This window comes from Ranitomeya imitator, chromosome 5 (genome assembly GCF_032444005.1).
Source record: "Ranitomeya imitator isolate aRanImi1 chromosome 5, aRanImi1.pri, whole genome shotgun sequence".
Classification (NCBI taxonomy): Eukaryota; Metazoa; Chordata; class Amphibia; order Anura; family Dendrobatidae; genus Ranitomeya; species Ranitomeya imitator.
This window is the reverse complement of record NC_091286.1, coordinates 713,420,880-713,565,058: the sequence shown is the minus strand read 5'-3', so window position 1 is coordinate 713,565,058 and position 144,179 is coordinate 713,420,880. Positions and strand designations below refer to the sequence as shown.

The window sequence follows — 144,179 nt, the reverse complement described above, 5'->3', positions numbered from 1 at the left end:
GAAACCTTCAAAAAGAACCTGAAGACCTACCTCTTCCAACAAGCCTACAACCTGCAGTGATCAGTAGTCTACTGAACCACCACACGACCAGCTCTACCCTCTCCTAGTGTATCCTCACCCATCCCTTGTAGACTGTGAGCCCTCACTGGCAGGGTCCTCTCTCCTTCTGTATCCTCACCCATCCCCTGTAGACTGTGAGCCCTCGCGGGCAGGGTCCTCTCTCCTTCTGTATCCTCACCCATCCCCTGTAGACTGTGAGCCCTCGCGGGCAGGGTCCTCTCTCCTCCTGTATCCTCACCCATCCCTTGTAGATTGTGAGCCCTCGCGGGCAGGGTCCTCTCTCCTTCTGTATCCTCACCCATCCCTTGTAGATTGTGAGCCCTCGCGGGCAGGGTCCTCTCTCCTCCTGTATCCTCACCCATCCCTTGTAGATTGTGAGCCTTCGCGGGCAGGGTCCTCTCTCCTCCTGTATCCTCACCCATCCCCTGTAGACTGTGAGCCCTCGCGGGCAGGGTCCTCTCTCCTTCTGTATCCTCACCCATCCCCTGTAGACTGTGAGCCCTCGCAGGCAGGGTCCTCTCTCCTTCTGTACTTGTGTGTGCATTGTATTGCTCATGTTGATTGTACTTGTCTGTCTTCCCCTTTTTTCACATGTAAAGCACCATGGAATAAATGGCACTATAAAAATGAATAATAATAATGTTTCCTCTCTATATAAAGGTAAAATCGCGATAAGAAATATGATGAAAATACCTAGCAACGGGAACCTCCAGGGACGAAGATATCCTGTAAGTTGAGGATCTCCTAAAATTCTAACAGACCGAGCACATCCCACAACCAGCCTGCACATGAGCTCATCAAGGGAAGATATGTGGGCATAACTTTGAGCTAATAAAAACCAGCATTTTGGTTTGGGTTCATTCTGGAAGTCATACGTTCGCTGTGAGCATGCCCCATTTTCCCAATCTGAGTTCTTCCCTCCCGTAAGCACTGAGCCATTTCCGTGACCAGGTTTAGGAATTTATGTTTCGTTATTCTTTATGTAATTGTATACATTGTATTGTTTTGTTCCCATTTTGTGTCATATTTTATTAACACTGCCTATCTTTCTGGATTAAACACATACAATTTAAAAGCTGTTCCTCTTGCTCTGTAAACTGCACCCCTGGTGGCAGCGGTGTCATCTGTGACAAACTGGTAACAGAGATGGGATCTGCGTGCCCCCACACCCCAGCTGTTAGTCTTGACAGTGGGCATAACATTGGGACTTATCGTCCATTCAATAAGTGGTAGCAGCATTGAGCGTGTTGGGTGCGTGGACTGGTAAGAACATTCTGTGTTCAGTCTGTAGCCTGAGTGAGGGTCGATGTGGACCCCATATCGTCACCTCAGCTTCATGGAGGCTAAATATGGGCCTGATGCAGACAGAGCCAAACATTAAGGTAAGCATTAGTGATGAGCGAGTTATACTCGTTGCTCGGGTTTTCCAGTGCACGCTCGGGGGATCTCTGAGTATTTTTAATTGCTCGGAGATTTAGTTTTTGTTGATGCAGCTGCATGATTTACAGCTACTAGCCAGCCTGAGTACATGTGGGGGTTGCCTGGTTGCCAGGGAATCCCATGTATTCAAAATGTCTAGCAGCTGTAAATCATTCAGCTGCGGTGACTAAAACGAAATCTCCTAGCACTTACAAATACTCGGAGACTACCCGAACGTGCTCGGGAAAACCCGAGCAGCGCGTATACAAAAAAAACAGGCCCTGTGTATTACATTGTGTAGTGTAAGTGGCAGAACGTGGCTGGCAGATATACGACAAACAGAACTGACGTAGATCCACTTAGTGCCAATTTAAATCTTCCTTTTTTTGGGGGGGAGACTGAACCAAACCTCAGGCCCAGTGTATAACACTACACAATGTAAGTGGCAGAACGTGGCTGGAAGATATATCAAAAAAATACAAGGGCTGTAGCACAATTTCAATCTCCCTACACTGATCTCAGAACAAGTATGGCAGCAATAAAAAGGACTGCTGCACACAAAAGTGTGGACAAAGAAACAAGAGAACTGTGCAGAAAGGAGCAACAGGATTTTTGCTTTTAAAAAAGCAGTTGGTTTGCACAGCGGTGTACAAACAGCAATGCAGCTATCAGGGAGCCTTATAAGGAGCCTAATAAGCTACAGAGCTGATGCACAAAAAAAAAAACTCCACTGTCCCTGCAAAGAAAAGGTGGTGTTGGACAGTGGAAATCGCTACAGCACAAGCAGTTTGGGGGGTAATCTTCCCTCCCTAACTATATCCTTTCTTCTGATGCAGCTGCAGCAACCTCTCCTATGCTCAGATCATCAGAAGTAAGATGGCGGTCGGCGTGCACGCCCCTTTATAGCCCTGTGACGCAGCAGAAAGCAAGCCAATCACTGTGATGCCCTTCTCTAAGATGGTGGGGACCGAGACCTATGTCATCACGCTGCCCACACTCTGCATCCTCCTTCATTGGATGAGAAATGGAGCTGAAAGTGTCATATGAAACGTGACTTTGGCGCGAAGATTGCCGACCTCATAGCCGATCCCACACTAGGGTCGGGTTTCACAAAAAACCCGACTTTGCCAAAAGTCAGCGACTTTTGAAAATGTCCGATCCGTTTCGCTCAACCCTACTAGTAAGCATTACAGATGGATCTGGATAAGTTGGAAACTTGGGCGAGAGGTGGCAGATGCGGTTTAACAACGATAAATGTAAGGTTATACACATGGGAAGAAGGAATCAATATCACCATTACACACTGAACGGGAAACCACTGGGTAAATCTGACATGGAGAAGGACTTGGGGATCCTAGTTAATGATAAACTTACCTGGAGCCTGCCAGTGCCAGGCAGCAGCTGCCAAGGCAAACAGGATCATGGGGTGCATTAAAACATGTTAGGGCACATTAGGTTAGGCTATGGGTTGAACTAGATGGACTTATAGTCTTCCTTCAACCTTAATAACTATGTAACTATGTAAAAGAGGTCTGGATACACATAATGAGAGCATTATACTGCCTCTGTACAAATCCCTGGATAGACCGCACATGAAGTACTGTGTCCAGTTTTAGGCACCGGTGCTAAAGAAGGATATAATGGAACTAGTGTGAGTACAAAGGAGGGTAACAAAATTAATAAAGGGGATGGGTGACTACAATACCCAGAGAGATTAGCAAAATTAGGATTATTTAGACTAGAAAAAAGATGACCGAGGGACGATCTAAAAACCATGTATAAGTTTAAAAGGGGAAAATATAAATATCTCTCCAAGGATCTGTTTATACCAAGGAAGGTGACGGTCACAAGGGGCATTCTCTGCGTCTGGAGGAGAGAAGGATTTTCCACCAACATAGAAGAGGATTCTTTACTGTTAGGCTATGTGCACACATTGCGGATTTCCTGCAGATCCGCGTTTTTTCTGTGCGGAAACGCTGCAGATCCGCATTTGATTTACAGTACAATGTAAAATAATGGGGGGGAAAAATGCTGTGCTAATGGTGCAGAAAATTCCTCACTGAAAATGCAGCAGATTCAAAAAAGGACCATGTCATAGTAACATAGTAACATAGTTAGTAAGGCCGAAAAGAGACATTTGTCCATCCAGTTCAGCCTATATTCCATCATAATAAATACCCAGATCTACGTCCTTCTACAGAACCTAATAATTGTATGATACAATATTGTTCTGCTCCAGGAAGACATCCAGGCCTCTCTTGAACCCCTCGACTGAGTTCGCCATCACCACCTCCTCAGGCAAGCAATTCCAGATTCTCACTGCCCTAACAGTAAAGAATCCTCTTCTATGTTGGTGGAAAAACCTTCTCTCCTCCAGACGCAAAGAATGCCCCCTTGTGCCCGTCACCTTCCTTGGTATAAACAGATCCTCAGCGAGATATTTGTATTGTCCCCTTATATACTTATACATGGTTATTAGATCGCCCCTCAGTCGTCTTTTTTCTAGACTAAATAATCCTAATTTCGCTAATCTATCTGGGTATTGTAGTTCTCCCATCCCCTTTATTAATTTTGTTGCCCTCCTTTGTACTCTCTCTAGTTCCATTATATCCTTCCTGAGCACCGGTGCCCAAAACTGGACACAGTACTCCATGTGCGGTCTAACTAGGGATTTGTACAGAGGCAGTATAATGCTCTCATCATGTGTATCCAGACCTCTTTTAATGCACCCCATGATCCTGTTTGCCTTGGCAGCTGCTGCCTGGCACTGGCTGCTCCAGGTAAGTTTATCATTAACTAGGATCCCCAAGTCCTTCTCCCTGTCAGATTTACCCAGTGGTTTCCCGTTCAGTGTGTAATGGTGATATTGATTCCCTCTTCCCATGTGTATAACCTTACATTTATCATTGTTAAACCTCATCTGCCACCTTTCAGCCCAAGTTTCCAACTTATCCAGATCCATCTGTAGCAGAATACTATCTTCTCTTGTATTAACTGCTTTACATAGTTTTGTATCATCTGCAAATATCGATATTTTACTGTGTAAACCTTCTACCAGATCATTAATGAATATGTTGAAGAGAACAGGTCCCAATACTGACCCCTGCGGTACCCCACTGGTCACAGCGACCCAGTTAGAGACTATACCATTTATAACCACCCTCTGCTTTCTATCACTAAGCCAGTTACTAACCCATTTACACACATTTTCCCCCAGACCAAGCATTCTCATTTTGTGTACCAACCTCTTGTGCGGCACGGTATCAAACGCTTTGGAAAAATCGAGATATACCACGTCCAATGACTCACCGTGGTCCAGTCTATAGCTTACCTCTTCATAAAAACTGATTAGATTGGTTTGACAGGAGCGATTTCTCATAAACCCATGCTGATATGGAGTTAAACAGTTATTCTCATTGAGATAATCCAGAATAACATCCCTCAGAAACCCTTCAAATATTTTACCAACAATAGAGGTTAGACTTACTGGCCTATAATTTCCAGGTTCACTTTTAGAGCCCTTTTTGAATATTGGCACCACATTTGCTATGCGCCAGTCCTGCGGAACAGACCCCGTCGCTATAGAGTCACTAAAAATAAGAAATAATGGTTTATCTATTACATTACTTAGTTCCCTTAGTACTCGTGGGTGTATGCCATCCGGACCCGGAGATTTATCTATTTTAATCTTATTTAGCCGGTTTCGCACCTCTTCTTGGGTTAGATTGGTGACCCTTAATATAGGGTTTTCATTGTTTCTTGGGATTTCACCTAGCATTTCATTTTCCACCGTGAATACCGTGGAGAAGAAGGTGTTTAATATGTTAGCTTTTTCCTCGTCATCTACAACCATTCTTTCCTCACTATTTTTTAAGGGGCCTACATTTTCAGTTTTTATTCTTTTACTATTGATATAGTTGAAGAACAGTTTGGGATTAGTTTTACTCTCCTTAGCAATGTGCTTCTCTGTTTCCTTTTTGGCAGCTTTAATTAGTTTTTTAGATAAAGTATTTTTCTCCCTATAGTTTTTTAGAGCTTCAATGGTGCCATCCTGCTTTAGTAGTGCAAATGCTTTCTTTTTACTGTTAATTGCCTGTCTTACTTCTTTGTTTAGCCACATTGGGTTTTTCCTATTTCTAGTCCTTTTATTCCCACAAGGTATAAACCGCTTACACTGCCTATTTAGGATGTTCTTAAACATTTCCCATTTATTATCTGTATTCTCATTTCTGAGGATATTGTCCCAGTCTACCAGATTAAGGGCATCTCTAAGCTGTTCAAACTTTGCCTTCCTAAAGTTCAATGTTTTTGTGACTCCCTGACAAGTCCCCCTAGTGAAAGACAGGTGAAACTGCACAATATTGTGGTCGCTATTTCCTAAATGCCCAACCACCTGCAGATTTGTTATTCTGTCAGGTCTATTAGATAGTATTAGGTCTAAAAATGCTGCTCCTCTGGTTGGATTCTGCACCAATTGTGAAAGATAATTTTTCTTGGTTATTAGCAGAAACCTGTTGCCTTTATGGGTTTCACAGGTTTCTGTTTCCCAGTTAATATCCGGGTAGTTAAAGTCCCCCATAACCAGGACCTCATTATGGGTTGCAGCTTCATCTATCTGCTTTAGAAGTAGACTTTCCATGCTTTCTGTTATATTTGGGGGTTTGTAACAGACCCCAATGAGAATTTTGTTACCATTTTTCCCTCCATGAATTTCAACCCATATGGACTCGACATCCTCATTCCCTTCGCTAATATCCTCCCTTAAAGTGGACTTTAGACAAGACTTTACATAGAGACAAACCCCTCCTCCTCTCCGATTTTTACGATCCTTTCTAAACAGACTGTAACCCTGTAAGTTAACTGCCCAGTCATAGCTTTCATCTAACCATGTCTCGGTTATTCCCACTATGTCAAAGTTACCTGTAGATATTTCTGCTTCTAGTTCTTCCATCTTGTTTGTCAGGCTTCTGGCGTTTGCGAGCATGCAGTTTAGAGGATTTTGTTTTGTTCCAATCTCCTCACTGTGGATTGTTTTAGAAATGTTCTTACCTCCCTTCTGAGTATGTTTTCCTGGATCGTCTTTGTTCGAGTCTAATGTTTTTCTTCCCGTCCCCTCTTCTTCTAGTTTAACGCCCTCCTGATGAGTGTAGCGAGTCTTCTGGCGAATGTGTGTTTCCCAGGTTTGTTGAGGTGTAGTCCGTCTCTGGCGAGGAGTCCATCATACCAGTAATTCACACCGTGGTCCAGGAATCCAAATCCTTGTTGTCTGCACCATCGTCTTAGCCAGTTGTTTGCATCAAGGATCCTGTTCCATCTCCTGGTGCCATGCCCGTCTACTGGAAGGATAGAAGAAAAAACTACCTGTGCATCCAGTTCCTTTACTTTCTTCCCCAACTCTTCAAAGTCCTTGCAGATTGTCGGTAGGTCCTTCCTTGCCGTGTCATTGGTGCCAACATGTATCAGAAGAAATGGGTGGACGTCCTTGGAGCTGAAGAGCTTTGGTATCCTATCGGTCACATCCTTGATCATCGCACCTGGAAGGCAGCATACTTCTCTTGCAGTTATGTCCGGTCTGCAGATGGCTGCTTCGGTGCCTCTCAGTAGTGAGTCTCCCACCACCACCACTCTTCGTTGCTTCTTGGCTGTACTTTTTGCTGTCACTTGTTGCTGTGTGCCCTTTTCTTTTTTGCTTGCTGGTATTGCTTCATTCTTAGGTGTGCCATCTTCATCCTCTACAAAGATTTGATATCGGTTCTTCAGTTGTGTGGTTGGTGATTTCTCCATGGTCTTCTTGCTTCTTTTGGTCACATGCTTCCACTCATCTGCTTTTGGAGGTTCTCTGACACTTTTTGCACCTTCTGTGACCAGTAGAGATGCTTCTGTTCTGTCTAGAAAGTCTTCATTCTCTTTGATGAGTTTCAAAGTTGCTATTCTTTCTTCCAGACCCCGCACCTTTTCTTCTAAAAGGGCCACTAGTCTACACTTCTGACAGGTGAAATTGGATTCTTCTTCTGGTCGATCTGTGAACATGTAGCACATGCTGCAGCTCACCATGTAGGTTGTCACATCTGCCATGTTGCTCCTAGATCCTGCTGACTTGCTGTGTGTTTTCCTTCTTGTGTAATCTACTCAGCCAAGCTCTCTTGCAATAATGTCCTACAGGCAAAAATTCGCGCGCCACAAAGCGCGCGGTTTGGTGATTCTTTCCAAGCAGCTGGTCCCGGCTGTACCCAACGATCTTCTAGCTTAGGGAGACTTCGCTTCTCCCAGAAGGCACCTGGAATATGCAAATTAGCCTCCTGAAGCTTGAATCCCTGGTTTGGTGATGCTTTCGAAGCAGCTGGTCCCGGCTGTACCCAACGATCTTCTAGCTTAGGGAGACTTCGCTTCTCCCAGAAGGCACCTGGAATATGCAAATTAGCCTCCTGAAGCTTGAATCCCTGGTTTGGTGATGCTTTCGAAGCAGCTGGTCCCGGCTGTACCCAACGATCTTCTAGCTTAGGGAGACTTCGCTTCTCCCAGAAGGCACCTGGAATATGCAAATTAGCCTCCTGAAGCTTGAATCCCTGGTTTGGTGATGCTTTCGAAGCAGCTGGTCCCGGCTGTACCCAACGATCTTCTAGCTTAGGGAGACTTCGCTTCTCCCAGAAGGCACCTGGAATATGCAAATTAGCCTCCTGAAGCTTGAATCCCTGGTTTGGTGATGCTTTCGAAGCAGCTGGTCCCGGCTGTACCCAACGATCTTCTAGCTTAGGGAGACTTCGCTTCTCCCAGAAGGCACCTGGAATATGCAAATTAGCCTCCTGAAGCTTGAATCCCTGGTTTGGTGATGCTTTCGAAGCAGCTGGTCCCGGCTGTACCCAACGATCTTCTAGCTTAGGGAGACTTCGCTTCTCCCAGAAGGCACCTGGAATATGCAAATTAGCCTCCTGAAGCTTGAATCCCTGGTTTGGTGATGCTTTCGAAGCAGCTGGTCCCGGCTGTACCCAACGATCTTCTAGCTTAGGGAGACTTCGCTTCTCCCAGAAGGCACCTGGAATATGCAAATTAGCCTCCTGAAGCTTGAATCCCTGGTTTGGTGATGCTTTCGAAGCAGCTGGTCCCGGCTGTACCCAACGATCTTCTAGCTTAGGGAGACTTCGCTTCTCCCAGAAGGCACCTGGAATATGCAAATTAGCCTCCTGAAGCTTGAATCCCTGGTTTGGTGATGCTTTCGAAGCAGCTGGTCCCGGCTGTACCCAACGATCTTCTAGCTTAGGGAGACTTCGCTTCTCCCAGAAGGCACCTGGAATATGCAAATTAGCCTCCTGAAGCTTGAATCCCTGGTTTGGTGATGCTTTCGAAGCAGCTGGTCCCGGCTGTACCCAACGATCTTCTAGCTTAGGGAGACTTCGCTTCTCCCAGAAGGCACCTGGAATATGCAAATTAGCCTCCTGAAGCTTGAATCCCTGGTTTGGTGATGCTTTCGAAGCAGCTGGTCCCGGCTGTACCCAACGATCTTCTAGCTTAGGGAGACTTCGCTTCTCGCAGAAGGCACCTGGAATATGCAAATTAGCCTCCTGAAGCTTGAATCCCTGTCAATTCTTTTTGCGGATTTGCAGCATTTCTGCACCCATTGACTTGCATTGATTCTGTCAAATCTGCAGCAAAACCGCTGGATCTGCGGTTTTGCTGCAGAGTTGGGTGCGAGAAACGCTGCAGATTGGGAGGGTGAAGAGCCTGTGGGCGAAGTCGGTATGTGCAGAGATGTGCGTGTCTGTGCGTTTGTGTCTGCGGCGATCACGGGGGTCTGCGGGGATCGCAGGGCTGTGCAGCGATCTTGAGGGTCTGCGGGGATTGCGGGGCTGTGTGTGTCTGCATGTAGGCAGGCATTGTCCGATAGGACTCCTAGTCCCATCCGGCTCTACATGCTACAGTGACAGGGAGCCAGATGATGGGACTGTATAGTCCCTTTGTCCGGCTGCTGTGTTCAAGTGTGCAAAAAACAAATACACACATACAACATACAGAACATACATACATACAGTACATAATATAGTAACATAGTAACATATGTTATGTTTGCTAATGACAGGTGTTATGAAGGCAATCCAGAAACACAGTGTGCTAGCGATCAGAGCGCACACAGTGATCTGACAAATACCCAAAAATACAAGAACGAGCTCTGAGACGTGGAAACTCTGTAGACTGCACACCTGATCCTATCCTAAACACAAAAGCGGCTGTGGATTGCGCCTAACAACTACCTAGGCAACTCGGCACAGCCTAAGAAACTAGCTAGCCTGAAGATAGAAAAATAGGCCTGACTTGCCCCAGAGAAATTCCCCAAAGGAAAAGGCAGCCCCCCACATATAATGACTGTGAGTAAGATGAAAAGACAAAACGTAGGGATGAAATAGATTCAGCAAAGTGGGGCCCGATATTCTAGGACAGAGCGAGGACAGTAAAGCGAACTTTGCAGTCTACAAAAAACCCTAAAGCAAAACCACGCAAAGGGGGCAAAAAAAAACCCACCGTGCCGAACTAACGGCACGGCGGTACACCCTTTGCGTCTCAGAGCTTCCAGCAAAACAAAAGACAAGCTGGACAGAAAAAAAGCAACAAAAAAGCAAAAAGCACTTAGCTATACAGAGCAGCAGGTCACAGGAACAATCAGGAGAAGCTCAGATCCAACACTGAAACATTGACAAGGAGCAAGGATAGCAGCATCAGGCGGAGTTAAGTAATGAAGCAGTTAACGAGCTCACCAGAACACCTGAGGGAGGAAGCTCAGAAGCTGCAGTACCACTTGTGACCACAGGAGTGAATTCAGCCACAGAATTCACAACAGTACCCCCCCCTTGAGGAGGGGTCACCGAACCCTCACCAGAGCCCCCAGGCCGACCAGGATGAGCCGCATGAAAGGCACGAACAAGATCGGAAGCATGAACATCAGAGGCAAAAACCCAGGAATTATCTTCCTGAGCATAACCCTTCCATTTAACCAGATACTGGAGTTTCCATCTAGAAACACGAGAATCCAAAATCTTCTCCACAATATACTCCAATTCCCCCTCCACCAAATCCGGGGCAGGAGGCTCAACAGATGGAACCATAGGTGCCACGTATCTCCGCAACAACGACCTATGGAATACATTATGTATGGAAAAGGAGTCTGGGAGGGTCAAACGAAAAGACACAGGATTGAGAACCTCAGAAATCCTATACGGACCAATAAAACGAGGTTTAAATTTAGGAGAGGAAACCTTCATAGGAATATGACGAGAAGATAACCAAACCAGATCCCCAACACGAAGTCGGGGACCCACACGGCGTCTGCGATTAGCGAAAAGTTGAGCTTTCTCCTGGGACAAGATCAAATTGTCCACTACCTGAGTCCAGATCTGCTGCAACCTATCCACCACAGAATCCACACCAGGACAGTCCGAAGACTCAACCTGTCCTGAAGAGAAACGAGGATGGAACCCAGAATTGCAAAAAAATGGAGAAACCAAGGTAGCCGAGCTGGCCCGATTATTAAGGGCGAACTCAGCCAACGGCAAAAAGGACACCCAATCATCCTGGTCTGCAGAAACAAAATATCTCAGATATGTTTCCAAGGTCTGATTGGTTCGTTCGGTCTGGCCATTAGTCTGAGGATGGAAAGCCGAGGAAAAGGATAGGTCAATGCCCATCCTACCACAAAAGGCTCGCCAAAACCTTGAAACAAACTGGGAACCTCTGTCAGAAACAATATTCTCAGGAATGCCATGCAACCGAACCACATGCTGAAAGAACAAAGGTACCAAATCAGAGGAGGAAGGCAATTTAGCCAAGGGCACCAGATGGACCATTTTAGAAAAGCGATCACAGACCACCCAAATGACTGACATCTTTTGAGAAACGGGAAGGTCAGAAATGAAATCCATCGAAATATGTGTCCAAGGCCTCTTTGGGACCGGCAAGGGCAAAAGCAACCCACTGGCACGAGAACAGCAGGGCTTAGCCCTAGCACAAATCCCACAGGACTGCACAAAAGTACGTACATCCCGTGACAGAGATGGCCACCAGAAGGATCTAGCCACTGACTCTCTGGTACCAAAGATTCCAGGATGACCAGCCAACACCGAACAATGAAGTTCAGAGATAAGTTTATTAGTCCACCTATCAGGGACGAACAGTTTCTCTGCTGGACAACGATCAGGTTTATTCGCCTGAAATTTTTGCAGCACCCGCCGCAAATCAGGGGAGATAGCAGACACAATGACTCCTTCCTTGAGGATACCCGCTGGCTCAGACAAACCCGGAGAGTCGGGCACAAAACTCCTAGACAGAGCATCCGCCTTCACATTTTTAGAGCCCGGAAGGTACGAAATCACAAAGTCGAAGCGGGCAAAAAATAACGACCAACGGGCCTGTCTAGGATTCAAGCGCTTGGCAGACTCGAGATAAGTCAAGTTCTTATGATCAGTCAATACCACCACGCGATGCTTAGCTCCTTCAAGCCAATGACGCCACTCCTCGAATGCCCACTTCATGGCCAGCAACTCTCGATTGCCCACATCATAATTACGCTCAGCGGGCGAAAACTTCCTGGAAAAGAAAGCACATGGTTTCATCACTGAGCAATCAGAACCTCTCTGTGACAAAACCGCCCCTGCTCCAATCTCAGAAGCATCAACCTCGACCTGGAACGGAAGAGAAACATCTGGCTGACACAACACAGGGGCAGAACAAAAACGACGCTTCAACTCCTGAAAAGCTTCCACAGCAGCAGAAGACCAATTAACCAAATCAGCACCCTTCTTGGTCAAATCGGTCAATGGTTTGGCAATGCTAGAAAAATTACAGATGAAGCGACGATAAAAATTAGCAAAGCCCAGGAACTTTTGCAGACTTTTCAGAGATGTCGGCTGAATCCAATCCTGGATGGCTTGGACCTTAACTGGATCCATCTCGATAGTAGAAGGGGTAAAGATGAACCCCAAAAATGAAACTTTCTGCACACCGAAGAGACACTTTGATCCCTTCACAAACAAAGAGTTAGCACGCAGGACCTGAAAAACCATTCTGACCTGCTTCACATGAGACTCCCAATCATCTGAGAAGATCAAAATGTCATCCAAGTACACAATCAGGAATTTATCCAGATACTCACGGAAGATGTCATGCATAAAAGACTGAAACACAGATGGAGCATTGGCAAGTCCGAACGGCATCACTAGATACTCAAAATGACCCTCGGGTGTATTGAATGCAGTTTTCCATTCATCTCCTTGCCTGATTCTCACCAGATTATACGCACCACGAAGATCTATCTTAGTGAACCAACTAGCCCCCTTAATCCGAGCAAACAAGTCAGATAACAATGGCAAGGGATACTGAAATTTAACAGTGATCTTACTAAGAAGGCGGTAATCAATACACGGTCTCAGCGAACCATCCTTCTTGGCTACAAAGAAGAACCCTGCTCCCAGTGGTGATGACGATGGGCGAATATGTCCCTTCTCCAGGGATTCCTTCACATAACTGCGCATAGCGGCGTGTTCGGGCACGGATAAATTAAATAATCGACCTTTAGGGAATTTACTACCAGGAATCAAATTGATAGCACAATCACAATCCCTATGCGGAGGTAGAGCATCGGACTTGGGCTCTTCAAATACATCCTGATAATCAGACAAGAACTCTGGGACCTCAGAAGGGGTGGATGACGAAATCGACAAAAATGGAACATCACCATGTACCCCCTGACAACCCCAGCTGGATACCGACATGGAATTCCAATCCAATACTGGATTATGGGTTTGTAGCCATGGCAACCCCAACACGACCACATCATGCAGATTATGCAACACCAGAAAGCGAATAACTTCCTGATGTGCAGGAGCCATGCACATGGTCAGCTGGGCCCAGTATTGAGGTTTATTCTTGGCCAAAGGTGTAGCATCAATTCCTCTCAATGGAATAGGACACCGCAAAGGCTCCAAGAAAAACCCACAACGTTTAGCATAATCCAAATCCATCAGATTCAGGGCAGCGCCCGAATCCACAAACGCCATGACAGAAAACGACGACAAAGAGCATATCAAGGTAATGGACAGAAGGAATTTGGACTGTACAGTACCAATGACGGCAAACCTAGCGGACCGCTTAGTGCGCTTAGGACAATCAGAAATAGCATGAGTGGAATCACCACAGTAGAAACACAGACCATTCAGACGTCTGTATTCCTGCCGTTCAACTCTAGTCATAGTCCTATCGCACTGCATAGGCTCAGGTTTAACCTCAGGCAGTACCGCCAAATGGTGCACAGATTTACGCTCGCGCAAGCGTCGACCGATCTGAATGGCCAAAGACAAAGACTCATTCAAACCAGCAGGCATAGGAAATCCCACCATGACATCCTTAAGAGCCTCAGAGAGACCCTTTCTGAACAAAGCTGCCAGCGCAGATTCATTCCACTGAGTGAGTACTGACCATTTCCTAAATTTCTGACAATATACTTCTATATCATCCTGACCCTGGCACAAAGCCAGCAAATTTTTCTCAGCCTGATCCACTGAATTAGGCTCGTCGTACAGCAATCCGAGCGCCAGGAAAAACGCATCGACACTACTCAATGCAGGGTCTCCTGGCGCAAGAGAAAATGCCCAGTCTTGAGGGTCGCCGCGCAAAAAAGAAATAATAATCAAAACCTGTTGAATAGGATTACCAGAAGAATGAGGTTTCAAGGCCAGAAATAGCTTACAATTATTTTTGAAACTTGGAAACTTAGTTCTATCTCCAAAAAACAAATCAGGAATAGGAATTCTTGGTTCTAACATAGATTTCTGATCAATAGTATCTTGAATCTTTTGTACATTTATAATGAGATTATCCATTGAAGAGCACAGACCCTGAATATCCATGTCCACACCTGTGTCCAGAATCACCCAAATGTCTAGGGGAAAAAAAAAAAAATGAACACAGAGCAGAAAAAAAAAAAATGATGTCAGAACTTTTTCTTTCCCTCTATTGACAATCATTAGTTTGAGCTCCTTGTACTGTTATGTTTGCTAATGACAGGTGTTATGAAGGCAATCCAGAAACACAGTGTGCTAGCGATCAGAGCGCACACAGTGATCTGACAAATACCCAAAAATACAAGAACGAGCTCTGAGACGTGGAAACTCTGTAGACTGCACACCTGATCCTATCCTAAACACAACTAAAAGCGGCTGTGGATTGCGCCTAACTACCTAGGCAACTCGGCACAGCCTAAGAAACTAGCTAGCCTGAAGATAGAAAAATAGGCCTGACTTGCCCCAGAGAAATTCCCCAAAGGAAAAGGCAGCCCCCCACATATAATGACTGTGAGTAAGATGAAAAGACAAAACGTAGGGATGAAATAGATTCAGCAAAGTGGGGCCCGATATTCTAGGACAGAGCGAGGACAGTAAAGCGAACTTTGCAGTCTACAAAAAACCCTAAAGCAAAACCACGCAAAGGGGGCAAAAAAAAACCCACCGTGCCGAACTAACGGCACGGCGGTACACCCTTTGCGTCTCAGAGCTTCCAGCAAAACAAAAGACAAGCTGGACAGAAAAAAAGCAACAAAAAAGCAAAAAGCACTTAGCTATACAGAGCAGCAGGTCACAGGAACAATCAGGAGAAGCTCAGATCCAACACTGAAACATTGACAAGGAGCAAGGATAGCAGCATCAGGCGGAGTTAAGTAATGAAGCAGTTAACGAGCTCACCAGAACACCTGAGGGAGGAAGCTCAGAAGCTGCAGTACCACTTGTGACCACAGGAGTGAATTCAGCCACAGAATTCACAACAAACATAGTAACATAGTAACATAGTTAGTAAGGCCGAAAAAAGACATTTGTCCATCCAGTTCAGCCTATATTCCATCATAATAAATCCCCAGATCTACGTCCTTCTACAGAACCTAATTGTATGATACAATATTGTTCTGCTCCAGGAAGACATCCAGGCCTCTCTTGAACCCCTCGACTGAGTTCGCCATCACCACCTCCTCAGGCAAGCAATTCCAGATTCTCACTGCCCTAACAGTAAAGAATCCTCTTCTATGTTGGTGGAAAAACCTTCTCTCCTCCAGACGCAAAGAATGCCCCCTTGTGCCCGTCACCTTCCTTGGTATAAACAGATCCTCAGCGAGATATTTGTATTGTCCCCTTATATACTTATACATGGTTATTAGATCGCCCCTCAGTCGTCTTTTTTCTAGACTAAATAATCCTCATTTCGCTAATCTATCTGGGTATTGTAGTTCTCCCATCCCCTTTATTAATTTTGTTGCCCTCCTTTGTACTCTCTCTAGTTCCATTATATCCTTCCTGAGCACCGGTGCCCAAAACTGGACACAGTACTCCATGTGCGGTCTAACTAGGGATTTGTACAGAGGCAGTATAATGCTCTCATCATGTGTATCCAGACCTCTTTTAATGCACCCCATGATCCTGTTTGCCTTGGCAGCTGCTGCCTGGCACTGGCTGCTCCAGGTAAGTTTATCATTAACTAGGATCCCCAAGTCCTTCTCCCTGTCAGATTTACCCAGTGGTTTCCCGTTCAGTGTGTAATGGTGATATTGATTCCCTCTTCCCATGTGTATAACCTTACATTTATCATTGTTAAACCTCATCTGCCACCTTTCAGCCCAAGTTTCCAACTTATCCAGATCCATCTGTAGCAGAATACTATCTTCTCTTGTATTAACTGCTTTACATAGTTTTGTATCATCTGCAAATATCGATATTTTACTGTGTAAACCTTCTACCAGATCATTAATGAATATGTTGAAGAGAACAGGTCCCAATACTGACCCCTGCGGTACCCCACTGGTCACAGCGACCCAGTTAGAGACTATACCATTTATAACCACCCTCTGCTTTCTATCACTAAGCCAGTTACTAACCCATTTACACACAATTTCCCCCAGACCAAGCATTCTCATTTTGTGTACCAACCTCTTGTGCGGCACGGTATCAAACGCTTTGGAAAAATCGAGATATACCACGTCCAATGACTCACCGTGGTCCAGCCTATAGCTTACCTCTTCATAAAAACTGATTAGATTGGTTTGACAGGAGCGATTTCTCATAAACCCATGCTGATATGGAGTTAAACAGTTATTCTCATTGAGATAATCCAGAATAACATCCCTCAGAAACCCTTCAAATATTTTACCAACAATAGAGGTTAGACTTACTGGCCTATAATTTCCAGGTTCACTTTTAGAGCCCTTTTTGAATATTGGCACCACATTTGCTATGCGCCAATCCTGCGGAACAGACCCTGTCTCTATAGAGTCCCTTAAAAATAAGAAATAATGGTTTATCTATTACATTACTTAGTTCTCTTAGTACTCGTGGGTGTATGCCATCCGGACCCGGAGATTTATCTATTTTAATCTTATTTAGCCGGTTTCGCACCTCCTCTTGGGTTAGATTGGTGACCCTTAATATAGGGTTTTCATTGTTTCTTGGGATTTCACCTAGCATTTCATTTTCCACCGTGAATACCGTGGAGAAGAAGGTGTTTAATATGTTAGCTTTTTCCTCGTCATCTACAACCATTCTTTCCTCACTATTTTTTAAGGGGCCTACATTTTCAGTTTTTATTCTTTTACTATTGATATAGTTGATGAACCGTTTGGGATTAGTTTTACTCTCCTTAGCAATGTGCTTCTATGTTTCCTTTTTGGCAGCTTTAATTAGTTTTTTAGATAAAGTATTTTTCTCCCTATAGTTTTTTAGAGCTTCAATGGTGCCATCCTGCTTTAGTAGTGCAAATGCTTTCTTTTTACTGTTAATTGCCTGTCTTACTTCTAGACACACAGTACATACAACATACAGTAATATAGACATACAGTACATACAACAGAGTACATACTCACCATCACCTTGATCCCCGAAGCCATTGCTCACCTGTAAAAAATATTAAAATACTAAACCAACAATATACTCCCTGATCCGCAGTAATCCAATTAATACGAGTGTCCACCGACGATCTCCTGTGGAGAGCTGCCACATCAGCTGATGCGACCGCTGTGCAGGGGCTCCGGGATACAATGAGGGAAGCCGCTCCGCCGCTGTGAGTATAATTCATACTCTCACTTGTGGCACTGCTGCCTGGGAAATTTCCAACGCAGCATTGCCATAAAGCGAGAGTGAACTACAGTAACCTCTACAGTGATGCACTGCAGGAGCAATTGTCTCCTGTCAGTGTGTCCCTGGAGGCCTATTGAGCAGTGACATCACCTGATGCCACTGTTCTATAGGGGAGATCGTCGTGGGACACTCGTTATTAATTGGACAGGGAGTATACGGTTGGTTTACTTTTAATTTTTTGCAGGCGATCGAGTATGGTATGGTGAAATTAAGAATATTAAAATACTTTTTTTCTGGCTGTTTCTTTTTTTAAACTCTTTCACTACTATAGGATTAATAATGGATAGGCATCTTATTGACGCCTCTCCATTATTAACCGGGCTTAATGTCACCTTACAATAGCAAGGTGACATTAACCCCTTATTACCCCATATCCCTCCACTACAGGGAGTGGGAAGAGAAAGGCTAAGTGCCGGAATTGGTGCATGTTACAGATGTGCCATTTCTGGGGCTGCTGCAGACTGGTATTTGTACCCGGGGGGGGGGGGGGGGTAGGGTGCAATATCCATGGCCCCTAACTAGGCTATGAATATCAGCCCGCAGCTATCTGCATAGCCATTCTGGCTATAAAATATAGGGGGACCCCACATCATTTTTTTGGGGTGTCCCCCTATTTTAATAGCCAGTGAAGGCTATGCAGACAGCTGCGGGCTGATATTCATAGCCTGGGAAGATCCATGGGTATTACCCCATTCCTAGGCAACAAATATAAGGCCCACGGCCGTCGGCTTTCCCCCTCTGGCGCAGAAAATTGCTCTTGAACCTGTGCCATTTTTTTTTAAAATAAATCATATTCATTAATAAACATCGGCCTTGCTATTATATATCTATGGCTAGATGTAGATAGATATTTGGATCATTAAAAAAAAGGATCTATATCCGAAACGTTGCCACGCCGTCCAGGCATTAAAAGCCCACTTTTTCTATTTTTTGTGTGCTGTTTTCTTTTTTACTTCTATATGGATAGTTAGATATATTTATAGACAGATATATCTATCCATATATCTATCCATAGCAAAAGGTGGCTACTTTGAAGAACCTAGAATATAAGACATAACAAAAAAGTGTGAAACAACTGAAATTAAGTATATAATTCCATGTTAGGCTAGTTTCACACTAGCGTTTTGCTGATCTGTGGAGGGCTGTGGACTTCCTCAGTGAAGCCCCGCCCTCAGCCGCACCTCCACCGCTAGCCCCGCCTACTTCTGCATGCGGCCAGCGTACCTATCTTTAACATTAGGTACGCAGGTCATGCGGCTGTATGCAGATGCTTCCGCATGCGTTGTTTTGATGATCCGGAGAAAAAAAAATTGCTACAAGCTGCGTCCTACATATCAAAGGAGAATAAGGAGCATATCATGGACAATATATAATTAAATCTTTATTAATACATAAAAATGATTAAAACACGATCAGTAATAAGTCACAGCGTAGAAGTTCCAATGAAGGGCCGAAAGAGGACAGTCCCTCCAAAATACCCCTAAACATATGACAGGGAAAGTCCCGCATATAATGGATAAAGCACACAATATGCTTACCAGGAGCACTATACAAGACAGGTAAGTATCAGGTAGAGCAGTAAAGTCAATCTAGCTATTCAAAAGCAACACCCATATGGGCTGCAGATGCATATGGTCAAATAATAGCGCAATACCAGTGTACACTCACCAGACAGTGCAGAGGGGTGCAGAGGAGAGACACAGCCGGAAAGAGAGACCCCCGACGCACGTTTCGCGGCACTACAACGCCGCTTTCTCCCTTGAGCTGGGCGAGGGGAACAAATGTGCAGACAATGACCCGGAGTGCGGTCGGTTGTGGTAACAGCCGCAGCTATAAACTCTAGACTTGACGTCTAATCCGTCCGCTTCTCTCCCGCCCAGATGCAGCTTTACTAATCCCTTTTTTCATTTACATTTCAATCGATTTCCATTAGAGGTTACTTTCTATTTACACAAATTTTGATACAAGAAACTAAGTGGTCGTCCCTTTTCTAACTTCTACCCCATAATTCTGCTTTATTCCTACACGGGCGTTTCTTTCTTCCCGATGTTTTCCAGGTGACGTGACATCGGCTAATCTCCATGAGATATCACCTTACAGCCATTCCTTGTGAATTAAGAGCAACGGCCCTGTTACAGAACCCCAGCACCAAGAATATGTTATGCAGTATATATTATGTATAATAGGTTCCATGTGAAATGCATCAGTCCACAGGCTGCATCTCTGGGCAGAGGGGACAAGATATTCTCTTTCTGACCTCCCCCACCTTTGTAATTCCCACAGTAAATACCAGCAGGCTCCGGCCCCCTGCGGCTATTGTAATGTATGTCTGGCCTGTTTTTTCTATTTGCCTGCCCTGTGTATCTGTGTTATATATTCTGTTTGCTGTGAATAAAGTGTGTTCTTTTAGACTGGAAATACGTGGTGTAGCAGTCAGCTTTTATATGCTCTCACGTAACCAAGGAATTCCAGCCAGCATCCTTCATTCAGAATCCAGCAAAAGCAGAATGGACCTCCTGAAACACGGGGGGTGCTGAAAGACGTACTACAGCACAGTAGACACCGTTACAGGCCCCTTTAAGATCTGACTGTAACATAAAACTGTAGCACAAAGAGTACGAGAAAATAGTTTATTAAAGAAATATTCAGTCCATGGAAAGCGGTGGAAGGTAAAACAAAGCTGTACATCCTGTAGTTTCCTCATCCAACGCTAGTGTATGACGCCTCCAGGGTTTATGGCCTCATTCACATGTCCATGTTTTACATACGTGTGCTTTTTGCGGTTTTCGAGCGCAGAACACCTATCCATAATGGGTTATGGGGCTGTTCACATGTCTAGGTTTTCTATGTTTTTTTTTCTTTTGCAGAAAAGCTAAAACCGGATACATGTCAGTTTTTGGTTCAAGATAAATCTGTTAATGCAAATTAATGAGCATGTGAAAAAAAACACGTATGCCACTTCTGTCATCTGAGTGATGTCCAGCTTTTAACAGATACGAGAAGCAGCACGGATGGTAAAAAACCAGCGCACTGACTAAAAGCAGAGACATTGGGTTAACAAAACAGTGATAATATCCAGCCTGTTTTCTCAAACTCAAAAAAATGGGACATGTGAATGAGGCCCAAGTCTCAGACCAGTAGACCCTAGACCATTTTCACTACTTTCTATAGTTTCCCTTCCATTACGGACAGCTGTAATATGCAAATTCCTCTTGTCCAGGGTCTTTCAGCTGATGTGTAATGTGGTCCCTCAGATTTTTGGATTCCAAGCGTTTAACATATGTGGGCTTACCAATATTTGAACATCCTTCAAATCTTATGAAAATATAAAGGTATAGAAATGGGAAATAAATGTGAAGTTACTGTGAAAGACTGAAGCTCAGATCAAAGCAGATCCTGCAACATGGCGAAGAGCCCAAGTCTACCAGTAAACCCAGCAAGAAATGGCTGGAGAAAAAAAGAAACATCAGGTTCTCAATCCCATCAAGATGCATGAGCCGAGGATGTTCATGGATGAGCGGAAATGCCACCGACTGCCGACGGTAATGGTAGGCAGCAAGGCCTCATTCACACGTGTGTATTTTGGCCAATATCTTGCATTGTTAGTTATGATCCAATAGTGGAAACAGAATAATGGGAAGATTTTGACATATTACAAAGTGAGAATATGGCCTCAGATGCTAAAGAGAATGATCCAGGAATTCAAACTACTAGAAAAGCAATGATCAGTTCTGGAACATATTAATATTCAGTTTTATTCTTTCTGACCAACTGCATCACCGTTATCTTCACATATTGTATCATACAATTATTAGGTTCTGTAGAAGGACGTAGATCTGGGGATTTATTATGATGGAATATAGGCTGAACTGGATGGACAAATGTCTTTTTTCGGCCTTACTAACTATGTTACTATGTTACATATGCAATTGAAGATCTGATATTAGTAAGTCTACATATTAAGCCTGTTTACAAGGGGTGTTCTTTAGTGATGAGCGAATATACTCGTTGCTCGGGTTTTCCAGGGCACGCTCGGGTGTCCTCTGAGCATTTTCTAGTGCTCGGAGATTTAGTTTTCATCACCTCAGCTCAATGATTTACAGCTATTAGCCAGGCTAAGTACATGTGGGGGTTGCCTGGTTGCTAAGGAATCCCCACGTTATCAAGCTGTCTAGTAGCTGTAAATCATCAGAGGCGATGAAAACTTAATCTCCGAACAATAACCCTAGAATGCATACCCATAGAAATCTACACATTCACGCACCTGGGGCCTTTTAGGCCTGTTTACAATTATCATGGAATAACTCAAATAAAAATACTTTTCAAAGTTTATTGCAAAGTAAAGGTACCTTCACACATAACGATATCGTTGCTTTTTGTGACGTAGCAACGATATCGTTAATGAAATCGTTATGTGTGACAGCGACCAATGATCAGGCCCCTGCTGGGAGATCGTTGGTCGCTGGGGAAAGTCCAGAACTTTATTTCGTCGCTAGACTCCCTGCAGACATCGCTGGATCGGCGTGTGCGACACCGATCCAGCGATGTCTTCACTGGTAACCAGGGTAAACATCGGGTTACTAAGCGCAGGGCCGCGCTTAGTAACCCGATGTTTACCCTGGTTACCAGCGTAAAAGTAAAAAAAACAAACACTACATACTTACCTTCAGCTGTCTGTCCCCGGCGCTGTGCTTCTCTGCACTCCTCCTGCACTGGCTGTGAGCGTCGGTCAACCGGAAAGCAGAGCGGTGACGTCACCGCTCTGCTTTCCGGCCGCTGTGCTCACAGTCAGTGCAGGAGGAGTGCAGAGAAGCAGAGCGCCGGGGACAGACAGCGGTAGGTAAGTATGTAGTGTTTGTTTTTTTTACTTTTACGCTGGTAACCAGGGTAAGCATCGGGTTACTAAACCCGGCCCTGCGCTTAGTAACCCGATGTTTACCCTGGCTACCCGGGTACCTCGGGATCGTTGGTCGCTGGAGAGCTATCTGTGTGACAGCTCTCCAGCGACCAAACAGCGACGCTGCAGCGATCGACATCGTTGTCGGTATCGCTGCAGCGTCGCTGAGTGTGAAGGTACCTTAAGGATGCATTTCCACTAGCGCAGGGGTCTGCCAGGACGGGATTCCGTAATGGATCTGACCTCCTGGTGACCCCAGCTAAGGCTGGCGGACGCATACCTGGGGCCTTGCAGGCCTGCCAGGTTACTCGTTTTCTATTTTCTGTAAAATTACTTTAGTTAGAATTTTGAAACTCTAGGTATTCCTCAGGTATATAGTTGTTGGTAATTTCCAGTTGTTCATATATTTTTATGTTATAGGCATTTCGGTATAACAACCTTTTTTTGGGACTACCCCATATTCACGCACCTGGGGCCTTTTAGGCCTGTGTGCAAATAACACGGAATAACTCAAATAAAAATACTTTTCAAAATTTATTTTACAATTGCAAGGTAGGGATGCATTCCAACTAGCGCTGGGGTCCGCCAGGAGGGGATCCGTAATGGATCTGACCTCCTGGTGACCCCAGCTAAGGCTGGCGGAATCCCACCATTCCGGCAGCCTTAGCTGGTTACCAGGAGGTCAGATCCATTATGGATCCCCTTCTGGCGAACCCCAGTGCTACTGGGAACACAGCCTAAGATGTGTATATTTCAAAACATAATTATGTGCATAAAACAACAAAAAATTAAGTAAACTGGCACGCCAAATATAGACATTCTATATGCAATTTTGTTATGAAAACATTTTTTGGTTGCAGCAAACTTGGTCCAGGAATATTTATTTGCAACTTTACATATTCCCCCGACAATTCTCACATATTTTTTCGGCTGAATGTTTCTTGCATACATTTTGTCCGCAAGTAGAACAGAAACGCTCCGATTTTCTTTCTTTCTTTGCTGGACAAATATAGCAGCGCTTTTTTTTTTCCTCTTTGCTCTGGATGTTCCAGAAAGCGTATTCCACATCGAATCATTGCCTCCGTAATTTGCTTTGATAAGCATATCATGCTGCTTCTCTCCATCATAGTAGGCATCAAAAGTTCATAACAAAGTTCTGTCAAAAATAGACGTCTCTTGTCTTTCCTGTTGGCATGGAATTCTGGATTAGTTTGACAATAAACAATGTAGCTATTGAGGGCTGACACATCAAGGATATTGGAAAAAAGGGCAACAGGCCAACGTTTAGTCTGCCTTTTGCACGAATACTCTCCAATCATTTTGTCCATCTTGTCGACACCTCCTTTTGCCTTATTATAATGCAGTATGATTTCAGGTTTTTTTTTCCTGTCATTGGTGTCAATACTTCCATCATGATGCATTGTACTCAGTAATATCATGGATTTTTCTTTCTTGGCTTTATAAGACACCATTGTTGCTTGATTGCAGAAACCGAATACACTCTCGTAGATTGTTCGCTGTGCATTGTGCTTCATGATTGGAGGAATTTCGCGGCGGTTTGGCCTTATAGTACCAACAAGTGTAAGTTGCTTTTGAAGCAAAAAAGTTGGCCATTTCAAAATTGGTAAAGTAATTATCCATTGTAATATTTTTTCCTGAATTGAAAATTGGTAGAGCAAGTGTTTTTACTATGTCGGAACATAGGTCTTTCTGGATTGGAGCATCAGCTTCTTTGCCACGGTAAATCAGACCATTCATCCCATAATAGCTTGCTGAATCGATCCAAGATCACATGACCATGTTGTCATGCAGAATCCACACTCTTCCCAGCAATAGCAGAGTCATAAAAGTTCTTCCCCAGCAACAATACAGACAAAAAGACTGAGTATCACATGTAAACCTAGTACAGGCCTAAAAGGCCCCAGGTGCATGAATATGGGGTAGTCCCAAAAAAAGGTTGTTATACCAAAATGTCTGTAACATAAAAATATATGAATAACTGGAAATTACTAACAATTATATACCTGAAGATTAGTTAGAATTTTGAAAATCTAGGTAAAGTACTTTTACAGAAAATAGAAAACAAGTACCCTGGCAGGCCTGCGAGGCCCCAGGTATGCGTTCTAGGGTTAACAAATACTTGGAGGTCACCCGAGCAACGAGTACACTCGCTCATCACTAGTGTTCTTACCTTTCATGGAGCCACTCTACAATGTGGGTGACACCATGAATACGGTACTAAAAAGGAAGGTTCATAATGAAAATTCAGCTTCAAGGTTTGGAAAGTAGTTCTTCTTTTCCTCCTAAGGACCTGTCCACACTGTGTTTCTGCCGTGTGTTTGGGGGTTGCGTATGACTCTACCTAAAAATGGGATTCAGATGAACCCTCTATGGGGCATGGACTACTGTGACACGAATGAAGTTCAATTTAACTCTACTTGGGCTTTGTTCCAAAAGTGTTCAAGGTTCTCTGCCATCTGAAAACATGATCTGCTGCTTTGCTGTGACCTAGCTGAAAAAACGCACATGTTCAGAATAAAACGCACCAATTTAAGATGTGTCACTGCAGTCTAAGGCTCTGTCAGGGGTTTGCCTGAAGCCTGTTTACAGAAACTAAGGGGGAACCCACAAATTGAGTGTGAACAGTGCCTCATAACCACAATACTTGTTCTCCATAGATGACAGTTGATCTCAGGTAAATATAATTTAAGCTTTGGTCCGATTCAGGCCCATTCCACCCCACTGCCCAACATAAACACTCTTATAGGCGAGTTAATAATCTAATAATTTGTTGAAAAGTGATAAATATTATAAAAACACCACAATTCTCTATAGAAATTCTGTGATCAGTTACCAAATTTGACTTTCTATTTTCCATAACTCAAACACAGAAGATACATAGTAACATAGTTAGTAAGGCCGAAAAAAGACATTTGTCCATCCAGTTCAGCCTATATTCCATCATAATAAATCCCCAGATCTACGTCCCCAGATCTACGTAAAGGCTTCTGTTCTGAGTGACTTCTCTGATGATGCCCAAGCTTGGCTTTGGTGATCAAGCATTTAAGACCGTTTACACATGAAAATCACTTCTCCTGTTTGTGAATTTTCTGATGTCTAACAAGACCTGATTTAATTGTAAAAGATTTCCCACATTCTGCACATGAATACGGCTTTTTTCCTGTGTGAATTCTCTCATGTGTGACAAGATGTGATTTATTTGTAAAACATTTGCTACATTCAGAACAGGAATACGGCCTCTCCCCTGTGTGACTTCTCTCATGTGTAACAAGATCTGACTTATATATAAAACATTTTCCACATTCGGAACATGTAAATGGTTTCTCTCCTGTGTGAATTCTCTGGTGATCCCTAAGTTTGGCTTTAGTGATAAAACATTTCCCACATTCTGAACATAAATAAGGCTTCTCTCCTGTGTGACTTCTCTGATGTGTAACAAGATCGGATTTACTTGTGAAAGATTTCCCACATTCCGGGCATGAATACGGCCTTTCTCCTGTGTGACTTCTCTCATGTGTAACAAGATTAGATTTATTTGTAAAACATTTTCCACATTCTGAGCATGAATACGGCTTCTCTCCTGTGTGACTTCTCTCATGTGTAATAAGATGTGATTTATTTGTAAAACATTTTCCACATTCTGAGCATGAATATGGTTTTTCTCCTGTGTGAATTCTCTGATGTTTAACAAGATCTGATTTATTTGTAAAACACTTTCCACATTGTGAACATGAATACGGCTTCTCCCCTGTGTGAATTCTCTCATGTCTATTAAGATGTGATTTATCTGTAAAACATTTGCCACAATCTGAACATGAAAATCGCTTTTCTCCTGCATGACTTCTCCCATGTTGATAAAGACCTGATTTGCGGGTAAAGCATTTCCCACATTCTGAGCAGGAGTATGGCTTCTCTCCTGTGTGAATTCTTTTATGTATAACAAGGCCAGAGCTTTTTGTAAAGTGCTTTCCGCATTCACCACATTGAAACCTTTTACCCTCTTTCCGATCTTTACTTGGGGGAAAAACCTGTAGTTGGTCCAAAGAAGGTTTTTCATGTTTAGAAGGTTTGTATAGTAAATCTGAACTGTGATGATTTGGATGTACATTATCTACAATGTAGTTTTCTCCAGTAGAGTGCTGCATGACATCATCATCTTCTGATTTATAAATTACCGATGACATGAAGATTCTCTCAGGGCTCTCGCCAACGAATTCTGTTAGGATAAAAACATTTTATCACAAATTATTGAAATTGATAACATTATTATTAATCTAAAAACATTTTTTTAACAGTTTTCACCAGCTGAAAGACAGATTGCCTTCAGTAAGAGAAACAAACTAATCTTGTTGATATGACACTTTAACCAGGACAAAAACTGAAAGCAAGGATGAAGTTTCATCACCACACAATTACAGGCAAAAAACCCTTGTACCTGTGGCCAAACATTTCTGTGCCCCAGGACACAACATAATCCAGAACGTTGTCATACTAAAAAGCAGCTTCACATCACTAACACAAGGAAGGCTGTATGGATACAAATCTATGACAATAATTGATACACGTAACATCGGGCTAAATGTGTTGCAAAGTTTTGTCATTCTACAACTTGTGGGGTCTTGAGGACTGGAGTTGAGAAACACTGCACTAAACCATCTCAAATAGATGTTTGTCCAGCCTCTGTGTGAAGACTTCCATTGAAGGAGAACTCACCACCTCTCGTGGCAGTCTGTTCCACTCATTGATCACCCCAACTCTCAAAAAGTCTTTTTTTTAATATCTAATCTGTATCTTCTCCCTTTCAGTTTCATTCCATTGCTTCTCAGGTTTCCATGTGAAATAAGAATGATGATCCCTCTACGCTGTGACAACCCTTCAGATATTTGTAGACAGCTATTATGTCTCCTCTTAGCCTGATTTTTTTGCAAGCTAAACATACCCAGATGCTTCAACCGTTCTTCATAGGACATAGTTTGCAGTCCGATCACCATTCTAGTAGCTCTTCTCTGAACTTGCTCCAGTTTTTCAATGTCTTTTTCAAAATGTGGTGCCCAGAACTGGTACAAATAGCTATGGAGGATATCCACTAAGTTAAAACATAACCTTTAATAAACATGGGTAAAAACTCGAATCCAAACAATAACACATACAAGAACAATACAAACGTGCTCAAGTGAACCAGTGCTCGAGATAAAAATTGGATCAGTCTTACCAATTTAGACGGACACATGGGAGGATCCCTCAAAGTTCACAAGGGTAGTAGTTCCAAGTGCTAAGGGCCAAGGGTAGGGAAGGATACAATACCACTGTCTTCCCTGTAAACCCTTAAAAGAGCTCCTGTCCTAACAAGGACAGTCCCCAAGTGTGCCCTGCTATGGGGATCCACCAACCCAAAAAATGTAGCCCTAAATGTATATCTTCTCCCTACGCGTTTCAACTCCGATGGGGGAGCATCATCAGGGGAGTTGTATAGTTCAAAAGGTGCCAATGGGTCCTCTTGATAGTCCTAAACAGGACAACTCAGAAAAAGTCCATACAGGTCCGTATCAGTCCATATTCAAATGGGTCCCGCAGTGGCTGGGAGATCCCACAAGTACAAAGAATACTGTCTGTGTCTGTAACTTAGATAAGTCCTGCCCCACCGACCAAGAGAGCGCTCCTTATAAGGGTCCTCATTATACAGCTGAAGTGAATCGCCCCCTAATTGTTAAGAAAAAATAGCTACATACCCACTCCCGATCATTTCGCCCGCCATTGCGTTGCAACACTGAGGACGCACGATACCGGAAGTTCCGCCGCCATCTTAGGCGCGTCACTTCCGTCCACCATCTTACCGGAGTGCAGTGCCCCCATAGAGGAAGTAAACAGAGGTCCAAAACTGAGGACGCACGATACATTGAGGATATAAAAGAACATGCTAAAAATCAATCGAGACACAATCTCACCAGAGAACAGATGACAGCACTCAGAAATCTGGAAATGGACACTTCCCTGGTGTTTAAACCCTCTGACAAGGGGGGAACGTGGTTATGATGGATGTAGACAGATACAGGGACATGTGCTTGTCAATATTGAATGATCATACGACATACACACGGGTAGCCTCAAATCCCACCAATAATTGTCTCAAAACTCTTGGGGCAATTCTTGGAAAGGCTAAGGCCGACAAGCTCATTAGTGAGGATGAGCTATCCTTTTTGTTACCTCGTCACCCAATTATGGCCACATTTTATGCCCTACCTAAGGTCCATAAAGGTCTGGACCCTCTGAGAGGTAGGCCTATAGTGTCGGGCATAGGGAGTATCGGACAAAACATTGGCATTTACTTGGACGATGTCCTAAGACCGTTCGTATTGTCACTCCCGTCCTACATCAGGGACACGATGGACCTACGGCGTAAATTGGAGGGTATTTCCCTTGAACCGGGTACCCTACTTGCCAGCATTGATGTTGAGGCCCTGTACTCCTCGATCCCACATGAGTGTGGGATTCGGGGGGTACGACACTTTATCGGTGCTAGGGGCTGTCAATTTAATGCCCATAACGAGTTCATCATGACTCTTCTTGAGTTTGTACTTACCAACAATTACTTCACATTTGATGGCAAGATCCTCCACCAGCTCAGGGGCACCGCCATGGGGAATCCATGTGCGCCCACTTACGCAAACTTGTTCCTGGGCTGGTGGGAGGACAGTATTGCCTTCTCAGAATTTCACACCAATTACCTGGCCCATATTGAGTTATGGGTCAGGTATATTGATGATATTTTTGTAATATGGAAGGGGACAAGGGAGGAGATTGGCCAGTTCATGATGTCTCTGAACAACAACCAGGTCGGTCTTAATTTTACCTTTGACGTTCAAGAATTTCAACTGCCTTTTCTTGATATATTAATTACTAAATCAAGGGATGGGGATCGCTTAGAGAGTACCATATACAGAAAGCCCACTGCAACCAACTCCCTGTTGAGATGGGATAGTAATCATCCCTACTCTCTAAAGAAAGGGATCCCGAAAGGCCAGTATCTCAGACTAAGACGGAATTGTTCTAACCAAAGGGACTTCAAAAGTCATGGCCGATGACCTTGGGCTGAGATTTCTGGCCAGAGGGTACCCGGATCGGATTTTACGAGAAGCATTCCGTTATGCTAATAACCAAAAGAGGGAGAATCTTCTAATACCACGTAAGGAGGAAGGCCAAACCCCCACAGTAACAAGATTAATCTGTACATATGACAATGGAGCATCATCTGTCAAAAGCATCATACGTAAACACTGGAATGTGCTAAAGATGGATGAGGATTTGAGAGACACCCTGGGAAAGGAACCGGTCATCACCTATCGTAGAGCTAAGACACTGGGTGATAAACTGGTACATAGCCACTTTTCTGCACCTAGGGCAACAACTTGGCTCCCACAGAGACCGGCAGAGTGCTTTAGGTGTGGTGGATGCGTGGCATGTGAGTCAATTTATACCAGGAAGGAATTTTTTAACGATAACACACAGGAGACCTTCAAGTTGAAGAAGTTTGTAAATTGTAAAAGTACAGGAGTGATCTATGGAGCCATCTGTCAATGTGGTATCACCTATGTTGGCAAAACAATAAGGGAATTTAGGAGAAGGGTGGGGGAACACCTTGGCGATATACGACACCAAAGAGATACCCCAATCGCGAAACATGTCAATGGTATACATGGGGGAGACATCAGAGTTATACGTTTCATGGGGATTGACAAAATTGATATGCCCAATAGAGGTGGTGACTGGGATAGATTGTTGCTGCAGAGGGAGGCCAGCTGGATTTTCACGCTGGACACCTGTCACCTCAGAGGCCTGAATGACCAGATCAACTTCGGGTGCTTTCTGTAGGAATTCGCTCTTATGGAGTTTCCCCACCTCTGTCATCTCCCCCCCCCCCTTTTTCTACCCTCTTTTGCCACCCTCTCCCCTCCTCCCCTTTTCTCCCCCCCCCCCTTTTCCCCCCTCCCCTTCTTCCAGGATGGGTTGTCTAACCAAGCAGTATCTTTGTATTTATTTACTTTTTACCTAGTAACTCGGGCTCTGTGAAGTGTCATAAACCATAGAGTCGGCCAAAGAAAACAAAGCAAGTCTTTATGTGTTTTATTATATCACCATATAGTATAGGAGCCATTGCTCCCTGCTACAGTTCACCTTCAGTGGCGCTATTTAGTGGGGACCCTAGTATGGGTATTTGAATTCCCCTCTAGCCCTGAAAGGAGTTTTTTCTTTTCGGATCTAACTTTTATGTCACTTAGCGTGTGCCTTATACTGACCCCTCCTTATTCAAACTTAAGCTTGTTAATGATACTATCTGCTTGAATACTATGCATGCATTGATAGCAATCTATGACCTTCTGTGACCATGACTAGGTCGAATATGATTGGTTCATCTAATTTTTATGTCCTGTGTATATATGACACGGGTCTTTATGGGGGACTACTACGTAATATACTCCTGTTTATTATACCCATGCATATATTAAGTACTATTTTTTCGTCCCCCCTCCCCCCCCCCTTTCTCTTTCCTTCTCCCCGCCATGTCTGCCGCTTACTGCCTCAAGATTTCCAATTTTTAGAATAGGTCACCTTGGTAACCGGGCGCCTACCTATTCATTCATTCTTTCTATCTCTAAAATATGGCGCCCAGTGACTCATTATATGTATCTTTAAACATGGCGCCTGGTAATTGGTATATACATGTCATGTACTACATTATGTGGGCAGGTCTATTTGGACTCCTCATACATTGTGTATATTACTGGTGGCATATATGGCACACAACGAATGACACAGATACCATGTTGTGCCTCCCGAGCGCTATGTTCATAGAGAGTTGTAAATATTACCAAACCAGAGTTCACGAGTAGTCTGGTTTGCGGACCCCTTTTATACAGAGTCCGTTGTGTACATAGAATAATGGCGGTGACACCGCGTTACATCGTTTGAGTATGGGTCCAGAGGGATTGGCAAGTGTGACATGTTGCCATTCGTATTTTATCTGGACTTCTTGATAGATGTCCGCCGCCTGTATGCGGGTCGTTCACCTGTATGTCTTCAGTGGGGCGTGCATACGGGCGGCGGACAGAACACACAAAAAATGGCGCTTTAATATATTGTCCGCTATGGCAAATGACGTTCATACTGTGTGACATCCTTTTAGTATGCGTCCAAAGTGGCTGATGATCATGACATACATGTTATTATACTGAATTCCATATGGTGTCCACCACTTGGACTCCTCCAATATGGCGTCTACCATCCGGATCCGTCAAATGAGGCGTTCGTCATTAGTGACACTGAAAACAAACATATTATGGTGTGATTGCCCTATACGGCGGTTGAGTAGGTGGGCGGTGACATTACATCTAAGGTGTCACATCAGGGGCGGCATCAATATGCCCCTGTGCGGAAGGATGGTAGCGTTTGGGGATCTCTGTTTACTTTCTCCATGGAGGCACTGTACTCCGGTAAGATGGTGGACGGAAATGACGCGCCTAAGATGGCGGCGGAACTTCCGGTATCGTGTGTCCTCAGTTTTGGACCTCTGTTTACTTCCTCTATGGGGGCACTGCACTCCGGTAAAATGGTGGACGGAAGTGACGCGCCTAAGATGGCGGCGGAACTTCCGGTATCGTGCGTCCTCAGTGTTGGAACGCAATGGCGGGCGAAATGATCGGGAGTGGGTATGTAGCTATTTTTTCTTAACAATTAGGGGGCGATTCACTTCAGCTGTATAATGAGGACCCTTATAAGGAGCGCTCTCTTGTTTGGTGGGGCAGGACTTATCTAAGTTACAGACACAGCCAGTATTCTTTGTACTTGTGGGATCTCCCAGGCACTGCGGGACCCATTTGAATATGGACTGATACGGACCTGTATGGACTTTTTCTGAGTTGTCCTGTTTAGGACTATCAAGAGGACCCATTGGCACCTTTTGAACTATACAACTCCCCTGATGATGCTCCCCCATCGGAGTTGAAACGCGTAGGGAGAAGATATACATTTAGGGCTACATTTTTTGGGTTGGTGGATCCCCATAGCAGGGCACACTTGGGGACTGTCCTTGTTAGGACAGGAGCTCTTTTAAGGGTTTACAGGGAAGACAGTGGTATTGTATCCTTCCCTACCCTTGGCCCTTAGCACTTGGAACTACTACCCTTGTGAACTTTGAGGGATCCTCCCATGTGTCCGTCTAAATTGGTAAGACTGATCCAATTTTTATCTCGAGCACTGGTTCACTTCAGCACGTTTGTATTGTTCTTGTATGTGTTATTGTTTGGATTCGAGTTTTTACCCATGTTTATTAAAGGTTATGTTTTAACTTAGTGGATATCCTCCATAGCTATTTGTAATATTTGTCCTGAGGGTACAGACAGGGCTGTTTTATATACAGGCCTTTGCTTTTCTTGCCCAGAACTGATACCAGTATTCCAGACGAGGCCTGACCTGTTATGATACGGTGGTCTAGGAGCAACATGGAACGAGCTCTGAAGGAAGTGGTAACTGTGCTGACCGCAGTCCCTAAGCTCAACACAACACTAGAAGTAGCCGTGGGATGCTCCTAACTCTCCCTATGCACCTCGTCACAGCCTAAGAGCTAACTACCCCTAAAGATAGAAGCAGGAAAGCCCCCCAAAAATAATGACTGTGAGTGGAGAGGGAAAAGACATACACAGAATGAAACCAGGATGAGCACAGGAGGCCAGTCTAGCTAAATAGAAAGGACAGGATGGAATACTGTGCGGTCAGTATAAAAATCCACGCAGAGTTTACAAAAAATCTCCACACCTGATTAAAGGTGTGGAGTGTAAATCTGCTTCCCAGAGCTTCCAGCAAGACAGAATTAATTCATACTGATAAGCTGGACAAACATAGAAAGCACAGAACGGATAAGTCCACAATCTATGGACAGAAAAGAGCAAGCAAAAACTTAGCTTTGCTGAACTGGTCAGGAAAACAGGGAAATCCAAAGAGATGTGAATCCAACCAGGAACCATTTACAAGTGGCACTGGCTGAAGGAAAGAGCCAGGCCTAAATAGCCGAGCAGAAGAGACGATAAGTGGAGGCAGCTGATGACAGCTAACTCCAAGGAGCAGCCATACCACTTGAAACCACAAGAGGTAGCCCAAGAGCAGAACTCACAAAAGTGCCACTTACAACCACCGGAGGGAGCCCAAGAGCGGAATTCACAACACTGATCAAGGAGGAGTAGAGGGGAATAATTACTTCAGGTGATCTAGACTCCATGCTTCTCTTAATACATCCTAGAACTGTGTTTGCCTTTTTTTTTACTGCTGCATCACACTGTTGACTCATGTGCAGTCTGTGATCCATTAGTATACCCAAGTCTTTTTCACACGTGCTGTTGCTTAGTTCTATTCCTCCAATTCTGTAGATGTAATTTTCGTTTTTCTTGCCCAGATGTAGAATCTTGCATTTAATCACCCTGTTTAATACCATTCTATTAGTCGCTGCCCATTGTTCAAGCTTATCTAGATCCTTTGGAATCCTTTCTCGGTCTTCTATACTTCAATAAAGTACTGTCTTTGCTGAACGTTTCACTTTCACAAGTAACAATAGGAGAAAATTGCCACATAGCTTCTTACTGAAGGAGTGGCCCTATACTGCTATTTGGGCACACGGCAGGGCTTAGATGGGAACAAAACAACAAAGACGTTTTTGAGCATGAATTTTAATGGAATCATTTTCAGGCACCAGATATCTGCAAAGTCCCTGAGTGCAGCATCCTATGAAGGAAAGCCACCTATGCCAAGCATGGTATCCATCCACAGACAGCTGTTTCGGGGTGTTTGCCCCTCATCAGTGTGGAGTAGGAATCTGGCTATTAGGCGCAGTGCCTAGTAAAAAGGCTATAAAGGCACAGATGATTGGCCTCGGGGAGACCAAAACATCCAACACAGCTTCTTTACATGCATCTGCATATTTCCCATAAGGGATGGGGGCAGTGTTCTGGAATCACTGCGTTGAGAAACACGTGATGGTGTCTCCGCAGTGTTGGATGTTTTGGTCTCCCCGAGGCCAATCATCTGTGCCTTTATAGCCTTTTTACTAGGCACTGCTCCTAATAGCCAGATTCCTACTCCACACTGATGAGGGGCAAACACCCCAAAACAGCTGTCTGTGGATGGATACCATGCTTGGCATAGGTGGCTTTCCTTCATAGGATGCTGCCCTTCCCGTGGTTGTTCCTTCCCGGGGAAAGGCCTGGCTATTCACTGCTTGCGTCGAGAAACACGTGATGGTGTCTCCGCAGCTTCTTTACATGCATCTGCATATTTCCCATAAGGGATGGGGGCAGTGTTCTGGAATCACTGCGTTGAGAAACACGTGATGGTGTCTCCGCAGTGTTGGATGTTTTGGTCTCCCCGAGGACAATGATCTGTGCCTTTATAGCCTTTTTACTAGGCACTGCTCCTAATAGCCAGATTCCTACTCCACACTGATGAGGGGCAAACACCCCGAAACAGCTGTCTGTGGATGGATACCATGCTTGGCATAGGTGGCTTTCTTTCATAGGATGCTGCCCTTCCCGTGGTTGTTCCTTCCCGGGGAAAGGCCTGGCTATTCACTGCTTGCGTCGAGAAACACGTGATGGTGTCTCCACAGCTTCTTTACAAGAGGGATGGATTGTCCTAAGCCCACTGGAGCTCAGACTTTGCTGGAATGTTTTTTGGGAGTCATGTTGTAGTTGTAGAGTCCCTCAGTAGAGACCAGCAAATGTTGAACTTTGAAAGACTTCTCAAAGTTGGCAAATTTGAATACTTTGTAATTTGCTTTTTAAGAATTGCCTAAAAGGGCTGCCGCCAAGATAGAGATAGAAGAAAGGGACACACATCTCATGGCTTCAGGTGGATTACAGCTAATGCGTCATAGCCGCTATACAAGTGTAGAATGTGGATGGGAGGCAGCCGCAAAAGTGACCTCAGATTATAGTGTCCTAGAGAGAGAAACATAATACCATGCTTCACAGAAAATAAGACACGGTCTTCCATTATTTTTTGTTTCGAAAAATGCTCTAGGATTATTTTCAGGTAATCACAATTTTAATGATAAACTTACCTGGAGCAGCCAGTGCCAGGCAGCAGCTGCCAAGGCAAACAGGATCATGGGGTGCATTAAAAGAGGTCTGGATACACATGATGAGAGCATTATACTGCCTCTGTACAAATCCCTAGTTAGACCGCACATGGAGTACTGTGTCCAGTTTTGGGCACCGGTGCTCAGGAAGGATATAATGGAACTAGAGAGAGTACAAAGGAGGGCAACAAAATTAATAAAGGGGATGGGAGAACTACAATACCCAGATAGATTAGCGAAATTAGGATTATTTAGTCTAGAAAAAAGACGACTGAGGGGCGATCTAATAACCATGTATAAGTATATAAGGGGACAATACAAATATCTCGCTGAGGATCTGTTTATACCAAGGAAGGTGACGGGCACAAGGGGGCATTCTTTGCGTCTGGAGGAGAGAAGGTTTTTCCACCAACATAGAAGAGGATTCTTTACTGTTAGGGCAGTGAGAATCTGGAATTGCTTGCCTGAGGAGGTGGTGATGGCGAACTCAGTCGAGGGGTTCAAGAGAGGCCTGGATGTCTTCCTGGAGCAGAACAATATTGTATCATACAATTAGGTTCTGTAGAAGGACGTAGATCTGGGGATTTATTATGATGGAATATAGGCTGAACTGGATGGACAAATGTCTTTTTTCGGCCTTACTAACTATATAACTATATTACTATTACTAATTTTCGGAGTAACACGCTAGGTTGCTGAACAAAGAGTTCCAGAAAGTGACTAAAATTACAATGCTTTATTAATAACTAAAAAAACAAAATACACGTTTAAAACAATGTGGTAAAGTACAAGAGCGCCCTAACTAGGGGGGACACTCTGCAGCAGCAGCCTCTCTCTCGGCCTGATGCTCTGCAGCAGCAGCCTCTGTCCGCCTGACGCTATGCAGCAACAGCCTCTCTCTGCCTGACGTTCTGCAGCAGCAGCCTCTCTTGGCCTGATGCTCTGCAGCAGCAGCCTCTGTCCGCCTGACGCTATGCAGCAGCCTCTCTCTGCCTGACGTTCTGCAGCAGCAGCCTCTCTCTCTCTGCCTGACGTTCTGAAGCAGCAGCCTCTCTCTCTGCCTGACACTCTGCAGCAGCAGCCTCTCTCTCTGCCTGACACTCTGCTGCAGCCTCTCTCTGCCTGACGTTCTGCAGCAGCAGCCTCTCTGCCTGACGTTCTGAAGCAGCAGCCTCTCTCTCTGCCTGACGTTCTGAAGCAGCATCCTCTCTCTGCCTGACGTACTGAAGCAGCAGCCTCTCTCTGCCTGACGTTCTGAAGCAGCAGCCTCTCTCTCTGCCTGACACTCTGCAGCAGCAGCCTCTCTCTCTGCCTGACACTCTGCAGCAGCCCCTCTCTGCCTGACGTTCTGCAGCAGCAGCCTCTCTGCCTGACGTTCTGAAGCAGCAGCCTCTCTCTCTGCCTGACGTTCTGAAGCAGCAGCCTTTCTGCCTGACGTTCTGAAGCAGCAGCATCTCTCTCTGCCTGACACTCTGCAGCAGAAGCCTCTCTCTCTGCCTGACGTTCTGCAGCAGCATCCTCTCTCTGCCTGACGTACTGAAGCAGCAGCCTCTCTCTGCCTGATGTTCTGAAGCAGCAGCCTTTCTGCCTGACGTTCTGAAGCAGCAGCCTCTCTCTCTGCCTGATACTCTGCAGCAGCAGCCTCTCTCTCTGCCTGATACTCTGCAGCAGCAGCCTCTCTCTCTGCCTGACACTCTGCAGCAGCATCCTCTCTCTGCCTAACGTACTGAAGCAGCAGCCTCTCTCTCTGCCTGATGTTCTGAAGCAGCAGCCTCTCTCTCTGCCTGACACTCTGCAGCAGCAGCCTCTCTTTCTGCCTGACACTCTGCAGCAGCAGCCTCTCTCTCTGCCTGACAAACTGCAGCAGCAGCCTCTCTCTCTGCCTGACACTCTGCAGCAGCAGCCTCTCTCTCTGCCTGACACTCTACAGCAGCAGCCTCTCTCTCTGCCTGACACTCTGCAGCAGCAGCCTCTCTGCCTGACGTTCTGCATCAGCAGCCTCGCTCTGCCTAAAGTCCTGAAGCAGCAGCCTCTCTGCCTGACGCTCTGCAGAAACAGCATCTGTCCGCCTGATGCTCTGCAGCAGCAGCCTCTCTCTCTGCCTGACGTACTGAAGCAGCAGCCTCTCTCTCTGCCTGACGTTCTGCAGCAGCATCCTCTCTCGGCCTGACGCTCTGCAGCAGCCTCTCCGCCTGATGCTCTGCAGCAGCTGCCTCTCTCCGCCTGATGCTCTGCAGCAGCTGCCTCTCTCTCCGCCTGATGCTCTGCAGCAGCTGCCTCTCTCTCCGCCTGATGCTCTGCAGAAGCCTCTCTGCCTGATGCTCTGCAGCAGCAGCCTCTCTCTCTGCCTGATGCTCTGCAGCAGCCTCTCTCCGCCTGATGGTACGGTAGAATTACCTGCAGGCGCACACTGACATCATATTCTCCCAGCTGTTGTGAGGCCTTTTGCTCAAAACAGTCCCTACTCACCCCCAGAACTCGCATTGTTAGCGCCCCCAGAAGTTGTTTCTGCGACAAGGTCCATTGTTGGTTCTTCCGAGTTGAGCTTTCTCTTTGTTCAGGGGCCATGGTGCTCTGCTCCGAGTCCTGCTCCATCAAGGCCCCAATCAGCAGATCCTTGGCTTTGTCTGCTGTTTCTAGTCCTCTCTCTCACAGAGGTTAATCAGAGACTCCGGTCTCTGCTTCTTTTATACGGCTGCCATATCGGTAATCAGCCTTTCCCCAAATAAAGGGGAGAAGGACTTGGGGATCCTAGTTAATGATAAACTTACCTGGAGCAGCCAGTGCCAGGCAGCAGCTGCCAAGGCAAACAGGATCATGGGGTGCATTAAAAGAGGTCTGGATACACATGATGAGAGCATTATACTGCCTCTGTACAAATCCCTAGTTAGACCGCACATGGAGTACTGTGTCCAGTTTTGGGCACCGGTGCTCAGGAAGGATATAATGGAACTAGAGAGAGTACAAAGGAGGGCAACAAAATTAATAAAGGGGATGGGAGAACTACAATACTCAGATAGATTAGCGAAATTAGGATTATTTAGTCTAGAAAAAAGACGACTGAGGGGCGATCTAATAACCATGTATAAGTATATAAGGGGACAATACAAATATCTCGCTGAGGATCTGTTTATACCAAGGAAGGTGACGGGCACAAGGGGGCATTCTTTGCGTCTGGAGGAGAGAAGGTTTTTCCACCAACATAGAAGAGGATTCTTTACTGTTAGGGCGGTGAGAATCTGGAATTGCTTGCCTGAGGAGGTGGTGATGACGAACTCAGTTGAGGGGTTCAAGAGAGGCCTGGATGTCTTCCTGGAGCAGAACAATATTGTATCATACAATTATTAGGTTCTGTAGAAGGACGTAGATCTGGGGATTTATTATGATGGAATATAGGCTGAACTGGATGGACAAATGTCTTTTTTCGGCCTTACTATGTTACTATGTAAAAGAAAAACGGGAAGGAGAAACTGCAGATACGTCTGTGTAAGCACGGAGATGGACCATGTAGAACCGATGCACTCCTCACAGGATACCAGCTCGTTAGTACAGGGAATAATTGCTTAAACCAAGTACTAATGATCTAATAGAAGTAAAAAAAATCTCTCTCCCACCACTGCCACCAAGTTGTCACGTACACACTTCTCAGCACCTGACGTGGAGTGCGCCTGCAAGGGTTAATTTATCTCCTCTCCCTCAATCCAGCTCGCAACCTCTGTTTTAGGCTATAAAGTGACCATAAATCACACCCCGATACAGTCTGCGCACCCCGATTACTTAACATGCTGCCACCACTCACCAACACACGGGGTGATGAGTCCTCAAAATATGTTACTGCCAGATAAAAAGGTCACACACTCTCTGAAAGTCTGTTGGATTCTTTTAGAGCATACAAAGTCAAACTTATTAAAGATTTAAAGCATTTATATAAAAATATAGAGTTCTACAATATAGAAAAAGGTAAACATAAAACACAAAAATATGTAAATCAGTTATAAAGTAAAAAGGTAGAAATAACAAATATCTAAACGTTTCCATGTGTAGTTCTGGTCTCTTTCCTTGAAGGAAGGAGTAGTGGGATTTTGAGCACATCAGCATATGCAGTCCTCACACGTGAGCACCTCTCTCTGTGTCACTCAGCGTTTTATAGTCCTGACCATAGATTCATATTTCCAGGATGACCCGGGTTAAAGATGCTGTTTGTGAGTGGATGACGGGCTAAGCGGTGGCATTTCAAATATCCTGTTCCTCCCCACACAGACAACAGGAAATATTATTTCCTATCTGCAAACCATTTGCTAATCCCCTTGAAGCTCAGGATCCAGTACCTAAGGTGCCATGATTGACACCTGCAGCAAAAGCCCCTTTGTGCTTACAATACTGGTATATCCAGTTTCACCATTTTGTTAACTAAATGTAACTCTACTGCGGTCATGCTTTCTCTTAATGATTATATATTTCCTTCACACTAGACAATTCACTATATACACAATGGTTATACATATACATGTCCTTATTTGTGACAGAAAAGCAGTTTTTTTCCAATGAAGCTAACATTAAATGATTCAGAAATACACTCTATACATTGTTAATGTGGTAAATGACTATTCTAGCTGTCGACGTCTGGTTTGTAATGCAATATCTTCATAGGTGTATAGAGGCCCATTTCCAACAACCATCACTCCAGTGTTCTTATGGTACTTGGTGTTTGCTAACTGTGTAAGAAGGCTAATGGATGGTTAGAATACCCTTGAAAACCCTTGTGCAAGTATGTTAGAACAACTGAAAACAGTTTGGCTGATTAGAGAACCTATAAACCTGATCTTCCTTTGAGCTAGTTGAGAATCTGGAGCATTACATTTGTTGGTTCCATTAAACTCTCAAAATGGCCAGAAAAAAAGAACTTTCATGTGAAACGCAACAATCTATTCTTGTTCTTAGAAATGAAGGCTATTCCATGCGAGAATTTCCCAAGAAACAGAAGATTTCCTACAACGGTGTGTACTACTCCCTTCAGAGGAGAGCACAAACAGGCTCTAACCAGAGTAGAAAGACAAGTGGGAGGCTCCGCTGCACAACTGAGCAACACAAGTACATTAGAGTCTGTAGTGAGAAATCGACGCCTCACAGGTCCTCAACTGGCAGCTTCATTAAATAGTACACGCAAAACATCAGTGTCAACATCTACAGTGAAGAAGCGACTCCGGGATGCCGGCCTTTAGGGCAGAGTGGCAAAGAAAAAACCATATCTGAGACTGGCTAATAAAAGGAAAAGATTAATATGGGCAAAAGAACACAGACATTGGACAGAGGAAGATTGGAAAAAAAAGTGTTATGGACAGAAAAATCCAAGTTTGAGGTGTTTGGATCACACAGAAGAACATTTGTGAGACGCAGAACAACTGAAAAGATGCTGGAAGAGTGTGACGCAATCTGTCAAGCATGGTGGAGGTAATGTGATGGTCTGGGGTTGCTTTGGTGCTGGTAAAGTGGGAGATTTGTACAAGGTAAAAGGGATTTTAAATAAGGAAGGCTATCACTCCATTTTGTAACGCCATGCCATACCCTGTGGACAGCGCTTGATTGGAGCCAATTTCATCCTACAACAGGACAATGACCCAAAGCCACCTCCAAATTATGCAAGAACTATTTAGGGAAGAAGCCGGCAGCTGGTATTCTATCTGTAATGGAGCGGCCAGCGCAGTCACCGGATCTCAGCACCATTGAACTGTTGTGGGAGCAGCGTATGGTGCAGAAAGTGTCCATCAACCAAACCAACTTGTGGAGGGGCTTCTGGAAGCACGGGGGGAAATTTCTCCAGATTACCTCAGCAAATTAACTGCTAGAATGCCAAAGGTCTGCAATGCTGGAATTGCTGCAAAGGAGCATTATGTGACGAAAGCAAAGTTTGAAGGAGAAAATTATTATTTCAAAAATCTTTTTTTTGAACCTTGTCAATGTCTCGACTACATTTTGAATTCATTTGGCAACTCATTTGATTAATAAAAGTATGACATTTCATGGAAAACACAAAAGTGTCTGGGTGACCCTAAACTTTGGAACTGTAGTGTACAATGGTAAGATAGGCAAATACATGTGAAGTACAAAAGATATAAGATGTATCCTGTCAATTACTAGATCACAACTTCCCAAAGGAAGGTCATAGGGTCGCGTTATGGCACCATCGGATCCAGCCAGGCCTCAGTTTCTCTTGGTGACAAAACACAGAAGGGGTTGGACCCGATCCAGAGATCTCGAAAATGTATTTATTTATTTTACTCATTTATATAGCGCCATTAATTCCACAGTGCTTTACAGACATTATTGGCACTGCCCCCGATGGGGCTCACAATTTAAATTCCCTACATCGAAATTCATTATGTCTTTGGAATGCGGGAGGAAACCGGAGTGCCAGAAGGAAACCCACGTAAACACATGGAGAACATATAAACTCCTTGGAGATGTTGTCCTTGGTGGGATTTGAACCTAATACCCCAGCACTGCAAGGCTGCTGTGCTAACCACTGAGCCACCATGTTGGTGTGTAGCTAAGGACCCCTTTCCACTTGCGAGGAAAACGGACGAGTGCAAACCGGTAAAAAATCGGATTGCACTCGGACCAATGTTAATCAATAGGTGACACTCCATTTGCGATTTTTTTCTCAGCCGAAATCGGACTGAGAAAAATCTGTGTCGGCTGAGAAAAAAATCGCAGCATGCTGCGTATTGCTGCGATTCTCGGACGAGACTCGCCAATGCAAGTCAATGGGTGCGAGAAAAAAAACGCACAGCACTCGCACCATGCGAGTGCTGTCCGATTTTTACGTACCCGTGTCCTTAGAAAAGCCGGCAATTCAGCGTAGAGTACAGTAAAATCACACTGACAGGTTAGATTAGAGTAGATATATACACATAGAATAGGTATATATACATATATATATGTCAGGGAGACACCTATATATATATATTTAATGCAGCGTGAGATAGCTTTAAAGCTGGTAATTCAATTACCGGCTTTTGCTTTCTCCTTCACAAACCCGACATGATATGAGACCTGGTTACATACAGTAAACCATCTCATATCACCATTTTTTTTTGCATATTCCACACTACTACTATTCTGGCACTTGGCCACTCTCTTCCCATTCCCGTGTAGCGGTGGGATATGGGGTAATGAAGGGTTAAGGTCACCTTGCTATTGTAAGGTGACATTAAGCCAAATTAATAATGGAGAGGCGTCAATTATGACACCTATCCATTATTAATCCAATACTAGTAAAGGGTTAAAAAAAAAAAAAAACACACACATTATTAAAAATTAATTTATTGAAAAAATCACAAAGGCTGTTGTATTACTTTATTCTACTCTCAATCCACTCACTGAAGACCCTCGATCTGTAAATTAAAAAAAAATAATAAACCAACAATATACATACCTTCCGAGGATCTGGCACGTCCAACGATGTAGATCCATCTGAAGGGGTTAAAATATTTTGCAGACACGAGCTCCGCTAATGCAGGCTGCTCATTTCTGCAAAACCCCGGCGAATGAAGCTAAATATAGGTCAATGACCTATATTTAGCTTCATTTGCGGTGAGGCGCCCTCTGCTGGCTGTTCCTAGATCGTGGGAACTTTCCTAGAAAGCTCCCAGGCTCGAGTTCATAAGAGGGCACCCTCTGCTGGTTGTCCTCATATGAACTCGAGCCAGGGAGCTTTCTAGGACAGTTCCCACGATCTAGGAACAGCCAGCAGAGGGTGCCTCACCGCAAATGAAGCTAAATATAGGTCATTGACCTACTTTACCTTCATTCTCCGGGGTTTTGCAGACATGAGCATCCTGCATTAGCGGAGCTCGTGTCTGCAAAATATTTTAACCCCTTCAGATGGATTTACATCGTTGGACGTGCCAGATCCTCGGAAGGTATGGATATTGTTGGTTTATTATTTTTTTTTTGTTACAGATCGAGGGACTTCAGTGAGTGGATTGAGAGTAGAATAAAGTAATACAACAGCCTTTGTGATTTTTTCAATAAATTAATTTTTAATAATGTGTGTGGTTTTTTTTTTAACCCTTTACTAGTATTGGATTAATAATGGATAGGTGTCATAATTGACTTCTCTCCATTATTAATTTGGCTTAATGTGACCTTACAATAGCAAGGCGACATTAACCCTTCATTACCCCATATCCCACCACTACACGGGAATGGGAAGAGAGTGGCCAAGTGCCAGAATAGGCGCATCTTCCAGATGTGCCTGTTCTGGGGTGGCTGGGGGCAGATGTTTTTAGCCAGGGGGGGCCAATAACCATGGACCCTCTCCAGGCTATTAATATCTGCCCCCAGTCACTGGTTTTACTACTCTGGCGGAGAAAATTGTGCGGGAGCCCACGCCAATTCTTTCCGTCATTTAACCCCTTATTTTACTAGCTAGAATGGCTAAATTTTGCATATATACACTACTAACATTAGTACTGTGGAATATGCAAAAAAATGGGGATATGAGATGGTTTACTGTATGTAAACCAGGTCTCATATCATGTCGGGTTTGTGAAGGAGATAGGAAAAGCCGGTAATTGAATTACCAGCTTTAAAGCTATCTCGCGCTGAAAGAAATATTAATATATATATATATATATATATATATATATATAAGTGTCTCCCTGACATATATATATGTATATATACCTATTCTATGTGTATATATCTACTCTAATCTAACCTGTCAGTGTGATTTTACTGTACTCTGCGCTGAATTGCCAGCTTTTCTAAGGAGACCCGTGTGTAAAAATCGGACAGCAATACGGATGTCATACGGATGTTGCGATAAAAAAAAATCGTATCACACTCGCATGGCACTCGCAGACGTTACATCAGTTTTTTCGGTCCGTAAATCGGACCGTTTTTTTCTCACACAAGTGGAAAGGGGCCCTTAGATGTACTATGACTCCATATTCTCCTTATGAAATTCCCCTATGACTGGACAAAGCAGTTACACAGCGTGGGCGCCACAGTAGGTCATCTTGTATGAGCTTGGATAATAGCTGGTGTGGCTGGGCCACCGGCTGTGCCATGTGTTCTGTTACAGCTACACATACTGAAGGAGGATTGTAAGCAGCCATTAAATTCTGCCATGTTCTTCACAGCTCTGGTAACTGACGTGATAGTGATGACTATGTGAGGGTATCTTGGGTACGGGGATATTTTTCGGATCATAAGGCATTATTCTAGGAAGCTAGCAACCCTCAGACTTTTCACAGAATTTTACACTTCCGTGGTGTAAACAAAAAAAAAAAAACAAAACATTTTCTCAAGAACACACAGTTTCAGCTGAAAATGTTTGATTTTGAAAAGGCAAACAGAATAAAAATCCCACAAACCTTTTACAGTTATAATCTGCTGCTTGGATATATGGCCGAAATGACTTTAAATGTATTATTACATACCTGTGGTCTCATCTCCTGGACTCTCCTCCTTCACGTCACTCATAAACGGCTGATCGTCCATCATCTCCATTTCTTCATCCTCCACTTTAATGATGGTCAGATCTCCGCCCTGATGTCACATATATAACAGCTCAGTACAATACAGCAGACACATCACCAGAAGACCCCAAATCTCTGAGTGCGGCCCCATATAGATGTGGTGGAGGCCGAGCTTCATCTACCTGGTGAATCTCCGGACAGTCCTGGGAATACGGAGGAGACGGACATCTCTCCGGGGGATTTCTTACACTGAGAACATCTGTAGAAAGCAGACAAAAGATTGTAACATGGGATGATGGGAGAAGTATCTAGGTGACCCTATAACAGAAATGAACGTCCCCCTCCTTACACTGCTGCTCGGCCATGAAATCCGTCTCCTCTTCTTCATCTATAACCTCAACCTTAATATTAATCAGATCTTCACCCTAAAATAAAATGTGAAATGAGCCACGAATCAGTGATTGTTGTATGTGATGTAAGAGAAAGGATCAAATTTGAGTGTGTGGTATTCAGCTTGTGGTGTAACCAGAGTCATAGTGATCAAGTAACGCGAACGGGCATGGAACCTTCAAATTTCACATTTCTATTCACGCCACGAAAGTTCCTATTGGCTCATCGTTCAGAGGGAACTTTTCCATCGTTGGTGACACTAGACGAGAAGTCCTGGGTACACCATACAAGGCTGAGCTGTAGTGATTTTCTGAACACTCATAAAACATATTTATGTGGAGTCGAAAGGCAGAGAAGAAAGTGCATTTCACCCACAGGGAGGGAGACAATAGCATAACCTACCTGATGATTCTCTGGGACATTGTCCTCCGGGCTGTCCTGGGTATACAGAGGAGCCGCACATCTCTCCGGGTGAATTCTCCGCCTGTATCCATCTGTGGGAGACACACAGTGACTGAATACAGGACCCCTGTATGTCTACACACCAGACACAGTGGTTACATGGCCCCCGTACATCTATATACCAGATGTGCCCGAGTACATGACGACCTTCACATATCCATCCCCATAGGTGTCCGGTTGTTAGTCACGGCCACCCTGTTCTTGTGTATTTTGTATCACTGTCATGTTGTAGAAGTGATGGCGGCATCTTCTCTCATTGTAGAGCAGAACGTGTTTATGCGACGTGTGGCAATGCATCGCTAATACAAGCCTATGGAGAAAAAACGCATCCTGCAGACAACTTTGCAGGATGCGTTTTTTCTGCAAAACGATGCATTGCGACGTGCGTCGTACGACGCTAGTGTGAAAGTAGCCTTAGTCGAAAGTCATTTGCAGAGCGCAGCGGTCGGCTAGGCCGATAGACAGAAATGAGGGAGGAGATGTAAGGGGGTCCCGCACTGTGGAGAGCTTTGTGGGGGAGAACAAGTACATTGAATTGTATCCTGTAATGAATGTGCAGCCAGTGTAACGACTGGTGAAGAGCTGAACGCGTCCGAGTAACGATTAGCCAGATGGACGACCCTGGCTGCTGCATTAAGGATAGACTGGAAAGGGGAAAGTCGAGTGAGGGGGAGGCCAATTAATAGAGCGTTGCAGTAGTCCAGGTGGGAGTGGATCAGGGCGACAGTGAGACTGTTAGCTGCTTTTTTCTTGCCATAATACAAATTCTAACAGTCTATTCAGTAGGACTATCAGCTGTGTATCCACCAGACTTCTGCACAACACAACTGATGGTCCCAACCCCATTTATAAGGCAACAAATCCCACTTATTAAACCTGACAGGGCACACCTGTGAAGTGAAAACCATTCCCGGTGACTACCTCTTGAAGCTCATCAAGAGAATGCCAAGAGTGTGTAAAGCAGTCATCAAAGCAAAAGGTGGCTACTTTGAAGAACATAGAATATAAGACATATTTTCAGTTGTTTCGTTTCACACTTTTTTGTTAAGTATATAATTCCACATGTGTTAATTCATAGTTTTGATGCCTTCAGTGTGAATGTACAATTTTCATAGTCCTGAAAATACAGAAAAATCTTTAAATGAGAAGGTGTGTCCAAACTTTTGGCCAACACGGAGGCTTCCTTGAGAATAGAATCAACCTCAGCTATAATTCCACAAGTGGAATGTCCACTCACTCACACACATTACGCTGTCTGGTAGCCCCTCCGATACGTATATCTGCTCATCACCACGGCTGCTTCTTCCTTATCTGCCTTCCTCAATTATAGCATGTGTCCTCTGAAACGAGACACCACTTAACCGTCTTCCTTGGACATATTCACACCTACCTTCTTCTTACACACGTCCCATTTTTAAGAGACCTCCTTCAACACTTGCTGTTTAATTCGAATAATGTGCTATCAATATCCACATCAAATTGACTTTACTGGAATCTCACCAAAGTCTCCTCATATCGTCCTACTTACATAATAAAAAATCTACTCACACACGGAAATCTTGACAAAACTTCCGAGAGTCCAAGACAAAATTAAATTTGTTATCCCTACTAGTTGGGACAAACGTATCTATCACATGTTGCTGACATATTGATAAGGTTTTGGAGGAAGCATTAGAGGAGCTCTCCTAGTTTGTCGTCTTTATTTCTTTCTTGTCACGATGAGCCGGGACCCTCGGTTGTGGGGTCAGTTCCCTCCTGAGGGCTTATTTCTCCTAAGACGGATCTTGATTTTTCATGTGCACTTTTACACGAACATTATCTGATTCCGCCTTCGTCCACTCATCTGTATACACAGAGCTTCATTCAGTCTCTCAGCTTCCAATTCCTCCTAATTCTCCACCTCTCCTCAAACCAAGCACGTACACAACGTCGGTGATCACATATACCTAAAGTGCATTCGATTTCGCCTGAAGTAGCAATGAACATAGTTTTCCAATGTTAGACTTTATCTCGTACTTTGCTTGATTTTACTTCTCTTTAATCAGCGTTGTCTTACAGTCACAATCCACTTTTTCAATATCTTCTTCAGTATTACAAATCGAAAATTGCGATCCAACATATGTGGCCATTGGTGACCCAACTCCCACCTAGTCTCGTTGCTTGTGGAGTGATTGCTGCCGTACCACTTAATGATGGCATATGCTCAGATTTACTGAAAGATCACCAGCAGCCATTATTTCTCGCAGAAAGGGGAGAATGTCGGTCATCAGTGAAGACACATGGAGCAGCAATTATGGACCGGGATGGTACAGGTCATTTAAGACTCACTAAGTCAATGTTTGGAGCAGCAGTGATGAACTAACGAAATCAGGACAAGTTGTGATGCCTCCATAGTTGGCATTAGGTCGGCGCCAACACCAGGCAATGCTTAAACACTTCCTACTACCTCTTCTTCACACTCCCATCCCCAAGAGCTGACCAGGGCAGAAGATGGCATCCACTCCAGGCAATCATACTTCTAATTCTTGTAAGCTCGAACACTCACAGGATACCTTACAGCCTTTGGGTGACAAGATCCATACAGTGAAGATGTGCTCCTCTGGGAAAAGGATGGTCTTCCCCTCAACCCCACATGGGCATTGTAGAAAGTGAGAATTGTCCAAACATGTAACACAGGATCCCTGCATGGTGCACATCCTACACATGACCATATGACTAATCTATTGAGCACCATTGCTTCTTCACGGGCCATACTGTCTACGTGCAATGGGAAATATATTTTAAAATTTTTCCAACAAAAATGTTATTGGTGCCAAAAAAAATCTTCAACTTTGCGATCATGGCTGAAGTAAGCCAAGGCTTCTCCACTCATCTCACCCACCAAAACCGAACCTCAGGTTTCCTTTCCTTATCTCTAGTAAACCTTACTGAGGCTAAAAAAATACAAAGTTGTCAGGAGCCAGCCAGAATAAAATATGATGCTTCTGATTTGTGGTCCTCACCCCCTCCAAATACTTCAAGCTTTTTACTGAGCAGCTCTCCATGAAATCTTTTATGCTGTCGTCCGAGACCGATAATGAGCCATTGTTTCATCATTTGTCTCATCAGTTTTGATGTTTGGCAAGAAAAAAAAAATAAAGTTCTTCCTCCCACCCAACAGAGATATATATTTTGGTGAAAGGCAATGGCTAAAATACTTCTAAGCCGCTGCTTTTGTATGGGCCAGCTTCATCACTATATAAACAAAGGTCAAACCACTGACCGCTCCTCAAAAAGAACATTTCTGGACCTTTCTCAAATAAAAAAAGCTTAAAAAGAACAAATAAGCGTTTACCATTCTTCTATATGTTATTTCACGGCAAACAGCTCGCTGGAGGTCGGTGCCCTCAACCCACAAAAATGACCAAAAGTGTGAAGCTCAGGAGAGACGTGACCTTCAACTCCGACAACAGACGGAAGGACGACGGCAAGAAAACAACGAGGGCTTAACACAGTCACCAAAACAACCGAAGTCCTGACACAAATCATTATAACCAGCGCCTCCTCTTACCTGATGATAAAGGAGACCGGTGCTCCGCCATCATTACCTCCTGGTGCCGATCCCTGCGTCCTCCCAAAGACTCCGACACCTGCAGGAAGAAACAAATAGTGACATCCGCCACCTGACAACCAATGATAGCGCCACCACCCACAATCCTCCGGTGTATACTGTATAATCTCCCAGCAGTCTCCTCTCATCACCCAGAATCCTCCAGTGTATACTGTATAATCTCCCAGCAGTCTCCTCTCATCACCCAGAATCCTCCAGTGTATACTGTATAATCTCCCAGCAGTCTCCTCTCATCACGCAGAATGCTCCAGTGTATACTGTATAATCTCCCAGCAGTCTCCTCCCATCACCCAGAATCCTCCAGTGTATACTGTATAATCTCCCAGCAGTCTCCTCCCATCACCCAGAATCCTCCAGTGTACTGTATAATCTCCCAGCAGTCTCCTCCCATCACCCAGAATCCTCCAGTGTATACTGTATAATCTCCCAGCAGTCTCCTCCCATCACCCAGAATCCTCCAGTGTATACTGTATAATGTCCCAGCAGTCTCCTCTCATCACCCAGAATCCTCCAGTGTATACTGTATAATCTCCCAGCAGTCTCATCACCCAGAATCCTCCAGTGTACACTGTATAATCTCCCAGCAGTCTCCTCTCATCACCCACAATCCTCCAGTGTATACTGTATAATCTCCCAGCAGTCTCCTCCCATCACCCAGAATCCTCCAGTGTACACTGTATAATCTCCAAGCAGTCTCCTCTCATCACCCAGAATCCTCCACTGTATACTTTATAATCTCCCAGCAGTCTCATCACCCAGAATCCTCCAGTGTACACTGTATAATCTCCCAGCAGCCTCCTCACATCACCCAGAATCCTCCAGTGTATACTGTATAATCTCCCAGCAGTTTCCTCTCATCACCAAGAATCCTCCAGTGTATACTGTATAATCTCCCAGCTGTCTCCTCCCATCACCCAGAATCCTCCAGTGTACACTGTATAATCTCCCAGCAGTCTCCTCTCATCACCGAGAATCCTCCAGTGTTTACTGTATAATCTCCCAGCAGTCTCCTCTCATCACCCAGAATCCTCCAGTGTTTACTGTATAATCTCCCAGCAGTCTCCTCTCATCACCCAGAATCCTCCAGTGTATACTGTATAATCTCCCAGCTGTCTCCTCCCATCACCCAGAATCCTCCAGTGTACACTGTATAATCTCCCAGCAGTCTCCTCTCATCACCGAGAATCCTCCAGTGTTTACTGTATAATCTCCCAGCAGTCTCCTCTCATCACCCAGAATCCTCCAGTGTTTACTGTATAATCTCCCAGCAGTCTCCTCTCATCACCCAGAATCCTCCAGTGTATACTGTATAATCTCCCAGCAGTCTCCTCACATCACCCAGAGTCCTCCAGTGTATACTGTATAATCTCCCAGCAGTCTCCTCCCATCACCCAGAATCCTCCAGTGTATACTGTATAATCTCCCAGCAGTCGTCTCCTCCCATCACCCAGAATCCTCCAGTGTACACTGTATAATCTCCCAGCAGTCTCCTCTCATCACCCACAATCCTCCAGTGTATACTGTATAATCTCCCAGCAGTCTCCTCTCATCACCCAGAATCCTACAGTGTACACTGTATAATCTCCCAGCAGTCTCCTCCCATCACCCAGAATCCTCCAGTGTATACTGTATAATCTCCCAGCAGTCTCCTCCCATCACCCAGAATCCTCCAGTGTACATAGTAACATAGTAACATAGTAACATAGTTAGTAAGGCCGAAAAAAGACATTTGTCCATCCAGTTCAGCCTATATTCCATCATAATAAATACCCAGATCTACGTCCTTCTACAGAACCTAATAATTGTATGATACAATATTGTTCTGCTCCAGGAAGACATCCAGGCCTCTCTTGAACCCCTCGACTGAGTTCGCCATCACCACCTCCTCAGGCAAGCAATTCCAGATTCTCACTGCCCTAACAGTAAAGAATCCTCTTCTATGTTGGTGGAAAAACCTTCTCTCCTCCAGACGCAAAGAATGCCCCCTTGTGCCCGTCACCTTCCTTGGTATAAACAGATCCTCAGCGAGATATTTGTATTGTCCCCTTATATACTTATACATGGTTATTAGATCGCCCCTCAGTCGTCTTTTTTCTAGACTAAATAATCCTAATTTCGCTAATCTATCTGGGTATTGTAGTTCTCCCATCCCCTTTATTAATTTTGTTGCCCTCCTTTGTACTCTCTCTAGTTCCATTATATCCTTCCTGAGCACCGGTGCCCAAAACTGGACACAGTACTCCATGTGCGGTCTAACTAGGGATTTGTACAGAGGCAGTATAATGCTCTCATCATGTGTATCCAGACCTCTTTTAATGCACCCCATGATCCTGTTTGCCTTGGCAGCTGCTGCCTGGCACTGGCTGCCCCAGGTAAGTTTATCATTAACTAGGATCCCCAAGTCCTTCTCCCTGTCAGATTTACCCAGTGGTTTCCCGTTCAGTGTGTAATGGTGATATTGATTCCCTCTTCCCATGTGTATAACCTTACATTTATCATTGTTAAACCTCATCTGCCACCTTTCAGCCCAAGTTTCCAACTTATCCAGATCCATCTGTAGCAGAATACTATCTTCTCTTGTATTAACTGCTTTACATAGTTTTGTATCATCTGCAAATATCGATATTTTACTGTGTAAACCTTCTACCAGATCATTAATGAATATGTTGAAGAGAACAGGTCCCAATACTGACCCCTGCGGTACCCCACTGGTCACAGCGACCCAGTTAGAGACTATACCATTTATAACCACCCTCTGCTTTCTATCACTAAGCCAGTTACTAACCCATTTACACACATTTTCCCCCAGACCAAGCATTCTCATTTTGTGTACCAACCTCTTGTGCGGCACGGTATCAAACGCTTTGGAAAAATCGAGATATACCACGTCCAATGACTCACCGTGGTCCAGTCTATAGCTTACCTCTTCATAAAAACTGATTAGATTGGTTTGACAGGAGCGATTTCTCATAAACCCATGCTGATATGGAGTTAAACAGTTATTCTCATTGAGATAATCCAGAATAACATCCCTCAGAAACCCTTCAAATATTTTACCAACAATAGAGGTTAGACTTACTGGCCTATAATTTCCAGGTTCACTTTTAGAGCCCTTTTTGAATATTGGCACCACATTTGCTATGCGCCAGTCCTGCGGAACAGACCCTGTCGCTATAGAGTCCCTAAAAATAAGAAATAATGGTTTATCTATTACATTACTTAGTTCTCTTAGTACTCGTGGGTGTATGCCATCCGGACCCGGAGATTTATCTATTTTAATCTTATTTAGCCGGTTTCGCACCTCTTCTTGGGTTAGATTGGTGACCCTTAATATAGGGTTTTCATTGTTTCTTGGGATTTCACCTAGCATTTCATTTTCCACCGTGAATACCGTGGAGAAGAAGGTGTTTAATATGTTAGCTTTTTCCTCGTCATCTACAACCATTCTTTCCTCACGATTTTTTAAGGAGCCTACATTTTCAGTTTTTATTCTTTTACTATTGATATAGTTGAAGAACAGTTTGGGATTAGTTTTACTCTCCTTAGCAATGTGCTTCTCTGTTTCCTTTTTGGCAGCTTTAATTAGTTTTTTAGATAAAGTATTTTTCTCCCTATAGTTTTTTAGACTATATTAGTACACTGTATAATCTCCCAGCAGTCTCCTCCCATCACCCAGAATCCTCCAGTGTATACTGTATAATCTCCCAGCAGTCTCCTCCCATCACCCAGAATCCTCCAGTGTATACTGTATAATCTCCCAGCAGTCTCCTCCCATCACCCAGAATCCTCCAGTGTATACTGTATAATCTCCCAGCAGTCTCCTCTCATTACCCAGAATCCTCCAGTGTATACTGTATAATCTCCCAGCAGTCTCCTCCCATCACCCAGAATCCTCCAGTGTATACTGTATAATCTCCCAGCAGTCTCCTCTCATTACCCAGAATCCTCCAGTGTATACTGTATAATCTCCCAGCAGTCTCCTTATCACTCAGAATCCTCCAGTGTATACTGTATAATCTCCCAGCAGTCTCCTCTCATTACCCAGAATCCTCCAATGTATACTGTATAATCTCCCAGCAGTCTCCTCATCACCCAGAATCCTCCAGTGTATACTGTATAATATCCCAGCAGTCTCCTCCCATCACCCAGAATCCTCCAGTGTATACTGTATAATCTCCCAGCAGTCTCCTCTCATCACCTAGAATCCTCCAGTGTACACTGTATAATCTCCCAGCAGTCTCCTCTCATCACCCAGAATCCTCCAGTGTATACTGTATAATCTCCCAGCAGTCTCCTCTCATCACCCAGAATCCTCCAGTGTACACTGTATAATCTCCCAGCAGTCTCCTCTCATCACCCAGAATCCTCCAGTGTACACTGTATAATCTCCCAGCAGTCTCCTCTCATCACCCAGAATCCTCCAGTGTACACTGTATAATCTCCCAGCAGTCTCCTCTCATCACCCAGAGTCCTCCAGTGTATACTGTATAATCTCCCAGCAGTCTCCTCTCATCACCCAGAATCCTCCAGTGTATACTGTATAATCTCCCCGCAGTCTCCTCTCATCACCCAGAATCCTCCAGTGTATACTGTATAATCTCCCAGCAGTCTCCTCTCATCACCCAGAATCCTCCAGTGTACACTGTATAATCTTCCAGCAGTCTCCTCTCATCACCCAGAGTCCTCCAGTGTATACTGTATAATCTCCCAGCAGTCTCCTCTCATCACCCAGAATCAACCAGTGTATACTGCATAATCTCCCCGCAGTCTCCTCTCATCACCCAGAATCCTCCAGTATATACAGTACAATCTCCCAGCAGTCTCCTCCCATCACCCAGAATCCTCCAGTGTATACTGTATAATCTCCCAGCAGTCTCCTCTCATCACCCAGAATCAACCAGTGTATACTGTATAATCTCCCAGCAGTCTCCTCTCATCAACCAGAATCCTCCAGTGTATACTGTATAATCTCCCAGCAGTCTCCTCTCATCACCCAGAATCCTCCAGTGTATACTGTATAATCTCCCAGCAGTCTCCTCTCATCACCCAGAATCCTCCAGTGTATACTGTATAATCTCCCAGCAGTCTCCTCTCATCAACCAGAATCCTCCAGTGTATACTGTATAATCTCCCAGCAGTCTCCTCTCATCACCCAGAATCCTTCAGTGTATACTGTATAATCTCCCAGCAGTCTCCTCTCGTCACCCAGAATCCTCCACTATATACTGTATAATCTCCCAGCAGTCTCCTCTCATCACCCAGAATCCTTCAGTGTATACTGTATAATCTCCCAGCAGTCTCCTCCCATCACCCAGAAACCTCCAGTGTATACTGTATAATCTCCCAGCAGTCTCCTCACATCACCCAGAATCCTTCAGTGTACACTGTATAATCTCCCAGCAGTCTCCTCTCATCACCCAGAATCCTCCAGTGTACACTGTATAATCTCCCAGCAGTCTCCTCCCATCACTCAGAATCCTCCAGTGTATACTGTATAATCTCCCAGCAGTCTCCTCTCATCACCCAGAATCCTCCAGTGTACACTGTATAATCTCCCAGCAGTCTCCTCCCATCACCCAGAATCCTCCAGTGTACACTGTATAATCTCCCAGCAGTCTCCTCCCATCACCCAGAATCCTCCAGTGTACACTGTATAATCTCCCAGCAGTCTCCTCCCATCACCCAGAAACCTCCAGTGTATACTGTATAATCTCCCAGCAGTCTCCTCACATCACCCAGAATCCTTCAGTGTACACTGTATAATCTCCCAGCAGTCTCCCCATCACCCAGAATCCTCCAGTGTACACTGTATAATCTCCCAGCAGTCTCCTCCCATCACCCAGAAACCTCCAGTGTATACTGTATAATCTCCCAGCAGTCTCCTCACATCACCCAGAATCCTTCAGTGTACACTGTATAATCTCCCAGCAGTCTCCTCATCACCCAGAATCCTCCACTATATACTGTATAATCTCCCAGCAGTCTCCTCTCATCAACCAGAATCCTCCAGTGTATACTGTATAATCTCCCAGCAGTCTCCTCTCATCACCCAGAATCCTTCAGTGTACACTGTATAATCTCCCAGCAGTCTCCTCTCATCACCCAGAATCCTCCAGTGTATACTGTATAATCTCCCAGCAGTCTCCTCTCATCACCCAGAATCCTCCAGTGTATACTGTATAATCTCCCCGCAGTCTCCTCTCATCACCCAGAATCCTCCAGTGTATACTGTATAATCTCCCAGCAGTCTCCTCTCATCACCCAGAATCCTCCAGTGTACACTGTATAATCTTCCAGCAGTCTCCTCTCATCACCCAGAGTCCTCCAGTGTATACTGTATAATCTCCCAGCAGTCTCCTCTCATCACCCAGAATCAACCAGTGTATACTGCATAATCTCCCCGCAGTCTCCTCTCATCACCCAGAATCCTCCAGTATATACAGTACAATCTCCCAGCAGTCTCCTCCCATCACCCAGAATCCTCCAGTGTATACTGTATAATCTCCCAGCAGTCTCCTCTCATCACCCAGAATCAACCAGTGTATACTGTATAATCTCCCAGCAGTCTCCTCTCATCAACCAGAATCCTCCAGTGTATACTGTATAATCTCCCAGCAGTCTCCTCTCATCACCCAGAATCCTCCAGTGTATACTGTATAATCTCCCAGCAGTCTCCTCTCATCACCCAGAATCCTCCAGTGTATACTGTATAATCTCCCAGCAGTCTCCTCTCATCAACCAGAATCCTCCAGTGTATACTGTATAATCTCCCAGCAGTCTCCTCTCATCACCCAGAATCCTTCAGTGTATACTGTATAATCTCCCAGCAGTCTCCTCTCGTCACCCAGAATCCTCCACTATATACTGTATAATCTCCCAGCAGTCTCCTCTCATCACCCAGAATCCTCCAGTGTACACTGTACAATCTCCCAGCAGTCTCCTCTCATCACCCAGAATCCTCCAGTGTATACTGTATAATCTCCCAGCAGTCTCCTCTCATCACCCAGAATCCTCCAGTGTATACTGTATAATCTCCCAGCAGTCTCCTCTCATCACCCAGAATCCTCCAGTGTATACTGTATAATCTCCCAGCAGTCTCCTCTCATCACCCAGAATCCTCCAGTGTATACTGTATAATCTCCCAGCAGTCTCCTCTCATCACCCAGAATCCTCCAGTGTACACTGTATAATCTCCCAGCAGTCTCCTCCCATCACCCAGAATCCTCCAGTGTATACTGTATAATCTCCCAGCAGTCTCCTCTCATCACCCAGAATCCTCCAGTGTACACTGTATAATCTCCCAGCAGTCTCCTCCCATCACCCAGAATCCTCCAGTGTACACTGTATAATCTCCCAGCAGTCTCCTCCCATCACCCAGAAACCTCCAGTGTATACTGTATAATCTCCCAGCAGTCTCCTCACATCACCCAGAATCCTTCAGTGTACACTGTATAATCTCCCAGCAGTCTCCTCTCATCACCCAGAATCCTCCAGTGTACACTGTATAATCTCCCAGCAGTCTCCTCCCATCACTCAGAATCCTCCAGTGTATACTGTATAATCTCCCAGCAGTCTCCTCTCATCACCCAGAATCCTCCAGTGTACACTGTATAATCTCCCAGCAGTCTCCTCCCATCACCCAGAATCCTCCAGTGTACACTGTATAATCTCCCAGCAGTCTCCTCCCATCACCCAGAATCCTCCAGTGTACACTGTATAATCTCCCAGCAGTCTCCTCCCATCACCCAGAAACCTCCAGTGTATACTGTATAATCTCCCAGCAGTCTCCTCACATCACCCAGAATCCTTCAGTGTACACTGTATAATCTCCCAGCAGTCTCCCCATCACCCAGAATCCTCCAGTGTACACTGTATAATCTCCCAGCAGTCTCCTCCCATCACCCAGAAACCTCCAGTGTATACTGTATAATCTCCCAGCAGTCTCCTCACATCACCCAGAATCCTTCAGTGTACACTGTATAATCTCCCAGCAGTCTCCTCATCACCCAGAATCCTCCACTATATACTGTATAATCTCCCAGCAGTCTCCTCTCATCAACCAGAATCCTCCAGTGTATACTGTATAATCTCCCAGCAGTCTCCTCTCATCACCCAGAATCCTTCAGTGTACACTGTATAATCTCCCAGCAGTCTCCTCCCATCACCCAGAATCCTCCAGTGTATACTGTATAATCTCCCAGCAGTCTCCTCTCCTCACCCAGAATCCTCCAGTGTATACTGTATAATCTCCCAGCAGTCTCCTCTCCTCACCCAGAATCCTTCAGTGTACACTGTATAATCTCCCAGCAGTCTCCTCTCATCACCCAGAATCCTCCAGTGTATACTGTATAATCTCCCAGCAGTCTCCTCTCATCACCCAGACTCCTCCAGTGTATACTGTATAATCTCCCAGCAGTCTCCTCCCATCACCCAGAATCCTCCAGTGTATACTGTATAATCTCCCAGCAGTCTCCTCTCATCAACCAGAATCCTCCAGTGTATACTGTATAATCTCCCAGCAGTCTCCTCCCATCACCCAGAATCCTCCAGTGTACACTGTATAATCTCCCAGCAGTCTCCTCTCATCACCCAGAATCCTCCAGTGTATACTGTATAATCTCCTAGCAGTCTCCTCTCATCACCCAGAATCCTCCAGTGTATACTGTATAATCTCCCAGCAGTCTCCTCTCATCACCCAGAATCCTCCAGTGTATACTGTATAATCTCCCAGCAGTCTCCTCTCATCACCCAGAATCCTCCAGTGTATACTGTATAATCTCCCAGCAGTCTCCTCATCACCCAGAATCCTCCAGTGTACACTGTATAATCTCCCACCAGTCTCCTCTCATCACCCAGAATCCTCCAGTGTATACTGTATAATCTCCCAGCAGTCTCCTCTCATCACCCAGAATCCTCCAGTGTATACTGTATAATCTCCCAGCAGTCTCCTCTCATCACCCAGAATCCTCCAGTGTATACTGTATAATCTCCCAGCAGTCTCCTCTCATCACCCAGAATCCTCCAGTGTATACTGTATAATCTCCCAGCAGTCTTCTCTCATCACCCAGAATCCTACAGTGTATACTGTATAATCTCCCAGCAGTCTCCTCATCACCCACAATCCTCCAGTGTACACTGTATATTCTCCCAGCAGTCTCCTCTCATCACCCAGAATCCTCCAGTGTATACTGTATAATCTCCCAGCAGTCTCCTCTCATCACCCAGAATCCTCCAGTGTATACTGTATAATCTCCCAGCAGTCTTCTCTCATCACCCAGAATCCTCCAGTGTATACTGTATAATCTCCCAGCAGTCTCCTCATCACCCACAATCCTCCAGTGTATACTGTATAATCTCCCAGCAGTCTCCTCTCCTCACATCACCCAGAATCCTCCAGTGTATACTGTATAATCTCCCAGCAGTCTCATCACCCAGAATCCTCCAGTGTATACTGTATACTCTCCCAGCAGTCTCCTCATCACCCAGAATCCTCCAGTGTACACTGTATAATCCCCCAGCAGTCTCCTCTCATCACCCAGAATCCTCCAGTGTATACTGTATAATCTCCCAGCAGTCTCCTCTCCTCACATCACCCAGAATCCTCCAGTGTATACTGTATAATCTCCCAGCAGTCTCATCACCCAGAATCCTCCAGTGTATACTGTATAATCTCCCAGCAGTCTCCTCATCACCCAGAATCCTCCAGTGTACACTGTATAATCCCCCAGCAGTCTCCTCTCATCACCCAGAATCCTCCAGTGTATACTGTATAATCCCCCAGCAGTCTCCTCTCATCACCCAGAATCCTCCAGTGTATACTGTATAATCTCCCAGCAGTTTCCTCTCATCACCCAGAATCCTCCAGTGTATACTGTATAATCTCCCAGCAGTCTCCTCTCATCACCCAGAATCCTCCAGTGTATACTGTATAATCTCCCAGCAGTCTCATCACCCAGAATCCTCCAGTGTACACTGTATAATCTCCCAGCAGTCTCCTCTCATCACCCAGAATCCTCCAGTGTAAACTGTATAATCTCCCAGCAGTCACCTCTCCTCTCATCACCCAGAATCCTCCAGTGTATACTATATAATCTCCCAGCAGTCTCCTCTCATCACCCAGAATCCTCCAGTGTAATCTCCCAGCAGTCTCCTGCCATCACCCAGAATCCTCCAGTGTAATCTCCCAGCAGTCTCCTCTCATCACCCAGAATCCTCCAGTGTACACTGTATAATCTCCCAGCAGTCTCCGCTCATCACCCAGAATCCTCCAGTGTACACTGTATAATCTCCCAGCAGTCTCCACTCATCACCCAGAATCCTCCAGTGTATACTGTATAATCTCCCAGCAGTCTCCTCTCATCACCCAGAATCCTCCAGTGTACACTGTATAATCTCCCAGCAGTCTCCTCTCATCACCCAGAATCCTCCAGTGTACACTGTATAATCTCCCAGCAGTCTCCTCTCATCACCCAGAATCCTCCAGTGTAATCTCCCAGCAGTCTCCTCCCATCACCCAGAATCCTCCAGTGTATACTGTATAATCTCCCAGCAGTCTCCTCTCATCACCCAGAATCCTCCAGTGTATACTGTATAATCTCCCAATAGTCTCCTCTCATCACCCAGAATCCTCCAGTGTACACTGTATAATCTCCCAGCAGTCTCATCACCCAGAATCCTCCAGTGTATACTGTATAATCTCCCAGCAGTCTCCTCTCATCACCCAGAATCCTCCAGTGTACACTGTATAATCTCCCAGCAGTCTCCTCTCATCACCCAGAATCCTCCAGTGTACACTGTATAATCTCCCAGCAGTCACCTCTCATCACCCAGAATCCTCCAGTGTATACTGTATAATCTCCCAGCAGTCTCCTCTCCTCATCACCCAGAATCCTCCAGTGTACACTGTATAATCTCCCAGCAGTCTCCTCATCACCCAGAATCCTCCAGTGTATACTGTATAATCTCCCAGCAGTCACCTCTCATCACCCAGAATCCTCCAGTGTAATCTCCCAGCAGTCTCCTCTCATCACCCAGAATCCTCCAGTGTACACTGTATAATCTCCCAGCAGTCTCCTCATCACCCAGAATCCTCCAGTGTATACTGTATAATCTCCCAGCAGTCTCCTCATCACCCAGAATCCTCCAGTGTACACTGTATAATCTCCCACCAGTCTCCTCTCATCACCCAGAATCCTCCAGTGTATACTGTATAATCTCCCAGCAGTCTCCTCTCATCACCCAGAATCCTCCAGTGTATACTGTATAATCTCCCAGCAGTCTCCTCTCATCACCCAGAATCCTCCAGTGTATACTGTATAATCTCCCAGCAGTCTCCTCTCATCACCCAGAATCCTCCAGTGTATACTGTATAATCTCCCAGCAGTCTTCTCTCATCACCCAGAATCCTCCAGTGTATACTGTATAATCTCCCAGCAGTCTCCTCATCACCCACAATCCTCCAGTGTACACTGTATATTCTCCCAGCAGTCTCCTCTCATCACCCAGAATCCTCCAGTGTATACTGTATAATCTCCCAGCAGTCTCCTCTCATCACCCAGAATCCTCCAGTGTATACTGTATAATCTCCCAGCAGTCTCCTCACATCACCCAGAATCCTCCAGTGTATACTGTATACTCTCCCAGCAGTCTCCTCATCACCCAGAATCCTCCAGTGTACACTGTATAATCCCCCAGCAGTCTCCTCTCATCACCCAGAATCCTCCAGTGTACACTGTATAATCTCCCAGCAGTCTCCTCTCATCACCCAGAATCCTCCAGTGTATACTGTATAATCTCCCAGCAGTCTCCTCTCCTCACATCACCCAGAATCCTCCAGTGTATACTGTATAATCTCCCAGCAGTCTCATCACCCAGAATCCTCCAGTGTATACTGTATAATCTCCCAGCAGTCTCCTCATCACCCAGAATCCTCCAGTGTACACTGTATAATCCCCCAGCAGTCTCCTCTCATCACCCAGAATCCTCCAGTGTATACTGTATAATCCCCCAGCAGTCTCCTCTCATCACCCAGAATCCTCCAGTGTATACTGTATAATCTCCCAGCAGTCTCCTCCCATCACCCAGAATCCTCCAGTGTATACTGTATAATCTCCCAGCAGTCTCCTCATCACACAGAATCCTCCAGTGTACACTGTATAATCCCCCAGCAGTCTCCTCTCATCACCCAGAATCCTCCAGTGTATACTGTATAATCTCCCAGCAGTTTCCTCTCATCACCCAGAATCCTCCAGTGTATACTGTATAATCTCCCAGCAGTCTCCTCTCATCACCCAGAATCCTCCAGTGTATACTGTATAATCTCCCAGCAGTCTCATCACCCAGAATCCTCCAGTGTACACTGTATAATCTCCCAGCAGTCTCCTCTCATCACCCAGAATCCTCCAGTGTAAACTGTATAATCTCCCAGCAGTCACCTCTCCTCTCATCACCCAGAATCCTCCAGTGTATACTATATAATCTCCCAGCAGTCTCCTCTCATCACCCAGAATCCTCCAGTGTAATCTCCCAGCAGTCTCCTCCCATCACCCAGAATCCTCCAGTGTAATCTCCCAGCAGTCTCCTCTCATCACCCAGAATCCTCCAGTGTACACTGTATAATCTCCCAGCAGTCTCCTCCCATCACCCAGAATCCTCCAGTGTAATCTCCCAGCAGTCTCCTCTCATCACCCAGAATCCTCCAGTGTACACTGTATAATCTCCCAGCAGTCTCCACTCATCACCCAGAATCCTCCAGTGTATACTATATAATCTCCCAGCAGTCTCCTCTCATCACCCAGAATCCTCCAGTGTATACTGTATAATCTCCCAGCAGTCTCCTCTCATCACCCAGAATCCTCCAGTGTACACTGTATAATCTCCCAGCAGTCTCCTCTCATCACCCAGAATCCTCCAGTGTAATCTCCCAGCAGTCTCCTCCCATCACCCAGAATCCTCCAGTGTATACTGTATAATCTCCCAGCAGTCTCCTCTCATCACCCAGAATCCTCCAGTGTATACTGTATAATCTCCCAACAGTCTCCTCTCATCACCCAGAATCCTCCAGTGTACACTGTATAATCTCCCAGCAGTCTCATCACCCAGAATCCTCCAGTGTATACTGTATAATCTCCCAGCAGTCTCCTCTCATCACCCAGAATCCTCCAGTGTACACTGTATAATCTCCCAGCAGTCTCCTCTCATCACCCAGAATCCTCCAGTGTACACTGTATAATCTCCCAGCAGTCACCTCTCATCACCCAGAATCCTCCAGTGTATACTGTATAATCTCCCAGCAGTCTCCTCTCATCACCCAGAATCCTCCAGTGTATACTGTATAATCTCCCAGCAGTCACCTCTCATCACCCAGAATCCTCCAGTGTAATCTCCCAGCAGTCACCTCTCATCACCCAGAATCCTCCAGTGTACACTGTATAATCTCCCAGCAGTCACCTCTCATCACCCAGAATCCTCCAGTGTATACTGTATAATCTCCCAGCAGTCACCTCTCATCACCCAGAATCCTCCAGTGTAATCTCCCAGCAGTCTCCTCTCATCACCCAGAATCCTCCAGTGTACACTGTATAATCTCCCAGCAGTCTCCTCATCACCCAGAATCCTCCAGTGTATACTGTATAATCTCCCAGCAGTCTCATCACCCAGAATCCTCCAGTGTATACTGTATAATCTCCCAGCAGTCTCCTCTCATCACCCAGAATCCTCCAGTGTATACTGTATAATCTCCCAGCAGTCTCCTCTCATCACCCAGAATCCTCCAGTGTATACTGTATAATCTCCCAGCAGTCTCCTCTCCTCATCACCCAGAATCCTCCAGTGTACACTGTATAATCTCCCAGCAGTCTCCTCTCCTCATCCCCCAGAATCCTCCAGTGTACACTGTATAATCTCCCAGCAGTCACCTCTCCGGTCAGCAGATCAGTGATCTTGGTGGTCAGCTCCAGGATCTTCTGCTTCCTGTGAGGTATCTGTGAGATTGGGGGCGGTTTGGTGTCGGGGCTCGGACCCCCCGCCGTCTTCCTCACCACTGTGTATTCCTGTGTGGGGAGACGCTGATTATTTTACTCGAGTTTTGCACACTATGACTTTATTTTTCGGGAGATCTCATCTCACATTTTATCTTCCTTCCATTTTTCTGCATTGATAAGACGTATAAATATGTCAGTAAGGGATTCCCAGCTGCCATCACATCACAGTCTACGGCCGCCCTTCATCTTTCACCTCATTATTAGTGAGGAGCGAGTGTTCTCGTTGCTAGGGTGACCTCCGAGTATTTGGTGACTGCTCGGAGATTTAGTTTTCATCACCTCAGCTGAATGATTTACAGCTACTAGCCAGCTTGATTGCATGTGGGGATTCCCTAGCAACCAGACAACCCCCACATGTACTCAGCCTGGCTAGCAGCTGTAAATCATTCAGCACAGAACAATCTCCGAGCAGTCAAATACTGGGAGGACACCCGAGCAACGAGTACACTCGCTCATCACTACTCATCATGACTAGGCCAACTCTGGCTTTTTGGACTGCAGGATTTTTTGAGAGTTGTAACCTTTTTTTTCTGGAAAGAAGAAATAGAAGTGGTGTTTGTAGTGAAAATGGCTTTATAATGGTTCCAGGATGAGCCAGTCGCCCCTAACCTCAGCCGGTGCAGAGCCTCCTTACATCTCTTCTTGCCTAACATGAAGATCTCTCTGGTTACTGAACTTTGTAAAGACATTTACTTCACTTGCATTTGGCATTGGCCCGACTTCTATGCTTGACGTTTCCTTTTTGTCTGTAGCTACCCCCAGAACAAACAGGCGAAACGTGCGTCGGGGCAGAGAGATGCTATCCCCCTGATTTCTTTCATAGCGGCTCACAGTGTCAGGTAAATGCCTTTCTCATCAGAGCCAATCAGTGATAGGATCAGTAGTCACCGGACGAGAGCCCTGCGAACCACGACTGACTCATCTCTACGCCTACAGATCTCCTCAGAGGACACTGATGGGGTGTGAGAATCTCCGATTCCAGCCCCTGCTGGAGAAATCCTTACATCCAAACCCTCTACTTGTGTCTAATGTCCTGCAATGCTGATCCTAAGGAAAGCAAAAAAAAAGTGCAAATCTTAGGCTATGTTCACGTTTGCACTTTTGTATGCCAAATTTAAGCTGCTTACAAAAAGCAGGTTTTGCTTCATTTTTGCTTTGTATTTTGCTTAGGTTTTGCTGTGTTTTTTTGTACTGTGGTTTTGTCAGGGTTCATTTGTCTCTTGTGCATGCTAATAAAGTTTACTGCATAAAAAAAAAATCTGATTCAACTTCAGGTTTTGGCACTAAAAACACAGGTAAAGTTGATACCTGCATTTTTTGATTCGTTTTTGGACTACCGATTGCTTTCAATGGGTGAAAAACGCTGAAAAAAACACTGAAACAAGGGACATGCTGCATCTTGTAAGAACCAAGCTCTTAGAACAAAACGGTCAGGAAAAAAAACCAAGGTGTGTGAACGAGAATTCTGAAGTCTCATTGACTTTCCTGGTACTGTGAAACGCAGCTGAAAATTTGAGTAAAAAAAGTTGAAAAAAAATTAAACGTGCATGACGATTGTAGATACACAAGTAAAGTCCTTCTTACAGTTCCCTCTGTGCCTTATTTCATCTCCTTCTGCCCTTTGGTGCATCTAGCTTCACAGAGCTGAATGGGAGGTCCAATTCTTACCGGATAACACCCCGCTTCTCCTCAGTGCTGCAGGCCTCTCCTTCTGCTCTCCTGCCCACTTCCTGATAGAGGTGGATAAATCTCAACATAGACCATTTTTATTTTCGTTAACCCCTTTCTGCCAGCTGACGGTATAGTACATCAGCTGGCAGTATCTCCCGCTTTGAGGTGGGTGAGCCCACCTCAAAGCTGCGACAAGTCAGCTGACATGTGCCCGCAATAGAACATGATACGAGGAACCTGATTATGTTTGTTTTGTTTTTTTTTGAATGGGCCACACAGGGATCGTTAGGTTAATGTGTTGAGGCGGTAGGCCAATCTGAACAAATGAGTTTTTAGGGCACGCTTAAAACTGTGGGGATTGGGGATTAATCGTATTAATCTAGGTAGTGCATTCCAAAGAATCGGCGCAGCACGTGTAAAGTCTTGGAGACGGGAGTGGGAGGTTCTGATTATTGACGATGCTAACCTGAGGTCATTAGCGGAGCGGAGGGCACGGGTAGGGTGGTAGACTGAGACCAGAGAGGAGATGTAGGGTGGTGCTGAGCCATGGAGTGCTTTGTGGATGAGGGTAGTAGTTTTGTACTGGATTCTGGAGTGGATGTGTAGCCAGTGTAATGACTGGCACAAGGTAGAGGCATCGGTGTAACGGTTGGTGAGGAATAAGATCCTGGCTGCAGCATTCAGGACAGATTGGAGCGGGGAGAGTTTGGTAAGAGGGAGGCCGATTAGTAGAGAGTTACAATAGTCCAGACGAGAATGAATAAGTGAAACAGTAAGAGGTTCTGCAGAGTCGAAAGTAAGAAAAGGGCGAATTCTAGAAATGTTTTTGAGGTGCAGATAAGAAGAGCGAGCCAGTGATCGGATGTGGGGGGTGAATGAAAGGTCAGAATCAAGGATGACCCCAAGGCAGCGGGCATGTTGCTTTGGAGTAATGGTGGAACCGCACACGGAGATGGCAATGTCAGGCAAAGGTAGGTTAGTAGAGGGAGAGAACACGAGGAGTTCAGTTTTTGACAGGTTTAGTTTCAGATAGAGGGAGGACATGATGTTAGAGCAGCGGTAAGACAATCACTGGTGTTTTCTAAAAAGGTCGGTGTGATATCGGGAGCAGAAGTGTATAATTAGGTGTCGTCAGCATAGAGATGGTACTGGAAACCAAATCTACTGATTGTTTGTCCAATAGGGGCAGTATACAAAGAGAAGAGGAGGGGGCCTAGGACTGATCCTTGAGGAACCCCAACAGTAAGGGGAAGGTGAGAGGAGGAGGAACCAGCAAAAGATACAGTGAAGGACCGGTCAGAGAGATAGGAGGAGAACCAGTAGAGAACGGTGTCCTTGAGGCCGATGGAGCGTAGCATAGTGAGGAGGAGCTGATGATCCACAGTGTCGAATGCTGCGGAGAGTGTTGGGAATTCTGTTGTCGGGCTCCCTCCTGTGGTCATGAATGGTACTTCGGCTGGTTCTGTCCATGGACTTCCTCTGGTGGCTGTGGGTGTTTCTGAGTTTCCTTCCACAGGTGACGAGGCTAAGTCGTTAGTGGGCTGCTCTATTTAACTCCACTTGGATCTTTGCCCCATGCCAGCTGTCAATGTTGTACTATTGGTCTAGTTCGCTCCTGGATCATTCTGGTTACCTGTTATTTCCAGCAGAAGCTAAGTTCCTCTTTGCTATTTTCTTGTTTGCTATTTTTTCTGTCCAGCTTGCTATTGTGAATATTGCCTTGCTTGCTGGAAGCTCTGGGACGCAGAGGGGCGCCTCCGCACCGTGAGTCGGTGCGGAAGGTTTTTTTTTCCCTGCACTCTCTGCGTGGCTTTTTGTAGGTTTTTGTGCTGACCGCAAAGTTGCCTTTCCTATCCTCTGTCTGTTCAGTAAGTCGAGCCTCACTTTGCTATATCTATTTCATCTCTGTGTTTGTGATTTCATCTTACTCACAGTCAATATATGTGGGGGCTGCCTTTTCCTTTGGGGAATTTCTCTGAGGCAAGGTAGGCTTTATTTTCCTATCTTTAGGGCTAGCTAGTTTCTTAGGCTGTGTCGAGTTGCATAGGGAGCGTTAGGAGCAATCCACGGCTATTTCTAGTGTGTGTGATAGGATTAGGGATTGCGGTCAGCAGAGTTTCCACTTCCCAGAGCTTGTCCTGTATTTTTGTAGCTATCAGGTCTTTCCGGGTGCTCTTGACCATCAGGTCCATTCTTGTCCTAACCATCAGGTCATAACAGTACAGCTGGCCAAAAGTATTAATGCATCTCAATAGAGGGATAAGAGAAGTTGTGAGACCTTTTTTTTTTTCTTTGCAGTGTTTTTTGTCTCTCTTTTCCCCTTTACCTCTGGGTGGTTCAGGACACAGGTGTAAACATGGACATTCAAGGTCTGTCCTCTTTGATGGATAATCTCACTATAAGTGTACAAAACATTCAAGATTTTGTGGGTCAGAATCCGATATTAGAGCCTAGGATTCCAATTCCTGATTTGTTTTTTGGTGATAGATCTAAGTTCTTGAATTTCAAAAATAATTGTAAATTGTTTCTTGCCTTGAAACCTCGCTCCTCAGGTGACCCTGTTCAACAAGTAAAGATCATTATTTCTTTGTTGCGTGGTGACCCTCAAGACTGGGCATTTTCCCTTGCGCCAGGAGATCCGGCATTGCGTGATGTTGATGCGTTTTTGGATTGCTTTATGACGAACCTAATTCAGTGGATCAGGCAGAGAAAATCTTGCTGGCTCTGTGTCAGGGTCAGGATGAAGCCGAGATATATTGTCAGAAGTTTAGAAAGTGGTCTGTGCTCACTCAGTGGAATGAATGTGCCCTGGCAGCAATCTTCAGAAAGGGTCTCTCTGAAGCCCTTAAGGATGTCATGGTGGGATTTCCCATGCCTGCTGGTCTGAATGAGTCTATGTCTTTGGCCATTCAGATCGATCGACGCTTGCGTGAGCGTAAAGCTGTGCACCATTTGGCGGTACTATCTGAGCATGGGCCAGGGCCTATGCAATGTGATAGGACTTTGACCAGAGCTGAACGGCAAGAACACAGACGTCGGAATGGGCTATGTTTTTACTGTGGTGATTCCACTCATGCTATCTCCGATTGTCCTAAGCGCACTAAGCGGTTCGCTAGGTCTGCCACCATTGGTACGGTACAGTCTAAATTTCTATTGTCCGTTACTCTGATTTGCTCTTTGTCATCCTATTCTGTTATGGCATTTGTGGATTCAGGCGCTGCCCTGAATTTGATGGACTTGGAGTATGCTAGGCGCTGTGGTTTTTTTCTTGGAGCCCTTGCAGTATCCTATTCCATTGAGAGGAATTGATGCTACGCCTTTGGCCAAGAATAAGCCTCAGTACTGGACCCAATTGACCATGTGCATGGCTCCTGCACATCAGGAGGATATCCGCTTTTTGGTGTTGCATAATCTGCATGATGTGGTCGTTTTGGGGTTGCCATGGCTACAGGTTCATAATCCAGTATTGGACTGGAAATCTATGTCGTGTCCAGCTGGGGTTGCCAGGGGGTACATGGTGATGTTCCATTTTTGTCAATTTCGTCTTCCACTCCTTCTGAAGTTCCAGAGTTTTTGTCGGATTATCGGGATGTATTTGATGAGCCCAAAGCCAGTGCCCTACCTCCTCATAGGGACTGCGATTGTGCAATTAATTTGATTCCTGGTAGTAAGTTTCCTAAGGGCCGATTGTTCAATTTATCTGTGCCAGAACACGCCGCTATGCGGAGTTATATAAAGGAATCCTTGGAGAAAGGCCATATTCACCCGTCGTCATCACCGTTAGGAGCAGGGTTCTTTTTTGTGGCCAAGAAGGATGGTTCTTTGAGACCTTGCATTGATTACCGCCTTCTTAATAAAATTACAGTCAAATTTCAGTATCCTTTGCCGTTGCTGTCTGATTTGTTTGCTCGTATTAAAGGGGCTAGTTGGTTCACCAAGATAGATCTTCGAGGGGCGTATAATCTTGTGCGTATTAAACAGGGCGATGAATGGAAAACAGCATTTATTACGCCCGAGGGCCATTTTGAGTACCTGGTTATGCCATTCGGGCTTTCCAATGCTCCATCAGTATTTCAGTCCTTTATGCATGACATCTTCCGAGAGTACCTGGATAAATTCCTGATTGTGTATTTGGATGATATTTTGGTCTTTTCGGATGATTGGGAGTCTCATGTGAAGCAGGTCAGAATGGTGTTCCAGGTCCTTCGTGCGAATTCCTTGTTTGTGAAGGGGTCAAAGTGTCTCTTTGGAGTTCAGAAGGTTTCATTTTTGGGGTTCATTTTTTCCCCTTCTACTATCGAGATGGACCATGTTAAAGTCCAGGCCATTTACGATTGGATTCAGCCGACATCTGTGAAGAGCCTGCAAAAGTTCCTGGGCTTTGCTAATTTCTATCGGCGCTTCATCGCTAATTTTTCTAGTGTTGCTAAACCGTTGACTGATTTGACCAAGAAGGGTGCTGATGTGGTCAATTGGTCTTCTGCAGCTGTAGAGGCTTTTCAGGAGTTGAAGCGTCGTTTTTCTTCTGCCCCTGTGTTGTGCCAGCCAGATGTTTCGCTCCCGTTTCAGGTTGAGGTTGATGCTTCTGAGATTGGAGCAGGGGCTGTTTTGTCGCAAAGAAGTTCTGATGGCTCGGTGATGAAGCCATGAGCTTTCTTTTCTAGAAAGTTTTCGCCTGCTGAGCGCAATTATGATGTTGGTAATCGAGAGTTGTTGGCCATGAAGTGGGCATTCGAGGAGTGGCGTCATTGGCTTGAAGGAGCCAAGCATCGCGTGGTGGTCTTGACGGATCACAAGAATTTGACTTATCTTGAGTCTGCCAAACGGTTGAATCCGAGACAGGCTCGATGGTCGTTGTTTTTCTCCAGTTTTGATTTTGTGGTTTCGTACCTTCCGGGCTCTAAGAATGTGAAGGCTGATGCCCTGTCAAGGAGTTTTGTGCCTGACTCTCCGGGTGTTCCTGAGCCGGCGGGTATTCTTAAAGAGGGGGTAATTTTGTCTGCCATCTCCCCTGATTTGCGGCGGGTGCTGCAAAAATTTCAGGCTGATAGACCTGACCGTTGCCCAGCGGAGAAACTGTTTGTCCCTGATAGATGGACTAGTAGGGTTATCTCTGAGATTCATTGTTCAGTGTTGGCTGGGCATCCTGGAATCTTTGGTACCAGAGATTTGGTGGCTAGATCCTTTTGGTGGCCGTCTTTGTCACGGGATGTGCGTTCTTTTGTGCAGTCCTGTGGGACTTGTGCTCGGGCTAAGCCCTGCTGTTCTCGTGCCAGTGGGTTGCTTTTGCCCTTGCCGGTCCCGAAGAGGCCCTGGACGCATATTTCTATGGATTTTATTTCGCATCTCCCCGTCTCTCAAAAGATGTCGGTCATTTGGGTGGTTTGTGATCGCTTTTCTAAGATGGTCCATTTGGTACCCTTGTCTAAATTGCCTTCCTCCTCTGATTTGGTGCCGTTATTTTTCCAGCATGTGGTTCGTTTACATGGTATTCCGGAGAACATCGTTTCGGACAGAGGTTCCCAGTTTGTTTCGAGGTTTTGGCGATCCTTTTGTGTTAGGATGGGCATTGATTTGTCTTTTTCCTAACTAATCAGACTTTGGAAACATATCTGAGATGCTTTGTTTCTGCTGATCAGGATGCCCAAAAGAAGCAAGAAGACCATGGAGAAATCACCAACCACACAACTGAAGAACCGATATCAAATCTTTGTAGAGGATGAAGATGGCACACCTAAGAATGAAGCAATACCAGCAAGCAAAAAAAGAAAAGGGCACACAGCAACAAGTGACAGCAAAAAGTACAGCCAAGAAGCAACGAAGAGTGGTGGTGGTGGGAGACTCACTACTGAGAGGCACCGAAGCAGCCATCTGCAGACCGGACATAACTGCAAGAGAAGTATGCTGCCTTCCAGGTGCGATGATCAAGGATGTGACCGATAGGATACCAAAGCTCTTCAGCTCCAAGGACGTCCACCCATTTCTTCTGATACATGTTGGCACCAATGACACGGCAAGGAAGGACCTACCGGGGGGGCGTGGCCTGAACGTCCATGTGAGCGGACGTGTGACAGAGCGCTCCCGCTGCTAACGCTCAATTTATCCTTATAAGCCGCAGCTGAGCGGCGATTCAAGGCGCTTACCGGCTGCAGGAAAGTCCCGGGAGTGCGGCGGTGAATAGAGGCGGCCTCGAGGTCAACAAATATGACCAGGAGGAGGCAAAGAGATGCAGGAGCCGGCGAGGCTGGGATCAGCCAAGATGGCGCCGACGCCAGAGAGAAGGCGGAGAAGGACAACGCGGCATGCCAGAAGAGAATGGCGGCGGCGGCAAAGCTCCAGCAGTTTGCTAGAGTGGAGGCCGCAGGGAACACAGGAAAAGCAGAGGAGGATGCCGGAGCAGACACAGACACAGAAGGAGAGGAGGAAAGCCCAGCAGAGGAGCAGGAGGTACAACAGGGGAGCAGGGATGGTGACATGGCAGTGGTAGTAGGGGGATCTGAAGATAAGGAGTCAGGAGCAGAGCCCACTCTTAGAGATGTTTTTGCACTGGTATCAGCATGCAAACAATCCCTCACCCAGCAGCTACAGGAGGTCAAGGGGGATACAGCCCAGATAAATGCAGCCCTGCAGAAGATTGACAAACGTGTGGGGGCTGTGGAGGAAAGAGTGAGCACGGCAGAAGACCATATAGTGCAGCTGCAGAAAGCGGAGAGGAAGTTTACTCAGGCAATATCGGAGCTGGCTGCAAAAAATGAGGATCTGGAGAACAGGTCCAGAAGAAATAACATTCGTATAGTGGGTGTCCCTGAAAAAATTGAGGGGAGGAATCCCACGGAGTATATTGAAAGCTGGCTCCTTGAGACTTTTGGTGATGCAGCACTGACAAAAGTATTTGCGGTAGAAAGAGCCCACAGGGTCCCACCGAAACCACCTGTCCCTGGAGCAAATCCCCGTACCATGCTTGCCAAAATCCTAAACTACAGAGACAGAGACATTATCCTGAGGAAAGCTAGAGACATGACGGATCTGACAATTGGAGGTCAAAGAGTTGCTATTTACCCTGACTATTCCGCCCTGGTACAGAAACAACGGATGATGTTCACGGGTATCAAGAGACGGCTGAGAGAACTGGGAGTGCAATACTCCATGATGTTTCCGGCACGACTGAGAGTGGTAGCGTTGGATAAGATTCATTTTTTCCAGACGCCGGAGGACGCTACCCAGTGGATAGATCTTAACGCTAAAAAACTTAAAGAGAAAGGAGATTGAAAATGTGGGGTGGGTTAGTCGGGAGGTATTTTAATTCTTTCAAACAGGGGAAAAAGAGATGGACTGACAGTACATTGGTAATTGAAATGTGAAGGTTGGAGGGTGGAGCTGGGTATTATTCAGGGAATGTACTGGGTGTGCTGATGCGGCGGAGAAGTACGAGGGAGGAAGGGTGTGCAGCGTACTAAAAGTTTATTTAGTTTCTTGCAGTTGTAATTTAATACAGGTTGAATTATATTGTTCTTCTAAGAATTGCGCCGAATTCTGTTATAAACGGTAGCGGGAGGCGGAAGGAGAAGGTTACGTTAACAAGAGTGTTCGCAATGGGTGATGGTGCCCCACTCTTGATAAGAGGCAGAATGTATAGTATTGGGGGGTGTGGGGGAGGGGGGGTAGGGGTAAGGGTGGGGAGGGAAGTTAGACAGCTCAGAACGGGGAGTATTGACATAACTAAGGATGATGAGTCACATAATAGGGGACCGCTTTAAGATTTTGAGTTGGAATGTGAGAGGTCTGGCGGATAAATCTAGGAGAGCTGCGAGCTTGCAGTATGCGAAGGATCAGCGGGCTTCTATGATATGCTTGCTAGAGACGCACTTGATACAGGAGAAAGTGGACGTACTGAATAGACGTTGGATACAGAAGGGGTATCATTCTACCTTTTCGACGTACTCAAGAGGTGTGTCAGTGTTGGTGCCGGTGGGAGTGCAGTATGAAGAGGTGAAAGTATGCGTGGATGCTGAGGGTCAGTATGTGGTGATACAATGTATATTGTATGGAGTGAGATTGTGTGTTGCGGCAATGTATATTCCACCTCCATATTCAAGTAAGAAGATCAGGGAGGTATTGGAGAGGGTGGGACGATGGGAACCACTGCCAATCTTAATTATTGGGGATTTGAACAATATCTGTGATGACTTTTGGGATAAAAATAAGAACACCCAGAACAGGTCGGAGGGGCACACTACAACATTTGGTACCTATGTGCGTGAAATAGGCATGATTGATCTATGGAGAGTTAGACATGTTGGGGAGAGAGGGTACTCGTGCTACTCGCCGGCTCGTGCTACGCTATCCAGAATTGATATGGCGTTGGGTAACCGCCTGTTGGACACAATGGTGGGAGAGGTGCGTTATCTGCCGAGGGCCCTTTCGGATCACAGTCCAATTGAGGTGGAGGTTAGGTTGTTGGGGACACGGACCGCAAGTGGGAGAGAATGGAAGATCCATCCTAACTGGTTACAGAGTATTGATTTGGACGGTATAGGGAAGGAGGTGACGGAATTCTTTGCGTTAAATGATGGGAGTACAGATGCTCTAACTGTTTGGGATGCAATGAAAGCGTACCTGAGAGGGTTACTATTTAGAGACATTAGTAGGTGTAAGAGGAGGACAAGGGAAGCGGAGAGAGTGGCATTGGAAGAGTTGAAAGCCGCGGAGGACGAGATGGTAGTGCTGGGGACTTCTGAGGCAGAGAAAAGGTTGAGAACAGCGCAAAATTGTATGGAAAAGATTCTGCTGGGAAAAGCTGAAAGGAAGCGGGAGTTTCAGAGGGTGGCTTATTTTCAGGAGGGAGAAACAGTGGGACACATGCTATCGGTGCTAGCCGCGGCTCAGCGTGGTACCTCGTATGTACATTCGTTGGTTTCAGATGGGGGGAGCAGGGTATCTGAAACACCTGAAATTATAAAGGTCTTTGCGGACTTTTACGCGGACTTATATTCCTCCAGGGTCAATGAGTCAGCCGGAGATACGGAGACTTTCCTTGAGAGTCTGGGTCTTCCGAAATTGAGTGAGGAGGATAGGGTGAGCCTCGATGCCCCTATCACCGAGGAGGAACTGAGTCGGGCGCTGAAGTCTATGGCTAATGGGAAGGCACCTGGGGTTGATGGGTTACCAGCCGAAATCTATAAAAGTTTGGAGGAAGTGCTGATTCCCAGATTAAAGTTAGTACTGGAGGAGGCTGGATGCCAAGGGTATCTCCCAGCATCTATGAGGGAGGCTATTATAGTGGTTATTCCGAAGGAGGATAAGGATCTGGGGAAGCCTGAGTCATATCGACCAATCTCTCTGTTAACCATCGATGTCAAACTCTTGGCCAAGGTGTTAGCTACCCGTTTGTCCAGCGTCATTGCTAGCCTTGTACATCCGGATCAGTCTGGTTTTATGCCTGACAGGTCTACAGCGGTTAATCTGCGGAGGCTGCATATGAACCTACAGCTGAAGTCTGACAACTGTGGCCGAAGGGTTATTGCATCCTTGGATGCCCATAAGGCGTTTGACAGTGTGGAGTGGGGATATCTCTGGCGGGTGTTGAAGTGTATGGGTATTGGTCCGCAATTTGTGGCATGGACTCAACTGTTATATTCACTACCAACAGCTAGAATTAGAGTGAATGGGGAACTTTCTCAGCCTATAAAGTTGGCCAGAGGTACGAGGCAGGGTTGCCCACTGTCGCCCCTTCTGTTTGCCTTAGCTGTGGAGCCACTGGCCGCTAAGATCCGACAATCGGATGAGGTTCCTGGGTTCAGATATGGGGGTGTTGAGGAGAAGATTGCGTTATATGCAGATGACATCTTACTGTTCCTGGCGGACCCGGATGAAGCCTTGAATGGGGCTATCGAGATCATTGGGAAATTTGGAGCCTTGTCGGGATTGAGGATAAATTGGGATAAATCGGTCCTCTTCGAGGTGGATGGGGTGGAGGAGAGCAGAAGTGAGCCATTGGGAGAGGGGCGGCTTAAGGTGGCATCCCTTTTCAAATACCTGGGAATATGGATCTCGATGCCAGTTACAGAGTTTTTGTATAGGAATTTGACTCCTCTCATGGGCGCCCTTAAAGCAAAAGTGGATGCGTGGAATAAATTACACCTATCGGTGGTGGGTAGGGTTAATCTCATTAAAATGGTTCTGATGCCCAAATTACTTTACGTCCTACATAATGCGCCAGTTTGGATTCCACGTGGGAAATTCCGGCAGATTAATGCTCTTTTTAGAAGCCTGATATGGGGGAGGCGGTACCCACGTATTCGCCTGGAGACGCTTCAGCGACCCAAGGAAGATGGAGGATTGGCTTTACCCAATCCTGAGTTATATTTTCTTGCAGCCCAGAGCCAGCATTTGAAGGGCTGGGCGCGGGGAGCGTCTACCAGTGCGGTACAACACTTGATGGAGAGGGTGACAAACCGAAGACCGGTGGCGCAGTGTCTGGAGGATGGCTCCTTGGGAGTATTGGGGAAATTATACCCAACTATGTTTTTGATACATAAATTATGGACCAGACTGCGACATATTCGGGGGGTTACGGGGCTGACTAAATTTACACCGATATGGCTTAATAATAATTTGGTTGAGTTTGCGGCTCTTGGAGTGCTGGCGGAGTGGCAGGCCAAAGGAATCCACTTGGTGGCTCAGATAATTCAACAACAAGGATTAAAGTCCTTTTCGCAGCTGCAGGGGGAGTTTGGATTGAGACCGACTGGGGAGTATCAATATGCTCAGATGAAACATGCTTTTAAAGCTCAAAACAAGGGCAGTGGTATTGAGATCCAGGAGGACATAGTTCTGGAATACGTATGTGGGGAAGGGTCCACAAGGGGAGTCATTACCACCCTTTATAAGGACCTTCTACATGCATATTTACTAGACTTCCCTCTAAAAGCGAGAGCGAAATGGGAAAGAGATTTAGGCCCAATGGAGGATGAAACCTGGGAGTCGGTGTTGGAGTGGGTTCCACGAGTGTCACTGAGCGAGCCGTATAGACTATCGCAGCTGTACATCTTGCACAGAGTCTATAAATCACCAGAAGTGTTGCACAGAGCGGGGTTGCGTGCGGACTCTGAATGCCCAAGATGTAAGACTGAGAATGCAGGAATATACCACATGATGTGGATATGTCCAAGACTGGTTGCTTTCTGGTTGGTGGTAATGAGCCGTGTGGAAGGGGCGTATAAATGCAGAGTGCCGAGAGATCTGATAGTGTGTATACTGGGACATGTAGAGGAAATTAGAGTGGATAACACCTGGAAGATAGCAATAGCTAGGCTATTATATATGGCAAGGAAGGTAATAGCAAGGAACTGGATCAAGGATGAGCCGCCTACAAGGGGTGAATTCCTGAAATATGTTAAACATGGTCTCAATTTGGAAAAGGGGGTATACAAAAGACGTGGGAAAATAGAAACGTTTGATAAAATGTGGTCTCCGTGGCTCGAGCTGGGATAGTAGGTATGGGAAATGGGAGGATGAGGGCCTCTGAAAGGAAGAGAGTGCTAAAGAACAAGCGGACATAAGTGATTCAAATGGCTCAAAGAGCCATCAATACTGGTAACAAAGTATAACTGGGTATGAGCTGTCAGGGGAGGGGGAGGTTTGGGTTTTGTTGGGATTGTTGGGGGTTTGGAAAATGTAAAATTTTGTAATATACTGGAAAATGCATAAATTGTATTGTTCATATTCGCTTTCAATAAAAATCTATTTAAAAAAAAAAAAAAAAAAAAGGAAGGACCTACCGACAATCTGCAAGGACTTTGAAGAGTTGGGGAAGAAAGTAAAGGAACTGGATGCACAGGTAGTTTTTTCTTCTATCCTTCCAGTAGATGGGCATGGCACCAGGAGATGGAACAGGATCCTTGATGCAAACAACTGGCTAAGACGATGGTGCAGACAACAAGGATTTGGATTCCTGGACCACGGTGTGAATTACTGGTATGATGGACTCCTCGCCAGAGACGGACTACACCTCAACAAACCTGGGAAACACACATTCGCCAGAAGACTCGCTACACTCATCAGGAGGGCGTTAAACTAGAAGAAGAGGGGACGGGAAGAAAAACATTAGACTCGAACAAAGACGACCCAGGAAAACATACTCAGAAGGGAGGTAAGAACATTTCTAAAACAATCCACAGTGAGGAGATTGGAACAAAACAAAATCCTCTAAACTGCATGCTCGCAAACGCCAGAAGCCTGACAAACAAGATGGAAGAACTAGAAGCAGAAATATCTACAGGTAACTTTGACATAGTGGGAATAACCGAGACATGGTTAGATGAAAGCTATGACTGGGCAGTTAACTTACAGGGTTACAGTCTGTTTAGAAAGGATCGTAAAAATCGGAGAGGAGGAGGGGTTTGTCTCTATGTAAAGTCTTGTCTAAAGTCCACTTTAAGGGAGGATATTAGCGAAGGGAATGAGGATGTCGAGTCCATATGGGTTGAAATTCATGGAGGGAAAAATGGTAACAAAATTCTCATTGGGGTCTGTTACAAACCCCCAAATATAACAGAAACCATGGAAAGTCTACTTCTAAAGCAGATAGATGAAGCTGCAACCCATAATGAGGTCCTGGTTATGGGGGACTTTAACTACCCGGATATTAACTGGGAAACAGAAACCTGTGAAACGCATAAAGGCAACAGGTTTCTGCTAATAACCAAGAAAAATTATCTTTCACAATTGGTGCAGAATCCAACCAGAGGAGCAGCACTTTTAGACCTAATACTATCTAATAGACCTGACAGAATAACAAATCTGCAGGTGGTTGGGCATTTAGGAAATAGCGACCACAATATTGTGCAGTTTCACCTGTCTTTCACTAGGGGGACTTGTCAGGGAGTCACAAAAACATTGAACTTTAGGAAGGCAAAGTTTGAACAGCTTAGAGATGCCCTTAATCTGGTAGACTGGGACAATATCCTCAGAAATGAGAATACAGATAATAAATGGGAAATGTTTAAGAACATCCTAAATAGGCAGTGTAAGCGGTTTATACCTTGTGGGAATAAAAGGACTAGAAATAGGAAAAACCCAATGTGGCTAAACAAAGAAGTAAGACAGGCAATTAACAGTAAAAAGAAAGCATTTGCACTACTAAAGCAGGATGGCACCATTGAAGCTCTAAAAAACTACAGGGAGAAAAATACTTTATCTAAAAAACTAATTAAAGCTGCCAAAAAGGAAACAGAGAAGCACATTGCTAAGGAGAGTAAAACTAATCCCAAACTGTTCTTCAACTATATCAATAGTAAAAGAATAAAAACTGAAAATGTAGGCCCCTTAAAAAATAGTGAGGAAAGAATGGTTGTAGATGACGAGGAAAAAGCTAACATATTAAACACCTTCTTCTCCACGGTATTCACGGTGGAAAATGAAATGCTAGGTGAAATCCCAAGAAACAATGAAAACCCTATATTAAGGGTCACCAATCTAACCCAAGAAGAGGTGCGAAACCGGCTAAATAAGATTAAAATAGATAAATCTCCGGGTCCGGATGGCATACACCCACGAGTACTAAGAGAACTAAGTAATGTAATAGATAAACCATTATTTCTTATTTTTAGGGACTCTATAGCGACAGGGTCTGTTCCGCAGGATTGGCGCATAGCAAATGTGGTGCCAATATTCAAAAAGGGCTCTAAAAGTGAACCTGGAAATTATAGGCCAGTAAGTCTAACCTCTATTGTTGGTAAAATATTTGAAGGGTTTCTGAGGGATGTTATTCTGGATTATCTCAATGAGAATAACTGTTTAACTCCATATCAGCATGGGTTTATGAGAAATCGCTCCTGTCAAACCAATCTAATCAGTTTTTATGAAGAGGTAAGCTATAGGCTGGACCACGGTGAGTCATTGGACGTGGTATATCTCGATTTTTCCAAAGCGTTTGATACCGTGCCGCACAAGAGGTTGGTACACAAAATGAGAATGCTTGGTCTGGGGGAAAATGTGTGTAAATGGGTTAGTAACTGGCTTAGTGATAGAAAGCAGAGGGTGGTTATAAATGGTATAGTCTCTAACTGGGTCGCTGTGGCCAGTGGGGTACCGCAGGGGTCGGTATTGGGACCTGTTCTCTTCAACATATTCATTAATGATCTGGTAGAAGGTTTACACAGTAAAATATCGATATTTGCAGATGATACAAAACTATGTAAAGCAGTTAATACAAGAGAAGATAGTATTCTGCTACAGATGGATCTGGATAAGTTGGAAACTTGGGCTGAAAGGTGGCAGATGAGGTTTAACAATGATAAATGTAAGGTTATACACATGGGAAGAGGGAATCAATGTCACCATTACACACTGAACGGGAAACCACTGGGTAAATCTGACAGGGAGAAGGACTTGGGGATCCTAGTTAATGATAAACTTACCTGGAGCAGCCAGTGCCAGGCAGCAGCTGCCAAGGCAAACAGGATCATGGGGTGCATTAAAAGAGGTCTGGATACACATGATGAGAGCATTATACTGCCTCTGTACAAATCCCTAGTTAGACCGCACATGGAGTACTGTGTCCAGTTTTGGGCACCGGTGCTCAGGAAGGATATAATGGAACTAGAGAGAGTACAAAGGAGGGCAACAAAATTAATAAAGGGGATGGGAGAACTACAATACCCAGATAGATTAGCGAAATTAGGATTATTTAGTCTAGAAAAAAGACGACTGAGGGGCGATCTAATAACCATGTATAAGTATATAAGGGGACAATACAAATATCTCGCTGAGGATCTGTTTATACCAAGGAAGGTGACGGGCACAAGGGGGCATTCTTTGCGTCTGGAGGAGAGAAGGTTTTTCCACCAACATAGAAGAGGATTCTTTACTGTTAGGGCAGTGAGAATCTGGAATTGCTTGCCTGAGGAGGTGGTGATGGCGAACTCAGTCGAGGGGTTCAAGAGAGGCCTGGATGTCTTCCTGGAGCAGAACAATATTGTATCATACAATTATTAGGTTCTGTAGAAGGACGTAGATCTGGGTATTTATTATGATGGAATATAGGCTGAACTGGATGGACAAATGTCTTTTTTCGGCCTTACTAACTATGTTACTATGTTACTATGTTACTATGATTGGGTGTCCTTTTTGCCATTGGCTGAGTTCGCCCTTAATAATCGGGCCAGCTCGGCTACTTTGGTTTCGCCGTTTTTCTGCAATTCTGGGTTCCATCCTCGTTTCTCTTCAGGGCAGGTTGAGTCTTCGGACTGTCCTGGTGTAGATACTGTGGTGAATAGGTTGCAGCAGATTTGGACTCAGGTAGTGGACAATTTGACATTGTCCCAGGAGAAGGCTCAACGTTTCGCTAACCGCCGGCGCTGTGTGGGTCCCCGACTTCGTGTTGGGGATTTGGTTTGGTTGTCGTCTCGTTATGTTCCTATGAAGGTTTCCTCTCCTAAGTTTAAGCCTCGTTTCATTGGTCCGTATAAGATTTCTGAGGTTATCAATCCTGTGTCATTTAGTTTGGCCCTTCCAGATTCTTTTGCCCTCCATAATGTGTTCCATAGGTCGTTATTGCGGAGATACGTGGCGCCTGTGGTTCCATCCGTTGATCCTCCTGCCCCGGTGTTGGTTGAGGGGGAGTTGGAGTATGTGGTGGAGAAGATTTTGGATTCTCGACGGAAACTCCAGTACCTGGTCAAGTGGAAGGGTTATGGTCAGGAAGATAATTCCTGGGTTTTTGCCTCTGATGTTCATGCTGCCGATCTTGTTCGTGCCTTTCATTTGGCTCATCCTGGTCGGCCTGGGGGCTCTGGTGAGGGTTCGGTGACCCCTCCTCAAGGGGGGGGTACTGTTGTGAATTCTGTTGTCGGGCTCCCTCCTGTGGTCATGAATGGTACTTCGGCTGGTTCTGTCCATGGACTTCCTCTGGTGGCTGTGGGTGTTTCTGAGTTTCCTTCCACAGGTGACGAGGCTAAGTCGTTAGTGGGCTGCTCTATTTAACTCCACTTGGATCTTTGCCCCATGCCAGCTGTCAATGTTGTACTATTGGTCGAGTTCGCTCCTGGATCGTTCTGGTTACCTGTTATTTCCAGCAGAAGCTAAGATCCTCTTTGCTATTTTCTTGTTTGCTATTTTTTCTGTCCAGCTTGCTATTGTGAATATTGCCTTGCTTGCTGGAAGCTCTGGGACGCAGAGGGGCGCCTCCGCACCGTGAGTTTTTTTTTTCACTGCACTCTGTGTGGCTTTTTGTAGGTTTTTGTGCTGACCGCAAAGTTGCCTTTCCTATCCTCTGTCTGTTCAGTAAGTCGGGCCTCACTTTGCTATATCTATTTCATCTCTGTGTTTGTGATTTCATCTTACTCATAGTCAATATATGTGGGGGCTGCCTTTTCCTTTGGGGAATTTCTCTGAGGCAAGGTAGGCTTCATTTTTCTATCTTTAGGGCTAGCTAGTTTCTTAGGCTGTGCCGAGTTGCATAGGGAGCGTTAGGAGCAATCCACGGCTATTTCTAGTGTGTGTGATAGGATTAGGGATTGCGGTCAGCAGAGTTTCCACTTCCCAGAGCTTGTCCTGTATTTTTGTAGCTATCAGGTCTTTCTGGGTGCTCTTGACCACCAGGTCATAACAGGAGAGATCCAAGAGAATTAGCATGGAGTAGTGACCATTAGATTTAGCTGTTAGTAGTTTATTGGAGACTTTAGTGAGGGCAGTTTCAGTAGAGTGTAAAGAGCGGAAACCAGATTGTCGAGAAGAGAGTTATCTGAGACATAGCGGGTAAGACGGGAGTGGACCAGGTGCTCGAGGAGTTTAGAGATGAAGGGAAGATTAGAGACAGGTCTGTAGTTGGAGCACAGTTTTGGTCGAGGGATGTAAGTAATGGATGTATGATGGCATGCTTAAATGAGGAGGGAATGATCACGGAAGAGAGAGAAAGGTTGAATATTTTTGTTAGGTGAGAGGTGACAGCCGGGGAAAGGGACTGGAGGAGATGTGACGGAATGGGGTCACTGGTGCAAGTGGTCGGGCGAGAATATGCAAGAAGCCCGATTACTTCTTCTTCTGTAACTGGTTCAAAGTCAGAGAGTGAGCTAGATGCAGTGGAGGAGGGAGGACAGTGCATGCTATGAAGAGATTGGGAAATGATTTCCTGTCGAATGTGGTCAATTTTTTCTTTGAAGTAATCTGAGCATTGCTTCTATGTAGCAGAGCCGATCAGGCTAAAGGTACCTTCACACTGAGCGACTTTGTAACAATATCGCTAGCGATCCGTGACGTTGCAGCGTCCTGGATAGCGATATCGTTGTGTTTGACACGCAGCAGCGATCTGGATCCTGCTGTGACATCGCTGGTCGGAGCAGAAAGTCCAGAACTTTATTTCGTCGCTGGATCACCCACTGACATCGCTGAATCGGCATGTGTGACGCCGATCCAGCGATGTCTTCACTGGTAACCAGGGTAAACATCGGGTTACTAAGCGCAGGGCCGCGCTTAGTAACCCGATATTTACCCTGGTTACCATTGTAAATGTAAAAAAAAAAAAAACTACATACTTACATTCCGGTGTCTGTCGCGACCCCCGGCGTCAGCTTCCCTGCACTGTGTCAGCGCCGGCCGGCTGTAAAGCAGAGCACAGCAGTGACGTCACCGCTCTGCTTTACGGCCGGTGCTTACACAGTGCAGGGAAGCTGACGCCTGGGGACAGACACAGGAATGTAAGTATGTAGTGTTTTTTTTTTACATTTACAATGGTAACCAAGGTAAACATCGGGTTACTAAGTGCGGCCCTGCGCTTAGTAACCTGATGTTTACCCTGGTTACCCGGGGACTTCGGCAACGTTGGTCGCTGGAGAGCTGTCTGTGTGACAGCTCTCCAGCGACCACACAACGACTAAACAGCGACGCTGCAGCAATCGGCATCTTTGTCTATATCGCTGCAGTGTCGCTTAATGTGACGGTACCTCAAGCCAGCGCCTAGTCTCCCATGGAGGTTATTGAAGCATGGCAAAAGTAAAAAAAAATGTTTAAAATAAAAAACATTAAAGTTCAAATCACCCCCCTTTCGCCCCAATCAAAATAAAACAAAAAAAAACTACACATTTGTTATTGCCACATTCAGAATCGATCTATCAATAAAAAAAGGATTAACGTGATCGCTAAACGGCGTAGTGAGAAAAAAAATCAAAAAGCCAGAATTACATTTTTTTGTTTGACAGGACATTGCATTAAAATGCAATAACGGGCGATCAAAAGAACGTATCTGTACCACCATTGTACTAAAATTGTCAGCTCGGCACGCAAAAAATAAGCCCTCACCCGACCCGAGATCACGAAAAATGGAGACGCTACGGGTATCGGAAAACTGCCCAATTATTTTGGGTTTTTTTTTAGCAAAGTTTGAAATTTTGTTTCACCACTTAGATAAAAAATAACCAAGACGTGTTAGGTGTCTATGAACTCGTAATGACCTGGAGAATCAGAGTCGCTGCTTAGTGTTATCATTTAGTGACCCTAGAAAACAAAAAACAAGTGTGGGATTGTTTTGCACTTGGAATATTTTTCCTGTTTTCGAGTACACGACCAATGGTGTTTTTCAAAAGTAAAACTCGTCCCGCAAATAATAAGCCCTCACATGACCATATTGACGGAAAAATAAAAAAGTTATGGCTCTGGGAAGAAGGAAAGCAAAAAAGGATTAACCTGATCACGAAACGGAGTAGCGAGAAGAAAAAAAAGCTCCGGGGGTTCAGGGGTTAAAAAGCCTATGAGTTAGCCTATGACTAAGGTGTGTAGAATCCATGTTATCCCTGGGCGGTTGTGCCAGAGTCTTTCCCCATTTTTCGTCTCTATCTTCCTGTGATCACCGGTGGAGGCGGCCCCTCAGGAGGAGCTCCGGGCCAAAGTTCTCAGCGTGGTAATGTCCTTCGCCCCTCTCCCTGCATCTCACTATTTTTATTTTCATGGATGCGATGACAGTTGATAGTTCTGAATATATCAGAGCTGCATATGCCCTGAGGGGAGACGCGCAGACACGCTCATCACTGGCGGCGGTATCACTCAGGGCGCTGCAGGGGCTAGCTTCACAGGAGGCTCTGCGTGGGCGGTCTGAGCCGGACTCTCTGGCACGCCCCGGAGACGGACTGCTCCCCTTTCACTCTCTATTGAGGGGGATGGGCTGTCACACACAGGGCAGAGGTTACTCCTCCTGCAGCTGCGGACCGGTCATGTAAGGGTGGGTCTGCCCGAAGCCAAGCACAGCCGGTGCTGCTCTATGGGCTCTGGGTCTCATCATGCAGGTTACATGACACTGGGGCCCCTGTGTGCAGCCCTCAAGGGCGGCGCCATCTCACAGATGGTCTGCAGGAAATGTGGAGGGAGCGGGACTGTAACAGCACCTGGGTGAGCTGCAGTCTGCTGTTCTCCTTCACATACTGTGTATATGTATGTATACTATGTAGTCACAGAACAGTCAGCAGCTTCTCCGTGCTTAACATAACTCCTTTCCCTCTCAGTGCAGCTCAGTGAAACTCCTGACTGAATTTAATTACATTAACCCTTTCCACATCTCTCCTAAATTGAGCTTATCCCTTCCCCCTATATTTTCCACAAGTATTTAGCTACTTGTCCTGACCCCCCACCTTTCTTGCCCAAGAATAACTTTCAAAACCAACCGCCGTCTCCTGACCAGGACTCGTGTGGACCGGGATGTCCAGACCGACCGCCCACTCCTTACCAGGATGTCCAGACCAACCGCCGTCTCCTGACCAGAACTCCTGTGGACCAGGATGTCCAGACCGACCGCCCACTCCTGACCAGGATGTCCAGACCAACCGCCGTCTCCTGACCAGAACTCCTGTGGACCAGGATGTCCAGACCAACCGCCGTCTCCTGACCAGAACTCCTGTGGACCAGGATGTCCAGACCGACCGCCCACTCCTGACCAGGATGTCCAGACCGACCGCCCACTCCTGACCAGGATGTCCAGACCGACCGCCCACTCCTGACCAGGATGTCCAGACCGACCGCCCACTCCTGACCAGGATGTCCAGACCGACCGCCCACTCCTGACCAGGATGTCCAGACCGACCGCCCACTCCTGACCAGGATGTCCAGACCGACCGCCCACTCCTGACCAGGATGTCCAGACCGACCGCCCACTCCTGACCAGGATGTCCAGACCGACCGCCCACTCCTGACCAGGATGTCCAGACCGACCGCCCACTCCTGACCAGGATGTCCAGACCGACCGCCCACTCCTGACCAGGATGTCCAGACCGACCGCCCACTCCTGACCAGGATGTCCAGACCGACCGCCCACTCCTGACCAGGATGTCCAGACCGACCGCCCACTCCTGACCAGGATGTCCAGACCGACCGCCCACTCCTGACCAGGATGTCCAGACCGACCGCCCACTCCTGACCAGGATGTCCAGACCGACCGCCCACTCCTGACCAGGATGTCCAGACCGACCGCCCACTCCTGACCAGGATGTCCAGACCGACCGCCCACTCCTGACCAGGATGTCCAGACCGACCGCCCACTCCTGACCAGGATGTCCAGACCGACCGCCCACTCCTGACCAGGACTCGTGTGGACCAGGATGTCCAGACCAACCACCCACTCCTTACCAGGATGTCCAGACCGACCGCCCACTCCTGACCAGGACTCGTGTGGACTGGGATGTCCAGACTGACCGCCATATCCAGACCAGGACTCATGTGGACTGGGATTGTCCACACTGACTGCCGTCTCCTGACCAGGACTCATGTGGACTGGGATTGTCCAGACCGACCGCCGTCTCCTGACCAGGATGTCCAGACCGACCGCCCACTCCTGACCAGGATGTCCAGACCGACCGCCCACTCCTGACCAGGACTCATGTGGACTGGGATTGTCCACACTGACTGCCGTCTCCTGACCAGGACTCGTGTGGACCGGGATGTCCACACCGACCGCCGTCTCCTGACCAGGACTCATGTGGACTGGGATTGTCCAGACCGACCGCCGTCTCCTGACCAGGACTCATGTGGACTGGGATTGTCCAGACCGACCGCCGTCTCCTGACCAGGATGTCCAGACTGACCGCCCACTCCTGACCAGGATGTCCAGACCGACCGCCCACTCCTGACCAGGACTCGTGTGGACCAGGATGTCCAGACCAACCACCCACTCCTTACCAGGATGTCCAGACCGACCGCCCACTCCTGACCAGGACTCGTGTGGACTGGGATGTCCAGACTGACCATCATCTCCAGACCAGGACTCATGTGGACTGGGATTGTCCACACTGACTGCCGTCTCCTGACCAGGACTCGTGTGGACCGGGATGTCCACACCGACCGCCGTCTCCTGACCAGGACTCGTGTGGACCGGGATGTCCACACCGACCGCCGTCTCCTGACCAGGACTCGTGTGGACTGGGATGTACAGTCCGACCGCCATCACTTGATCAGGACTGGGGTGGACAATGATGTCCAGACTGACCGCCACCTCCTGACCAAGACTCAGGTGGACTGGGATGACGCAGCAGTTTAATTCAATATGAACTGTAAATGGCTGCCACAAACATAACAGCTGCGTGCCCTGGCTAAACTGTGAGGCCATTAACAATAGACATGCTATATACAATTGAAGGGCTTGTCACTTTAAAATAATTTTGTTCCAATGCTTAGGGAGACAAAAACAGTCTTTACTCACCCTCCTGGGGTCCAGTGCTTAGTTTTAACAGCTTTGGTCTTTATGGATTGGCTGCAGGGCAGATGTGACGGACAGTGCTGTAGTTTACCACTGAGCTCAGTTTCTTACCCTGAAAACACAAAAGCGCACAAAGAGGTCAAAAAATACTCTGTTGTAAAAAAGTCACAGTAAATAAGCAAGTGCTAGTCAAAAAATGAAAAAAAACAGGGCATTTAGTTAATACGTTTTTTTGCAAAAAACGTATGTTAAGCTGCTCCACCAATCGCCAAGGTATACCCGTAATAGAGCAGCAGTCCTATCTAATGTATATAATCCCTATCTGATGTATTTAAAAACCTGATCATCTGTATAGTACCTGTGTGAACAGGGCTCAGAGAGAAAATATCCACGTTGAACATGCGAGATGGAACAGCTACAATGCAAATGACCCACAGAGGAGTGGTGGACTCCCCAGTCTTGTAGAAACAAGAGAACAATTATAAAACCAAAAACACATGGGCCACCTGCATAGCGAACAAGTCTGTAGAAACCTGTTCACACCACCAAAGAACTTGAAAACACAAAAACGCACAAGGAGGTCAAAAAATACTCTGTTGTAAAAAAGTCACAGTAAATAAGCAAGTGCTAGTCAAAAAATGAAAAAATACAGGGTATTTAGTTAATACGTTTTTTTGCAAAAAAAAGTAACATAGTAACATAGTTAGTAAGGCCGAAAAAAGACATTTGTCCATCCAGTTCAGCCTATATTCCATCATAATAAATCACCAGATCTACGTCCTTCTACAGAACCTAATAATTGTATGAAACAATATTGTTCTGCTCCAGGAAGACATCCAGGCCTCTCTTGAACCCCTCGACTGAGTTCGCCATCACCACCTCCTCAGGCAAGCAATTCCAGATTCTCACTGCCCTAACAGTAAAGAATCCTCTTCTATGTTGGTGGAAAAACCTTCTCTCCTCCAGACGCAAAGAATGCCCCCTTGTGCCCGTCACCTTCCTTGGTATAAACAGATCCTCAGCGAGATATTTGTATTGTCCCCTTATATACTTATACATGGTTATTAGATCGCCCCTCAGTCGTCTTTTTTCTAGACTAAATAATCCTAATTTCGCTAATCTATCTGGGTATTGTAGTTCTCCCATCCCCTTTATTAATTTTGTTGCCCTCCTTTGTACTCTCTCTAGTTCCATTATATCCTTCCTGAGCACCGGTGCCCAAAACTGGACACAGTACTCCATGTGCGGTCTAACTAGGGATTTGTACAGAGGCAGTATAATGCTCTCATCATGTGTATCCAGACCTCTTTTAATGCACCCCATGATCCTGTTTGCCTTGGCAGCTGCTGCCTGGCACTGGCTGCTCCAGGTAAGTTTATCATTAACTAGGATCCCCAAGTCCTTCTCCCTGTCAGATTTACCCAGTGGTTTCCCATTCAGTGTGTAATGGTGACATTGATTCCTTCTTCCCATGTGTATAACCTTACATTTATCATTGTTAAACCTCATCTGCCACCTTTCAGCCCAAGTTTCCAACTTATCCAGATCCATCTGTAACAGAATACTATCTTCTCTTGTATTAACTGCTTTACATAGTTTTGTATCATCTGCAAATATCGATATTTTACTGTGTAAACCTTCTACCAGATCATTAATGAATATGTTGAAGAGAACAGGTCCCAATACTGACCCCTGCGGTCCCCACTGGTCATAGCGACCCAGTTAGAGACTATACCATTTATAACCACCCTCTGCTTTCTATCACTAAGCCAGTTACTAACCCATTTACACACATTTTCCCCCACACCAAGCATTCTCATTTTGTGTACCAACCTCTTGTGCGGCACGGTATCAAACGCTTTGGAAAAATCGAGATATACCACGTCCAATGACTCACCGTGGTCCAGTCTATAGCTTACCTCTTCATAAAAACTGATTAGATTGGTTTGACAGGAGCGATTTCTCATAAACCCATGCTGATATGGAGTTACACAGTTATTCTCATTGAGATAATCCAGAATAACATCCCTCAGAAACCCTTCAAATATTTTACCAACAATAGAGGTTAGACTTACTGGCCTATAATTTCCAGGTTCACTTTTAGAGCCCTTTTTGAATATTGGCACCACATTTGCTATGCGCCAGTCCTGCGGAACAGACCCTGTCGCTATAGAGTCACTAAAAATAAGAAATAATGGTTTATCTATTACATTACTTAGTTCTCTTAGTACTCGTGGGTGTATGCCATCCGGACCCGGAGATTTATCTATTTTAATCTTATTTAGCCGGTTTCGCACCTCTTCTTGGGTTAGATTGGTGACCCTTAATATAGGGTTTTCATTGTTTCTTGGGATTTCACCTAGCATTTCATTTTCCACCGTGAATACCGTGGAGAAGAAGGTGTTTAATATGTTAGCTTTTTCCTCGTCATCTACAACCATTCTTTCCTCACTATTTTTTAAGGGGCCTACATTTTCAGTTTTTATTCTTTTACTATTGATATAGTTGAAGAACAGTTTGGGATTAGTTTTACTCTCCTTAGCAATGTGCTTCTCTGTTTCCTTTTTGGCAGCTTTAATTAGTTTTTTAGATAAAGTATTTTTCTCCCTATAGTTTTTTAGAGCTTCAATGGTGCCATCCTGCTTTAGTAGTGCAAATGCTTTCTTTTTACTGTTAATTGCCTGTCTTACTTCTTTGTTTAGCCACATTGGGTTTTTCCTATTTCTAGTCCTTTTATTCCCACAAGGTATAAACCGCTTACACTGCCTATTTAGGATGTTCTTAAACATTTCCCATTTATTATCTGTATTCTTATTTCTGAGGATATTGTCCCAGTCTACCAGATTAAGGGCATCTCTAAGCTGGTCAAACTTTGCCTTCCTAAAGTTCAATGTTTTTGTGACTCCCTGACAAGTCCCCCTAGTGAAAGACAGGTGAAACTGCACAATATTGTGGTCGCTATTTCCTAAATGCCCAACCACCTGCAGATTTGTTATTCTGTCAGGTCTATTAGATAGTATTAGGTCTAAAAGTGCTGCTCCTCTGGTTGGATTCTGCACCAATTGTGAAAGATAATTTTTCTTGGTTATTAGTAGAAACCTGTTGCCTTTATGGGTTTCACAGGTTTCTGTTTCCCAGTTAATATCCGGGTAGTTAAAGTCCCCCATAACCAGGACCTCATTATGGGTTGCAGCTTCATCTATCTGCTTTAGAAGTAGACTTTCCATGCTTTCTGTTATATTTGGGGGTTTGTAACAGACCCCAATGAGAATTTTGTTACCATTTTTCCCTCCATGAATTTCAACCCATATGGACTCGACATCCTCATTCCCTTCGCTAATATCCTCCCTTAAAGTGGACTTTAGACAAGACTTTACATAGAGACAAACCCCTCCTCCTCTCCGATTTTTACGATCCTTTCTAAACAGACTGTAACCCTGTAAGTTAACTGCCCAGTCATAGCTTTCATCTAACCATGTCTCGGTTATTCCCACTATGTCAAAGTTACCTGTAGATATTTCTGCTTCTAGTTCTTCCATCTTGTTTGTCAGGCTTCTGGCGTTTGCGAGCATGCAGTTTAGAGGATTTTGTTTTGTTCCAATCTCCTCACTGTGGATTGTTTTAGAAATGTTCTTACCTCCCTTCTGAGTATGTTTTCCTGGGTCGTCTTTGTTCGAGTCTAATGTTTTTCTTCCCGTCCCCTCTTCTTCTAGTTTAACGCCCTCCTGATGAGTGTAGCGAGTCTTCTGGCGAATGTGTGTTTCCCAGGTTTGTTGAGGTGTAGTCCGTCTCTGGCGAGGAGTCCATCATACCAGTAATTCACACCATGGTCCAGGAATCCAAATCCTTGTTGTCTGCACCATCATCTTAGCCAGTTGTTCGCATCAAGGATCCTGTTCCATCTCCTGGTGCCATGCCCGTCTACTGGAAGGATAGAAGAAAAAACTACCTGTGCATCCAGTTCCTTTACTTTCTTCCCCAACTCTTCAAAGTCCTTGCAGATTGTCGGTAGGTCCTTCCTTGCCGTGTCATTGGTGCCAACATGTATCAGAAGAAATGGGTGGACGTCCTTGGAGCTGAAGAGCTTTGGTATCCTATCGGTCACATCCTTGATCATCGCACCTGGAAGGCAGCATACTTCTCTTGCAGTTATGTCCGGTCTGCAGATGGCTGCTTCGGTGCCTCTCAGTAGTGAGTCTCCCACCACCACCACTCTTCGTTGCTTCTTGGCTGTACTTTTTGCTGTCACTTGTTGCTGTGTGCCCTTTTCTTTTTTGCTTGCTGGTATTGCTTCATTCTTAGGTGTGCCATCTTCATCCTCTACAAAGATTTGATATCGGTTCTTCAGTTGTGTGGTTGGTGATTTCTCCATGGTCTTCTTGCTTCTTTTGGTCACATGCTTCCACTCATCTGCTTTTGGAGGTTCTCTGACACTTTTTGCACCTTCTGTGACCAGTAGAGATGCTTCTGTTCTGTCTAGAAAGTCTTCATTCTCTTTGATGAGTTTCAAAGTTGCTATTCTTTCTTCCAGACCCCGCAACTTTTCTTCTAAAAGGGCCACTAGTCTACACTTCTGACAGGTGAAATTGGATTCTTCTTCTGGTCGATCTGTGAACATGTAGCACATGCTGCAGCTCACCATGTAGGTTGTCACATCTGCCATGTTGCTCCTAGATCCTGCTGACTTGCTGTGTGTTTTCCTTCTTGTGTAATCTACTCAGCCAAGCTCTCTTGCAATAATGTCCTACAGGCAAAAATTCGCGCGCCGTAAGGCGCGCGGTATGGTGATGCTTTCGAAGCAGCTGGTCCCGGCTGTACCCAACGATCTTCTAGCTTAGGGAGACTTCGCTTCTCCCAGAAGGCACCTGGAATATGCAAATTAGCCTCCTGAAGCTTGAATCCCTGGTTTGGTGATGCTTTCGAAGCAGCTGGTCCCGGCTGTACCCAACGATCTTCTAGCTTAGGGAGACTTCGCTTCTCCCAGAAGGCACCTGGAATATGCAAATTAGCCTCCTGAAGCTTGAATCCCTGGTTTGGTGATGCTTTCGAAGCAGCTGGTCCCGGCTGTACCCAACGATCTTCTAGCTTAGGGAGACTTCGCTTCTCCCAGAAGGCACCTGGAATATGCAAATTAGCCTCCTGAAGCTTGAATCCCTGGTTTGGTGATGCTTTCGAAGCAGCTGGTCCCGGCTGTACCCAACGATCTTCTAGCTTAGGGAGACTTCGCTTCTCCCAGAAGGCACCTGGAATATGCAAATTAGCCTCCTGAAGCTTGAATCCCTGGTTTGGTGATGCTTTCGAAGCAGCTGGTCCCGGCTGTACCCAACGATCTTCTAGCTTAGGGAGACTTCGCTTCTCCCAGAAGGCACCTGGAATATGCAAATTAGCCTCCTGAAGCTTGAATCCCTGGTTTGGTGATGCTTTCGAAGCAGCTGGTCCCGGCTGTACCCAACGATCTTCTAGCTTAGGGAGACTTCGCTTCTCCCAGAAGGCACCTGGAATATGCAAATTAGCCTCCTGAAGCTTGAATCCCTGGTTTGGTGATGCTTTCGAAGCAGCTGGTCCCGGCTGTACCCAACGATCTTCTAGCTTAGGGAGACTTCGCTTCTCCCAGAAGGCACCTGGAATATGCAAATTAGCCTCCTGAAGCTTGAATCCCTGGTTTGGTGATGCTTTCGAAGCAGCTGGTCCCGGCTGTACCCAACGATCTTCTAGCTTAGGGAGACTTCGCTTCTCCCAGAAGGCACCTGGAATATGCAAATTAGCCTCCTGAAGCTTGAATCCCTGGTTTGGTGATGCTTTCGAAGCAGCTGGTCCCGGCTGTACCCAACGATCTTCTAGCTTAGGGAGACTTCGCTTCTCCCAGAAGGCACCTGGAATATGCAAATTAGCCTCCTGAAGCTTGAATCCCTGGTTTGGTGATGCTTTCGAAGCAGCTGGTCCCGGCTGTACCCAACGATCTTCTAGCTTAGGGAGACTTCGCTTCTCCCAGAAGGCACCTGGAATATGCAAATTAGCCTCCTGAAGCTTGAATCCCTGGTTTGGTGATGCTTTCGAAGCAGCTGGTCCCGGCTGTACCCAACGATCTTCTAGCTTAGGGAGACTTCGCTTCTCCCAGAAGGCACCTGGAATATGCAAATTAGCCTCCTGAAGCTTGAATCCCTGGTTTGGTGATGCTTTCGAAGCAGCTGGTCCCGGCTGTACCCAACGATCTTCTAGCTTAGGGAGACTTCGCTTCTCCCAGAAGGCACCTGGAATATGCAAATTAGCCTCCTGAAGCTTGAATCCCTGGTTTGGTGATGCTTTCGAAGCAGCTGGTCCCGGCTGTACCCAACGATCTTCTAGCTTAGGGAGACTTCGCTTCTCCCAGAAGGCACCTGGAATATGCAAATTAGCCTCCTGAAGCTTGAATCCCTGGTTTGGTGATGCTTTCGAAGCAGCTGGTCCCGGCTGTACCCAACGATCTTCTAGCTTAGGGAGACTTCGCTTCTCCCAGAAGGCACCTGGAATATGCAAATTAGCCTCCTGAAGCTTGAATCCCTGGTTTGGTGATGCTTTCGAAGTATGTTAAGCTGCTCCACCAATCGCCAAGGTATACCCAATGTCTCCAATGCTTAGGGAGACAAAAACAGTCTTTACTCACCCTCCTGGGGTCCAGTGCTTAGTTTTAACAGCTTTGGTCTTTTTGGATTGGCTGCAGGGCAGATGTGATGGACAGTGCTGAGCTCAGTTTCTTATCCTGTCTACATTAGCACTGTAATGCTTATTGCCGCCCCCTTCCATCCCCCCTGCATGGATCCGCTCATCCCTCCACACGTCTAGTGTGCCGGTGCACTCCCTTGCTCATATATTGGCAGCATGCGCACCTGAAAATATGCCCCAGTCAATAGGTGAAAGGCATCTTGTTTAAAAAGCACTCTCCCCAATAGGGAGGTGCCTGAGCAACCACTATAGTTACTTAGTAGTAGTTTGTCTGCAACTGTATGTTAACAGGAACACATGGGCTACTTAAACAGTGAACAAGTCTGTAAGAACATGTTCACACACCACCAAGAAACCTGAAGACACAAAAGAGAATGGTAAAACCAAAAACACTCAGTTTGAAAAAATGTTTGCAGTAATCCGCAAGTGCTAGTAAAAGATGTAAATAACAGGGTATTTGGTTGATACGTTTTTTGCAAAAAATGTATACTAAGCTGCTCTACCAATCTTCACGGTATACCCTTATCAGAGCAGTCCTAACTAATGTATGCAATCCCTATCTGATGTATTTAAAAACCTGATCATCTGTAGATTACCTGTGTGAACAGGGTTCAGAGAGGAAAAATCCATGTGTGCATACAGGGCAGAACAGCTTTTGTGCAGCTAGCCCAAGAGGAGTGGTGGAACTCCCCAGTCTTGTAGACACAAGAGAACAATCATGGAAACAGGAACACATGGGCTACTTGCACAGTGAACAAGTCTGTATGATCATGTTCACACACCACCAAGAAACCTGAAGACACAAAAGAGAATGGTAAAACCAAAAACACTCAGTTTGAAAAAATGTTTGCAGTAATCCGCAAGTGCTAGTAAAAGATGTAAATAACAGGGTATTTGGTTGATACGTTTTTTGCAAAAAATGTATACTAAGCTGCTCTACCAATCTTCACGGTATGCCCTTATCAGAGCAGTCCTAACTAATGTATGCAATCCCTATCTGATGTATTTAAAAACCTGATCATCTGTATATTACCTGTGTGAACAGGGTTCAGAGAGGAAAAATCCATGTGTGCATACAGGGCAGAACAGCTTTTGTGCAGCTAGCCCAAGAGGAGTGGTGGAACTCCCCAGTCTTGTAGACACAAGAGAACAATCATGGAAACAGGAATACATGGGCTACTTGCACAGTGAACAAGTCTGTATGATCATGTTCACACACCACCAAGAAACCTGAAGACACAAAAGAGAATGGTAAAACCAAAAACACTCAGTTTGAAAAAATGTTTGCAGTAATCCGCAAGTGATAGTAAAAGATGTAAATAACAGGGTATTTGGTTGATACGTTTTTTGCAAAAAATGTATACTAAGCTGCTCTACCAATCTTCACGGTATACCCATATCAGAGCAGTCCTAACTGATGTATGCAATCCCTATTAACAAATACCCTGTTATTTACATCTTTTACTAGCACTTGCGGATTACTGCAAACATTTTTTCAAACTGAGTGTTTTTGGTTTTACCATTCTCTTTTGTGTCTTCAGGTTTCTTGGTGGTGTGTGAACATGTTCTTACAGACTTGTTCACTGTGCAAGTAGCCCATGTGTTCCTGTTTCCATGATTGTTCTCTTGTGTCTACAAGACTGGGGAGTACCACCACTCCTCTTGGGCTAGCTGCACAAAAGCTGTTCTGCCCTGTATGCACACATGGATTTTTCCTCTCTGAACCCTGTTCACACAGGTAATATACAGATGATCAGGTTTTTAAATACATCAGATAGGGATTGCATACATTAGTTAGGACTGCTCTGATAAGGGTATACCGTGAAGATTGGTAGAGCAGCTTAGTATACATTTTTTGCAAAAAACGTATCAACCAAATACCCTGTTATTTACATCTTTTACTAGCACTTGCGGATTACTGCAAACATTTTTTCAAACTGAGTGTTTTTGGTTTTACCATTCTCTTTTGTGTCTGCAACTGTATGTTGCCAGGTCCCCCATCCTTAGTCTATTATTCACGGTTTTCCCTTTAGTTTTTTGAAGTATGTACGTGATTCTGAAGCCGCGTCGTAGCCATCTGGACCCGGGAGCCACGTTGGCGGTCTATGAACCATTTCCCAATTCCTGTGTGTCTGAAAGAGAACCAATCTCCAAAGTCCACGTAGTCCAGACTGTCAGTCTCCGACTCCTGCCCTTCAGTGACTCCGATCATCTGTCCCTGTGCAGCAAACTCAACCCTTGGGTTCGGAAACTCCAGTACAGGGGACTGCCTAGGAGTGTAACTTGCAGATATCTGCAGCTGACGCCCGACTCCACCTTCAGGAGCGTCAGAGGACACTAGGTATCCGCCTACCTAGGCCCTTCCTAGGCACATAATCATCAACATTAACAGAAATAACCACGTGAAATAGATCACTCTGTTTGTAATGACTATATAATGAGTTTCACTATTTGTATTGAAGAACTGAAATAAATTAACTTTTTGATGATATTCAAATATCGTAAGAAACACCTGTATTTATTCACCTCTTGCTATGAAGCTCCTAAAAATTTCTGGTGCAAGTAATTCCATTCATAAGTCCCATGCTTAGTGACAGAACGTCTCAAGGCCCCTTCACATTTAGCGACGCTGCAGCGATACCGACAACGATCCGGATCGCTGCAGCGTCGCTGTTTGGTCGCTGGAGAGCTGTCACACAGACAGCTCTCCAGCGACCAACGATGCCGGTAACCAGGGTAAACATCGGGTAACTAAGCGCAGGGCCGCGCTTAGTAACCCGATGTTTACCCTGGTTACCATGCTAAAAGTAAAAAAAAACAAACAGTACATACTTACCTACAGCCGTCTGTCCTCCAGCGCTGCGCTCTGCTTCTCTGCTCTCCTCCTGTACTGTCTGTGAGCCGGAAAGCAGAGCGGTGACGTCACCGCTCTGCTTTCCGGCTCACAGACAGTACAGGAGGAGTGCAGAGCACAGCGCTGGAGGACAGACAGCGGTAGGTAAGTATGTACTGTTTTTTTTTTTTTACTTTTAGCATGGTAACCAGGGTAAACATCGGGTTACTAAGCGCGGCCCTGCGCTTAGTTACCCGATGTTTACCCTGGTTACCAGTGAAGACATCGCTGAATCGGTGTCACACACGCCGATCCAGCGATGTCTCCAGGGAGTCCAGCGACGAAATAAAGTTCTGGACTTTATTCAGTGACCAACGATCTCCCAGCAGGGGCCTGATCGTTGGTCGCTGTCACACATAACGATTTCATTAACGATATCGTTGCTACGTCACAAATAGCAACGATATCGTTAACAATATCGTTATGTGTGAAGGTACCTTCAGTGTACAATCTAAGTGTGATATCTGTCAGTATAAACACGTTACCTTCTCTGAAAGGCCACAGAGGCTGCAACACCATTAACAAGAGACACCACTAAACAAACACCAGGAAGACCAAGGGGATCTCCAAACAACACCATGAAGACCAAGGGGATCTCCAAACAACACCATGAGGACCAAGGGGATCTCCAAACAACACCATGAAGACCAAGGGGATCTCCAAACAACACCATGAAGACCAAGGAGATCTCCAAACAACACCATGAAGACCAAGGAGATCTCCAAACAACACCATGAAGACCAAGGGGATCTCCAAACAACACCATGAAGACCAAGGAGATCTCCAAACAACACCATGAAGACCATGGGGATCTACAAACAACACCATGAAGACCAAGGGGATCTCCAAACAACACCATAAAGACCAAGGGGATCTCCAAACAACACCACGAAGACCAAGGGGATCTCCAAACAACACCACGAAGACCAAGGGGATCTCCAAACAACACCATGAAGACCAAGGGGATCTCCAAACAACACCATGAAGACCAAGGGGATCTCCAAACAACACCATGAAGACCAAGGAGATCTCCAAACAACACCATGAAGACCAAGGAGATCTCTAAACAACACCATGAAGACCAAGGGGATCTCCAAACAACACCATGAGGACCATGGGGATCTCCAAACAACACCATGAAGACCAAGGAGATCTCCAAACAACACCATGAAGACCAAGGAGATCTCCAAACAACACCATGAAGACCAAGGGGATCTCCAAACAACACCATGAAGACCATGGGGATCTACAAACAACACCATAAAGACCAAGGGGATCTCCAAACAACACCACGAAGACCAAGGGGATCTCCAAACAACACCATGAAGACCAAAAAGATCTCCAAACAACACCATGAAGACCAAGGAGATCTCTAAACAACACCATGAAGACCAAGGGGATCTCCAAACAACACCACGAAGACCAAGGGGATCTCCAAACAACACCATGAAGACCAAGGGGATCTCCAAACAACACCATGAAGACCAAGGAGATCTCCAAACAACACCATGAAGACCAAGGAGATCTCCAAACAACATAATGAAGACCGAGGAGATCTCCAAACAACATAATGAAGACCGAGGAGCTCTCCAAACAAGTCAGAGACAAAGTTGTTGAGAAGTACAAGTCAGTGTTGGGTTATAAAAAAAAAAAATATCCCAATCTCTGATGCTCCCCCAGAGTGTTAAAGATATGTATTTGATATATATTCGATTATGATAGATATACAAAAAAGACTCTTGCAGACAAAATGGACGCTTTGCTGAATATGTATAAGAACCACAGATACTATTTAAAATGTGTACGTGCTCTTAGTCATTCCTGTCAACAGGTTATACAACGCTCAAGTGGACTCGGATATGCTGGTGTGACCCACTGAGCTAATCAAGAATGAATAATACTGAACGTTAACATGACCTAATATGCCGTAACACGCTGTACCACTTGGTTCATGGTGATCAAGGATCAATAAGCTACGCGCAAGACAAGATGTCAGCTTGACCCTAACCATTGGAGTAATATGGAAAATGACGTGAGCGACAGACATCAGCAATGACTAGCAATAATGAGATAAGGCAATGAGGTAATGTGTGGTAAAGCCCCTTATTTTCCCTATAAATTAATGTACATTTCAACCAATAAACCAGAATTCATTTGAGACACGACTCATTATCCCTGTTCTGCGATTTCTCCGTCCATAAACCTCCGATGTACAATTTGGCAGCAGACAACCAAGATGAGAACATACGCATCTCGTGTGCCCTAACAAGAGCACTGTCAAATCCATTATCGAAAATATGGTACCACAACAACCTGCCAAGAGAGGGCGCCCACCAAAACTCTCAGCCCGGGCATAAATGGCATTAATCAGAGAGTCGGCACAAAGTTCAAAGGTAACCCTGAAGGAGCTGCAGAGTTTCCAAGCAGAGACTGAAGTATCTGTCCATACGACCACAATAAGCTGTACTCTCCATAGAGGTGGCCTTTATGGGAGAATGGGAAGAAAAAAGCCTTTACTTACACACAAAATTGTAAGGCTCATTTTAAGTTTTTAAGACATGTGGGAGACTCCACAAACGTATGGCACAAAGTGCTGTCAACATCGATGAGATCAAAATTGAACTTTTTGTCCATCATGGTAGACAATATGTCTGGCAACAAACCAACACAGCTCATCACCCCAAGAACACCATCCCCACAGTGAAACATGGTGGTGCCAGAATCATGCTGAGGGGATGTTTTTCAGCAGCCGGGACAGGGAAAATTGTTTGAGTTGAGGGGAAGATGGATGTTGTGAAATCGTTCAAATGTTCTGGATTGGCCTAGTCAAAGCCCAGAGCTTAATCCAATGGAGAATCTGGTCAGACTTGAAGACTGCTGTTCATCAGAGGAAACCATCTAACTTGAAGGAGCTGGAGCAGTTTTGCCTTGAGGAATGTGCAAAAATCCTAGTGGCAAACAGAAACTTATCCAAAGCAACTTGCAGCTGTAACTGTAGCAAAAGGAGGCTCTCCAAAGTACTGATAGTACAAAGTACTATTTGTTGTTTACTTCACAATAAAAAGAAAACTAAATTTTCAGTCGCAAGCTGCTGTATTCCGACATGGCCTGAGTCTCTGTCAGGGATAGGTATGGCGCCAACATATTCCGCAGCGCTTTACAGTTTAACAGTTTCAAACACAACAGTCATAAGTAACAACGTTAACAATACAATAAAGCACAATAATCCGCCCCTGCTCGTGAGAGCTTACAATCTACAATGAGGTGGGGGAGATACAAAGTACAGGTGTGTATTTACAATGATGTATTTACAATGATGGTCCGGCCATCTTCAGGGGGTGGGGGATAGATGGGGATAGTGAATTGGGTACATACGCACCCTTACACATAAAATGACTTATTAGGGAACGTGATCGGTCACTCTGAACAAATGTGTTTTGAGCGAGCGCCTAAAACTATGCCAATTGTGGATGGTCCTAATATCTTGGGGTAGAGCATTCCAGAGGATTGGTGCAGCTCGGGAGAAGTCTTGGAGTAGGGAGTGGGAGGTACGGATTAGTGCAGAGGTTAGTTGAAAGTCATTTGCAGAGCGCAGTGGTCTGTTAGGCCGATAGACAGAAATGAGGGAGATGTATGGGGGTGCCGCACTGTGGAGAGCTTTGTGGGTGAGAACAAGTACTATGAATTGTATCCTGTAATGAATGGGCAGCCAGTGTAACGACTGGTGAAGAGCGGACACGTCCGAGTAACGATTAGCCAGATGGACGACCCTGGCTGCTGCATTAAGGATGGACTGGAGAGGGGAAAGTCGAGTGAGGGGGAGGCCAATTAATAGAGCGTTACAGTAGTCCAGGCGGGAGTGGATCAGGGCGACAGTGAGGGTTTTTGTTGTCTCCATGGTGAGAAAAGGGCGGATTCTAGAGATGTTCTTTAGGTGTAAGCGGCACGAGCGGGCAAGAGATTGTATGTGGGAGGTGAAGGAGAGATCGGAGTCAATCATAACACCCAGACAGCGCGCCTGCTGCCAGGGTGTTATTATGGTGCCACCCACGGATAGGGAAATGTCAGATTTAGGGAGGTTAGTAGATAGCGGGAGCAGAAGAAGTTCAGTTTTGGAGAGGTTGAGTTTCATATAGAGAGTGGACATGATGTTGGAGACTGCAGACCGACAGTCAGTGGCGTTCTGTAGTACAGCAGGGGGTAAGGTCAGGGGATGACGTGTATAGTTGTGTGTCATCAGCATAAAGATGGTACTGAAAGCCAAATCTGCTGATGGTCTGTCCAATTGGGGCCGTGTAGAGGGATAAGAGAAGGAGGCCAAGGACTGAGCCCTGAGGTATCCCGACAGTGAGAGGAAGAGGAGATGAAGTGGAGCCAGCGAACAGAACACTGAAGGAGCGGTCAGAAAGATAGGAGGAGAACCAGGAGAGAGCAGTGTCCTTAATACCAAGTGACTGGAGCCTAGAGAGTAGGAGAGGTGTTATGATCTGGTGGTTTAGGAGCAACATGGGACGAGTTCTGAAGGAAGTGGTACCTGCACTGACCGCAGTCCCTAAGCTCAACACAACACTAGAAGTAGCCGTGGAATGCTCCTAACTCTCCCTAGGCATCTCGTCACAGCCTGAGAACTAACTACCCCTAAAGATAGAAACAGGAAAACTATCTTGCCTCAGAGAAAATCCCCAAAAGGATAGATAGCCCCCCACAAGTAATGACTGTGAGTGGAGAGGGAAAAGACATACACAGAATGAAACCAGGATGAGCACAGGAGGCCAGTCTAGCTAGATAGATAGGACAGGATGGAATACTGTGCGGTCAGTATAAAACACTACAAAAAATCCACACAGAGTTTACAAAAATCTCCACACCTGACTAAAGGTGTGGAGGGTAAATCTGCTTCCCAGAGCTTCCAGCTACACAGAATTAATTCATACTGACAAGCTGGACAAACATAAAAAGCACAGAACGGATAAGTACACAACCTGTGGACAGAAAAGAGCAAGCAAGGACTTAGCTTTGCAGAACTGGTCAGGATAACAGGGAAATCCAAAGAGATGTGAATCCAACCAGGAACCATTGACAAGTGGCACTGGCTGAAGAGAGAGCCAGGCATAAATAGCCGAGCAGAAAGACAATCAGTGGAAGCAGCTGCAGACTGCTAAATCCAAGGAGCAGCCATACCACTTAAAACCACCGGAGGGAGCCCAAGAGCAGAACTCACAAAAGTGCCACTTACAACCACCGGAGGGAGCCCAAGAGCGGAATTCACAACAGCCCTCTTGATGAGTGTAGCGAGTCTTCTGGCGAATGTGTGTTTCCCAGGTTTGTTGAGGTGTAGTCCGTCTCTGGCGAGGAGTCCATCGTACCAGTAATTCACACCGTGGTCCAGGAATCCAAATCCTTGTTGTCTGCACCATCGTCTTAGCCAGTTGTTCGCATCAAGGATCCTGTTCCATCTCCTGGTGCCATGCCCGTCTACTGGAAGGATAGAAGAAAAAACTACCTGTGCATCCAATTCCTTTACTTTCTTCCCCAACTCTTCAAAGTCCTTGCAGATTGTCGGTAGGTCCTTCCTTGCCGTGTCATTGGTGCCAATATGTATCAGAAGAAATGGGTGGACGTCCTTGGAGCTGAAGAGCTTTGGCATCCTATCGGTCACATCCTTGATCATCGCACCTGGAAGGCAGCATACTTCTCTTGCGGTTATGTCCGCTCTGCAGATGGCTGCTTCTGTGCCTCTCAGTAGTGAGTCTCCCACCACCACCACTCTTCGTTGCTTCTTGGCTGTACTTTTTGCTGTCACTTGTTGCTGTGTGCCCTTTTCTTTTTTGCTTGCTGGTATTGCTTCATCCTTAGGTGTGCCATCTTCATCCTCTACAAAGATTTGATATCGGTTCTTCAGTTGTGTGGTTGGTGATTTGTCCATGGTCTTCTTGCTTCTTTTGGTCACATGCTTCCACTCATCTGCTTTTGGAGGTTCTCTGACACGTTTTTCACCTTCTGTGACCAGTAGAGATGCTTCTGTTCTGTCTAGGAAGTCTTCATTCTCTTTGATGAGTTTCAAAGTTGCTATTCTTTCTTCCAGACCCCGCACCTTTTCTTCTAAAAGGGCCACTAGTCTACACTTCTGACATGATGTCCCAGATGAATCGGATTCAGGTCTGGGGAACGGGCGGGCCAGTCCACAGCTTTAATGCCTTCATCTTGCAGGAACTGCTGACACACTCCAGCCCATGAGGTCTGGTATTGTCCTGCATTAGGAGGAACCCAGGGCCAACCGCACCAGCATATGGTCTCACAAGGGGTCGGAGGATCTCATCTCAGTACCTAATGGCAGTCAGGCTACCTCTGGCGAGCACATGGAGGGCTGTGCAGACCTCCAAAAAAATGCCACCCCACACCATTACTGACCCACTGCCAAACCGGTCATGCTGAAGGATGTTGCAGGCAGCAGATCGCTCTCCACGGCGTCTCCAGACTCTGTCACATGTGCTCAGTGTGAATCTGCTTTCATCTGTGAAGAACACAGGGCGCCAGTGGCGAATTTGCCAATCCTGGTGTTCTGTGGCAAATGCCAATCGTCCTGCAAAGATGTTGAGCTGTGAGCACAACCCCCATCTGTGGACGTCGGGCACTCAGACCATCCTCATGGAGTCGGTTTCTAACCGTTTGTGCAGACACATGCACATTTGTGGCCTGCTGGAGGTCATTTTGCAGGGCTCTGGCAGTGCTTCTCCTGTTCCTCCTTGCACAAAGGCTGAGGTAGCGGTCCTGCTGCTGGGTTGTTGCCCTCCTACGGCCTCCTCCATATCTCCTGGTGTACTGGTCAGGCTCCTGGTAGCGCCACGAGCCTCTGGACACTACGCTGACAGACACAGCAAACCTTATTGCCACAGCTCGCATTGATGTGCCATCCTGGATGGGCTGCACTACCTGAGCCACTTGTGTGGGTTGTAGAGTCTGTCTCATGCTACCACGAGTGTGAAAGCACAATTAACATTCAAAAGTGACCAAAACATCAGCCAGAAAGCATTGGTTGTTGTGAATTCTGTGGCTGAATTCACTCCTGTGGTCACAAGTGGTACTGCAGCTTCTGAGCTTCCTCCCTCAGGTGTTCTGGTGAGCTCGTTAACTGCTTCATTACTTAACTCCGCCTGATGCTGCTATCCTTGCTCCTTGTCAATGTTTCAGTGTTGGATCTGAGCTTCTCCTGATTGTTCCTGTGACCTGCTGCTCTGTATAGCTAAGTGCTTTATGCTTTTTTGTTGCTTTTTTTCTGTCCAGCTTGTCTTTTGTTTTGCTGGAAGCTCTGAGACGCAAAGGGTGTACCGCCGTGCCGTTAGTTCGGCACGGTGGGTTTTTTTTTGCCCCCTTTGCGTGGTTTTGCTTTAGGGTTTTTTGTAGACTGCAAAGTTCGCTTTACTGTCCTCGCTCTGTCCTAGAATATCGGGCCCCACTTTGCTGAATCTATTTCATCCCTACGTTTTGTCTTTTCATCTTACTCACAGTCATTATATGTGGGGGGCTGCCTTTTCCTTTGGGGAATTTCTCTGGGGCAAGTCAGGCCTATTTTTCTATCTTCAGGCTAGCTAGTTTCTTAGGCTGTGCCGAGTTGCCTAGGTAGTTGTTAGGCGCAATCCACAGCCGCTTTTAGTTGTGTTTAGGATAGGATCAGGTGTGCAGTCTACAGAATTTCCACGTCTCAGAGCTTGTTCTTGTATTTTTGGGTATTTGTCAGATCACTGTGTGCGCTCTGATTGCTAAGCACACTGTGTTTCTGGATTGCCTTCATAACACCTGTCATTAGCAAACATAACAGTACAAGGAGCCTAACTAATGATTCTCAATAGAGGGAAAGAAAAAGTTCTGACATCATTTTTTTTTTTTTACTGCTCTGTGTTCACTTTTTTTTTTCCCCTAGACATTTGGGTGATTCTGGACACAGGTGTGGACATGGATATTCAGGGTCTGTGCTCTTCAATGGATAATCTCGTTATAAATGTACAAAAAATTCAAGATACTATTGATCAGAAATCTATGTTAGAACCAAGAATTCCTATTCCTGATTTGTTTTTTGGAGATAGAACTAAGTTTCTAAGTTTCAAAAATAATTGTAAGCTATTTCTGGCCTTGAAACCTCATTCTTCTGGTAATCCTATTCAACAGGTTTTGATTATTATTTCTTTTTTGCGCGGCGACCCTCAAGACTGGGCATTTTCTCTTGCGCCAGGAGACCCTGCATTGAGTAGTGTCGATGCGTTTTTCCTGGCGCTCGGATTGCTGTACGATGAGCCTAATTCAGTGGATCAGGCTGAGAAAAATTTGCTGGCTTTGTGCCAGGGTCAGGATGATATAGAAGTATATTGTCAGAAATTTAGGAAATGGTCAGTACTCACTCAGTGGAATGAATCTGCGCTGGCAGCTTTGTTCAGAAAGGTTCTCTCTGAGGCTCTTAAGGATGTCATGGTGGGATTTCCTATGCCTGCTGGTTTGAATGAGTCTTTGTCTTTGGCCATTCAGATCGGTCGACGCTTGCGCGAGCGTAAATCTGTGCACCATTTGCCGGTACTGCCTGAGGTTAAACCTGAGCCTATGCAGTGCGATAGGACTATGACTAGAGTTGAACGGCAGGAATACAGACGTCTGAATGGTCTGTGTTTCTACTGTGGTGATTCCACTCATGCTATTTCTGATTGTCCTAAGCGCACTAAGCGGTCCGCTAGGTCTGCCGTCATTGGTACGGTACAGTCAAAATTCCTTCTGTCCATTACCTTGATATGCTCTTTGTCGTCGTTTTCTGTCATGGCGTTTGTGGATTCGGGCGCTGCCCTGAATCTGATGGATTTGGATTATGCTAAACGTTGTGGGTTTTTCTTGGAGCCTTTGCGGTGTCCTATTCCATTGAGAGGAATTGATGCTACACCTTTGGCCAAGAATAAACCTCAATACTGGGCCCAGCTGACCATGTGCATGGCTCCTGCACATCAGGAAGTTATTCGCTTTCTGGTGTTGCATAATCTGCATGATGTGGTCGTGTTGGGGTTGCCATGGCTACAAACCCATAATCCAGTATTGGATTGGAATTCCATGTCGGTATCCAGCTGGGGTTGTCAGGGGGTACATGGTGATGTTCCATTTTTGTCGATTTCGTCATCCACCCCTTCTGAGGTCCCAGAGTTCTTGTCTGATTATCAGGATGTATTTGAAGAGCCCAAGTCCGATGCTCTACCTCCGCATAGGGATTGTGATTGTGCTATCAATTTGATTCCTGGTAGTAAATTCCCTAAAGGTCGATTATTTAATTTATCCGTGCCCGAACACGCCGCTATGCGCAGTTATGTGAAGGAATCCCTGGAGAAGGGACATATTCGCCCATCGTCATCACCACTGGGAGCAGGGTTCTTCTTTGTAGCCAAGAAGGATGGTTCGCTGAGACCGTGTATTGATTACCGCCTTCTTAATAAGATCACTGTTAAATTTCAGTATCCCTTGCCATTGTTATCTGACTTGTTTGCTCGGATTAAGGGGGCTAGTTGGTTCACTAAGATAGATCTTCGTGGTGCGTATAATCTGGTGAGAATCAGGCAAGGAGATGAATGGAAAACTGCATTCAATACGCCCGAGGGTCATTTTGAGTATCTAGTGATGCCGTTCGGACTTGCCAATGCTCCATCTGTGTTTCAGTCTTTTATGCATGACATCTTCCGTGAGTATCTGGATAAATTCCTGATTGTTTACTTGGATGACATTTTGATCTTCTCAGATGATTGGGAGTCTCATGTGAAGCAGGTCAGAATGGTTTTTCAGGTCCTGCTTGCTAACTCTTTGTTTGTGAAGGGATCAAAGTGTCTCTTCGGTGTGCAGAAAGTTTCATTTTTGGGGTTCATCTTTACCCCTTCTACTATCGAGATGGATCCAGTTAAGGTCCAAGCCATCCAGGATTGGATTCAGCCGACATCTCTGAAAAGTCTTCAAAAGTTCCTGGGCTTTGCTAATTTTTATCGTCGCTTCATCTGTAATTTTTCTAGCATTGCCAAACCATTGACCGATTTGACCAAGAAGGGTGCAGATTTGGTTAATTGGTCTTCTGCTGCTGTGGAAGCTTTTCAGGAGTTGAAGCGTCGTTTTTGTTCTGCCCCTGTGTTGTGTCAGCCAGATGTTTCTCTTCCGTTCCAGGTCGAGGTTGATGCTTCTGAGATTGGAGCAGGGGCGGTTTTGTCACAGAGAGGTTCTGATTGCTCAGTGATGAAACCATGTGCTTTCTTTTCCAGGAAGTTTTCGACCGCTGAGCGTAATTATGATGTGGGCAATCGAGAGTTGCTGGCCATGAAGTGGGCATTCGAGGAGTGGCGTCATTGGCTTGAAGGAGCTAAGCATCGCGTGGTGGTATTGACTGATCATAAGAACTTGACTTATCTCGAGTCTGCCAAGCGCTTGAATCCTAGACAGGCCCGTTGGTCGTTATTTTTTGCCCGCTTCGACTTTGTGATTTCGTACCTTCCGGGCTCTAAAAATGTGAAGGCGGATGCTCTGTCTAGGAGTTTTGTGCCCGACTCTCCGGGTTTATCTGAGCCAGCGGGTATCCTCAAGGAAGGAGTCATTGTGTCTGCCATCTCCCCTGATTTGCGGCGGGTGCTGCAAAAATTTCAGGCGCATAAACCTGATCGTTGTCCAGCAGAGAAACTGTTCGTCCCTGATAGGTGGACTAATAAACTTATCTCTGAACTTCATTGTTCGGTGTTGGCTGGTCATCCTGGAATCTTTGGTACCAGAGAGTTAGTGGCTAGATCCTTCTGGTGGCCATCTCTGTCACGGGATGTACGTACTTTTGTGCAGTCCTGTGGGATTTGTGCTAGGGCTAAGCCCTGCTGTTCTCGTGCCAGTGGGTTGCTTTTGCCCTTGCCGGTCCCAAAGAGGCCTTGGACACATATTTCGATGGATTTCATTTCTGACCTTCCCGTTTCTCAAAAGATGTCAGTCATTTGGGTGGTCTGTGATCGCTTTTCTAAAATGGTCCATCTGGTGCCCTTGGCTAAATTGCCTTCCTCCTCTGATTTGGTACCTTTGTTCTTTCAGCATGTGGTTCGGTTGCATGGCATTCCTGAGAATATTGTTTCTGACAGAGGTTCCCAGTTTGTTTCAAGGTTTTGGCGAGCCTTTTGTGGTAGGATGGGCATTGACCTATCCTTTTCCTCGGCTTTCCATCCTCAGACTAATGGCCAGACTGAACAAACCAATCAGACCTTGGAAACATATCTGAGATGTTTTGTTTCTGCAGACCAGGATGATTGGGTGTCCTTTTTGCCGTTGGCTGAGTTCGCCCTTAATAATCGGGCCAGCTCGGCTACCTTGGTTTCTCCATTTTTTTGCAATTCTGGGTTCCATCCTCGTTTCTCTTCAGGACAGGTTGAGTCTTCGGACTGTCCTGGTGTGGATTCTGTGGTGGATAGGTTGCAGCAGATCTGGACTCAGGTAGTGGACAATTTGATCTTGTCCCAGGAGAAAGCTCAACTTTTCGCTAATCGCAGACGCCGTGTGGGTCCCCGACTTCGTGTTGGGGATCTGGTTTGGTTATCTTCTCGTCATATTCCTATGAAGGTTTCCTCTCCTAAATTTAAACCTCGTTTTATTGGTCCGTATAGGATTTCTGAGGTTCTCAATCCTGTGTCTTTTCGTTTGACCCTCCCAGACTCCTTTTCCATACATAATGTATTCCATAGGTCGTTGTTGCGGAGATACGTGGCACCTATGGTTCCATCTGTTGAGCCTCCTGCCCCGGTTTTGGTGGAGGGGGAATTGGAGTATATTGTGGAGAAGATTTTGGATTCTCGTGTTTCTAGACGGAAACTCCAGTATCTGGTTAAATGGAAGGGTTATGCTCAGGAAGATAATTCCTGGGTTTTTGCCTCTGATGTTCATGCTTCCAATCTTGTTCGTGCCTTTCATGCGGCTCATCCTGGTCGGCCTGGGGGCTCTGGTGAGGGTTCGGTGACCCCTCCTCAAGGGGGGGGTACTGTTGTGAATTCTGTGGCTGAATTCACTCCTGTGGTCACAAGTGGTACTGCAGCTTCTGAGCTTCCTCCCTCAGGTGTTCTGGTGAGCTCGTTAACTGCTTCATTACTTAACTCCGCCTGATGCTGCTATCCTTGCTCCTTGTCAATGTTTCAGTGTTGGATCTGAGCTTCTCCTGATTGTTCCTGTGACCTGCTGCTCTGTATAGCTAAGTGCTTTTTGCTTTTTTGTTGCTTTTTTTCTGTCCAGCTTGTCTTTTGTTTTGCTGGAAGCTCTGAGACGCAAAGGGTGTACCGCCGTGCCGTTAGTTCGGCACGGTGGGTTTTTTTTTGCCCCCTTTGCGTGGTTTTGCTTTAGGGTTTTTTGTAGACTGCAAAGTTCGCTTTACTGTCCTCGCTCTGTCCTAGAATATCGGGCCCCACTTTGCTGAATCTATTTCATCCCTACGTTTTGTCTTTTCATCTTACTCACAGTCATTATATGTGGGGGGCTGCCTTTTCCTTTGGGGAATTTCTCTGGGGCAAGTCAGGCCTATTTTTCTATCTTCAGGCTAGCTAGTTTCTTAGGCTGTGCCGAGTTGCCTAGGTAGTTGTTAGGCGCAATCCACAGCCGCTTTTAGTTGTGTTTAGGATAGGATCAGGTGTGCAGTCTACAGAGTTTCCACGTCTCAGAGCTCGTTCTTGTATTTTTGGGTATTTGTCAGATCACTGTGTGCGCTCTGATCGCTAAGCACACTGTGTCTCTGGATTGCCTTCATAACACCTGTCATTAGCAAACATAACAATTGGTACTGAGATGTGGTCTGTGGTCCCCACCTGCAGAACCACTCCGTTATTGAGGGTGTCTTGAGAATTGCCAATAATTTCCATCTGTTGTCTATTCCATTTGCACAACAGCATGTGAAATTGATTGTCAATCAGTGTTGTTCCAAAGTGAACAGTTTGATTTCACAGAAGACTGATTTACTTGGAGTTAGATTCTGTTTAAGTGTTCCCTTTATTTTTTTGAGCAGTGTACATTTCTTTTTTCATTTTTAACAAGTGATTATGTTCTGTGTTAATCCATCCTGGTCTCTTCCAATTCTTCCTTCTTTTCGGGATTGTTACTGTTTGTGCAGTGAGAATTTCATTAAGCAAAATCTCCCATCCTTTAGAATATCTGGTCATTGGACATTTATTACCTTCTTTCTGAGTCAATTAAAATCTGACTTTCTGAAGTCCAACCATATAGTCTGAGTCCTGGCCATACTTCCTCCTTAGGATAGCATGACCGCTGCCTCCTACATTCCCATCCACCGTTACTTCCTCAACCATGAAGGGTCGAGTTGCCGGATATATCACCTGCTACCAGGTGATAGACCGGGTAAGCAGATCTCTGCAGGACAGGATACAATTACAGCAGAGTTCGGCTGCTTCTCCCTATGGCTCGAAACCAGACGAACTGCAAGAGAAGCATATCGCAGCTCAGAACAATGGAAAAGTACTGGATGGAGCAGAGCGAAACACGAGTGTGAAGACAATGGGGGATCAGCAGGTGCTCTAGTCCGATAGCTGAAACCGAAAGGACCAGGGATCATCCACCGAACTCCCAACTCTCTCCTTTTACCATGGGTGAAATACTACTCAGACAACACAGGGTGTTCTGTCCTCACTAGCTGAGGCAGGCTCATACGTAGCTATACAGTCAGCTAAACCGCTATACCGGGGTCCAATAAGGAGACTGTGGTTGAGTCTGTGCTTTATTAAACGTAGTGGTATATTGATGCGGTGAAACTGTGAACAATGATATACATAGAATCAGTGCATGGTATAGAACAGATACATAATACACATGATATACATTATGCATAACATTTAGAAAGCTAGTGACTAAACTGGGAGTACAACTGGCTAGGCTAGGCTAATATGGAGCAGAAATATCTACGGAAAGCATAAAGACATACCGGCAATGCAATCGCAAGGGGGATGAAGTGAAGCGTCTTTCCTTGAAGGCAAACTGAAGAAAGTGAAAGGAAAAATGGAGGGAAATGGAGGCTGAGCTACCATAATGCATTGCAAAGGAGGAGGAGAATCAAACATGGAAAATACCAGAAACAGAAAATAGGACTGCGAACATAACTCTGACCGCTAGAGGGAGCCAAAGCATCACAGATAAATAAAGATATGAACAAATTGTATGACGGAGACAGAACACAGGGCGAGGGTAAAACAGCATGGCAACACTTTATTGAACAATAAAACAGGCAAATAAATAGAACAGTCCCAGTAAAATACCCAAGATTGTACTTTGCACTAAGTCTCATTCTTCCGCTGACACTGGGATTAGAGCCACTTCCAGTGCCGACAACTTCTACCTGTGGCACGCACAAAAAGGCAGTATCGACAAGTTTAGGAATCAGACAGTCCATTGAGGTACAAGGCCAGGTGACCGGAAGGTCACAACCTGGCTTCTCTGAACATCTCCATGGGGCTCAGTGACTGGTGATTCAAATACGGACCACCCAAAAAATATCCATGGGTTAAGTGATGGTCAATGGAGTAGATATGTTTTCTTTCAGCCGGGACCATGGTTCCCTAAGATGGCATCCCGTAAAATGTCAAATCTGTGTCCTTCGTGATGGAACCTGGTTGTGGTTTTGTCAAGAGTCTCTAGTTCTTTGGATTTCTGGCTCTCTTGGCTGACTGGATGTCTTGGAAATTTGGAAGAATATTGTTAGAGGTATATCCCATTTATACAGCTCACAACTGTTGTCCTTCATGCCAGCATCCAGTGGTCAAGATGAAGATGTGTTGGGGTTAACTTGCATTCTTTGACTAGTTTTTATTCTTCTAATTTGCAAGTCAAAAGTTAGCAGATCTGGAGAATGTGTAATCAACATATCAGCAAATATTATTGTTCAATTATCCTGCTTCTCTATCATCAAGGATAACAGCACAATATGTTACAATAGTCCACTTAAAAGTCAATATTACAGGCTTATACAAACAAAAGTATGTGTTTTCTTGACCAACCAAAGAAAAAACAAATTCAAAAATCAACATAAACATAACAGTCTATTCCTCTTGCATTACTGAATACAGATGTCTGGATAATTAAAATAAAATGCGGTGTCATCACAACGCAGTGAGTGGGGCAGCACGTAGAAGGCATGTGGTGGCTGGCATAGCAAGAAACATAGAAGCTTCTAATTGTCCCCTCAGCAGATAATGATATAAATATAGAAGAGTTTACCTCTCCGCTCAGCAGGGAGATGATCTCCAAAGTCTACGATTCTTCTGGTGATCTCGTTGTGGTCTTTGTTCATTCTTGGGGGGTCATTCAGGAGAGGGGGTGCTTTGGATGATGTGGCAGGATGTGGTCCTGCAGGCGTCTTTATGATGGTGGGAGAAGCTGGAAATCACAGCGAGGACATCATTAGTAATAGACAGACACAGGTCGCCGGAGCCTTCACCCACTTATCTCTACAAATGTGGTGGAAATGTTCATTCCTAAAAAGCATTAAGCTACTTACTGGTAGCAGCATTTTTCGGAGGCCCATGACAGCACTACGAGAGAGGGGATCCGCCCTTCAGGAACAGGAAACCTACAGATACAAAAGGGCGGCACCTCTCCCCATGCATCAGTTGTATATTAGAGCCTGAGAGGACTACCGCGGTTAGTAGCACACAAACATTTATATACAGTTTATGTACAAAAATAATCCATCATATTGAACTATATACCACACGTGAGATCTATCTATCTTATTATATATACTATAGGAAGTGCAACCCCCACGTGAATAGGGAGGGAACTAAGGGTGCTGTCATGGGCCTCCGAAAAATGCTGCTACCAGTAAGTAGCTTAATGCTTTATTCGGACTCCCATGACAGCACTACGAGAGAATTACAGAGATGTAAACTACCTTAGGGAGGGACTATAGCCTGTAGCACCCTTAACCCGAAGGTGAGATCAGAAGAGAACCCCAAGTCCAACCTATAGTGCTTGAAAAAGGTGGAAGGGGATGACCACGTAGCCGCCTTACATATCTGGTCGATGGAAACTCCAGATCTTTCAGCCCAGGATGTAGCCATGGCCCGGGTGGAATGTGCCCTCAGATTCTGCGGAACAGGACTTCCACCTGCAGTATAAGCCAGAGAGATAGCCTCCCTAATCCACTTCGCTAACGTGCACTTTGACACTCTAAGACCTTTCCTGGGACCTTGGAAGGATAGAAACAAAGCCTCCTCTCTCTTCCAAGCATCAGTGACTGAAATATATTCTAAGAGACATCTCCTAACATCTAACGTATGGAGTAACTCTTCTTTGGAATTAGAAGGATTAGGGAGAAATGATGGTAGAACTATCTCCTGAGATCTATGAAAATCTGAGGCCACTTTCGGTAAATAAGCTGGATCTGGTCTGAGGACTACTCTGTCCTGTAGAAACTCTGTATAGGGGGACAGCCTAGAAAGAGCCTGTATGTCTCCTACCCTACGAGCAGATGTAATTGCCACCAAAAACGCTGTTTTGAGGGATAGTAATTTAAGTGAGGCTGAATGTAAAGGCTCAAACGGTTCTTTAGTCAAAGCAGAGAGGACTAGATTGAGATCCCAAGGCATTGACCTATTCCTGTGTATAGGTCTGGACCTACTAGCTGCTTTGATGAACCTTGATACCCAATAATTACCAGCAATGTTACAAGAAAATAGGGCCCCTAGGGCTGAGACTTGTACTTTTAGCGTACTCGTGGATAGATTTAGCTCTAGCCCTCTCTGCAGGAATTCTAGAATCTGGTTAATTGGTAAACCCTCTTCGATATTAAAATTTGAAGAGGCCAGAAACTTCCTCCAAGTTCTAGAGTAGATCTTAGTTGTTATGAGTTTTCTACTCTTCATAAGGGTATCAATGAGATTTGGAGAAAATCCTCTGTTTTTTAACAGTGACCTCTCAAAGACCATGCCGTCAAATGGAGACCCTTCACTTGTGGATGGTTGATCGGACCTTGATGAAGTAGGTCCGGGATGTCCGGCAGTACCCAGGGGTCTTCCACCGACATGGTCCTGAGCCAGGAGAACCAAACCCTCTTCGGGGCCAGAACGGAGCGATCAGTATGATTCTCGCTTGATCCTCCCTTATCTTTCTGACCACCAGAGGCAACAGGTTTAGCGGGGGGAACGCATATGCCAATCGGAAATCCCATCTGATCAGGAAGGCATCCACTGCCAGCGGATATTCCCTGGGATTCAAGGAACAGAATATTTTCGTTTTTCTGTTGTCCTTGCTGGCAAATAAGTCCACCTCTGGATGACCCCACCTGCGGACAATTTGGTTGAAGATTTTTGAGTTCAGAGACCATTCTCCTTGTCTTAAGGTGTTTCGACTTAGAAAGTCCGCCCTTATATTTTCCTTCCCTTTTATATGCACTGCTGTTAAAGATAGAAAATGGTTTTCCGCTATCCGGAGCAGGCGGTCCGCTATTTCCATCAGGAACTCGGAGCGTGTTCCACCTTGGTGATTCACGTAGGCCACTGCCACCTGGTTGTCGGAGAGGATTTTGACATGGTGACCCTGTAGATACACGAGGAGTTCCTTAATTGAGAATTCAATTGCCATCAACTCCTTCTGATTGGAAGAGGCTGATGTTTGGGGGTCCCATAGACCCTGGACTACCACGTCACCCATGTGAGCCCCCCACCCCGTGGGGCTGGCGTCTGTTGTGATTACCCGAGTCACCTGAGTCACCCAGGGAACTCCTGCTGACAGATTGTCTTCCTCTAGCCACCATCTAAGAGATGTAAGAACCCCTGGACTCAATGTCATCTGACCCTGCAAGGAACCCTGTAAGACCCTATCATAATGTGGTACGTCAAACTGTAAAGGCCTGGAGTGGAACTGGGCCCAACGGACGGCGGGGATACAGGAAGTTAGGGAACCTAACAAAGACATAGCCTGTCTAAGGGTCATGGATGGTTTATTAATTGCTTTTAACACCTGTTGTTGGATATGAAGCAATTTATCAGGCGGAAGACAGCATTGTTGGGACTCGGAATTTAACAGCAGCCCTAGGAACCTCTGGGTCTTTAGGGGTCGCAATCGGGATTTATCATAATTTATGATCCAGCCCAGATTTTCCAGTTTAAATATAGCTGTTTTAACCTGAGCCAGGCAATGGTCTACTGAGTTCCCCACTATTAGGAAATCATCCAGATAAGGAACAATGAGAATATCGGATTCACGTAAGTGCGCCATAACCTCCGCAACTACTTTAGTAAATACCCGGGGAGACGTTGAGAGGCCGAAGGGAAGGGCTCTAAATTGAAAATGGCGAACAATACCTCCCATAGACACCGCCACACGTAGAAACTTCTGGAAGTTTTCGTGGATAGGAACATGATAGTATGCATCCTTTAAGTCCACAACTACCATGAAGCAGTGTTTAAACAACATCTTTATTGCAGAACTGATTGACTCCATTTTAAACGTGTTATTAACCAGGTATTCATTAAGGGATTTAAGATTGATAATAGTCCTGAACGACTTGTCTGGTTTTTGAATCAAAAAAAGAGGAGAGTAGAATCCTCTTCCTCTCTCTGACTCCGGAACCTCAATCAGTACATTTTTACGGCATAAAGTCATGACCTCTGACTCTAAGGCTGTCTGCTCAATAGTGGAGGAACGCAAGGGGGTTAACATAAACTTATCACGAGGCCAATGAACAAATTCCAATTTTAGGCCTTCCGATACAATACCTCGGACCCAGACACTATTCGTGATGTTAGTCCAAGCGGAAGAGAAGGTTGACAATCTCCCTCCCACAGGGATTGCTAGTCATTGGTCTGGTTTCTTACGTTCTTTTGAGGAACGGCGAAACATGTAACCCGTACCTCTCCTGCGTCTATCCTCTCATCTAAAATTTTCTCTAGAGGGTGAGGATGCGCGCTTCCTTCCACGACCAAATCTCCTTCTGTTAAATGGACGCCGGTAAGAAGCTGATGACAAATTAGGAAATTTCTTCTTATCATCTCCAGCCTTTTCGAGCAGCTCATCCAAGGTTGGCCCAAAGAGATATTCCCCTTTACATGGGATAGCGCATAATTTGGATCTTGACTGGATATCCCCCGACCAACACTTCAACCATAAGGCTCTACGAGCCGCGTTGGAGAGTCCTGCTGCTCTGGCCGCCATTCTGACCGAGTCCACCGACGCGTCCGACAAGAAAGCCGCAGCATCCTGAATCACTGGAAGCGCACCTAGAATAGAATTCCTGGAGGCGCCTTCTTTAAGCTGGGATTCCAACTGTTCCAACCAGACCATTAGGGATCTGGCTGTACAAGTCGCAGCCACTGCTGGCCTCAAGGATCCGGCTGCCATCTCCCACGTACCCTTAAGGAAGATCTCCGCCTTCCTGTCAAGAGGGTCTTTAAGGGACCCCATGTCCTCGAAAGGTAAAGCTGCTTTCTTAGATGCCTTCGCCACCGCCGCATCTAATTTAGGGGCCTTGTCCCAGGTATCCACATCCGTATCTTCAAAGGGATACCTGCGCTTTAAAGCCGGTGGCAAAGAACCTTTCTTCTCCGGTTTTTTCCATTCCCGGAGAATCAGGTCTTGAATCTTATCAATCACCGGGAAGGATCTGCGTTTCTTGTGTTCCAAGCCGCTGAACATTAGCTCCTGACGGGAAAGCTGAGTCTTAGGCTCTTCTAGGCCCATCGTACCTCTGACCGACTTGACTAACTTATCCACCCGGTCCAGAGGCAGACAGAATCGGCCAGATTCCTCTTCTGATGACGAGGAAGAGAGATTTGAGCGATAAGAACCTTCCTCTTTATCTTCCTCTGACGAATCAGAGATCACCGAGGCTCTCTGTTTTGAACTTCCCGCCTGGGACATAGACCGCAGGGATTCCCTTACTTCTGTACGGATCATCTCACGTAGATTAGCCGTAGAAGCAGATTCTTCCGCTACCTAGGGGAGGACAATAAGGGAGATACCATCTATCTAGCCTGATGTCACTCAACCCTTCCACTCCTGTAAACCTCACCGTCTGTTGTATACAGGAGGCACACAATTTTTTAGGGTAGGAATCTGGTAAGGGAACTTCACATAGGGCACACTCCTTATGTTTCGACTTTGCACTTCTCTTCCCCTAGAATGACAAGGTATAAGGGGCCCGCGTCACTGAGTGAACATTCACGTAGATCACTTACCAGTGTACGTCAAAGAGAAAGGTACCGGAACACGAGGGGGCTCCTTGCCAGTCGAAGCTCTAGATCCTTGCCTGGACGAGCTTTTACGGCTGGACTGGTCACTTCTGATATGCTCCTTTCCCACGGCTTCCTGCCGTACTTTATCCAGAAGTTGAGGCTGCTGCTCACCATCATCTGCCATGATGAAGCTGTGGCCAAAAGCAGGGTTCTATCGCCAACACCTGCTTATATCCCCCTGTATTCCGGTCAGCAGGCCATCTGGCGTGTCCCCATTGGTTCCTGATGATCAGGCTGCAGCTGGGAGGTTAGCGGTGGTAGTACAGAAGAACCGGCGACCGGACCATGGGTGCCGCCATTTTGGAAAGACCGCGCATGCGCAGTCAACCCGCAAACCGGAAGCGCCTGCCGGCTCCACCCCCGGCGCCCCAGCGTTCCGGAAACGCTCAGTGAGCGATGCAGGACGCCGGGAATGCCCAGCAGTGCTCCGGACGGCGCTCCACTTCCGACGCCGCAACCACACTACCGCACCTCACTGCCGCCGTCTGCTCAGGGGGGGGAAATGAAACTTACCAACGCCGGCTTTCGGAGACAAGGAATCCTCCGGACCCTGCTCCCTGCTGCCAACGCCACTGACGTGCAGTCCAGCCTGGACCACCGTGGCGTCTCCAGGACTTTCCGCACCGGTCGAGGTAGGAGACCCCCCCGCTACCAGATTCGACCGGCCGGCCTGGGCTCCTTACGAGATGAAATCTGTAGGATCCTGTCCCTCCAGGAACAGGAAACCAACTGATGCATGGGGAGAGGTGCCGCCCTTTTGTATCTGTAGGTTTCCTGTTCCTGAAGGGCGGATCCCCTCTCTCGTAGTGCTGTCATGGGAGTCCGAATAAATCACAATTTCCACCTTAGAAGAGTGAAGTGAAGACATTTCCCCAGTGCCCCCATGTGATGTAAATACAGTGGCCCCATGTGATGTATATACAGCGGTCCCAGTGCCCCCATGTGATGTATATACAGTGGTCCCAGTGTCCCCATGTGATGTATATACAGTGGTCCCATGTCCCCATGTGATGTATATACAGTGGTCCCAGTGCCCCCATGTGATGTAAATACAGTGGCCCCATGTGATGTATATACAGCGGTCCCAGTGGCCCCATGTGATGTATATACAGTGGTCCCAGTGCCCCCATGTGATGTATATACAGTGGTCCCAGTGTCCCCATGTGATGTATATACAGTGGTCCCAGTGCCCCATGTGATGTATGTACAGTGGTCCCAGTGCCCCCATGTGATGTATATACAGTGGTCCCAGTGCCCCCATGTGATGTATATACAGTGGTCCCAGTGTCCCCATGTGATGTATATACAGTGGTCCCATGTCCCCATGTGATGTATATACAGTGGTCCCAGTGCCCCATATGATGTATATACAGTGGTCCCAGTGCCCCCATGTGATGTAAATACAGTGGCCCCATGTGATGTATATACAGCGGTCCCAGTGGCCCCATGTGATGTATATACAGTGGTCCCAGTGCCCCATGTGATGTATATACAGTGGTCCCAGTGCCCCCATGTGATGTATATACAGTGGTCCCAGTGTCCCCATGTGATGTATATACAGTGGTCCCATGTCCCCATGTGATGTATATACAGTGGTCCCAGTGCCCGCATGTGATGTAAATACAGTGGCCCCATGTGATGTATATACAGCGGTCCCAGTGGCCCCATGTGATGTATATACAGTGGTCCCAGTGCCCCATGTGATGTATATACAGTGGTCCCAGTGCCCCCATGTGATGTATATACAGTGGTCCCAGTGTCCCCATGTGATGTATATACAGTGGTCCCATGTCCCCATGTGATGTATATACAGTGGTCCCATGTCCCCATGTGATGTATATACAGTGGTCCCAGTGCTCGCATGTGATGTAAATACAGTGGCCCCATGTGATGTATATACAGCGGTCCCAGTTGCCCCATGTGATGTATATACAGTGGTCCCAGTGCCCCCATGTGATGTATATACAGTGGTCCCAGTGCCCCCATGTGATGTATATACAGTGGTCCCAGTGTCCCCATGTGATGTATATACAGTGGTCCCATGTCCCCATGTGATGTATATACAGTGGTCCCAGTGCCCCATGTGATGTATGTACAGTGGTCCCAGTGCCCCCATGTGATGTATATACAGTGGTCCCAGTGCCCCCATGTGATGTATATACAGTGGTCCCAGTGTCCCCATGTGATGTATATACAGTGGTCCCAGTGCCCCCATGTGATGTATATACAGTGGTCCCCATGTGATGTATATACAGTGGTCCCAGTGCCACCATGTGATGTATATACAGCGGTCCCCATGTGATGTATATACAGCGGTCTCCATGTGTTGTATATACAGCGGTCCCAGTGGCCCCATGTGATGTATATACAGTGGTCCCAGTGCCCCATGTGATGTATATACAGTGGTCCCAGTGCCCCCATGTGATGTATATACAGTGGTCCCAGTGTCCCCATGTGATGTATATACAGCGGTCCCCATGTGATGTATATACAGCGGTCCCCATGTGATGTATATACAGCGGCCCCATGTGATGTATATACAGCGGTCCCCATGTGATGTATATACAGCGGTCCCCATGTGATGTATATACAGCGGTCCCCATGCGATGTATATACAGCGGTCCCCATGTGATGTATATACAGTGGTCCCCATGTCCCCATGTGATGTATATACAGTGGCCCCATGTGATGTATATACAGCGGTCCCCATGTGATGTATATACAGCGGTCCCCATGTGATGTATATACAGTGGCCCCATGTGATGTATATACAGCGGTCCCCATGTGATGTATATACAGCGGTCCCCATGTGATGTATATACAGCGGTCCCCATGTGATGTATATACAGCGGTCCCCATGTGATGTATATACAGCGGTCCCCATGTGATGTATATACAGCGGTCCCCATGTGATGTATATACAGCGGTCCCCATGTGATGTATATACAGCGGTCCCCATGTGATGTATATACAGCGGTCCCCATGTGATGTATATACAGTGGCCCCATGTGATGTATATACAGCGTTCCCATGTGATGTATATACAGCGGTCCCCATGTGATGTATATACAGCGGTCCCCATGTGCAGGGCCGCCATCAGGGCATGACGGCCGTGACTGGCGTATGGGGCCCGGTGGGCAGAGGGGGCCCGCATCGGGCCCCGTCTCATCTGCTCACCGGGCCCCTACCGGCAGCCGCAGGCTAACCGGGCCCTTAGCGCCGACGCTGCAGCTGTTTAAAGCTATTGACGTGCGGGCGTGGGCCCGCACGTCAATAGTTAACAGCCGCCAGCCAATCTGAGGCTGGCAGCTGACGTCAGCCGCAGCGTGCGTGCATGTCGCCGGCGTCTGACATCATTGTCAGTCGCCGGCGAGTGCACACTGCAGCTGCGTGGAGACTTCGCCCGCCGCAGGAGCACGGCCAGGTAAGAAGAACTTTTTTTTTTTTTTTTTTCTTGAGAGCGGCAATCCGGGGGCCCAGGGAAGAACGCTGAACACAGGGGCAAAATGCTGGACAGGGATGGGGCAGAGTGCTGGACAGGGATGGGGCAGAGTGCTGGACAGGGATGGGGCAGAGTGCTGGACAGGGATGGGGCAGAGTGCTGGACAGGGATGGGGACACAGATGGGGCAGAGTGCTGGACACAGATGGGGACACAGATGGGGCAGAGTGCTGGACACAGATGGGGACACAGATGGGGCAGAGTGCTGGACACAGATGGGGACACAGATGGGGCAGAGTGCTGGACACAGATGGGGACACAGATGGGGCATAGTGCTGGACACAGATGGGGACACAGATGGGGACACAGATGGGGCAGAGTGCGGGACACAGATGGGGACACAGATGGGGACACAGATGGGGACACAGATGGGGACACAGATGGGGACACAGATGGGGACACAGATGGGGCAGAGTGCTGGACACAGATGGGGCCACAGATGGGGCCACAGATGGGGACACAGATGGGGCCACAGATGGGGACACAGATGGGGACACAGATGGGGCCACAGATGGGGACACAGATGGGGACACAGATGGGGACACAGATGGGGACACAGATGGGGACACAGATGGGGACACAGATGGGGACACAGATGGGGACACAGATGGGGACACAGATGGGGACACAGATGGGGACACAGATGGGGACACAGATGGGGACACAGATGGGGACACAGATGGGGCAGAGTGCTGGACACAGATGGGGCAGAGTGCTGGACACAGATGGGGCAGAGTGATGGACACAGATGGGGCAGAGTGCTGGACACAGATGGGGCAGAGTGCTGGACACAGATGGGGCAGAGTGCTGGACACAGATGGGGCAGAGTGCTGGACACAGATGGGGCAGAGTGCTGGACACAGATGGGGCAGAGTGCTGGACACAGATGGGGCAGAGTGCTGGACACAGATGGGGCAGAGTGCTGGACACAGATGGGGCAGAGTGCTGGACACAGATGGGGCAGAGTGCTGGACACAGATGGGGCAGAGTGCTGGACACAGATGGGGCAGAGTGCTGGACACAGATGGGGCAGAGTGCTGGACACAGATGGGGCAGAGTGCTGGACACAGATGGGGCAGAGTGCTGGACACAGATGGGGCAGAGTGCTGGACACAGATGGGGCAGAGTGCTGGACACAGATGGGGCAGAGTGCTGGACACAGATGGGGCAGAGTGCTGGACACAGATGGGGCAGAGTGCTGGACACAGATGGGGCAGAGTGCTGGACACAGATGGGGCAGAGTGCTGGACACAGATGGGGCAGAGTGCTGGACACAGATGGGGCAGAGTGCTGGACACAGATGGGGCAGAGTGCTGGACACAGATGGGGCAGAGTGCTGGACACAGATGGGGCAGAGTGCTGGACACAGATGGGGCAGAGTGCTGGACACAGATGGGGCAGAGTGCTGGACACAGATGGGGCAGAGTGCTGGACACAGATGGGGCAGAGTGCTGGACACAGATGGGGCAGAGTGCTGGACACAGATGGGGCAGAGTGCTGGACACAGATGGGGCAGAGTGCTGGACACAGATGGGGCAGAGTGCTGGACACAGATGGGGCAGAGTGCTGGACACAGATGGGGCAGAGTGCTGGACACAGATGGGGCAGAGTGCTGGACACAGATGGGGCAGAGTGCTGGACACAGATGGGGCAGAGTGCTGGACACAGATGGGGCAGAGTGCTGGACACAGATGGGGCAGAGTGCTGGACACAGATGGGGCAGAGTGCTGGACACAGATGGGGCAGAGTGCTGGACACAGATGGGGCAGAGTGCTGGACACAGATGGGGCAGAGTGCTGGACACAGATGGGGCAGAGTGCTGGACACAGATGGGGCAGAGTGCTGGACACAGATGGGGCAGAGTGCTGGACACAGATGGGGCAGAGTGCTGGACACAGATGGGGCAGAGTGCTGGACACAGATGGGGCAGAGTGCTGGACACAGATGGGGCAGAGTGCTGGACACAGATGGGGCAGAGTGCTGGACACAGATGGGGCAGAGTGCTGGACACAGATGGGGCAGAGTGCTGGACACAGATGGGGCAGAGTGCTGGACACAGATGGGGCAGAGTGCTGGACACAGATGGGGCAGAGTGCTGGACACAGATGGGGCAGAGTGCTGGACACAGATGGGGCAGAGTGCTGGACACAGATGGGGCAGAGTGCTGGACACAGATGGGGCAGAGTGCTGGACACAGATGGGGCAGAGTGCTGGACACAGATGGGGCAGAGTGCTGGACACAGATGGGGCAGGATGGATACGATGGAGACAGATGGGGCAGGATGGGGAGATCATATGGGGCAGAATGGATACTCATGAGAGCAGGATGGGAGAACATATGGCTGGAGCCTGCAATGAGACACACGGGGGCTAGGATGGCGAATATTACCATAGGGGCTAATTAAGGGATATTATTATTGCAGTGATGTATTTATTTTATTTTTTGAGTATACTGTTTTAAATGGGGGGGCGGTCCTGTTACTGTGTAGAGTGATACTATGTCGCCTACTTCATGTGGTGTAATGTAGAGGCTGGGAAAATTAAGTAATGTGTTCTACAAGCGGAACTCGAGATAACTGTTATTTCCTGCAGAGACGAGTCCTGGCTGGAAGAAGTGATGGCGGTCTGTGCTGGATGAAAGATGAAGGACTTCACCTAGAGACTTCACTGGTGAGTCAGTGTTACCTATACACTGACACTATACACTGTATACTATATACAGCGGTCCTGTGTACAATGTCACCAGTGATCACTGTATTACCTATACATTATATACAGAGCTCCTGTGTATAATGTCACCGGTGATCACTGTATTATCTGTACACAGACTCTGCTTACTAATTACAGATCTCCTGTGTATAATGGCACTGATGGTGATAGTATTGTGGTTTTTTTTTTATTACTGATCAGTATTGTAGTATTCAGTCACTATGTGGTGGTAATATGTGGTCTGGTCATGGTGTTGTGGTATTTGTTCCTTGTATTTTATATTATTCGATCACTGTGGTGGTAATAGGTCATCTGGTCATAGTGCTGTGGTATTTGTTCCTTGCATGTAGTATTATAGGTCATTTTAAAAATTGAAAAATAAATAAAAATATACCTAAATTGTATTGCATATTTTAACAAATATTTAGTAGGTTACAGCAGTGTAAGGCCCGGCCAAAAGTGTCTAACGTGTTATGGTGGCGGCTTAAAAAATCTTTTGGCCAAAACAAAAGCTGCCGGCTATATGTGTGATCTGGTGATGGGAACTGTCAATGTGTGATAGGTGAGAAGTGGAGATTTTCCAAGAGAGAGCGGTGGGACTGTGGACAGTTCGAGGGGTGGAGCCTGGAGGCGGGGCTGGGGTGGAGCCTGGGCGGAGTCTCAAGGGGGCCCCGAAAATATTGCCAGTATGGGGCCCCGAAATTTCTAGTGGCAGCCCTGCCCATGTGATGTATATACAGTGGCCCCATGTGATGTATATACAGCGGTCCCCATGTGATGTATATACAGCGGTCCCCATGTGATGTATATACAGCGGTCCCCATGTGATGTATATACAGCGGTCTCCATGTGATGTATATACAGCGGTCCCCATGTGATGTATATACAGCGGTCCCCATGTGATGTATATACAGCGGTCCCCATGTGATGTATATACAGCGGTCCCCATGTGATGTACAGGTCCTTCTCAAAAAATTAGCATATAGTGTTAAATTTCATTATTTACCATAATGTAATGATTACAATTAAACTTTCATATATTATAGATTCATTATCCACCAACTGAAATTTGTCAGGTCTTTTATTGTTTTAATACTGATGATTTTGGCATACAACTCCTGATAACCCAAAAAACCTGTCTCAATAAATTAGCATATCAAGAAAAGGTTCTCTAAACGACCTATTACCCTAATCTTCTGAATCAACTAATTAACTCTAAACACAAGCAAAAGATACCTGAGGCTTTTATAAACTCCCTGCCTGGTTCATTACTCAAAACCCCCATCATGGGTAAGACTAGCGACCTGACAGATGTCAAGAAGGCCATCATTGACACCCCAAGCAAGAGGGTAAGACCCAGAAAGAAATTTCTCAACAAATAGGCTGTTCCCAGAGTGCTGTATCAAGGCACCTCAATGGTAAGTCTGTTGGAAGGAAACAATGTGGCAGAAAACGCTGTACAACGAGAAGAGGAGACCGGACCCTGAGGAAGATTGTGGAGAAGTGGAAACATCCAGAGCCACCGTGCACAGGCGTGTGCAGGAAATGGGCTACAGGTGCCGCATTCCCCAGGTAAAGCCACTTTTGAACCATAAACAGCGGCAGAGGCGCCTGACCTGGGCTACAGAGAAGCAGCACTGGACTGTTGCTAAGTGGTCCCAAGTACTTTTTTCTGATGAAAGCAAATTTTGCATGTCATTCGGAAATCAAGGTGCCAGAGTCTGGAGGAAGACTGGGGAGAAGGAAATGCCAAAATGCCTGAAGTCCAGTGTCAAGTACCCACAGTCAGTGATGGTGTGGGGTGCCATGTCAGCTGCTGGTGTTGGTCCACTGTGTTTCATCAAGGGCAGGGTCAATGCAGCTAGCTATCAGGAGATTTTGGAGCACTTCATGCTTCCATCGGCTGAAATGCTTTATGGAGATGAAGATTTCATTTTTCAGCACGACCTGGCACCTGCTCACAGTGCCAAAACCACTGGTAAATGGTTTACTGACCATGGTATTACTGTGCTCAATTGGCCTGCCAACTCTCCTGACCTGAACCCCATAGAGAATCTGTGGGATATTGTGAAGAGAAAGTTGAGAGACGCAAGACCCAACACTCTGGATGAGCTTAAGGCCGCTATTGAAGCATCCTGGGCCTCCATAACATCTCAGCAGTGTCACAGGCTGATTGCCTCCATGCCACGCCGCATTGAAGCAGTCATTTCTGCCAAAGGATTCCCGACCAAGTATTGAGTGCATAACTGAACATTATTATTTGATGGTTTTTTTGTTTGTTATTAAAAAACACTTTTATTTGATTGGATGGGTGAAATATGCTAATTTATTGAGACAGGTTTTTTGGGTTATCAGGAGTTGTATGCCAAAATCATCAGTATTAAAACAATAAAAGACCTGACAAATTTCAGTTGGTGGATAATGAATCTATAATATATGAAAGTTTAATTGTAATCATTACATTATGGTAAATAATGAAATTTAACACTATATGCTAATTTTTTGAGAAGGACCTGTATATACAGCGGCCCCATGTGATGTATATACAGCGGTCCCATGTGATGTATATACAGCGGTCCCCATGTGATGTATATACAGTGGCCCCATGTGATGTATATACAGCGGTCCCCATGTGATGTATATACAGCGGTCCCCATGTGATGTATATACAGCGGTCCCCATGTGATGTATATACAGTGGCCCCATGTGATGTATATACAGCGGTCCCCATGTGATGTATTTACAGCGGTCCCCATGTGATGTATATACAGTGGCCCCATGTGATGTATATACAGTGGCCCCATGTGATGTATATACAGCGGTCCCCATGTGATGTATATACAGCGGTCCCCATGTGATGTATATACAGCGGTCCCCATGTGATGTATATACAGCGGTCCCCATGTGATGTATATACAGCGATCTCCATGTGATGTATATACAGTGGCCCCATGTGATGTATATACAGCGGTCCCCATGTGATGTATATACAGCGGTCTCCATGTGATGTATATACAGTGGCCCCATGTGATGTATATACAGCGGTCCCCATGTGATGTACATACAGCGGTCCCCATGTGATGTATATACAGCGGTCCCAGTGCCCCATGTGATGTATATACAGCGGTCCCAGTGCCCCCATGTGATGTATATACAGCGGTCCCCATGTGATGTATATACAGCGGTCTCCATGTGATGTATATACAGCGGTCCCCATGTGATGTATATACAGTGGCCCCATGTGATGTATATACAGTGGTCCCATGTGATGTATATACAGCGGTCCCCATGTGATGTATATACAGCGGTCTCCATGTGATGTATATACAGCGGTCCCAGTGCCCCATATGATGTATATACAGTGGTCCCATGTGATGTATATACAGCGGTCCCCATGTGATGTATATACAGCGGTCTCCATGTGATGTATATACAGCGGTCCCAGTGCCCCATGTGATGTATATACAGCGGTCCCCATGTGATGTATATACAGTGGTCCCATGTGATGTATATACAGCGGTCTCCATGTGATGTATATACAGCGGTCCCAGTGCCCCATGTGATGTATATACAGCGGTCCCAGTGCCCCATGTGATGTATATACAGCGGTCTCCATGTGATTTATATACAGCGGTCCCAGTGCCCCATGTGATGTATATACAGCGGTCTCCATGTGATTTATATACAGCGGTCCCAGTGCCACATGTGATGTATATACAGCGGTCCCCATGTGATGTATATACAGTGGTCCCATGTGATGTATATACAGCGGTCTCCATGTGATGTATATACAGCGGTCCCAGTGCCCCCATGTGATGTATATACAGCGGTCTCCATGTGATGTATATACAGCGGTCCCAGTGCCCCATGTGATGTATATACAGCAGTCCCAGTGCCCCCATGTGATATATATACAGCGGTCCCCATGTGATGTATATACAGCGGTCTCCATGTGAGTATATACAGTGGCCCCATGTGATGTATATACAGCGGTCCCCATGTGATGTATATACAGCGGTCCCAGTGCCCCATGTGATGTATATACAGCGGTCCCCGTGCCCCCATGTGATGTATATACAGCGGTCCCCGTGCCCCCATGTGATGTATATACAGCGGTCCCCATGTGATGTATATACAGCGGTCCCCATGTGATGTATATACAGCGGTCCCCATGTGATGTATATACAGTGGCCCCATGTGATGTATATACAGTGGTACCATGTGATGTATATACAGCAGTCCCCATGTGATGCATATACAGCGGTCTCCATGTGATGTATATACAGCGGTCCCAGTGCCCCATGTGATGTATATACAGTGGTCCCATGTGATGTATATACAGCGGTCCCCATGTGATGTATATACAGCGGTCTCCATGTGATGTATATACAGCGGTCCCAGTGCCCCATGTGATGTATATACAGCGGTCCCAGTGCCCCATGTGATGTATATACAGCGGTCTCCATGTGATGTATATACAGCGGTCCCAGTGCCCCATGTGATGTATATACAGCGGTCCCAGTGCCCCCATGTGATGTATATACAGCGGTCCCCATGTGATGTATATACAGCGGTCCCCATGTGATGTATATACAGCGGTCCCCATGTGATGTATATACAGTGGTCCCAGTGCCCCATGTGATGTACATACAGCGGTCCCAGTGCCCCCATGTGATGTATATACAGCGGTCCCCATGTGATGTATATACAGCGGTCTCCATGTGATGTATATACAGCGGTCCCCATGTGATGTATATACAGTGGCCCCATGTGATGTATATACAGCGGTCCCCATGTGATGTATATACAGCGGTCTCCATGTGATGTATATACAGCGGTCCCAGTGCCCCATGTGATGTATATACAGTGGTCCCATGTGATGTATATACAGCGGTCCCCATGTGATGTATATACAGCGGTCTCCATGTGATGTATATACAGCGGTCCCAGTGCCCCATGTGATGTATATACAGCGGTCCCCATGTGATGTATATACAGTGGTCCCATGTGATGTATATACAGCGGTCTCCATGTGATGTATATACAGCGGTCCCAGTGCCCCATGTGATGTATATACAGCGGTCCCAGTGCCCCCATGTGATGTATATACAGCGGTCCCCATGTGATGTATATACAGCGGTCTCCATGTGATGTATATACAGCGGTCCCCATGTGATGTATATACAGTGGCCCCATGTGATGTATATACAGTGGTCCCATGTGATGTATATACAGCGGTCCCCATGTGATGTATATACAGCGGTCTCCATGTGATGTATATACAGCGGTCCCAGTGCCCCAAGTGATGGATATACAGTGGTCCCATGTGATGTATATACAGCGGTCCCCATGTGATTTATATACAGCGGTCCCAGTGCCCCATGTGATGTATATACAGCGGTCCCCATGTGATTTATATACAGCGGTCCCAGTGCCCCAAGTGATGGATATACAGCGGTCCCCATGTGATGTATATACAGCGGTCTCCATGTGATTTATATACAGCGGTCCCAGTGCCCCATGTGATGTATATACAGCGGTCCCCATGTGATGTATATACAGTGGTCCCATGTGATGTATATACAGCGGTCTCCATGTGATGTATATACAGCGGTCCCAGTGCCCCATGTGATGTATATACAGCGGTCCCAGTGCCCCCATGTGATGTATATACAGCGGTCTCCATGTGATGTATATACAGCGGTCCCAGTGCCCCATGTGATGTATATACAGCGGTCCCAGTGCCCCCATGTGATATATATACAGCGGTCCCCATGTGATGTATATACAGCGGTCTCCATGTGAGTATATACAGTGGCCCCATGTGATGTATATACAGCGGTCCCCATGTGATGTATATACAGCGGTCCCAGTGCCCCATGTGATGTATATACAGCGGTCCCCGTGCCCCCATGTGATGTATATACAGCGGTCCCCATGTGATGTATATACAGCGGTCCCCATGTGATGTATATACAGTGGCCCCATGTGATGTATATACAGTGGCCCCATGTGATGTATATACAGTGGTACCATGTGATGTATATACAGCGGTCCCCATGTGATGCATATACAGCGGTCTCCATGTGATGTATATACAGCGGTCCCAGTGCCCCATGTGATGTATATACAGTGGTCCCATGTGATGTATATACAGCGGTCCCCATGTGATGTATATACAGCGGTCCCAGTGCCCCATGTGATGTATATACAGCGGTCCCCATGTGATGTATATACAGTGGTCCCATGTGATGTATATACAGCTGTCTCCATGTGATGTATATACAGCGGTCCCAGTGCCCCATGTGATGTATATACAGCGGTCCCAGTGCCCCCATGTGATGTATATACAGCGGTCCCCATGTGATGTATATACAGCGGTCTCCATGTGATGTATATACAGCAGTCCCCATGTGATGTATATACAGTGGCCCCATGTGATGTATATACAGTGGTCCCATGTGATGTATATACAGCGGTCTCCATGTGATGTATATACAGCGGTCCCAGTGCCCCATGTGATGTATATACAGCAGTCCCCATGTGATGTATATACAGCGGTCCCCATGTGATGTATATACAGTGGCCCCATGTGATGTATATACAGTGGCCCCATGTGATGTATATACAGTGGCCCCATGTGATGTATATACAGCGGTCTACATGTGATGTATATACAGCGGTCCCAGTGCCCCATGTGATGTATATACAGTGGTCCCATGTGATGTATATACAGAGGTCCCCATGTGATGTATATACAGCGGTCTCCATGTGATGTATATACAGCGGTCCCATGTGATGTATATACAGCGGTCCCCATGTGATGTATATACAGCGGTCCCATGTGATGTATATACAGCGGTCCCCATGTGATGTATATACAGCGGTCTCCATGTGATGTATATACAGCGGTCTCCATGTGATGTATATACAGCGGTCTCCATGTGATGTATATACAGCGGTCTCCATGTGATGTATATACAGTGGTCCCATGTGATGTATATACAGCGGTCTCCATGTGATGTATATACAGCGGTCCCAGTGCCCCATGTGATGTATATACAGCGGTCCCAGTGCCCCCATGTGATGTATATACAGCGGTCCCCATGTGATGTATATACAGCGGTCTCCATGTGATGTATATACAGTGGCCCCATGTGATGTATATACAGCGGTCTCCATGTGATGTATATTCAGCGGTCCCCATGTGATGTATATACAGCGGTCCCCATGTGATGTATATACAGCGGTCCCCATGTGATGTATATACAGCGGTCCCCATGTGATGTATATACAGCGGTCCCAGTGCCCCATGTGATGTATATACAGCGGTCCCCATGTGATGTATATACAGCGGTCCCCATGTGATGTATATACAGTGGCCCCATGTGATGTATATACAGTGGCCCCATGTGATGTATAGACAGCGGTCTCCATGTGATGTATATACAGCGGTCCCAGTGCCCCATGTGATGTATATACAGTGGTCCCATGTGATGTATATACAGCGGTCCCCATGTGATGTATATACAGCGGTCTCCATGTGATATATATATACAGCGGTCCCCATGTGATGTATATACAGCGGTCTCCATGTGATGTATATACAGCGGTCTCCATGTGATGTATATACAGCGGTCTCCATGTGATGTATATACAGCGGTCTCCATGTGATGTATATACAGCGGTCCCAGTGCCCCATGTGATGTATATACAGCGGTCTCCATGTGATGTATATACAGCGGTCCCAGTGCCCCATGTGATGTATATACAGCGGTCCCCATGTGATGTATATACAGTGCCCCCATGTGATGTATATACAGCGGTCTCGATGTGATGTATATACAGCGGTCCCAGTGCCCCATGTGATGTATATACAGCGGTCCCAGTGCCCCCATGTGATGTATATACAGCGGTCCCCATGTGATGTATATACAGAGGTCTCCATGTGATGTATATACAGCGGTCCCCATGTGATGTATATACAGCGGTCCCCATGTGATGTATATTCAGCGGTCCCCATGTGATGTATATACAGCGGTCCCCATGTGATGTATATACAGCGGTCCCCATGTGATGTATATACAGCGGTCCCAGTGCCCCATGTGATGTATATACAGCGGTCCCAGTGCCCCCATGTGATGTATATACAGCGGTCCCCATGTGATGTATATACAGCGGTCTCCATGTGATGTATATACAGCGGTCCCCATGTGATTTATATACAGTGGCCCCATGTGATGTATATACAGTGGTCCCATGTGATGTATATACAGCGGTCCCCATGTGATGTATATACAGCGGTCTCCATGTGATGTATATACAGCGGTCCCAGTGCCCCATGTGATGTATATACAGTGGTCCCATGTGATGTATATACAGCGGTCCCCATGTGATGTATATACAGCGGTCTCCATGTGATGTATATATAGCGGTCCCAGTGCCCCATGTGATGTATATACAGCGGTACCAGTGCCCCCATGTGATGTATATACAGCGGTCCCTATGTGATGTATATACAGCGGTCTCCATGTGATGTATATACAGCGGTCCCCATGTGATGTATATACAGTGGCCCCATGTGATGTATATACAGCGGTCTCCATGTGATGTATATACAGCGGTCCCAGTGCCCCATGTGATGTATATACAGTGGTCCCATGTGATGTATATACAGCGGTCCCCATGTGATGTATATACAGCGGTCTCCATGTGATGTATATACAGCGGTCTCCATGTGATGTATATACAGCGGTCTCCATGTGATGTATATACAGCGGTCCCAGTGCCCCATGTGATGTATATACAGTGGTCCCATGTGATGTATATACAGCGGTCCCTGTGTGATGTATATACAGCGGTCTCCATGTGATGTATATACAGCGGTCCCAGTGCCCCATGTGATGTATATACAGCGGTCCCCATGTGATGTATATACAGCGGTCCCCATGTGATGTATATACAGCGGTCCCCATGTGATGTATATACAGTGGCCCCATGTGAAGTATATACAGCGGTCCCCATGTGATGAATATACAGCGGTCTCCATGTGATGTATATACAGCGGTCCCAGTGCCCCATGTGATGTACATACAGCGATCTCCATGTGATGTATATACAGCGGTCCCAGTGCCCCATGTGATGTATATACAGCGGTCCTCATGTGATGTATATACAGTGGCCCCATGTGATGTATATACAGCGGTCTCCATGTGATGTATATACAGCGGTCCCAGTGCCCCATGTGATGTATATACAGCGGTCCCCATGTGATGTATATACAGCGGTCTCCATGTGATGTATATACAGCGGTCCCCATGTGATGTATATACAGTGGCCCCATGTGATGTATATACAGTGGCCCCATGTGATGTATATACAGCGGTCTCCATGTGATGTATATACAGCGGTCCCAGTGCCCCATGTGATGTATAAACAGTGGTCCCATGTGATGTATATACAGCGGTCCCCATGTGATGTATATACAGCGGTCTCCATGTGATATATATACAGCGGTCCCATGTGATGTATATACAGCGGTCCCCATGTGATGTATATACAGCGGTCCCAGTGCCCCATGTGATGTATATACAGCGGTCCCCATGTGATGTATATACAGCGGTCCCCGTGCCCCATGTGATGTATATACAGCGGTCCCCATGTGATGTATATACAGTGGTCCCATGTGATGTATATACAGTGGTCCCCATGTGATGTATATACAGCGGTCTCCATGTGATGTATATACAGCAGTCTCCATGTGATGTATATACAGCGGTCCCAGTGCCCCATGTGATGTATATACAGCGGTCCCCATGTGATGTATATACAGTGGTCCCATGTGATGTATATACAGCGGTCCCCATGTGATGTATATACAGCGGTCCCAGTGCCCCATGTGATGTATATACAGCGGTCCCAGTGCCCCCATGTGATGTATATACAGCGGTCTCCATGTGATGTATATACAGCGGTCCCAGTGCCCCCATGTGATGTATATACAGCGGTCTCCATGTGATGTATATACAGCGGTCCCCATGTGATGTATATACAGCGGTCTCCATGTGATGTATATACAGTGGCCCCATGTGATGTATATACAGCGGTCCCCATGTGATGTATATACAGAGGTCCCCATGTGATGTATATACAGCGGTCCCCATGTGATGTATATACAGCGGTCCCCATGTGATGTATATACAGCGGTCCCAGTGCCCCATGTGATGTATATACAGCGGTCCCAGTGCCCCCATGTGATGTATATACAGCGGTCCCCATGTGATGTATATACAGCGGTCTCCATGTGATGTATATACAGCGGTCCCCATGTGATGTATATACAGTGGCCCCATGTGATGTATAAACAGTGGTCCCATGTGATGTATATACAGTGGTCCCATGTGATGTATATACAGCGGTCCCCATGTGATGTATATACAGCGGTCTCCATGTGATGTATATACAGTGGTCCCAGTGCCCCATGTGATGTATATACAGCGGTCCCATGTGATGTATATACAGCGGTCCCCATGTGATGTATATACAGCGGTCTCCATGTGATGTATATACAGCGGTCCCAGTGCCCCATGTGATGTATATACAGCGGTCCCCATGTGATGTATATACAGTGGTCCCATGTGATGTATATACAGCGGTCTCCATGTGATGTATATACAGCGGTCCCAGTGCCCCATGTGATGTATATACAGCGGTCCCAGTGCCCCCATGTGATGTATATACAGCGGTCCCCATGTGATGTATATACAGCGGTCTCCATGTGATGTATATACAGCGGTCCCCATGTGATGTATATACAGTGGCCCCATGTGATGTATATACAGTGGTCCCATGTGATGTATATACAGCGGTCTCCATGTGATGTATATACAGCGGTCTCCATGTGATGTATATACAGCGGTCCCAGTGCCCCATGTGATGTATATACAGTGGTCCCATGTGATGTATATACAGCGGTCCCCATGTGATGTATATACAGCGGTCTCCATGTGATGTATATACAGCGGTCCCAGTGCCCCATGTGATGTATATACAGCGGTCCCCATGTGATGTATATACAGTGGTCCCATGTGATGTATATACAGCGGTCTCCATGTGATGTATATACAGCGGTCTCCATGTGATGTATATACAGCGGTCCCAGTGCCCCATGTGATGTATATACAGCGGTCCCAGTGCCCCCATGTGATGTATATACAGCGGTCTCCATGTGATGTATATACAGCGGTCCCAGTGCCCCATGTGATGTATATACTGCGGTCCCAGTGCCCCCATGTGATGTATATACAGTGGTCCCCATGTGATGTATATACAGCGGTCTCCATGTGATGTATATACAGTGGCCCCATGTGATGTATATACAGCGGTCCCAGTGCCCCCATGTGATGTATATACAGCGGTCCCCATGTGATGTATATACAGCGGTCTCCATGTGATGTATATACAGCGGTCCCCATGTGATGTATATACAGTGGCCCCATGTGATGTATATACAGTGGTCCCATGTGATGTATATACAGCGGTCCCCATGTGATGTATATACAGCGGTCTCCATGTGATGTATATACAGCGGTCCCAGTGCCCCATGTGATGTATATACAGTGGTCCCATGTGATGTATATACAGCGGTCCCCATGTGATGTATATACAGCGGTCTCCATGTGATGTATATACAGCGGTCTCCATGTGATGTATATACAGCGGTCCCAGTGCCCCATGTGATGTATATACAGCGGTCCCCATGTGATGTATATACAGTGGTCCCATGTGATGTATATACAGCGGTCTCCATGTGATGTATATACAGCGGTCCCAGTGCCCCATGTGATGTATATACAGCGGTCCCAGTGCCTCCATGTGATGTATATACAGCGGTCCCCATGTGATGTATATACAGCGGTCTCCATGTGATGTATAAACAGTGGCCCCATGTGATGTATATACAGTGGTCCCATGTGATGTATATACAGCGGTCTCCATGTGATGTATATACAGCGGTCCCAGTGCCCCATGTGCTGTATATACAGCGGTCCCCATGTGATGTATATACAGCGGTCTCCATGTGATGTATATACAGCGGTCCCCATGTGATGTATATACAGTGGTCCCATGTGATGTATATACAGCGGTCTCCATGTGATGTATATACAGCGGTCCCAGTGCCCCATGTGATGTATATACAGCGGTCTCCATGTGATGTATATACAGCGGTCCCCATGTGATGTATATACAGTGGCCCCATGTGATGTATATACAGTGGCCCCATGTGATGTATATACAGCGGTCTCCATGTGATGTATATACAGCGGTCCCAGTGCCCCATGTGATGTATATGCAGTGGTCCCATGTGATGTATATACAGCGGTCCCCATGTGATGTATATACAGCGGTCTCCATGTGATGTATATACAGCGGTCCCCATGTGATGTATATACAGCGGTCCCAGTGCCCCATGTGATGTATATATAGCGGTCCCCATGTGATGTATATACAGTGGTCCCCTGTGATGTATATACAGCGGTCTCCATGTGATGTATATACAGCGGTCCCAGTGCCCCCATGTGATGTATATAAAGCGGTCCCAGTGCCCCCATGTGATGTATATACAGCGGTCCCAGTGCCCCCATGTGATGTATATACAGCGGTCCCAGTGCCCCCATGTGATGTATATACAGCGGTCCCAGTGCCCCCATGTGATGTATATACAGCGGTCCCAGTGCCCCCATGTGATGTATATACAGCGGTCCCAGTGCCCCCATGTGATGTATATACAGAGGTCCCAGTGCCCCCATGTGATGTATATACAGCGGTCCCCATGTGATGTATATACAGCGGTCTCCATGTGATGTATATACAGCGGTCCCCATGTGATGTATATACAGTGGTCCCATGTGATGTATATACAGCGGTCTCCATGTGATGTATATACAGCGGTCCCAGTGCCCCATGTGATGTATATACAGCGGTCTCCATGTGATGTATATACAGCGGTCCCCATGTGATGTATATACAGCGGTCTCCATGTGATGTATATACAGCGGTCCCAGTGCCCCATGTGATGTATATACAGCGGTCCCAGTGCCCCCATGTGATGTATATACAGCGGTCTCCATGTGATGTATATACAGCGGTCCCAGTGCCCCATGTGATGTATATACAGCGGTCCCAGTGCCCCCATGTGATGTATATACAGCGGTCCCCATTTGATGTATATACAGCGGTCTCCATGTGATGTATATACAGTGGCCCCATGTGATGTATATACAGCGGTCCCCATGTGATGTATATACAGCGGTCCCCATGTGATGTATATACAGCGGTCCCAGTGCCCCATGTTATGTATATACAGCGGTCCCAGTGCCCCCATGTTATGTATATACAGCGGTCCCCATGTGATGTATATACAGTGGTCCCATGTGATGTATATACAGCGGTCCCCATGTGATGTATATACAGCGGTCTCCATGTGATGTATATACAGCGGTCCCAGTGCCCCATGTGATGTATATACAGTGGTCCCATGTGATGTATATAGAGTGGTCCCATGTGATGTATATACAGCGGTCTCCATGTGATGTATATACAGCGGTCCCAGTGCCCCATGTGATGTATATACAGCGGTCCCCATGTGATGTATATACAGTTGTCCCATGTGATGTATATACAGCGGTCTCCATGTGATGTATATACAGCGGTCCCAGTGCCCCCATGTGATGTATATACAGCGGTCCCCATGTGATGTATATACAGCGGTCTCCATGTGATGTATATACAGCGGTCCCCATGTGATGTATATACAGTGGCCCCATGTGATGTATAAACAGTGGTCCCATGTGATGTATATACAGCGGTCTCCATGTGATGTATATACAGCGGTCCCAGTGCCCCATGTGATGTATATACAGCGGTCCCCATGTGATGTATATACAGCGGTCTCCATGTGATGTATATACAGCGGTCCCCATGTGATGTATATACAGTGGCCCCATGTGATGTATATACAGTGGCCCCATGTGATGTATATACAGCGGTCTCCATGTGATGTATATACAGCGGTCCCAGTGCCCCATGTGATGTATATGCAGTGGTCCCATGTGATGTATATACAGCGGTCCCCATGTGATGTATATACAGCGGTCTCCATGTGATGTATATACAGCGGTCCCCATGTGATGTATATACAGCGGTCCCAGTGCCCCATGTGATGTATATACAGCGGTCCCCATGTGATGTATATACAGTGGTCCCATGTGATGTATATACAGCGGTCTCCATGTGATGTATATACAGCGGTCCCAGTGCCCCCATGTGATGTATATACAGCGGTCCCAGTGCCCCCATGTGATGTATACACAGCGGTCCCAGTGCCCCCATGTGATGTATATACAGCGGTCCCAGTGCCCCCATGTGATGTATATACAGCGGTCCCAGTGCCCCTATATGATGTATATACAGCGGTCCCCATGTGATGTACATACTGCGGTCTCCATGTGATGTATATACAGCGGTCCCCATGTGATGTATATACAGTGGTCCCATGTGATGTATATACAGCGGTCTCCATGTGATGCATATACAGCGGTCCCAGTGCCCCATGTGATGTATATACAGCGGTCCCCATGTGATGTATATACAGCGGTCTCCATGTGATGTATATACAGCGGTCCCCATGTGATGTATATACAGTGGCCCCATGTGATGTATATACAGTGGCCCCATGTGATGTATATACAGTGGTCTCCATGTGATGTATATACAGCGGTCCCAGTGCCCCATGTGATGTATATGCAGTGGTCCCATGTGATGTATATACAGCGGTCCCCATGTGATGTATATACAGTGGCCCCATGTGATGTATATACAGCGGCCCCATGTGATGTATATACAGCGGTCTCCATGTGATGTATGTACAGCGGTCCCAGTGCCCCATGTGATGTATATACAGCGGTCCCCATGTGATGTATATACAGCGGTCTCAATGTGATGTATATACAGCGGTCCCCATGTGATGTATATACAGTGGCCCCATGTGATGTATATACAGTGGCACCATGTGATGTATATACAGTGGCACCATGTGATGTATATACAGCGGTCTCCATGTGATGTATATACAGCGGTCCCAGTGCCCCATGTGATGTATATGCAGTGGTCCCATGTGATGTATATACAGCGGTCCCCATGTGATGTATATACAGTGGCTCCATGTGATGTATATACAGTGGTCCCATGTGATGTATATACAGCGGTCTCCATGTGATGTGTATACAGCGGTCCCAGTGCCCCATGTGATGTATATACAGCGGTCTCCATGTGATGTATATACAGCGGTCTCCATGTGATGTATATACAGCGGTCTCCATGTGATGTATATATAGCGGTCTCCATGTGATGTATATACAGCGGTCTCCATGTGATGTATATACAGCGGTCTCCATGTGATGTATATACAGCGGTCTCCATGTGATGTATATACAGCGGTCTCCATGTGATGTATATACAGCGGTCCCCATGTGATGTATATACAGCGGTCCCCATGTGATGTATATACAGCGGTCTCCATGTGATGTATATACAGCGGTCTCCATGTGATGTATATACAGCGGTCCCCATGTGATGTATATACAGTGGCCCCATGTGATGTATATACAGTGGTCCCATGTGATGTATATACAGCGGTCTCCATGTGATGTATATACAGCGGTCCCAGTGCCCCATGTGATGTATATACAGCGGTCCCCATGTGATGTATATACAGCAGTCTCCATGTGATGCATATACAGCGGTCCCCATGTGATGTATATACAGTGGCCCCATGTGATGTATATACAGCGGTCCCAGTGCCCCATGTGATGTATATGCAGTGGTCCCATGTGATGTATATACAGCGGTCCCCATGTGATGTATATACAGCGGTCTCCATGTGATGTATATACAGCGGTCCCCATGTGATGTATATACAGCGGTCCCAGTGCACCATGTGATGTATATACAGCGGTCCCCATGTAATGCATATACAGTGGTCCCATGTGATGTATATACAGCGGTCTCCATGTGATGTATATACAGCGGTCCCAGTGCCCCCATGTGATGTATATACAGCGGTCCCAGTGCCCCCATGTGATGTATACACAGCGGTCCCAGTGCCCCCATGTGATGTATATACAGCGGTCCCAGTGCCCCCATGTGATGTATATACAGCGGTCCCAGTGCCCCCATATGATGTATATACAGCGGTCCCCATGTGATGTATATACAGCGGTCTCCATGTGATGTATATACAGCGGTCCCCATGTGACGTATATACAGTGGTCCCATGTGATGTATATACAGCGGTCTCCATGTGATGTATATACAGCGGTCCCAGTGCCCCATGTGATGTATATACAGCGGTCCCCATGTGATGTATATACAGCGGTCTCCATGTGATGTATATACAGCGGTCCCCATGTGATGTATATACAGTGGCCCCATGTGATGTATATACAGTGGTCTCCATGTGATGTATATACAGCGGTCCCAGTGCCCCATGTGATGTATATGCAGTGGTCCCATGTGATGTATATACAGCGGTCCCCATGTGATGTATATACAGTGGCCCCATGTGATGTATATACAGTGGTCCCATGTGATGTATATACAGTGGTCCCATGTGATGTATATACAGCGGTCCCAGTGCCCCATGTGATGTATATACAGCGGTCCCCATGTGATGTATATACAGCGGTCTCAATGTGATGTATATACAGCGGTCCTCATGTGATGTATATACAGCGGTCCCCATGTGATGTATATACAGCGGTCCCCATGTGATGTATATACAGTGGCCCCATGTGATGTATATACAGTGGCCCCATGTGATGTATATACAGTGGCCCCATGTGATGTATATACAGTGGCCCCATGTGATGTATATACAGCGGTCTCCATGTGATGTATATACAGCGGTCCCAGTGCCCCATGTGATGTATATGCAGTGGTCCCATGTGATGTATATACAGCAGTCCCCATGTGATGTATATACAGTGGCTCCATGTGATGTATATACAGTGGTCCCATGTGATGTATATACAGCGGTCTCCATGTGATGTGTATACAGCGGTCCCAGTGCCCCATGTGATGTATAAACAGCGGTCTCCATGTGATGTATATACAGCGGTCTCCATGTGATGTATATACAGCGGTCTCCATGTGATGTATATACAGCGGTCTCCATGTGATGTATATACAGCGGTCTCCATGTGATGTATAGACAGCGGTCCCAGTGCCCCCATGTGACGTATATACAGCGGTCCCAGTGCCCCCATGTGATGTATATACAGCGGTCCCAGTGCCCCCATGTGATGTATATACAGTGGCCCCATGTGATGTATATACAGCGGTCCCCATGTGATGTATATACAGTGGTCCCCATGTGATGTATATACAGCGGTCCCCATGTGATGTATATACAGTGGCCCCATGTGATGTATATACAGCGGTCCCAGTGCCCCATGTGATGTATATACAGTGGTCCCCATGTGATGTATATACAGTGGCCCCATGTGATGTATATACAGCGGTCTCCATGTGATGTATATACAGTGGCCCCATGTGATGTATATACAGCGGTCCCAGTGCCCCATGTGATGTATATACAGTGGTCCCCATGTGATGTATATACAGTGGCCCCATGTGATGTATATACAGCGGTCTCCATGTGATGTATATACAGTGGCCCCATGTGATGTATATACAGTGGCCCCATGTGATGTATATACAGCGGTCCCCATGTGATGTATATACAGCGGCCCCATGTGATGTATATACAGTGGTCCCCATGTGATGTATATACAGTGGTCCCCATGTGATGTATATACAGTGGTCCCCATGTGATGTATATACAGTGGTCCCCATGTGATGTATATACAGTGGCCCCCATGTGATGTATATACAGTGGTCCCCATGTGATGTATATACAGCGGCCCCATGTGATGTATATACAGTGGTCCCCATGTGATGTATATACAGTGGTCCCCATGTGATGTATATACAGTGGTCCCCATGTCCTCCGGCTACTTCACCCTCTGATGTATATACAGTGGTCCCCATGTGATGTATATACAGTGGTCCCCATGTGATGTATATACAGCGGCCCCATGTGATGTATATACAGTGGTCCCCATGTGATGTATATACAGTGGTCCCCATGTGATGTATATACGGTGGCCCCCATGTGATGTATATACAGTGGTCCCCATGTCCTCCGGCTACTTCACCCTCTGATGTATATACAGTGGTCCCCATGTGATGTATATACAGTGGTCCCCATGTGATGTATATACAGCGGCCCCATGTGATGTATATACAGTGGTCCCCATGTGATGTATATACAGTGGTCCCCATGTGATGTATATACAGTGGTCCCCATGTGATGTATATACAGTGGCCCCCATGTGATGTATATACAGTGGTCCCCATGTGATGTACATACAGTGGTCCCCATGTGATGTATATACAGTGGTCCCCATGTCCTCCGGCTACTTCACCCTCTGATGTATATACAGCGGCCCCATGTGATGTATATACAGTGGTCCCCATGTGATGTATATACAGCGGTCCCCATGTGATGTATATACAGTGGCCCCCATGTGATGTATATACAGTGGCCCCCATGTGATGTATATACAGTGGTCCCCATGTGATGTATATACAGCGGTCCCCATGTGATGTATATACAGTGGCCCCCATGTGATGTATATACAGCGGCCCCCATGTGATGTATATACAGCGGTCCCCATGTGATGTATATACAGCGGTCCCCATGTGATGTATATACAGTGGCCCCCATGTGATGTATATACAGTGGCCCCCATGTGATGTATATACAGCGGTCCCCATGTGATGTATATACAGTGGTCCCCATGTGATGTATATACAGTGGTCCCCATGTGATGTATATACAGTGGTCCCCATGTGATGTATATACAGCGGTCCCCATGTGATGTATATACAGTGGCCCCCATGTGATGTATATACAGCGGCCCCCATGTGATGTATATACAGCGGTCCCCGTGCCCCCATGTGATGTATATACAGTGGTCCCCATGTGATGTATATACAGTGGCCCCCATGTGATGTATATACAGTGGCCCCCATGTGATGTATATACAGTGGTCCCCATGTGATGAATATACAGTGGCCCCATGTGATGTATATACAGTGGTCCCCATGTGATGTATATACAGCGGTCCCATGTGATGTATATACAGCGGTCCCATGTGATGTATATACAGTGGTCCCCATGTGATGTATATACAGTGGCCCCATGTGATGTATATACAGTGGTCCCCATGTGATGTATATACAGTGGTCCCCATGTGATGTATATACAGCGGTCCCCATGTGATGCATATACAGCGGTCCCCATGTGATGTATATACAGTGGTCCCCATGTGATGTATATACAGTGGTCCCCATGTGATGTATATACAGCGGTCCCCATGTGATGTATATACAGCGGTCCCCATGTGATGTATATACAGCGGTCCCCATGTGATGTATATACAGTGGTCCCCATGTGATGTATATACAGCGGTCCCCATGTGATGTATATACAGTGGTCCCCATGTGATGTATATACAGCGGTCCCCATGTGATGTATATACAGTGGTCCCCATGTGATGTATATACAGTGGTCCCCATGTGATGTATATACAGTGGTCCCCATGTGATGTATATACAGTGGTCCCCATGTGATGTATATACAGTGGTCCCCATGTGATGTATATACAGCGGTCCCCATGTGATGTATATACAGTGGCCCCATGTGATGTATATACAGTGGTCCCCATGTGATGTATATACAGCGGTCCCCATGTGATGTATATACAGTGGTCCCCATGTGATGTATATACAGTGGTCCCCATGTGATGTATATACAGTGGTCCCCATGTGATGTATATACAGCGGTCCCCATGTGATGTATATACAGTGGTCCCCATGTGATGTATATACAGTGGTCCCCATGTGATGTATATACAGTGGTCCCCATGTGATGTATATACAGCGGTCCCCATGTGATGTATATACAGTGGTCCCCATGTGATGTATATACAGTGGTCCCCATGTGATGTATATACAGTGGTCCCCATGTGATGTATATACAGTGGTCCCCATGTGATGTATATACAGTGGCCCCATGTGATGTATATACAGTGGTCCCCATGACCTCCGGCTACTTCACCCTCTATGGAGCACAAGGGCGACACAGACCCCGACTGCCCCCCCCCCCCAGCGCCTCTGTGACGGCACGTGACCACAGCTGCAGGATCACACGGATGAGGGCGCAGATCGGGGCAGCGGTCACCATCGGGCGATCCTGCACAACTCTCATCCGATGTCACCAGTGAGGAAACAACCAGAAGATCCCCGTCTGCTGCTCCCACCACAACCGCCAGCGTGCGCCGCCCTCACCTCATCGCGGAGCCGCCACAGAACACCGGAGCCTCCGACACCGCGACCACCGGAGACCACCGACAACGGAGACCGCGACCCGCTCCTACTGCGCTGCCACAGCGGGCGGAAGACTAGTGACGTCAGCAGCATGTGACCAGAAGGGGCGGAGCTGAGCGGGGAAACGGGGAAAAGTGGCGAACAAGGACCTGTATGACGTCAGAGCCATGTGACCGGGCAAAGGGGCGGGGCTTCTCCGTGACCCGAGGGAGGAGACTAGAGTGTAGATAATAGGAGGAGCCTACGCCCTTCCTATTCCTAACTGCTCCTATGTCACACTCCTCCCTCTCCCCCCCTCCCCCCCTCCTCTTCTCCCCACCTCTCCCCCTCTGCTTCCCATTCCCCTCTATCCCTATTTCCCTCTCAACCTCATTACCTGCTCCTCTCCTTTCCCCCTCCTCCTATTCCACAGAACCCTCTCCCTCCACTCCTCCTCCCCTCTGCCTCGCTCTCCTCTTCTTCCACCCTCCTCTCGTGTTCACCTCGGCCTCTCGCTCGCTCCGCTCACACTATATGCTCCCTGTCAGCCTCTCGCTCGCTCCGCTCACACTATATGCTCCCTGTCAGCCTCTCGCTCGCTGCGCTCACACTATAT

The 144,179-nt window shown here is 46.3% G+C and overlaps 1 protein-coding gene across 2 annotated transcripts; it reads right to left on the bottom strand.

Moving 5' to 3' along the window:
• Window positions 1-23,237: 23,237 nt before the first annotated feature.
• Window positions 23,238-143,677, bottom strand: LOC138638937 (zinc finger protein 436-like). Of its 2 annotated transcripts, XM_069728695.1 has the most exons (10): window positions 143,546-143,677; window positions 111,849-112,007; window positions 87,014-87,122; window positions 63,538-63,672; window positions 49,562-49,640; window positions 45,952-46,043; window positions 45,509-45,584; window positions 45,342-45,418; window positions 45,121-45,229; window positions 23,238-26,770 (listed from the first exon to the last, which is right to left on the bottom strand). In XM_069728695.1, the coding sequence occupies exons 5-10, from the start codon at window positions 49,593-49,595 to the stop codon at window positions 25,620-25,622; spliced, it is 1,539 nt and encodes a 512-aa protein (XP_069584796.1). In that variant the 5' UTR covers window positions 49,596-49,640; window positions 63,538-63,672; window positions 87,014-87,122; window positions 111,849-112,007; window positions 143,546-143,677; the 3' UTR covers window positions 23,238-25,619. The 2 variants fall into 2 exon arrangements, with proteins under 2 accessions (XP_069584796.1, XP_069584797.1); XM_069728696.1 differs by lacking the exon at window positions 63,538-63,672.
• Between the last annotated feature and the right edge of the window lie 502 nt (window positions 143,678-144,179).

Excerpts from the sequence above, each read along its gene's own strand:
- LOC138638937 (XM_069728695.1), bottom strand. The coding sequence starts at position 49,595 with ATGATGGCGGAGCACCGGTCTCCTTTATCATCAG. Across the intron at positions 46,044-49,561 it reads CCGGTCTCCTTTATCATCAG|ATGGATACAGGCGGAGAATT; the intron begins GTAAGAGGAGGC and ends TGTCTCCCACAG. Across the intron at positions 45,585-45,951 it reads ATGTCCCAGAGAATCATCAG|GGTGAAGATCTGATTAATAT; the intron begins GTAGGTTATGCT and ends ATTTTATTTTAG.